General features: G+C 32.8%; 1 protein-coding gene and 1 non-coding gene across 2 annotated transcripts; both read left to right on the plus strand.

Annotated features, from left to right (window-relative positions):
- The first annotated feature begins 20,245 nt into the window (after nt 1-20,245).
- Nucleotides 20,246-116,469, plus strand: Galphai (G protein alpha i subunit). The gene is made up of 9 exons (XM_035351115.2): nt 20,246-20,681; nt 84,413-84,455; nt 85,381-85,522; nt 91,189-91,346; nt 95,029-95,157; nt 98,120-98,249; nt 98,930-99,083; nt 102,631-102,837; nt 103,717-116,469. Exons 1-8 carry the CDS (start codon nt 20,561-20,563, stop codon nt 102,819-102,821), a joined length of 1,068 nt encoding a protein of 355 aa, XP_035207006.1. The 5' UTR covers nt 20,246-20,560; the 3' UTR covers nt 102,822-102,837; nt 103,717-116,469.
- A 22,522-nt stretch (nt 116,470-138,991) lies between these two features.
- On the plus strand, nt 138,992-139,064 carry TRNAN-GUU (transfer RNA asparagine (anticodon GUU)). The gene has a single exon. It is a non-coding gene; the product is annotated as a tRNA-Asn (tRNA).
- Nucleotides 139,065-144,179: the final 5,115 nt, after the last annotated feature.

A 144,179-nucleotide genomic window follows, 5' to 3' on the forward strand; every position in this document is an offset into this window, starting at 1 on the left:
GTTGAATGAATATAGTTAGGCTCTCTGACGATACACTTCAGAGTTAGCCACTTTTCAGAATAGTACCTCAGGGCTTAGAGATGAATATAAGGTGTGTTCTGAGGTCTTGTTATGTTACCGCCTGCAATCAAAACACGTTAGTGTTTTGATTGCAGGCGGTAATGTTGAACACTTATAGACACGCTCGTGTTTGGTGTTTTTCTTTACAACGCATGTCAGAGAGTACGGGGAGATAATTAAATAACGTCATGAATGAAATAAGAATTTTAAAAGAGAAATATAAATATTAATGTTACTTGCCATTTGATTGTGTAACATTTCATTAAACTAGTTTTCCTTCCAGATCTCTGGAAGGAACCAGATTTCAACTAAGAAACTCCTGTTTATAGATGCAGTACAGATGAAAATGACTTGTCCATGGAGTTGATAATGTAAAAACGACTGTTTAATTTCCAGTTTCTAGTGAGAAATGTTTGTAAAAGGTTGGCCTCGCGTTAGATTCTAGAGCTAAAAGTTTTCAACAAGGTCGTTTTAGACCTCAGTTTCAAACTAATTAACTCTGGCGGGAAGTATGTAAGGATCCTAAGTTTTACTAACGTTTATTTTATTTTAAATCTTTACTATCACTTCTTATTTTCTACTTCCGGCCAGAATTAAAAGCTTTAACTTATTTATGCAAATTTGTCTTGCTAACGCCAAGTACTTAAGTTGTGGCTTTTTGCCAAGCAAGAGAGAGGAAGGAGTTATTAGAAGCAGGCCGCTGGCCATAGTAGTTTTACTTGGTTGCTGGTTGCCTTCAAGGCCAGAGGTTTAGTCCTCTTGATAACTTCAAACGTATCGTAGTTTTAGCAGTTCTCTATACTACATACGGATTTTGTTAAATGACGGCCAATCTTAAAGTTAGGCATTAATCCAAAGTTAGTTTTAGTTAGAGTTTAGTTAATAATTTTATATTCTTACTTTCAGACCACAAGTGGTTGGTCTCTGTATTCCGAAGTTCCGGAAATCGCTGTAAAGATAGAAAAATAAAGGGTTTCGTATACCCTTCCTGTGTGTATTGTCTACTTAGCAATTTATTGAACATAGCTTGAGTAAGCTCCCTGTTCCGAGTCAGGACAGTTCATGTTTCCAAAGCAAGTAAAGAGGAATATAAGTCCTGATAACTTCATATCCTGCAAAGATTAGTCGTTTCGTCTACAACGATGCTGAAATACTCACTTTGGTTTACACGGTTGACAGTATCTTTTAATATAACATCATCATAGAATGATGATTATTTCTTTTTGTGTTTTCCAACTGATGTAAGTATTTCTCCCACCGTCTTTCGAATATTTTTCTAGAACATCATCTCGAGCTTCTATACGAAATTTAACCAGCACTCGAAAGTTTTCTCCAATTTTATTTGTTAAGGGATTATAATCCGAATAGCCCCTTAAAGTGAGACATTGTTGGTGATAGTTTAATGAATCGTGGTTTTAAAAATATTCTACAGCGTGGTTCCACTTTTTGAAAGTTTCTGTAATTTTCCAGTGCTCTGATTTTTGTGGGCACTTACTTCCTTCATCGAAAATCGAACACAATATTAGGAAAAAGAACAATCCTTTTTTTGAGAATATGACAGCCAATGCCATTTTGAAAACCAGTGCATTTGAAATTAATTTTTATTTTTTAAAATTTTTTTTATTTTATAAGTGTAATCTGAAAAGTATAATTTTTTGGGAGGTACCATATATTGTTTAAAATATTATTTATCTTAAGATTTGGTAAGGGTCCTTTAATTTTAATGTAATTCGCTATATCAAAATCAGTTACTACAATAGTTGAAACTGGAGTTTGAATATTAATTTCATTACTTTGGCTACAGCTTCTGCATACCTTAAATTTTTGCTTACTTCCATTTTTTCTTCTGCATCATCAACCAATAAGCTGAGGCAAACCATTAGCGATAGACCGAGAATCTTCTTTCACTTCCAGAATATTTTATTTTTTTATCCTCATGTATTTTTTTCACAAAAAACAATAATGTGACTTGTGTTCTTTTACAAATTTGATCACTCATTTTTACAATATAATTTAAAAATCATATTTCTACAACTTAAAAACCAAAATTTAGTTACACTGCATTGAATGAATATGCGCGTTAAATTCTCGTCCAGAATCATGAAATACAAATAATGAAAGCATTTTCGATTTCGTTGTCACGTGGGCTTACCAGTGCATGCACTCTAATTTGATGTTGTCTGTTAACAAAATAGGGAGGAAAGATAACAAATTCCCTCAAGAATATACTACAGAGTACAATAGGAAGCAAATGAATAGTTCAGTTCTGAGAATAAGAGGGTGTTTTATGTTCGCATAGAGGGTTCTGAGAATAAGAGGGTGTTGGGGAAGAAAAAGAGAAAAGAAATTTTATTTTTTCGTTCATTAGAACTGAAATTATTGTTACCTATGTTCGGAATTATTTTTTATTTTTATTTTTTTTTTATTTTACATTATAATCAACAGGAAAAAAATCAAGAGCGACGGGGGGGCGAACTTTCCAAAAGATCAAGTGAAGTGGCGGAAGAAAATAGTGTGTTGCAACTTCTGGCATAAATTGTGCATATAATGAAATTTATTCAATATTTTATGTAATTTCTGTGATTTTTTTTATTCCGATTTTTTTCATGCGCAGTTATTTGTATTTTGTTTTCTTCTTTTTTCTTTCTTTTCTTTTTTTCTTTTCTTTTCTTTCTTTCTTTCTTTCTTTTTTTTTTTTTTTTTTTTTTTTTTTTTTGTAAAAATTAAAATGTTTAGTTACAAACTGGTGTTTTGTTTTATAAAATGAAGTGTGAGCACTTTGTTAATATTTTCATAGCTCACCACTGAATATTTTAATCAAAATTTTATTTAAGTTGACAAATTATGCCCCTGCTTGGAACACGGTGACTCAAACTCAACTGCATCAAGTACAAGTAGTGCAAAACAAGTTTCTGCGCATTATTACTGATTCACACTATCTTATCCGCAATAAACTTTTACACAGAAACTTAAACTTTGAGACGATTCCAGATTACATCAGAAGATCTAATGAAAAATGTTTCAACAAAGCTGTGCAATGTGACTTTGTTAATTACTCCCAAGTCTTTAATTATGAAATTCTCTTCGAAGATAGAAGCGTCAGACCACTTGCAGCTCATACCTTCATGGGAGGAGACGACAACTTTTTCACTTAGCTCCTGAATTGGTAGCTGTTCATACTTCCAATGCATCTGATTTTGATTGAAGTTCTTCTGTAGCTTGAATATTATTCTTGGTGAATTATAAAACTAATGCTGTGAGATTTTTCGGATTGTGATGATATAGTAGTGTTGTAAATAGGTTGCTTAGGTTGTTGTTGAGTTGCTGTAATGTATTGCGTTGAATTATTGTATTAAAATTGTGTTGTATAGTTGTATTGTATTGTGTTGTATTTAGCACTATTGATTGAGTTGTTTAGTTGTATTTGAATTTGTCATTGGAACTATTGCTGTAGTGTATCTTCTCATGTTGTTGTCATTGATTTGCATTGTCTTGGGTCCTCCTTGAAAGCTATGATCGCTCGTCACGTTTTGCGAAATTATCCGATTGGATTGTCTTGCTCCTTTTGGTACTTCTCTTCTTCCCCTTTTATCCGTTTTCTCATCTGAGATTTTCTCCACATCCGGATTTCTTTATAACAAGTGCCTTTAGGCTTTAATTCTGGAACCGGCAACACTGCTCTTCGCAATAGCTCGGTCAATATGAAGTCTAAGTCTAAGTCTTTATAATAAGTATTAGCAAAACGTCAGATTATGTTGCGTAATATGAATATTTTAATAACTTCTTAAAATCTGTCAATTTCAAGTTTCTTAATACTATATTTTAAAGTATATTTTGCGCATGGCATCATATGCATAATCACAAAATGTAACTTCAAATTAGAACATTTCAGTTGTTTGTTTTCTATGTATAAATAAGTTGTTTTTAACATTTAACATTTCATCAGTAATTTATTAGCACATTAAACATTGCATTCGTCCCTAGGAACCAACCTTAAACCATGCAAAACAGGCTTGTCGTTTAACATGTTAGATGTTGGGAAAACATGACGTTAGTGTAAACCATTGTAAAACAATAAATGAATAATGATACTTCATGTAATGGTAACTTCATCCAAAGGTTCTGCAGCAGAGTAAAATGAGAAACCTTCTGTAAAATGGATAAAAAAAAACTTTCAGATTGAGAAATATTATTACCATCTTTCATAATTATCATTCATCAGCAGTTGAGTGGATAAGATTAAGGAGGACTGGTAGTTTGAACGCTACAGAATAAGATTTGTGCTCCTTGCAAAATACAAATTAGAGGCATCCAGTGGTGGTAGCTGTTATTGGAATATTTTATTTATACGGAAAAGCAAAAGCGGGGGGGGGGGGTTTCAACAAAACTTATATAGAATTATATAAGTTTCTTGATTAAAGTAATTATTACATGACATCTGAAGTTATAACCATTTAGAGCAATCATGCAAACGAAATTAAAATTGCAGATTCTAGACTGTGTGATTTTCTAATTTATAATTACAAACACTGAAGACTAGTTAAGCTGATAAATTAGGGCATATTATTCAGAAAAATCTTGACAATAAAAAAAAAAAAAATAAAATAAATAAAAAAAAAGTCCAGTTCCTACATCTCCCCCGTTTTACTGAGCCGATTGACGAAATTCATGTCTCGAAAGCACGACTTAGGATAAGTAATAGATTTATATATAGCACTGTTCTAATATAGGTACTCTGACATAAAATCGAATTTTTTGTGAAAGACATGCCACATTTTTTCCATATTTTGATTCTACGACTTAAATTACGTCAAACTGCCAAGCTCTGAAAAAATCGCACGAGTAGTTTTTAAAAAATTAGCTCTCAAAATGTTAGCTCCTCAATGTTAATTGAATTTGACATATATTTATTAATAACTTTCTTTTATAAAATTCACTTGATTTCTTCTTCCAGAATTCGAAGTTTAGGTTCATTCCAAATAAAATTAACTAATTTTTTATGATTTATTTTTAAAATCTGTATTTTAAAATTATTTTTATAAATTTTCGAAAAAAAATTAAATTATAACCTATAAAAATTTTACGATCATCTTAAAGATGTATTTTTAAACATACCTACAAAAAATTAGAGTTTTTTACTCAAAATTTCCGAAGATATACGTGAATTTATATTTTGGCGCGTTTTAAAATATGGCATATCTGTTGAAAGTGATAACAACATCAAATGTGTTTTACGCACTTTATTAAAATTATTTGAAAGAAGGTACGATGTGACTTTTTTCCGCTTATGCAAAACAATCAAGGAGGTTAGAACACACCTTGTGCACAATTTAAAAAAAGAAAGGAAAATAGGTTGTTATAAATTAAGAAGTTCGCCAAGTGAAATATTTTTGGCGCAAGCAGAAAAATATCCGTCAAGATTTGAATTTCTCCTTAAATTTCTCACCAAATTTTATAAAATTTTATACTTAAGCATAATTTGGTCGTAGAATCGAAATATAGGAAAAAATTGGCATGTCATTCAGAAAAAGTCCAATTTTGTGTCAAAGTACCTATATTAGGACAATGGTATATATAACTCTAATACATATCCTAAGTCACGGTTTGGACACATGAAAAACGCAATTTGAATTTCGTCAGTTGGCCGAATAGAACGAGAGATATAGAACTGCACCTTTTTTTTTTTTCGGAGTGTACATAATAACACATACAGTGTAATATAGAGTATAAAATGTTCCACAAATTTGTCATGAATAAAAATTACTTGATTGTGCTAATGTTTCATTTTTACGAGACTTAAATAATTACATTGTAAGGATTATGTTAATTTTTTCTAACAGTTAAATTTTGAGCTAAAGTTCCTTTCCTATCGCTTCTTAATTTCAACTTACAACATCCGGCCAGAGCGTATTTTTGGAATCACGTTTGAATGCTAATTTAAGGAGTAGTATTTAACCGAAGTTCTACTGTCTTAGTTAGAAACAACCAGTGATTCTGGCTAACACGCGTCCGCCTTTTTAGGCTATTCTCTCTTAAGCTATTATTACTCTCGGCCGTACTTTAGACCCTTGATAGCTCGCCGTTGTTCATCTTTAAGAGGCCAACTCGGTTAGAATCTTGATAGCTTCAGCTACATCTTTTTAGTTAAGATTAGTTAATTTCTTAGTTTTTGAGTTCAAGGCCCGAGTGGCGGCTTTATTGTAAAACTCCAAGACGGAGTTCCGTTAAACTTTAACTTGAAATAATAAAGGATATTTAACCCTTTTCAAGTCTTAATTACTGTCTCACGAACTCAAGCGATTATTCGCTTACTAGTTCTTAAGATTCTTCAAATTCAACTGTAACTTAAAAGTACACAATACGGAATCTTACAGCATCTTTATTTTTATGTAACACAATGAAATTGAATAGAATTATTCAGATAGAGAATGATGCATAAAAGAAGTTTCATGTTAATTTCTCAATTATTTTTTCTTTAGAGAGTTAATGGGTTAACTGAAATTTTAGGAACTACTCCACATCAGCACTTTAATATACAGATTCTTTGAATAATCACTACATTTTTAATATTTCAGTAGAAATTATGTTAGTATACTTTTGCCTATGGAAAAACACACAAAAGAGAGATTTCTATGATCTGGTAGTTAAAAAAAAAAAAAAAAAAAATTCTTAAAATATTTTGTTATTGAGTTTTACGATGTTTACACTACATGAAATAATAACGATCTAGATATCGCCAAACATTATCAAATATACAAAGAACAAAGAAATTTCGCAATACAGTAGTTTTTATCAATTATTAATTTTTCTCTTTGTTTAAAAGAGCATGAGAAAGTCAAAACGTTATTCGATATCGAGAGAGTAAATTGAGTATGATGTAAAATTGTTGTATTTGTTTTAGAAATTTAGATTTATATTAATCACAGTAAATATTATACATTAATACCACAAAATAATAACTAAAACAAAACGAACTACATCTAACCAAGAAGTACGAAGAGTTACCATAACATTAACAAACACGTTCTTGTATACCACTTTTTCTCAAAAATCACCTTTGGTGTACAGAAAATGATGCCAAAATTTCCTAGCGCAACGCCCCTCCCTGATTAGTTGAACTTCTTCAGTTCTCGTAGGAGAGGTCCTGATCCCTCGTACATGTAGGTTGCTCGTCACATGAAGCACTCCAATTATTACGAACGACGACGTGTCGTTTATTGATGATAGTACCTCGCCGGAGATCCTCTCCAGTGAAGGAAAGCTGCGTTGGATTACCGCCCCAAGAAATATTGGATACTACTGACATGGATTTTATGAGGTATTGATTTAAGGAGTTGGAAACAAAAATTATTAATATGAAAACGGCAATTATGCTTTGCCAGCAGTTGAGACCAGTCACCGATCCGGAAAGCAATACGGAATTCCGATACGGAACCACAGGCTGCAGAATTATGAGGTAAGTGTAATCTTCCTTGCTCTTCAGGTATTGCCTCTCAGACTAATTTACCCGTTAAAAGAAAAACAGAAGAAATTAAAGCTAAACGTATAATGTCTCACAAATCCAGTAATATTGACAACAGAGAATTTCAATTAGCCACTAAAACTGCTAAACAACAAAAAAGCTGAAAAAAGTACAACTAATATTGAATCAGCCAATAAATTTAACGTACTTAACGAAATTAATGTGAATGATAAAGAATTACCGGCTAATCTTTGGAATATGGTAACAGGTAGTTTGGCGACATTTTGGTAAGGCGATACAGGTTACTAGCTAGGACTTTAGCAGTGTACATGGATAAAGTCAAGAGTGTGCGCAATGCCATTTTTGTGCAATTCTGGGATATTTTTTAAGTGAAAATAGGTCGACGTGTACATGGATACCATCTATGTGCAATTCTTAAAAACGCATTCTGCACTTTCTCCCGATTTCGCACCTAATCTTCGTCATGATTAAGCCCTTTTGTTCCATAAAAGTTTTAACATAAGTGTAATGCGGCTAGCAGATTGTTGGAAAAAAATGTTGAGGAGGGGAAAAAAAAAGCCTTTATTTCGTGAAAACAAAATGGCGTCCCCCCCAAAAAAACTAGCAGGTTGCTGTAGCAGGGTTGGTCGCCAAATTTTCGCCAAAAAATCGCCAAGTTACCATAATCCGAAGATTAACCGAATTACCTACTATGGTTAACCCCGGCGAACAGACGGTGCAGCACCAACAGACGGCCAGCCAATTACAGGCTATTCCTCCAATTATGATTAACCCAGAGAAAATAACCCATGAAGATTTTCTAAAAGAATTATGCCAGAAAACTGAGGTAAAACGTTTAGGAAAAATAAACGGAGAACTTCTGAAAATACTTCCACAAAATGCAGATGATCATCGAACCCTTAGCTCACTATTTGCTAAACAAAAAAATGGAGCATTATGTAATCAATGTTGATTATGCGAGACCAATCAAAGTGGCTTCTCGAGGATTATCCTCCCCCCCCCCCTCAAAAACACAAAACATTGCAAACGCATTAACTGCAAAAGGATTTAGCGTCAGCAAAGTGACCCACTTAACGAAAAGAAAAAAACAAAGCACCTATGCCACTTTCCTATGTACAGGTTATGAAAAATGAAATTTCAGATTGTTCTTATTTTTCGAAATTATGAGTGAAATCAATAACGTAACAGGATAAACAATCTACCATTACAATTGATAGTTAATAACCCTCTGAACTTTATTTAAATTTCAAAACTTAACTTTTTATATTATTTCAACCCAATATTTATTTAAGCCACTAAATAATCACTTTCATTCCCTGATCCCTTTGCTTACCATAAATTTTAACCTAATTAATTTAGTAAATTTAGTAAAATTCACTATATTATAATTTACTCCCTGCCTCCAACAACTTGCAAGTTGATACACTTATTCTCTAGGATCGCCATTGGCCACCAAATGTTTGAATCAGTTAGCCCCGCCTCTCTGATCACCCTAATACAATTTTTACACCTTCTCGGTCATTTGAGACTTCGCCTTGCATCACAAGTCAGGAGTATTGCAAAAGAACACACACGTAAACGCTGGGCTAATTATCTTGAAGGTCTTAATACTGATGATAACTCAATTTGGAAAGCCGCTTCAAGGAACAAAAAATGCTACACAAATAGCAATGATACTAGTATTTCCAAATAGCAATAAAACCAGAGGATGTGCCGAAAAAGGCATTCATCACTAAATCAGGAATTTATGCTTTCCTTAGAATGCCTTTTCGCTTACGTGGAACCCCGGCGACTTTCTAATGCACCAAGGACATTTTATTAAGACCTTTCCTCGGGAAATCAACGTTTATTTATCTCAACGATATAATTGTTTCAAGTGAAAATTTTGATGAACACATAAAAGATTTAAACGAAGGTTTTACGTTGTTAAGAGACGCAGGTCTAAAAATAAATGCGAGTAAATGTAAATTCGCGGCAGAAGAACTAAAGTACTTAGGGTATAAGATTTCAAAACGTGGAATTGAAACTCAAGACTCGAAAGTAGCTGCGATAAAGAATTATCCACCGCCCGACACTGCGAAAGAGCTCTCTCCTTTCTTAGGTGTGTGCAGATAGAACATGTATAAAGGACTTTGCACAAACAGCCGAACCGCTCTTACAATTGAAAAGGAAAAAAAAGCCAGATTTTCGTGGTCATCTGAGGCAAACCTTGCATTTGAAAGACTAAAAACTGCGCTTATTCAAGCGCCGGTCTTAAAATTCCCGGAGGAGGATGAAAAATCTTGAAATCGGCTACTGCTTCGAATTTGATATATGTACGGTTTTCGCGTAGAATAAGCAGCCTGTGGCTTATTTTTCAGAAACCCTGACTCAAACACAACGTAATTACACTGTAGAGACATTAGGGTTTTTTTTTTTGGAAGCAGGCAAGATGAAAAATTAACGACGCCTTCGCCGGGAATCGAACCGCAGACCTCTGGAATACCGGCCAAGCGTGCAGAACCACGAAGGCACGCTAGGAAAGCGGGAGATATACCTTATATACTCTTCTTTCTAAAGGGCGACTGGGGTTTTCAGGAGACCCAATTGCCAAATCCTGGGCGGGGAGAGACATCATCCACAATCCTTTTAGTTCGGGCGTCACTGTAGAGATATTAGGTATATTTTTATAGCAGGCAAGATGAAAAGTTAGCAACCACCCTCAGCGGGAATCGAACCACGGACCGGACCTCTGAAAATACAGACCCCGCGTGCAGAGACACTACATTACGACACTACATTACTACATCCAACACCGTTTTAGTTCGGGCGCCACTGTAGAGACATTAGGTTAATCGGAAAAGCCGGAAAGATGAAAAGATAGCAACCGCCTTCGCCGGAATCGAACCAACGACCTCTGGAATACCAGCTCAGTGTGCAGACCACTACTCCACGAAGGCACGCTAGGAAGGCGGGAGAAATACCTTACATACTCCCCCTTTTAAAGGCAGCTGGGGTTTTTCGGGACCCAATCACCAAATCCTGAGTGTGCCCTTTTAGTTCGGGCGCCACTGTAGAGACATTATTTGTATTTTTAGAAGTAGGAGAATTGTAAAATTAACAACGCCTTCGCCAGGAATCGAACCGCGGACCTCTGGAATACCGGCCCGGCTTGCAGTACCACTACACCACGAAGGCACGCTAGGAAAGAGGGAGAAATATCTTATAACACTGCAACGGAAAGAGAAACCTTAGCCGTACTTTTAGCGGTGCAGAAGTTCAGAGTTTATTTTGGTAAGGCACCGACAGTCGTGTATTCAGATCACACCGCCGTGGAACGATTATACTCTGGCAAAAACTTAAGATAGGCATTAAAACTGCAAGAATTCAACGTAACAATTAAACACACATCGAGGAAGCAAAACATTGTGGCAGACACATTATCTCGAATAAAATTGGACTAAGAAGGAAAACAAATAAAATGCGCCATATTAGCATCAAAAGTATTAGATTCCAAAGAAACAATTATTTCTGAATTAAAAAATGATCTAGAATGTAGGCATATTTATGCACACTTGTAAAAACCGGGTAATTTTGAACATTCGGATATAGTGGCCTTAAGGAATAGAGCAGCAAAGTATGAAATAGTCGATAAACCATTATTTTATACTAAAACAACAAATGAGAATAGTGAAATAAGGCCAGTCATTCCAGCCGGGTTGCCACTCAGTATTTTACACGAATTTCTTGACACAGCTACTGCTGGTCACCAAGGCATTCGGAAAACAGTACAAAGAGTGCGCGAGGCGTTTTTTTTCCCCACAGCTTCAAAGAGTGGTAACGGATTATGTCAGGTCCTGCCACACATGCCAGTTAGTTAACGATGTAAATTTTAGCCCGGCCGGCTATCTAAATAGTATAAGAGCTACTTTTCCTAATGAGTTAATTGGAATAGATCTACTAGGCCCATTTCTAAAAAGTGAAAGTAATAGAAATAGATATTTACTAGTTATAGTAGATCATTTTTCAAAATGGTTAGAAACAGTCCCCCTTAAAAGAGCGTCAGCAAAAATTCTTTTCTAAATAAAATAAATACATTTTAAAATATGGGGTAATATCAGATAACGGCCCCGCCCAATTCGTTAGCCAAATTTTCGAGGAGTTATGTGCAGGGCTTGGCATCCGCCACCTTAAGATGGTCCCTTACAGACCGCAGTCAAATATTACCGAGCGCGTAAACGGAAACATTGTTAAAAATCATTCGGATGACTGTGTAAATGAATTGGCATATGCCCCCAGAACGGCCAAGCATGATACCACGGGAAGGACTCCTTGTGAACCCTTTCTTGGGAGGAAGATAATTACCCCTTTAAGTTATTTTTTGTCCAGAAAAGGGAGGCAGAATTTAAACAAAATGATATCCAAAAGTTAATTAATGATGCGATCCAAAATTCAGATCTAGCCAGAGAAAAACAATCATTATATTATAGTAAGAAAAGAAGTGATTTTCACTTTAAACCTGGGGACAAAGTATTGAAAAAGAAGCATGCATTGTCTTGCGCACCACTCGAGAATGTATCAAAATTATTTCCCAGATTTGAAGGCTCCTACGTGATCCATATTTTAAAATGTATTTATTTTATTTAGAAAAGAATTTTTGCTGACGCTCTTTTAAGGGGGACTGTTTCTAACCATTTTGAAAAATGACCTACTATAACTAGTAAATATCTATTTATGGATCAGTTTTATACTTAAAAGTAAGTAAAGAAGGCAATATCACTGCTAATGTGGATCAAGTGAAAAAATACTGTGATCATAACGAGATGCCTATTTTTAAAGATCTTTTTTAGAAAACTTCAAACATAGGGGAAAGGCCCTCAACAGCACAAATCGTTCGCCCAGGAACAGAAAGGAAGGAGGACAGAGTCCGGATGGAAAGAAGTTCGACTTTAAGAACCTAAATGTATGAACATGCGAAAAATAGAAACACCCCATAAGAGAAATAAGGGACTGAGAAAAGAAGGGGAAACTAGACCCCGCACAAGATCGACTAACAGGCAAATGGAGAGGAAAAGGCAACTTAGACATCAGGACTCACTGCGCCAGGCACTAAGGAAGAATGGCAAGAATAAGTTAACAACTCAGGTTCCACAGAGGAAATGTCCATTAGACGAGGAGCCGTTAAACAGAAGGAAATATCTAAGAAACCCAGGAAATCTCAGGGAGGTCCAGCCAAAAATTCTCCGGCCAGTCCAAAGAGGTTCTTCGGCCACAGCCGGCAAGCGTCCAGCGCACGCAAAAGTAGACCAAAACCGAAAGCTTGGGACAGAGGTATGAAAAGAAAACAATCGGTAACGGAGAGCAACGGGAACGGCTAGCCCCGGCAGCGGAGACGGATAAATCAAGTTATATCGTGGGAAGACTTCGTCAAGAAGAGGATGACAGAGTACGCCAAACAAAAGATAAGTGAAAATTATTCTATTTAAATTTATTTAAAAATCTAGTACGAAGTTGGCTGAAAATATTTATTTCAGTTTTGCCTCAAAAGAGGAAAATGTTTGTGTAATCTATTAAGAAGTTTACAATTTTGTATTTAGCAAGAAGCTTACAATTTTATATTTAGTAAGAAGTTTACAACTTTGTGTTTAGAAAAAAGCTAAAAAGAGTTGTTTTTGCGTCATGCAAGTAATTTAAAATTTTTGTATTAAGCAAGTAGCTTCAAATGTTTATAAGAAGCAAGAAAGTTTAGCAAATAATCTTCGCAGATTTTAGAACGAAATATTAACTTTCGTCGTAGAGACTGTGGTAGGAAAATGTTTGTATGATATCAAGAAAACGAACTTCGTTACTCAAAGTGTTAGAAATTCGTGCATGTAATTAATCTATGCTTATTTTCCGAGCGGTAAAGTAAGAAATTATGTAAAAAATGTTTGAATTCTTAAATACTTAAAGTATTTTGTATGCTTGAAATTGTGCTTCGAATGAAAGCGTAGTCTATGTTACTTATGAAAAGTACTAAAAGAAAGTTAAGATAAATTGAGAATGGCTGTAAAGTAAAATGTTAGGCTCTCCAGCCAACACTAAGTTAATTTTCAGTAGCGTTAGCACCTCAGGCTGAGATTTGATTGCAGGGTGTCTGTCTAGGTTCAGTTGGTTTAATTCTAACTAGTAAATGGGGAGTAGTCGGTAAGTTTTGTATTCGTTTTACATAAAGCATGCTCGCATTTTACAGTACACAATGCTGGAGAGCAAGGGGGAGACTTAATGCGGACAGAAAAATTGAAATGAGTAAATGAAGGAAAGATTGAACTGTTAAAAGGGAAAAAAATTCATATTGAAAGTGTGGTAAGTGTAAGATATGTGTAAGCACGTAAGGAGACAGAACAAGAATTGCTAAAGAAGGAAGATATTGTAATTATGTGCCACTTTGTCCATCTGTAAAACCTTAAATTTAGGTAAGATGTACATTAAGATTGTAAACGTGAACTCACATGTAGAGTTAGAATTTAGCTATCTTATCCAGGCTTTTAAAGCCTTGTTATGCGATAGTTAAATTCTGGCGAGGGAAAATGTAGGGTTTTTCTTATTTTGCATAACAAAATTATTTTAAGTTTGATACCTGTTCTAGATTTCTCAACTTCCTCTCATATTCTTTTACCAGGATGTAAATTTAAAGTGAAGTGCTGTTTAAATGTGTGAATATCTCAGTTTATTCACAGCGTGTTTCGCTAGCCAAGAGCACGTTTCGTTGTTATTTCGCGGTCACGCTAGTAAGCCTCTTGGCCTTATCAGATTAGTATCACGCCGGTTAGATTCCTGTGAATCCAACTCTTAGGCTTAAACTTAAGTGCGCTTTTGCACTATTTATTTCAGGTTTGACTTGTACTATATTCTATGTTTTAGTTTTCACCGCAAGTGGACGGTGTCTTTGTAACGCACGAAGTCTGTGCCTTTCTGTTAGTTAGCTTGAATTAATAAAAGGTTATTTTCACACTTCTTCTGTGTTTAGCTTTAAACTTCGCTATTAATCTCAAGACGGCTAGGGTTAAGTTGGGCTTTCACTTTTCGGATGTACCTCATCATTTACTATAAACAAATTCGCGGTTGTTTGGATTTCGTCGATTCGAAGTGAAACATGAACTTTTCCCAAGGTCGTTGTAGATGCGTAATTTACGCTCCCGATTCCAAAAACATTTTTTGTTTCCGGTTGCACTGTTAATCGTAATTTCGAAAAGACCGAAAATCTTAATAGACTGACAGCGCTTCCAGTGTCTATCAAACATTCGATCGGTTCACTGTCGTTAATTGTTGCTTTCTTCAAATACGTTGAAACGTCAGATAAGCCATCATGATTCATCGCAATACTATTTTAATCTTTCATTTTGTCATTCATCATTTCTTCGCAACTCTCTGTCTGACGCGGGAGGCATTTGGCGTCACAAATCAAGCTAGAATGCTTACGCTTACATGTCAAGCAGCGCTCTTTTAATTTACATAACGGACCATGTGATTTTTGTGCAGGCATAAAAACATCTGCCGTTCCGTTTCAAACTTTCTAATTTCTGTTCGCGTTCCTTATCACAATTTTCGGAACTGTGCTCAGAATTATTGCAAAAATGCAAATATTCTGATATGTGCTCAGTGCAGTTGCATTAGAAATCGAATCTTGCTGCTTCCCTTTAAACTGCTGAAATCTATTCCCCTTTTCCGAAAATTTATTAACTGACAGTTTATAGTCTACGCTTTTAACTGATTCATTATTTTCCTTTGTTTGTCGAAACAAAAATGTTCGTTCTCGCGTTTCTATTTCTCTTCTAAGAAATTTTAATAATTCCGTTACATTCCAAGAATCGTCTTTTTCATGCTGTCTATAAAAATCTAGCACAATGGAATCTGGAATAAGTTTGGTTATTAGTGGAAACAACCAAGTTTCATATGAATTCAGTTCGACACCAAGAGTTTGTAAACCCCTCGCTTGGATTTCTATCGTATCGTATAACTCCCTTAACTGTTTCAAATACGAAGCTGATTTTACTGCGTTTAAATTTAACAAATGGTTAATATGAGATCTTACAATAATTTCTTTTTTTCCGTACTGCTAAATCATAATTATTTTCCGATACTAATAATCCTTGAATACTAATTAAGGTTGGTCCTTTCAAGAAAGCTTTAAGATAATCATATTTATCTACTTTAGATAAGCGTTCATTACTGTGAATCGTATTATCAAACTGCGACCAAAATTCCTAAAACTTCTCTAAATTACCCTCAAACGATTCTATATGAAATTTCGGCAAATTTATTCTCGGTTTGTCTGGTTTACTATTCGAAATAAGTGAAGAATTATTCTTCAACGAAAAATCTGCCTTATTTCTATCTGAATTCTGGAGATAATTCTTGACTTTCAATTTTGCGTATATCTGTATTCCTGATTATTTTCGACTTCTGTTTCGAGATCAGATACTTCAGGAATTAAATTCTCAATTTCTAGATCTAACTTAAATATCTGATATGCTTTTTCTTGTAGATTCATCTCACATTCTTCTAATGATTTTGTACCTACAATAATGTTCCAATAATTCAGATATTCTGTTAATTACTCGTGTTGTTAACCTTCTTAGAGTTTTACGTTTCGTTTTTGCGTTATCTAAAGCTTTTTTGTAGTCTCATCCGTAATATTAACTAATATTATAATTCTATACTTCTAAATTCTATATTATGTTAGAAATATTCTACAGTTCGCATGCATTCAAATTTTTAAAAACGAAACTTACCCCTTCTTCCACGCTCTTAGACGCGAGTCATTCAATGCGTGCTTGCATCAATCATCTCGCTTCTAAAATGTTAGCTTTATTCTCCGTTATTAATCTCAAGACGGCTAGGGGTAAGTTGGGCTTTCACTTTGCATTCAATCGGGATAACTCTTGCATTTTATAAATTCTTTATTATTACAGTAAATATATACATATATACATATCGTTACGGAACATTCTTAACCTTAATCACATTCTCTTGCTTCCCGATTCTGATTGCCATCGAGCGCCCCCTATCGGCGGCTTTTCTACAATGCCATCTATCGGCTCATAATATCTGTGCTGGTAATTAATTCACGCCTGTGCGAGAATTCGGCAGGTTGATTGTAGGATCTAATTTAGTTTATGTGAAATAACAGAGCCAGAGCTTACAACTGTATCTATTATTATTATTAATCATAACTGTGCTACAAATTATTACAATAGCAATGTAGAATAAACGATATTTGTGTACATCTCGTAATCATCATTAAGCACTTAACCAACATGCTGTTGTGCATGGATTGAGTTCAAAAATCTCATGAAAAGTTAATAGAATTTCTTCTCATCACAAGAAATAAAACAAAATGCTGAAATTTTTCCTCACATGTATTCGTACAATATCACACAGTAGTTGTAATTTAAACTACTAAAACGTTAAACAGAATACAATTCAAAGCGCAGAGAAAGCTAATCCGATCTCAAAATTATAGCAGAAGTAAACAACAACAACTAGTAAACAACTGAACAGAGATGTTTTTCTCCGGTTTTTTAAAGCTTTTTAATCGTGCACGAGAACATTTTGATAATTTATATTTTCTCGAGGTTTGTGGAAAGCAAAGCAGTAGGATTACAATAAAGCTAACACACAATTGCATTTATTCAATTTAAATATAAATTATAAGATATCTATTTATTAGATGCGCGTGCTCCTGTGTTTTTACTTTTTCGACGTAGCTTTCTCTTAAAACTCGTCTGTTAAAATCCGTAACAATATAAAAATAAAACAATCACTGTCTTTTATTATTGGAATAAGTTTCTTTCGATTTTCTTTAGCTTACTGGGCACTGGCAATGCCAATCGTGTCAACTATTCAGTTTGTGACAAGTAAAAGTATTTTTTAAAGTATCATAAGGTAAGGAAAGCTTGTGATATTTTTTTTCCTTGGTGGCAATCAAAATGTTTGTTAAATTTTCTACCATTGCCTAAAGGCTCATTCACGCACTATCCTAAAACTTCCTTATTTTGTTGGTTTACACATCCCTCGCTGAATAGTACGCAATGATATTGCATAATGTTATGCAATTATGCAATATTGCAATTGTCATCTTTAATTTCAGAATAAGCTAGCCAAAAATATTCAAATTAAAGCGAATATTTATATTTTCTATTAATAATTTCATTTGCAAATAAAGAGCTGGGAAACATATATTTCGCTTTTAAAGCCCAAGTATTTTAAAGAAAATCAAGATTTTCTGTTACTATATACAAAGTTTGGTGCACCATATTTTTTTATCTTGGAGAAGAGTTTCAGTTTTAACTAAAGGGATCGCATAGTCATATGACTTCAAATCAAAAGTACTTGTAGAAGTACAACTTTGCGTATGAATTTCACTTTCAACTTGCTGTTGAATCTTAGGATTCATGAGTTAACATTCGTGATCATTTATATGTGATATTTCTTTGCTAGCATTTCATTTTTTTTAATTCAGCTTCGTGATAATTCTAAAAATATTTTTACAGGAAATGTTGTCTCTTCTTATTCAGTTTGAAATTATTTGATTAGCGCAGGTTTCCTAACTGTATTACTCTGCCTTGGTGTTCAATAATAAAATTAAGTACGATTAATATTACTGAATCATGTTACTCTTCACTAGTGCTACAGCTTAATAGTAGTTCAAGTGTAAAGTCTAAAGAAAACGTGATGTGAATTCTGTCATTTTAACAAATTACCACCCGATATTCAGAAATGTAAAATAAGGGACAGGAAATAAGGCTAAGGAAGAGCGAATACTGTTTAACTAAGGTTAGTATAGCGACAGGGTGAGAAAAGTGGAAGCGCTGCTGAAGTAACGGTACCTGAGGCCTTAAAAGCAACGTTTCCCAACCTTTCTTGTGCTATGCCCCGCCTAATCCTCTCTAAAATTCTTATCCTATCCCTAGCAAATACATAATTTTTAATATTCAAAAATTGAAATATTAATGAAAGAAACTTGGATGGTAGTTTTTAGGAAGAAATTTTTAAGCATTTGAATGTCCGTGTCTACAGCGAAAATTATGTATAAAATATTCAAAATGCACCGCACTATGTTTACATCACTAACATTATTCTCTATTTTTGGGAATAAAAAATTAAACTTAAAAAAATTTCGACATCTTGAAGAAAATTTGGAAATTTGAGCGTCCCTTGTCATCTCAAAGTCTGAACGAGTTCATTTTTGCATTGCCCCCCTTTAACAATCTAATTGCCCCCCCTGTGGAGCGTGGGCACTACGTTGGGAAACACTGCCCTAAAGGGACTCAAGATGTCCTTTCTATAATCCATAGTTCTATTTGGGAGAGCTTTCGATTTGTATATTCGATTCAAATCACTACTTCAATTAAGTCTTAATGACTTTTGTTTACACACATCTTTTATATTACAATATATACATAATTCGAGATTAATTTCAAATCAAAAGATGGGGATTATCCACCCTTCGTATGAAATTCTATCGAGAGAAACCGAGCCAGCGACCGCTCTCTTCCAAGTTCGTTTTCGACTTCTCGTTGCCACTGGCAGAAGAGAAACTTTCGCTCATTTCGCGTTAGAGTTGTAACAAAAGAATATTCGTTTTCAATTTTTTGTTTTCAAGGGTAATTTTGGCAAATAAGATGTCATGTGCAGTCTGGGGGACCTGACTCAGTGGGTAGGAGTAGCACTCTAACTGGCTATCTTTGGTCTTCCGAAATACTTTAAATTTGCATTATTATATTCACATCTATCTTCACTTCCTGGAGGTGTGTTTTTAACTAATGTGAATCGGAATTTCTTTACCTACACTCTACTGTTTTACAACGTTCATTAGCCTGATTATTACAGCGGATGTTCATCAGCTGTTTAATAGGACATTTAATAAATAATAAGTATAAGGTTTAACAAAATAGGCATGCATAAACAATTTCCATAGGAAAAAAACTAAAGGATAAGGCAATCCAAAAGGAATTAATAAGAAATAATAAATTCAATAAGAAAATTAGGAAAATAATTCCACCTTTAGTTTTATCAATTTTTTTGTAGAAGAAAATATTGCCATCTTTTGTTTTTGTCAATTTTTTGCAGAAGAAAATATGCATATTTAGGATGCACAAGGCCCTTTGCACACCCTCTGGGTGTGCACACCCCACTGATCATATTAACTGAATTGTTGATCAAAATAAGCGATTACACGTTTTCGCATGCAGACCATAGAGCTAGTAATACTATTAGTATTATTATTACTATATCGGTGATACAAACAGCCGAGATTCAGCAATTCAATAGATTATACTGCATGCAAAAACTCTTAAAAAAAAATAAAAAAATATTTCACCTTAAGTAAAGCATTTTCCTCTAAACTACGTAGTTTTCAAGAAACTTTGTTGGTTTCTCTATGGTGTAAGTTGTTGCAAATCTTTCAAAATATATTAAAGGTTGAATTAGATTTCATAATTAAACTTCGATTATTAAAAAAATTACTAAGGCAAAAAAAAGGAAGATAAAGATTTGATTGATCGTATTTTTTGAAGATTAATTTTCCAAGTGCTTAACTTTTACTGTTATTTAACATAACAGTTTTGATTATATTTTTTGTTAGTAATATCACACCTACCAATACTTCCTTGCATTCATTGCAGTCACTTTTCTAAAGAAGGCCGTAGAGAAAATAGTATTTGTTTTCGTGTAGTTGCAGATGGATCTGGCATCGTCGCTCATCTTTCGAAGGAAGGGTGTGGAAAGAGTTCGGCGCTAACGATCAGTGGACGTTTCAGTTAATTTAACTTTATTTTAATTTTATCAGTTGTTTCCTGATCTTTTGGTTATTTTTGTGCCCTTCACAGCTTTTCAAATAACTCTTCTTCAGCTTTACGCATTTAGCATATATTTTATTGTTGCCGGTGTCTGCGTATTTAACATGGGGGAAGATAGCCAGTATTGATGATTACGCCGCGCTACCATTAATTGACAAAGTTAAGATTTCCTGTGTCATTTTTAGTTTGTTCAAAAATGGGTTGTGCTGTAAGTTCAGCAGCTGACAAAGAAGCTGTCGAAAGATCAAAGAAAATTGACAAAGATCTCAGAGCTGATGGTGAACGACAAGCCCGAGAAGTGAAATTGCTGTTGCTAGGTAAATACATATTGCTTTACCTTTCTGCTGGACCTTCTAAATAATTTTTACGTTTGGTGTTATATATTTTGACTCTTTAAAGAGACATTAGTATTGAAAAGCAGTTATTATTCTGCAGTTTTTTTTATATGCAGAATAAGAAACTGTAAATTCAGATTTAAATGTATCTTTCATTTTGTAAATAAAAGGTCTTACGGAATTAATGTCTTACAGGTAGTAGATTTTGTCTGTAAGAGCAAGAGAAACAAAATATGATATGTAATGCTTATTTATGCGTAGTTGCTAGGTTTAAATGCAACGGCTTTGCTGTCCTCGTATTTATATAAATTATATGAAAGAGATAGGAAAGCACTTTGTTTTTTTATTCCCTGTTTTTAAAGCTTCCTGATAAACAGGCGTAAAATAATGTAAATTAGTTGGTGTTTAGTATTAAATGGTATGAATGTTTTCGTGGGTGGGTAATTATAGACATTTATTGATTCCATTTTGATTTACTGTTATGAAACATGTCAAAAATGATACACTTACGAAGTCACATGCATTGAATTCAAATTCACAGAAACCAAAAGTGAAGATTTAAAAATGCATTTTGTGTGCCATATTATCTTTAATCAAAATATCATTCCAAACAGTAAATTCAGTCTATCTGAATCTACTAGAGTGAAAGATTTGAAATATTTATATGCCCCAAATTACTTCCCATCAAAAAACTTGTTGAAGTGAGAAATTTGAAATATATATTTTTCAAGAATTGTTTAAAATGAATGGTTTCTTGTACAAAATATTTATTAAACAAGAACTTTAAGGATGTCATTTATTATGGGGTAAAAAGTAGAAAATAATAAAGTTTTTGCAAGGAAGTGTTATGGTGTAGTTTGATTGCATTTAGATGGTATTCAGCGTTATGTTTTGTAATTGAGATATGAGACAATTTAATTGAAATTAATCAAATATTTTAGAAATAAAATTTTTTTTAAATAAATAATTAGTGCAAGTTTGAAAATGAAAACAAATATGTGTGAATATATGTTAGAATGACTACAGTCATATTCAGTTTCACGCTATATATATTTCCAATTTTTTTTAATATTTTTTTTTTTATTTTTAGAAAGGCAGATAGTTTCAAGTTTTTGAAATATGTGTGTGTGTTTTTTTGTAAGTTTACTTTAGTCTTCTTTATGTTTGAAGACTAATATATGATTGCGGCCCACCAGCGGCCGAGCGGTAAAGTCGCTGAACACTGGTAGTTTGGTCCGAGGTTCGAATCCCGCGAATGGGCTGGCTGCATGGGTGTTTTCGTGGTTTTCCCCATGTGTAACGTGTATACGAGCCAGTTTCCCTTAGAAAGTCCTCCACGAAGGCATCCCTCCCCTTAGGCAGATAGCCCTAGTGAGCTTTGCCATAATTAAATACACCAATATATGATTGCTAAGAGAAAATGCTTTGTAAAGAATCTTTACTTTAATATAAACAAGATACTTTATGATACTAAAGTATCTTATAACATGTGTTCATGGTTATTTCCCATTCTTTTTAAAGTATTTGTTTTTATAAAAGATGTGTCAATGGTTTATGTTGTATTTTGATTACTCTGTGGTTCTCTAAATGTTAGGTACTGACTTCTAGTTTTTTGTCACTTTTCAAGTATATTTAAGAAAATATGTTTGAATTGAAATATTCTATGCAGTTAAATTGCTTTAAAAGAGTGACTAATTAGGCTGAAATCTTTAGAATAAAAAGTATTATAAGGAGGTTTATTCGTCATCATGAATCTGGAAGAAGTATTAAAGGATTCACCCAAATTTGATTTCTTGTAAAAGTTTAAGGTGTATTTACAGGGGGACCTTGAGATACAAGTACCTCTATATATGAGAAATTTGAGATACAAGGAAAGTATGAGCCTAAAATTCATCTCTAAATATGAGCATTGACTCGAATAACAAGGAAGGAACCAGGCTGTGGCGTTTCCTGATCCAGCTTGACTTGGGTATCTTCTTTTCAGATCACTCAGTGTTCTTTGATCTACGTGTTGGTGCGCATGGAAGTTAATTGTTTTTTCCATTTAACGTGAAAATAAATATTTAATGATGCATCCTAAGAAGATTGTTCCTCAGATAGTGCTGCAAAGAAAAAGAAGAAAGCCATGGATGGCCGTTGAAGAAATTTGCTGTATGAGCTCAGTGCTGGAGCCAATTAAACTCGTGTCTCAAGGTTCCACTGTTTTTTATATTTTATATAAACATTGATTGAAAACTCCAGATTAAAGATTTCGTGAGAATTCTGAATTATTATTAGTACATAAACAAGTTATTGTTTTAGTAGTCATAACCAAAATATGATTATGAATTCACTGACTAACTGGTAACACTCGGGGAAGGGGGATAATTCAGGGAATAATTAAATTTGAATTTCTTTATGCATTATTGTAATGTTTAAGAAATGACAAATGTAAATTCTTAATAAAAGAACAGTAAAGTGTGTGTGCAGTTTAAAAGCTGGCATATAAACAATAATTGCATTTATTTTGGAATGTACCTTTTTATATGCAACTTATTAGTGATGAAATGTATTTTGCATTTAATGCAGTTTTAATATTATATACTTTTCTGATTACACTGAAGTTATGTAACAAATGTATACGTTACGAGAGATATTCTATACAGACAAGTTTTATGTAGGATGACATACAGATCATGTTGGATATTTAAATATATTGAATAAAGGATCTTGGATCTTTCTTGTAGGGTTTTCAAACTTGAAGAATGTTCCCTCTTACATAAAAACTAAAAAATTGAAACTTTTGTTTTATGATCATCTTTGATTTCTACTTTCTGTAATTACCCATAATCTAGTTTCTGCAGTCATCAATTTAGTTACGGCAAAATTATTTCTTTCATAAATGAGAATTATAGTTATTTTATGGAGGAAGATCAAAGTATAAATAATCTATATATAGTACATAATTTTGAATAATTTATTACTGTTTCTAAGACATAACACCAGGAAGGAAAGAAGATTGGACAAGCTGTTCAGTTTGAAGCACTTCAGAAGCTCTGTAATGAAAGTATGCGAGACAAAAGCTCGTGCATATAATATAGATGGAATATTTTTTTAATTTGTGTAATAGTTTTTATATATCACTATTCCTACTTAGGTGAGGAATTGCTGTTTTCTTTTGCATTTATAATTTGTACTCAGATCTATTTTTGCTTTAAATTGAGTTCATTAGATAGCAGGGCTATGATGATTTTGCTGATGAGAAATTGTCACATCTATTAGTACTTTTTAAAATATAGTTAAAAATGTCATATTACTGCTAAAGCTATGAAATCCACTGGAAGAAAATCTTGTAATAATCTCTCGATTCTTCCTACAGTGGTACTAATCGGATGGGATTAAAGAACTTAAAACAAGAAGATGTAATGGTTTTAAGTGTTATTTTTCTTTTCGTTTGATATAAAGATATATGCTTGGTTAAATTTTACATAATCTTTTTTTTTTTTTTTTCAAAATCTTCATTTTTATTATAAATTCAATGGAATTTTTGTATCTGAAAAATTTATGGGGAAAGTGCAGAATCACCTACTGCTTGGCGCATTTTTAGGAGTTGCACAAACTCGGTATTCATGTACACATCAACCTATTTTAACTTAAAAAAATCAGAGAATTGCACAAATTCCGCATTTCGCACTCCTTTGAATTTGTCCATGTACACATCGATGTATTTTCACTTAAAAAGTCAATGGAAATTGCCAAAAATCCAATTCCTCTTACTCTTCTAAAAAACGCCAAACATAATGCACCAAATAAGTGGGTGATTCTGCACTTCACCCATATTTATGTTCATTGTGTAAGGTAAACAAGGCTGAATGTTACAGAATCAAGATTATGGTGCATTATGTCAGATACATAGTATCTTTCTTAGTATTGATACATAGTATACATAAAATCAAATGCATACTGCCACCACATACTCTCTATGATATTTATATGACAGCCAGATTCGCAATCCACAAAATTGATACTATGGTTTACAAATAAATGTTCAAAACCTTCGGTTGATCTTTACAATATGGTAACTGGTAGTTTGGCGACATTTTGGAGGCGATAAAGGTTACTACCTGGGACTTTGGTAATAATGTGAGCAGTACTCAGCTCCGATTACACATTATTTTGTGTGAGGGAAATGAGAGATCATGGGATATGTCATGTGATATTAATGGACGAATTACGGTTCTTTAATCGGAAAAGGGGGGAAATCGTGAAAAAATCTGGAACTTTTGTATTTGGCTTTATTCTGTGTTGTGTGAAACAGTGTTTGTTAATTTTTGGATCCCATGGCCGTATCTAAAGTGAATTCGAAATGGGTATTTAGTGGTATTGAAAAGGGTAGTAATAATTGTTTCTTTAAGGTTGTGCGAGATTGAAATAAAGACGTATTATTAACTTATTTATTTTACCTGGTACCTTGCTGTGAAATATAAGTATGATTTTAAAGATCCTTAAACAGAAAGAAGAAAAGTTTATCGGACACGTAATCAAGATTCTGAAGAAGATTAGGTAAGTTAGTATTTTTAATTATTTGAGGATATTATTTTTATGCATTGTTCTAAATGTAAGGTGGAAGTAAAGGAATTTGGTATTATTGGGAAAATTGTTATTAGCAATGATTTGGTTTAAAGTAATTAGGATTGTAAGGTAATTTTTATTAATTTAATGTATGTGCTCATTTATATTTTAAGTAGTGTTTTTGAATTTAATTATATTTTAATTAAATGATAGTTATTTTGTAAATTTTATGTTTGTAAGAATTTGGTGTACGTTTTAGTTGAAGTAAACGTGCATGGAAATAATTTAAATATCTGACACTAAGTATTTGTAATGGTTGCGGTATGAATTCGTTGGTGACGTGTATAATGTAATAGATGATTTGAAGGTAAAAGTTTTTGGATATTTTATTTATTTTATATGTGGAAATGTTCATATTTGGAAAGGGTAAATACTTTTTCGCGATCAGGTAATTTCATATATGTTCTTTTTACCGGGTTTAAAGATTGAAAAAATTGTCATGTATTTTCGTGAAATTTTTCTAATTTATGAGAAAAACGCAGTGTACATGGATATAGTGAAGAGTGTGCGCAATGCCATTTTTGTGCAATTCTGGGATGTTTTTTTAAGTAAAAATAAGTCGGCGTGTACATGGTTTATGTGTATGTGTTATTTTGAAAAACGCGTAAGGAGTATGGTATTGTGCACTTTTTCCCAATTTTGCAGTGAATATTTGTCATGATTAAGCAATTTTGTTTGATAAAATTTCTAGCGTAAGTGTAATTCGGCTAGTAGATTGTTGGAAGAAGTGTTCAGTAGATAAAAAGAAAAGAAACATATCTTTACTTCGTGAAGACAAAATGGCGGCAGGGAAAAAAAAATAGAGGGTTGCTGTAGGAGAGTTGGTCGCCAAATTTTCGCCAAAAAATCGCGAAGTTACCATAATGTAAAGATCAACCAAACCTTTTTTTCCTAAATCCTTGTAGAATTTAAGATTTTACTTTGCACTCAATCTAAAATATGTGACTGAAATCTCTCATTGCAACATAGGCTATTTTAAAACACGTACGACATGAACCAATAAGCAATTAAACCACTGCAGCAAAAGAGTTAAGTTTCAACATCAAAAGGGTTGCCATGCAAACAACATTGTCCCCAAAACCATCGTGCCAAAAACCAGCAAAGAACACATATCGCCACATTTGATGATCTTAGGGTGTATATAAGAGTAGAGCCAATTGTTGAATATATTATCTCCTTGGAAAATATAGTAAGATTGAAACGAATTTACTCATTACCCTATATAATATAATATATGTGTATATAATGAAGCAAACTTAGTTGTAATGCTGCAGGATTAGTTGATGGCACAGACTGCTGAAATATTGATCAATTGAGAAATAATTAATTTTGTCGATGTTGTAATAATAAAGACCATCTTGGTAGTTTAGGCAGATTAACTAAGGCGCCGATCTTGGTGTCAAGAAAGAATCGCCAATAAACTAGGGGCTCCCAATTGTAAACTTTTACCGTAATAAGCACTGTAAAATAAATATTTTAAAAATCACACTATCCTTTTTTTTATTCTGCATTGTAATAGTAAATAGAAGGGGCTGATAAAATTCTACTGTATTATGGCATATATATAATATACATTAGTATTATGTTGCATATTATGTCGGATATATAATCTGCACCATAATATTAGGGAGTTGTTGATGTAGATCCCCCAGTAATTGATATGGCACTGACAGAGCTAATTTGGACTGGGAAAGTGTTATTAGTGAAATGAAATGGTACTTTCTGATTATCTACATGCCCAATTTCAACATTTGCTGAATTACCATGTCTGTCACATATTTTCAAGTATACATACGACAGCAGCCAATCCATTGCACGTATCATACACCTAGTTGAGTACATTGTGGAATATCAGAGTTGCGGAATATTGTCAAACATTTAATAATATTTGATATGATATTAAGTTGTTTAATAATAAATGTTTGGTGAAATAATACTGTTAAGCTAATCAAACAAGTTTAAAGGCTTGATATCTGAAAAAAAAAAAAAAAAAGAAAAAAAAAAAAAAAAAAAAAAATTGATGATTCCTTAAACTTATTAAAAAAGCATTGTTACGATTTTAAAACTGTTTAATGTTATTAAAAGAATGAAAAATATATTTTGAAAAGTTAAGTTTACTGTGTAAAGTAGTGTTCTTTTAAGGCATTTTGTTTAGTGTTAGAATATTTTAAAAGTTATATCTGTAACTGATTTGAACATTTCTTTAGCTTATTCAGTCTAATTTCAGTAAATATGATCTTGGTAGTAGTTTGTGTCTTTAGTATCAGTTTTTAAAGCCTTCCAAATTGTTAAAAATAAATTTTGTTTATTGAATAATTATTGCAGTATTTTATATAAGAGTTCATTTTCATGGTCTTTTTGAAATAAAATTTTCAAATATTCAAAGTTAATTGATAAAAACTTCTCTTTATTAAATGAGTAATAAAAAAGTTCAGTTGCAAATGTCAGTATTCCCTTTTTCCCCTGCTGTGAAGAGTTTTTGAACACTTAATAACCTATCTTACTGACATGTTAATTAAGACCATCTAATCTAACAATGGAGTTTCAGCTCACTGTTTTATATAGCCATATTATCTAGCATTACTGAACTTTATTAAAGTGAGATCATTGAGGTAGAAGCTTAATAAGAATTTTTTAGGAATGTTTTTTTTTTTTTTAGGGGGGGGGGGGTTGAAAAATAAAACAAATCATTTTATTTTCTTTTTCTTTTTGTGTCTGTATGTGAGTATGTGTGTGTGTTTGTTTTTACTGTTGGTTAAAGTAACTGTAAGAAACATCTTTGTTGTAAATGGTTAGAAAGTAAACTCTTAGCAAAGCACACAACTTTACACATTTAAAATAAAAAAGTAAAGCAAAGTGGTGGTTGTGGCTGTCTTAAGTATGTAATTGATGTTTTTTTTTTCATTTTATGTAACTTTCTGAACCTTTCCCCTTTTTTGATGTGGAATGTTGATCTTTATACTTTTTCAGGATGCACATTTTGTTTTCGGCAATTTTGGTTTTGTAGAATTTGTTTTAAATAATTTGAAAATCACCCACAAAATTGCATTGAATTGATTTTTTTATGATTACTAAATTTCATACAGATTTGATCTTGATTTGTTTTATGGATCATATTATTCTTTGAAGCTGTTTATAAATCAGTGGTCTTTAACTAATTGCATGTGGTCCAAATGTACAATTTAACAGTAGCTGATGGGCTAATTTAAAGGGAAAAAATTCCCCCCCCAAATGAAACAGTTTCTTTGTAACAAAACAAATTTTTTAATTAAATTTAAAATGCTAGCTAAATATTTATCAAAACATACACAGTAATCATAATGACACAAAGAGAAAAAACCCAATTTATGTTTTATTTTCTGTGTCAAGTCTAAAGCTGCAAGAAATTTTAGTTGGTAACACTTTTTAATTTAAAGGTATTGATTTGCTAAATATTAAATTTTTATATTAACATTTATTTCAAATAACTTTAATATGTTGAATTAACCATTAAATAACTTATTTAAACTACGAAGACTTTTCAAATGGGATAGAACTTGAGAATAAGTAATGACAACCTATTTTCACTCCTCATTTAGTAAAGTTCCCTTTAATGCAATGAAAAAAATACATACATTGGGACGTAAAATAATTTAAACTTCTTTATTTCATATTACACCTTTCATCTATAAAACTTCATGGAGTTTCAGTTTCAATAAAGTGTGTAATCATGAAGAAACATTACTAGAAACTACTTTCTTCACAAATTGTAGATGGTTATTGGTCAGCCACACCATTTTTTTAAAGGAATTTCTTACTGTAAAGAAGTCTCTTCACATATTTTCCAAATAGGTGCTTATTCTATTGCAAAAATTCGTAACCGACGGTATTTATTGATCTTATGAAACCTTCATAACCGAGGGTATTTATCTTATGAAAACTTTGTAACCGAGGGTATTTATCTTATGAAAATATAAGAAAAGAGTTAAGATGAAATCTGTATCTTAAAATCTTCGAATAAAATTTATATCATAGTGTAAATTAAATAGCGTCGTTACTCGGGCCTCATATTCATTTTTATGGTAGTGAAAATAATATAAAACTGGACTCACGATTGTTAAAATATTTCTTAGTTCTTATTATATTAATTAATGTCATAATGTGCTTTTAATTAAATTAGGGGTGATATATTCGCGGGCCACGTAAAATTGCGTCGGGGGTCGTGTGGCCTCCATTTTGAGACCACTGATATAGATGACTACTTCTGATTTGTGAGATATAAATAACTAATGATATAGATAACTACTTCGAATTTGTGGTATTAAGTTCCACGAATTAAAAAAAAAAAAAAAAAAAAAAGAGTAATTTACTTCTGAGAAGTAGTGAACACTTGAGTCTTTATTTATATATTTCCCAAATTGAGAAAATGATTACAACGGAATAGCAATCGTATGTTACTGAACGTAACTTAATAATAAGCACGACACACTAGCGAGAAATTAAATATAACAAGTCGTACGAATGAATGCTCATTAATGCGTGATGCAACATAATCGATCTGCAGGCACGTGTAAATTGTCCCGAACGCGTTAAATACAATGGACGTTAAATACGGTGGTAAGCAAAAAGCATGTCTCTGGCTATGTGTTTTCTTTGAATTTGTTTCAATTTTAACATAATAATAAGAAATGATGATTTTGTCTGAAGTTTGGGCTTTGAAAAGAAGCCAAACACTGAGACTGTATTCTTGGTTTACTGGGGCTTTCCTTGAATTTAATTAGGGTATTTAAGCTTATCTTACTGATAAATCTATCTGTGCGGAAATGTGTCATATCTGTTACGTTAAGTTGCATACCAAACATCCGTCGCTTTTAATCTTTCTGAGATTAAAAACGCTAGTGCTTGTCAGAATCATCCCATGTCTTTCATCATCGTAATATACGCGCTCATATTTCACATTAAAGCTGCTTAAAAACTTTTTAAGTTAATGTCAACAAGATCAGCATGTTATTTGTACATTTATCAAGCTACTCCCCCTCTAGAATTTTGCCACCTATGAGTACTCTGTGATTTATTAATGAGACTGTGAAGTTTCTGGTCGTAATTGACAGTACTCCTTTTTTGAGTCTGTTCTTTCCAAACTTTTTTCTTAAAAAAAATATTGCGGTTCACTGAAGGGAGTTCGATGTACGGCATATTTATTTTTTAATTTTTTGGAGGTTAAATTAATATTGTAAAGAAATTTTAATTTTAACCAAAATTTTAGTATTTTAAAACCTAAAAAAATTTCGTTTGTTTCATTAAAATTATAAAGTAACATGAGCAAAATTTGATTGATTTCATAATTTACTACAATGGAAATGTAGTATTCTTAAGAATGAATAAATGCTACTTGTTTTATTGAACATAATTTTGCACTGGGAAACTATACATAAAAGAATTACTGGTAATTCTTGATCAAAAACTCGAAGATTATTTACAATTCTTAAAATATTTTTACCAGTGACGAAAACATTAGTACACGTAAGTAGTTACAAATTATGTTTTTTGTAGTGTCTTCAAGTGATGCTTGGTTGCACATTTGTACGCATTTTGTATTATTTGAGAAGTTGGCGATCCATTAAGGACTATTTCGTCCTTTACTAACGTAAAAAATAGATCTCAAGTTTTCAATAATAAAGCGTGCACCCCTCTCTAAGGCAAACAGTTTCCTAATTTGTTGTGCCAGCTTTGAATAGCCTTGAATCACGAAAGACGTTTGATAACAACAAAGTAACTTTTGAAATCGAGGAGTTTGTCAATGCAAACAAATGTAAGGCTATTTTACTTCACCCGTTAAAATTCTGCTCTAAAAACCGTACTCATCTTTAATGCGCAGCATTATGTTTAAAATAAGTAAATAAAGACATATATGTATATATACTTTTGGTACGGCCGATTGCAACGAAAAAGGAAGGTGTATAACTTACATAAAAAAGAAGGTGTATAACAATAGCCATAGCAGTACCATATACAAAATTTTAACGTTCTGAGGCGACTTGTTTTTGAGTTAAGCGGGATTATACGTACAGACGTACGAAAAATTCCCTTCTGAATCCATTTTTCAATTCGTTTGATGAAAAAGAATCTTTTATTCTGTCGTCTGTATGATGTGTGAAATTTTTTCACGATTGCTCTTAGTTGTGGTCAAACCGAAGTCGGCTGAGGGCCCGCCATTGGGGGGGGGATTTGTTTCTCTCATTTTCCTTTACCTCCACTTGGCACATTACGCGCTAGGCACTCGCTAATCTTCACATTGCCTATTAGGCGCTTATTAAACTGAAATTAAGATCTTTACAGGGAGAACAGTAACGTTTCTGCGCACTTAAGTTAACATAATGTTATTTATTTTTCGATATTTAAAAATTCAAGTTAATCAAACAATCGACAAATTAGTTGATAGCATCAATCATCAGGCAATTAAAAAACTATAATACAAAGAATAAAACGGTTTAACATGTTACAATTTAGGAAATGAATTTGCAAAACATATGCTAAAATTATGCTTACTGATTAGTGCAATCTAAAGATTGGTGACCCTTTGAATTTCATAGCAGTTGGATTTTGCGACAAAGATACCTGTTTGTGGTACATTTAGATTTGCAGTAACATTTTCTGAAACCCTGCCCGATGAACAATTTAAAAGTGCAAGTGGCGGCAGTTGTAAGCATATAGAAACGTTGCTGTTCCAGCAGAGATCTTATTTTTACTTCAACGAGTGCCTAGTAGGTAATGTGCAAATTATTTAGGTAATTAGGGAAATGAAGCAACTTTCTGCTCTTTAACGGATCACCCTACTTAATCTGCAGAATAACTGATTTTCGCGCTTTAGCGATAAGCATAACATTATCAAGAAAATATGTAACGAATCTGTGCAATCTGGTTGTAACGAAAATTTTTAGCAGTACTTTTAGTGCTGGTAGTACGAATCTATGATTTTCTGCCAACGTTTTGCTAGTTTTTCAAAGCCTTTGGCCCAGAAAGTTGGTAGCCACAAGTCCAGAATTAGATCAACCTCATTTCGGACGTCCTGTGCAAAATCGAAGGTAGCACCAGCAAGATGTAGTTGCAGGTGTGAAAAAAAGGTAAACTGACGATGTTGGAGTTTTATGGTTAGGTGAAGCAAAAGATCCCTTTTGAGTTCAGAGTCCAGCCGGTGAATGTAGACACATGTGCTCTTGTATTATCTTGATGGAACATTACCTTTATCCGCCGGGACGTTTCAACGTTTTTCCTTGTCAACGCGGACTACCTTTTTCCAGATCACGGCCATCCCACCAGATACAAAGCAGGTTTTTTTTTGTTGGTCAAATTGCGCTTTGCGACGCTGCCGACGGGCTCACCGGGCGCAGACCCAACCCTCTTTTTCGGCCTGTGTTGTTGAAGTAAATCCACTTTTCATCACAAGGGACGATCTGGTCCAAAATTTTCCCGTGCGTTGATATTCGAGCAAATAGTGCAGACCCGAACATGTCTGTCCTTATCTGTTTGAGTCAGCTCATGCGCCACCAGTGATTGAACTTGTACGTCAATTTTATGGGATGGATAGCGCGACTAATGGACAAGGCACTAAAGTCTAACTCCTTAGCAAGCCCTCGAGTGATTGCATACTGATCTCCTTCCACAATTTCTCGCAAGCGACCCTGATCAAAATCATTAAGCCTGCCAGAGCGCTCACCTTTTTGAATGCCATAGTCCTTGTTTTTGAACTTCCGGTACCAACCTTCACAGTGTATTATGATACAACAGTAATACCTTAAGCTGTGCGCATGATTTGGTGACATTCTGTAGCTGGCATTTTTCCAACAGAACTGGAAGTAAATGATGGTTCTAATCTAGTTGCGTGTTCGATTTCAGACACCTTGTACTTAATGATGATATTTCTTGACAAATTTCATAACACAATGTAAAGCAAGACTCTTTCTTTCAAATGCCAAAAATTGTGTGACAAAGTATCATTAAACACGCCAACGCTAACTGTTTGCGCGGACGATATTTGCTGCGGCGGGAAACTTTCGTTGAAACCCGATATTAATTTCGAATTATATTTTTCGATTTGCCAAACTTCAAAACTGGTGTAGTTGATTCTTTTTTACTATATTAAGATAATTTTCAACTTTTGCCTTCCCCCCCTCAAATTTTTATGTGCTTGATCAATCTGAAGTTCACAGTCTTTAATCATTAAAGCTGCTATTTGAATGAAGCAAAAATATTCATCCAGCATTCATAAATTGCTGAAATATTTATTCATCCGTGACATCATTTTCTAGACTTTTGCTTTGGACAGGTTTGTATCTTCAGTCAGTAGCTCGAGTTGGGCATCAAGCAGAAATTGTCAATCAGAAATTGCGGGAAAAGGTTTTTGGGTCATCCTCTGCTGTGCTGTTGATTGGCTAAGCTATAATTAAGACACAATAACACGCCGAATAAATACTAATTCAGAAGTCAAACAACAAAAACCAGCGTTAATTTACAAAATTTTCACAGGACTAGTTTCGATGGTTTTACCGAACCATCATCTTCAGCTGCAAAACCGCAAATGAACAAGATAGGAAATAATGTTTAGATAAGATAAGAAAGCCTGGACAAGAATAAGCAAGTGGTGCCATCTGTTGGCGAAACCAGAACTAAAACATAATTTCTCTAAAAGCCGAAGGCAAATTTGGATTGGAATTAGGATCGTTAACTAGAACAGAAAGATTTTTATGAATGTGAAATGCCTCTAGAAAATCCAGTTCTCCAATGGAAGATGTTTTTTGAATAATTTTGGCAGCAGAAAAATTGAAAGTGTGATTTTCGGACCAACAATGTTGAGCAACAGAAGACTTCTGTGTTTCCTTTTTTCTAACATATGCCTCATGTTCTTTGACGCGAAATTTTAAGGCTCTCTTAGTTTGGCCAATGTAAATTAAACCGCACTGGCAAGGAATCCTATAAATACCCCAGGAATTCATATCCGGAATGTGGTCCTTGAGTATAGAAGTTGGAATTTTATTGATGGGGGAGTAAACAACCCGAAAGTTAAATTTCTGCAAAATATGTGCAACTTTATAGCTAATGGATGGAAAGAAGGGAATGACAACAGAATTTTTATAATCTCCTAAAATAAGAGTGTGGCTTTTAGTGTGTTGAGATGAGAATTTTTTAACTGCTTGATTAATAATGTTGGGTGAAAAGCCCCTGTCAATAGCTATTGCTTTTAAATAATTTAGTTCTTCATCAAGGGCTAGTTTGGAGGAGCAAACTTGAAGAGCACGGAAAATATAGGAATAAAATGAAGCTAACTTTTGTTTAGTCGGATGACATGATTTAAAGTGTGGTGGAAGGCAAACCGATGAAGGTTTACGGTAAACTGTAGTACTGAAGTTGGATGTGTTACGTGTGACCAGAATGTCGAGAAACGGAAGAGAATTGCAAGTCTCAAGTTCAAAAGTGAACTGAATAGCAGGATCAATAGAATTCATTGTTGAAAGAACTCTATTTAAATCATCTTTATTACCTTCAAACAGGGTAAAAGTATCGTCTACGTAGCGGAACCATGCCGGGAAGTTTAAAGTTTGAAACAATTTTGATTCATAATAATGCATGTAGATATCAGCCAGGATGGGACTGAGGGGGCTTCCCATGGCTAATCCCTCAGTTTGCTTGTAATATTTATTTTGGAAAACAAAATGTGTTTGTTTCAAACAGAGTTGAGTGAGAGAAATTAGCTCATCAATTTCGATGCAAGAGAAATGAAATTCGCGAAGTCTGGTTTCTAGACATCTTAATGCACCCCCTCCACTGGGACATTGGTGAATAATGATTTTACATCAAAAGAAACCATGAGTAAATTACGAGGAGAAATGTTTTTAACCTTTTTTACAAACTCTATTGAATTTTTTATGGTGTAAATGTTATTGTCTAATAGAGTGGAAAATCTAGAAACTAAATATTTAGCTAATGGATACGAGGCAGTACCTAAATTTGATACAATAGGGCGGAAAGGAATACCACTTTTATGAATTTTGGGAAGAGCATATAATCTGGCACAATTCGCAACAGATGGGATAAGCAAATGTTTTAAGTTGCTTGAAATGATTTGCGAAGATTTGATCGCAGTTTTTATTTTGGATAAGTCCGAAGGTGAAGGATCTTTAGGGATCGGATTATATGGTCCTTCGTTTAAGAATTTAGTGACACCATCGATGTAAGTGTTCTTATCCATGACGACTATCTGGCCACCTTTGTCGGCCTTTGAAATGACAATATCCGGGTTAGAATGAATCTCGCGCATTGTAGATCTTTCTCTCGCAGTTAGATTTGGTTTCAAAGGTTTATTATTGAATTTCACATTATGAGCGATAAGATGCCTAATCATTTCTTTCTGTGAATCTGAAACTTTACTGAACTTGAAAGCTTTTTCGATAGGAGCCAAAATCTTTGGAATCGAGGGTTTACAGGTTTGTGAGAAGTTAAAATTATATTTTAGAATTCTCTCTTGTTCTTCTGAAAGACTAACATTAGAAATATTAACTATTGGCTTGATGTTTACAATGGGAAGATTTTTTGAACAACTTGGACTGGAAGACTGTAAAAGAAGTTTTTCGAATTTAACTGCAAGGGTGTTTTTAATGCAGGTCATAAAAACACCCTTGCAGTTAAATTCGAAAAACTTCTTTTACAGTCTTCCAGTTCAAGTAGTTCAAAAAATCTTCCCATTGTAAACATCAAGCCAATAGTTAATATTTCTAATGTTAGTCTTTCAGAAGAACAAGAGAGAATTCTAAAATATAATTTTAACTTCTCACAAACCTGTAAACCCTCGATTCCAAAGATTTTGGCTCCTATCGAAAAAGCTTTCAAGTTCAGTAAAGTTTCAGATTCACAGAAAGAAATGATTAGGCATCTTATCGCTCATAATGTGAAATTCAATAATAAACCTTTGAAACCAAATCTAACTGCGAGAGAAAGAGCTACAATGCGGGAGATTCATTCTAACCCGGATATTGTCATTTCAAAGGCCGACAAAGGTGGCCAGATAGTCGTCATGGATAAGAACACTTACATCGATGGTGTCACTAAATTCTTAAACGAAGGACCATATAATCCGATCCCTAAAGATCCTTCACCTTCGGACTTATCCAAAATAAAAACTGCGATCAAATCTTCGCAAATCATTTCAAGCAACTTAAAACATTCGCTTATCCCATCTGTTGCGAATTGTGCCAGATTATATGCTCTTCCCAAAATTCATAAAAGTGGTATTCCTTTCCGCCCTATTGTATCAAATTTAGGTACTGCCTCGTATCCATTAGCTAAATATTTAGTTTCTAGATTTTCCACTCTATTAGACAATAACATTTACACCATAAAAAATTCAATAGAGTTTGTAAAAAAGGTTAAAAACATTTCTCCTCGTAATTTACTCATGGTTTCTTTTGATGTAAAATCATTATTCACCAATGTCCCAGTGGAGGGGGTGCATTAAGATGTCTAGAAACCAGACTTCGCGAATTTCATTTCTCTTGCATCGAAATTGATGAGCTAATTTCTCTCACTCAACTCTGTTTGAAACAAACACATTTTGTTTTCCAAAATAAATATTACAAGCAAACTGAGGGATTAGCCATGGGAAGCCCCCTCAGTCCCATCCTGGCTGATATCTACATGCATTATTATGAATCAAAATTGTTTCAAACTTTAAACTTCCCGGCATGGTTCCGCTACGTAGACGATACTTTTACCCTGTTTGAAGGTAATAAAGATGATTTAAATAGAGTTCTTTCAACAATGAATTCTATTGATCCTGCTATTCAGTTCACTTTTGAACTTGAGACTTGCAATTCTCTTCCGTTTCTCGACATTCTGGTCACACGTAACACATCCAACTTCAGTACTACAGTTTACCGTAAACCTTCATCGGTTTGCCTTCCACCACACTTTAAATCATGTCATCCGACTAAACAAAAGTTAGCTTCATTTTATTCCTATGTTTTCCGTGCTCTTCAAGTTTGCTCCTCCAAACTAGCCCTTGATGAAGAACTAAATTATTTAAAAGCAATGGCTATTGACAGGGGCTTTTCACCCAACATTATTAATCAAGCAGTTAAAAAATTCTCATCTCAACACACTAAAAGCCACACTCTTATTTTAGGAGATTATAAAAATTCTGTTGTCATTCTCTTCTTTCCATCAATTAGCTATAAATTTGCACATATTTTACAGAAATTTAACTTTAGGGTTGTTTATTCTCCCATCAATAAAATTCCAACTTCTATACTCAAGGACCCCATTCCGGATATGAATTCCTGGGGTATTTATAGGATTCCTTGCCAGTGCGGTTTAATTTACATTGGCCAAACTAAGAGAGCCTTAAAATTTCGCGTCAAAGAACATGAGGCATATGTTAGAAAAAAGGAAACACAGAAGTCTTCTGTTGCTCAACATTGTTGGTCCGAAAATCACACTTTCAATTTTTCTGCTGCCAAAATTATTCAAAAAACATCTTCCATTGGAGAACTGGATTTTCTAGAGGCATTTCACATTCATAAAAGTCTTTCTGTTCTAGTTAACGATCCTAATTCCAATCCAAATTTGCCTTCGGCTTTTAGAGAAATTATGTTTTAGTTCTGGTTTCGCCAACAGATGGCGCCACTTGCTTATTCTTGTCCAGGCTTTCTTATCTTATCTAAACATTATTTCCTATCTTGTTCATTTGCGGTTTTGCAGCTGAAGATGATGGTTCGGTAAAACCATCGAAACTAGTCCTGTGAAAATTTTGTAAATTAACGCTGATTTTTGTTGTTTGACTTCTGAATTGGCTAAGCTATGTTCAGCACTACATCCCGGGTAACGTTGCTGCTTCTAATCATCTGAATGTGTACCGCTCCACTTTCTCAACTAACGTTTGTGCCTGTCATTTGCTTAGACCTTAGGTAGTTTCTCAGTAACAATACAAATTTGCCTTATGCTGTCACAGTTTTGACAGAGAATTCTCTGGCGTTCGAGAGTCACCTAACCCCACTTTTCCTATTATCTGTTTCGAGAGGACTTTCGACACGAAGTTCCGCTCTTCGCTTCTTCGCATTATGAACCCGGGCCTAAGTCTATGGCAGCTGGCTCTCCTACTAACATGGCAACAAAGCATATTAAAGGATAATTAATGGGCCGTGTATTGGTTCTTGGGTTATGGTTATATTTATTGGAGTTTGGCAAAGCGCACAACGGAGTCGAAGGGATATCTCTCTATGGGTAGGGATTCCTTCTTGGAGGATTTTGTTAAGGAAACTGGCTCCTATTCACGTTACACTTGGGGAAACCACGAAAATCAACCGTGCAGCTAACCCATTCACCTGTATCGAACTCCCGATATTCAGCGGCCTGAATCGCTCGGCTACTGCTGGAGCGGGTCCTTGGTTCCAAAGAACAAAATGTTCTGCTGGAAATCTGCCCTTTAGTGTGGTTCAACAAGACTTGCCTTTTTAGGGATTTTTTTTTTTTCTTCTGGTATTCTGGATATTGATCGCAACATAATGACAATTTAACTTTTCATCCTCAAATTGATAGCTTTGAATTACAAGTGAATTTCAACAGTTCAGTTATTTACACTAAGATTTATTTTCAGCTACAGTGAAATATTAAAATGCGTAGCAGAAAGTTTTATTATTCTAACTGACTCGAATATAAAACGATTCCCTTCTTAATGTGGACGTCAAAAAAACTATGCCGTAAAATATTAAAATATAATTTAATGTGTTTTATATAGTACTGCTTATTTATATATATATAATTTTTATTTCTCGTCTATTAAGCTATACTCCTCTCCCTATTGTTCATTGGAGGTGGCTCTCAAAGAGATAAAAAGCTGAATCATGTTCAGGGGTTTTGTTTGCGGTGCGGTATTTCATGGGGTTTCTTTCTACTTAGGGAAGTGACACCTTTGGACTGTGAAAGCAAGAAAGAGCCCAGGCCGAAGGCATAAACTCTGTAGCTCTTGATGTTTACTTAATTATAAAATTACGTTTTTTGATATTATTTGCTGTTGGCAACTGGCTAAACTGGCGAGGAATATGCCCGTAATCTCTTGCGTCCAAAGGAGAGATTTCCAGGCAGTCAAAAGTTGGGAAAGTATTCAGTCCTTCTAAGGTTGTTACTTTCATCATTGTGACATTAGCATGCTTTTCGCTGATTATTGAAAATTGTTTCATTTGTAAGAATTTTTGCTTCCCCTTAAAAGAAAAACAACTCAACTGATGTGCGACTAATTTTTCGGGAAATAATAGGCTGCAGAGTCCAAGTATTCACTAAAATGCGTTTATTTTCTTTGTAAATTACTAGCTGTTATATATAGTTACAAGATTCTGTAAAAAATTAGTACTGTATCATCGACAAAGCGTTGTTTTAAAAATTCCATGACCACATCAATTTTTAGTTAAGAAATGGTTAATTTTATCAGACGGTAACCAAATTTCAAATATCAGCGAAGAGTTCAAGGATCTTTTGAATAACATACTTAATACCTTGATGGTTATCTGTTGAGTGACACTGAACTTTTCGTTCACATTCGTTCGCTACATTGGTCAGTAATGACTATTTCAATATAAGAAGTATTGCTAGATACAACTTCATGGTGCATTCACGTTCTTCTTTAAATTTCTTGGTTGTTATAGATATAAGCTTAATGCTTACAGGATTAAAAACGTAGAAAGTTAGCCATAGTCAGTAACTGAAAGTTCTGATGTATACTTTCTGCGCGAACTGTGAATTATGCTGTTTAATTTTAATGCCTACTTACAATCAAGAGCATGTGGCATTAGCTTTGCAAAATGTTTGTTAATTTCTTTATTTTAGGAAATGAAAGTTATATATTGTGTTTGTTGTGATTAGTCCGTTCGACCAACATATTCTAATGCCCTTTTTCTGTATTAAATACTTTAATTTTCTGTGCTTCATATCTCTTTCTTAGTTAAGCGTCCTGTCTTTGCATTTGTTGTTAGCTTAAATTCTTTATTATGCCTATGCCATTAGGTGAAAGCATCTTTTGTGTCGCGATGATTATTTTTGAACTAGAGTCAGATAAATCCGTCATATGGAAATAGAGTGTCAGCTAAACTATTTGTGGCAGTGACTTGTCTAAAGCGATGTTTAACTATAAAATATGATTAACTATAGGTATAACTCTCGAAACATTATCATGTGACTTTTTTGTCTCTGTAAATAAAAGCGTAGCCTTTAGAAATAAAACCAGGTTATGAGATAAATGTTTCGTTTGAAGATCTGGCATTTTATACTTACTCTTATCTTCTGTTCCTTCTGATAAGAAATGCTGATCCGAATTTTATTTTTTAATAATCCGAAAGCTTTGTTTGCATTTATTTCCAAAACAGTTTTTGTTGCCATTTTTCTCATCGTATTGAAATTTGATAGGTTGGATTCTTTCTTCTAGCTCATTTCTTCTCCGAAGACAAGTTTTTGTTATAAAGAGAACATATATATACAAATAATTTATTTCCTAAACAATATTGAGTAATTGATTATATTATCTCCTAAGTTTAATTAAAGTAGAATTATTTTAAAAGAGTGAATTCATACTGGTAAGTTATATTTTGAAAGATGTTTTGAAGTAACTTGAAAGTAAAGTGTTAATAATGTTTTAACGGGGACTGGAATTAAATCATCATGAAGAACAAAATTTCAATTATAAAAGGAAAAATTAAATTAAAAACATGTAATCATTGTCATTACATGTTTTTAATTTAATTTTTAATAAATTAGTTGACTTTTCAAGGGGAACAAACCAACTCCCGTTCAATGAACAATAATTAATAAATAAATACGTATAAATACGAAGGTGTTTCGTCTTTACTCGAGTGATAAGGTAAAGCCAAACCGGCAATTCTAATCAGGCCAAATATTTCCGCGAATAGAAGGGATTTTGAACCAATGCTGATACTCAAAGAACTTATTCTTCTGAAGCATTTTAGCCAATTCAATTTGGAGTGAAAAGCAATTTCTGTAGAGAAATCCGAAAAAACTCGAGTAACTGTCCCCGACACCCTCGTGTTTATGCATTTGAGTTCTATATTATTTGTAAAAATTAAGCATTGGAAATTGTCATTATGAAATAGAATTCAAAGTAAAGTTGAAATAAACATAGAAGATTACAAAATAAGATAAATGATGCAAACTTTGAAAAAACAGATAAAAAATAATATAAAAATAATATAAAAATGAAAAATGTAATAAGAACAGTGAATGTACATGAAGATATAAAGGCCAGAAAAGATATTAAGTAACTTACATTCTTTCTAGTGGGGAGTCGGCAAAGTGTTCTCTTCGTGTCTGACTTCGAAGAGTAGGGTGTTCGAAAAATTCTTAGCGGCAGTGGGGGCTTTGAATAATATCAGTCGGTAAGACTTGGGTGAAGTAATTTATGGTAGTGGTTGGGACTCGGAATTCTTGAGGGATGTATTATACGGAGTTCTTATTTGAGTGAAACTGTCTGTTAAGATTTTTTTGAAAATACTAGTGAATGGAAATTAATTAATTTCTGGCTAATTGTGTCGCAATGATTAAGAATTTAAAAAAGGAAAAAAAGGAATTTTCACTGTCCAAGAGCTATTAGACAGACTAACGTTATGAAATAGGCCCATTTTTTTAGTAACAGCATAAGTCTAAAGACAATTAACAAAATTACAATGAAATAAGCAATATCCTTTAATACAAATATTAATTATCCTAATAAATAAATTAACTTTCCTTTGCAAAATCTTAAGAACTCAAATGGTATAAAGGAGATTAAAAACTTTTGTTTCCTAAAAAAAATAACTCAAAACTTTTCTTTATCTTAAAGACAGTGAAATGAGCAATGAATAACATAAAAGAATACAAAAAACAAAAAAATTTTGAAAAGCAAAGCATAATTAATGATATTTTATCTTATATTTTCAAGAGGAAAGAATTACAATGAAATAAGCTATATCCCTTAATACAAATATTAATTATCCTAATAAAAAAATTAACCAATTTCCCTTTGAAGAAAAAAAATCATGCAAAACTTTTCAATATCTTACAAATAGTGAAATAAGCAAAAAATAACAGGAAAGAAACTCAAAAAACAAAAAATTCCGCGCACAATTTTACTCTGCAGAATAACTTTATATATATATATATATATATATATATATTTAAATTTAAACAAATTTAAATTCTTAATTTTTTTTTTAATTAAATTCAATTTATTCTTATGAAACAATATATATATATATATATATAATTTCCTAAACAATATTGATTAATTGATTATATTATCTCCTAAGTTTAATTAAAGTAGAATTATTTTAAAAGAGTGAATCCATACTGGTAAGTTATATTTTGGAAAATGTTATGAAGTAATTTGAAAGCAAAATGTTAATAATGTTTTAACGGGGACTGGAGTTAAATCACCATGAAGAATAAAATTTCAATTGTAAAAGGAAAAATTAAAAACATGTAATCATTGTCATTGATCGGAAATTAGTTGACTTTTCAAGGATGTATTATTAATATATATATATATATATATATATATATATATATACATATATATATATATATATATCTAAATAAATGTCAATGAAATATGCCAATCTTTTAAAAACAGTGACATAAGAAATACGATGAAAAATTGTTGCCAAACCCATATTTCTAAAAGAATGAAACTTCAAAATGGTGCGATTTCATCAAAAATCTATCAACAACAATAAGAAAGGAAAATTGTAGCCAAAATCACATTTTTAAAGATGTGAGAAGTGTACTTGGAAACTTCATTTAAAAAATGTTTTAAAAATACAAAATATCATTTTTCCAAAATTCTTTTTGTAAAAGCAGTCACAAGGATGAAAGTTTAACGTGTCCAAAAATCAAAGAAAAATAAACTGTACCTTTTTAAGAATAAACTTTTTTAGAAAAAATCCCGTTGAAAAGGTGTTAAGCTCACTTTGTTAAATAAATTCGTATTTAATCGATTTATTGAAAGGCAAAATTTATTTTTTTAAGTTCGTAAAATAGCTAAGTGCCTACGTTTCATGACGATGTGAAAATGGAGTGTGTAGAGTAAAATCTCGCTTTCCTATAGTCCATTATGTCTCAAAATGACGCGATTTCGTCACAAAACATAAAATAAAAAAATTTCTAATTCGAATTTCGAAAAAATCGCTTCGAGGTGCACTGGCTTTTGTCTAGGTGCACCTATGTACCAAATTTCGTAGCCGTGGGTCTATTAACTTACGCTCAGCGCAAAAGAAAGACACACACACACACACACACAGACAAACTCTTTCTTTTATTATATGTAGAGATAATTTACAAAGCAATTCTTTTGAAAACAAAACACAAACATGCCTAATATTTTCGTGCATTAAGCTGCAGAAAAATTGTCATTAAATATATAAAGTAAGAAATTTGTCTTTGTGAAATATTAGTTCTAAATTTCTTACTTTATGTATTTAATTCTATATAGTATGTATATATATAAATTCACTAAAGAAATATTGATATTATCTCCTAATATAAATTTTCAAAGTATTCCCACTGCCGATAACGGATTTTCGGACACACGCCCCTTCTGAGTAAGACACAGAAGAGAACAAACACTACGCGAGCTCGTTTTGACAGTGAAAATTACTTTTTTCCTTTTCTAATTTTCTTCCTCGTTCCGACACGACAATTAGCCAAAAATTAATTAATTTCCATTCACTAGTTAGTATATTCAAAATTTTAACAGGCGTTTTCACTCACATAAGAACTCCGCAACAAACGTCTCTCAAACATTCCTAGTCCCACCATAAATTACTTCTCACAAGTTTCACCGCGTGAAATAATTCAAAGTATCCCCGCTGCCGATAACCGGATTTTCGGACACACAGCCCTTCTGAGTAAGACAGAGAAGAGAACACTTTACGACATCCCACTAGAAAGAACGTAAGTTAATGCATTTTCTGGCCTTTTATACCTTCATGTACATTTCACATTTTACTTTCTTATTTTACATTTGTATTTGATTTGTTTTTGCAAAGATAGCATTGTTATGTTTCTTAATTTTCTCATGCTTATTTCAATTATTTTGAGTTCTATTTCATAATTCCAATTAAGATTTCTACTATTTATTTTTATACAAATAGTCTTAAATTAACATGCATAAAAGTGAAGGTGTCGGGGAACATTTACTCAAATATTTTGTAAATTTTAATACATAAATTGTTTTTCACTCAAAATTTATAGAGAATCTTGTATTAGCGAAAATGTTTCATTCAGAATGAGTTCTTTGGTACTCTACTTTGGTTATAAATCCCATCACTTCACGGAACTACAATTTTGGCCTAACTTAATTTGCCAGTTTGGCATCATCATTCTTACTTGAGTAAAAGACCAAACACCATCTCATTTATTAATTATTGTTCATTAAAGGGGAGTTGTTTTGTTCCCTTTGAAAAGTCAACTAATTTCTGATCAATAACGATAATTACTTGTTTTTAATTTCTTTTTCAAAGTTGGAAATTTTGTTATTCATGATTTAAATTCAAGTCCCCGTAAAACGTTTTTTTCATAATTTACATTCAGGTTACTTTAAAACACAATTTTCGGAATTAAACTTCCTACATACGGGTTCCCTCGTTTTTGATACTTCTACTAAATTTATATTAGGAGATAATATAATCAATATTTCTTTAGTAAATAAATTATTATTATCTTACTTTGCAGCTATTGCGCAAGTATTGGAAAAACTTGTTTTCGAACTAAGTAAATTTTAGATCATTCAACATATATATATCGTGTATGGAATAGTTATTTGATGGTTCAAAAGTCATTAAATATTAGAACTGGAAGATTTGTTAAGATATACTAGTAATTAAATTGGTGGTTAATGCTTTATTAGTAAAAAAACAACAGATTGGACTTTGTAAGTTGGTGCTTGTTGGTTATCCGGTATCCGCCGGTACATTGCCAAAAGTATCAAGTTTGACCGAGGGTTTGGCAACATTGGACTCTGTTCATAATTCTGTTATACAGCTGATATTTTTCTTTGGCTAATGTTCTTTTTTTTTAAGTATTTTGGATGGGCTAAAGGAGGATTCGAATGGCATTTTTTCCTAGTGTCAACTTCGATGCCCATACTATTGGTATCATCATCTCTCCACACGCAAACTGAATTCTTTTGTTTTGTTTGCGTCTCTTGCAGTTTGCAAAATGTTCATTATCTGTTTAAAACGCTTGTAGTGATCAGCAAAGCGGAGGAATAAGCAGCAACATGGTGCAACTCATCGTCACTTGTCTGTGTTCATATGGAGGCAGAGCTAAGTTGGAGAGGATAACAGTTTGGTTTGATGCTATTTTGAATCAATGCACACCCATCGGGAATTAAAAAAAAAAAAAATAATGTAAATTTTATTGTTGAAAGGCACCAATAAATTGTTCGCAGTGTATCTGCAGTTATCGGGTAACCAGTAAGCGCCTAAGTTTTGACTTAGTCTAAGTTTACTCCCTAAATTGCCTGTGTAAGCATGTGTGTCCCATAAAAGGGGGAGCTGATAGTTGGTGAAAGACGAGGAGGCACCTTGCCTATGCAAAAGTAAAATAGTCCAAAATGCAAAAGTTTTGAATATGTAGTACACAAAGAATGCAGAGTTCATAAATTTCATAGCACATTATAAACTGTAGTACGTCCTGTTAGTTGTACAAAGGTCACTTAAGTCAAGCTGCTGGATTAATATGAAGAAATTTGGCAAGAATATTTACACAAGAACTTGTGCATAATGACACCCAGGAAACTTTACAAAAAAGTTACGCTGAAACTTGGCAGTAATAATAGACGGAAAAATAAGACGCTTGTCTTGGTTCAGAATTGAGAAGGGGAGTGAGTTCTCGCATATAATAAATCTGTAATAGTTTCGTAGGCCAGATTGTCTGCAAAGTTGAGCAGAACTTATGTTTCAGAGATAACAAAAATGTCAGTTGTATTATCCAGTAGGAAACCTTGTAATTAGAGTATTTTTGGTTTGTTCTTGTTTGAGAACGCTGGGCAAGTCATAGAGAAATCTTAATCGTGGAGCATCTGTACATGTTGAAGCTGAATATTTAGAGCCGTTTGCCCAGTTCTTGGGTTAGCTTTATTAGTCTTGATTTAAACTTCTTGACCATGACCAGAACAGCAGAAATAGCATTTAGCGTCTTTGCCTTGTTTATTTGAGCTAAGAATCATATAGTCCCAGGATTTAGCAACTTCCACGTATGACTCTTTCCGGTTGTCCAAGAGATGTGAAATGTTTTACCCAACTTGCTTTTAGGAAAGGAATCGCATGGGCCCACTCCTGGCTAAGTACCATTCCATATTGATTCTCAGACGCATAAAAGTAGTAGATCAGATGTGACTTCTCGTTTTTCTCTGTGACTAAGAGGCGTAGAGGAATTATCTTGCCGTATTTTTTTACGTATTTTATTTGCCGGGTATTCCGCTGAAGAATCATAATATCCGGTTGTTTGTCATCTAGGCCAGTATATTTGTCGGACAACTTTTGCATCCCTGCCTTTAGCTAATGTTAAAGAATATTTAAGAAAATATATAGGAATTAGCATAAAAAATAACTGCAGAATTTTCGATCAAAAAAGCAATTTTTCATTTATTTTGTTCTGTGTTATTAAATTTTCTACAAAGTTCTAAACATAAAATATTTGCATCGAGCATATTGAAAAAATGATAGTTCACCATAATTTAAATTTTTTAGGAATAATTTATCTATAAAAATCTTAAGGGAAAAGCGTGAACTTTCATAAACATCTCTCCCATGTATCGTCTTGACACATTAAAGGGAGCACACTTTTTTTCCCCCACTTTCTTTCGTTCTGTTCTTTTTCTTTTTTTTTTTAAGGCCGAAGGGGGCAATTTGCCAAGAAGGGCTATTAATTTAGTTTTGGCATTTTGCGTTGGTTCACTACAAACGACGTTTCACTTTTCAAATTGTTGCCACCAAATATTGGAGCCCTGCATTATATTTAAATAAATTAAATAATGAAGAATTTGCATGAATACATGTGTACGTTTCTCGCTCTGTAAAAAAACAACGGAAGATAGAAACATCAAATTTTGAATAACGCAGTCCTTCACTCGAACATAAGCATGTGGAAGCCCAAATTTGGAATTTGTTTATTATCTGTTTCATATTTTTTAAACTTTAACGAATTTTCGATCACGAAACTCAATGATTTCAATGCGAGCAGTGGCAAATGCAGTGTGCGGAATAAAATATTTTTATCTCCGATCCTATCTATTATCTATTTCATATTTTTTAAACTTTAACGAATTTTTGATCACGAAACTCAACAATTTCAATGCAAGCAGTGGCAAATGCAGTGTGTGGAATAAAATATTTTTATCTCCAATGCAGGGCTTCTTAAACTTTTTTCAGTCTTGGCCCCTTTTTATCACTGAGATTTTTTCGCGACTTCCAAGACCCCATAATATTTACAAACATTTTCTGGGACCCCATAAGTATTGCGCAAATCCGACACACTTGAGTGAAACTGTCAATTTTTTCACTTGCACTGTAATATACTATTGCAGTTTTAGGTCATTAACTTTAATTTCTAATTTTAAGATATAGAACAGTGTGAAAATTTTAAACAAGAAAGAGACGAATTGACAGCGTCACGTCCAAAGCAAGGAAAATGAGCGTTTATAATAGGGGGACCGGAAAGTAATGTCGTTTCTGCGCATGTCGACAACAACATGCTAAGGGCAGAAGTGGAAGCAAATCCATGTCTGGTCGACCATCCAAGAACATTTAAAGCAGAATGGAAAAATAACCAAAGCAGGAGTTTGAGTCCCCCATAATATGTCCGAAGAGAACAAAGTCAACCGATCCATCACATGCAACGTATTTTTTCAGCGGCACCATACAGAACCGTTTTTTGATCATTTTATTACTGGAGACGAAAAATGGGTCCTATATGATAATCCAAAACGCAAAAGGCAGTTTTAATAGGGGTTACAAAGGGTTTACATTCCAAAAAGGCACTTCTGTGTGTTTAGTGGAGTATTCGCGGAATTATTCATTTTGAATTGCTGAAACCTGGACAAACTGTTAATGCAGATCTTTATTGTGAACAATTGGATCGAGTGAACCAATCTTTAATCGAAAAATATTCGGCGATTGTCAATAGAAAAGGCTTCATTCTGCAACACGACAATGCAAGACCGCACTGTGCAAGACGGACACTGGAAAAAACGAATGAATTGGGATGGGAGATGCTGCATCACCCACCATACTCCTTCGATATTGTACACTCGGATTTCCATTTATTCCGATTCCTACATTTTCTTAGTGCCAAAAAAATTTGAAAATTTGAATGATGTCCAAAATGCCATCTTGAGAAATTTTACTCAAAAACCAATTGATTTATATCGGTCTGGGGATTGAAAATCTGCGCACTAGGTGGCAAAAGGTTGTTGATAACGAGGGTGATTACATTATTGATTAAAAATAAAAACGTGTAAAAAATTTGTTCGTGGGAATTTAATGTAAGAAAGCGACATTACTTTCCAGTCCCCTTATTATTGTAAAAAGAATGCGTCGAAACGTTTTCGTTTTTTTCTTTGTCTGTATTGTCTTTATCTATTTTCAGATACATTGTGTAAAAATATTTGCTAACTGTAAAATTATTTTAATAAGTTAAAGAAATATCAAAACTGCTAAAATTTTTGGCGACCACCTGCTGCAAGTCGCGACCCACAGTTTCAGAAACCCTTCTCCAATGCACGAGACTGTGTATCGGAATTTCTGAATATGTGCTGTTTCTAAATGCTCTAGAAACGTCTATGCATGTGTAAATGAAAATGGCTTAATATAAATTTTGAAAGCCTTCAGTTTTTTTTTTTTTTTTTTTTTTTGTGAAGACTTGAGAAACGTAGACTTAAAAAATCTTTCCTGAGATAAGAGTCGTTTCTTCGGGGGAGGGGGAAGTTGTGTAAAGTTTAAATTTACTTCTTCAAAATTATTTTTTTTTTAAATCGCCAGTTTAAAAATTTTCTTGTAAGCATAATAAATATTTTTTAAAAAATTACCTTAGCTTTAGACAGGACTAACATTTTTTCTAGGTACACTTTCTGCCTCGATTAAGTAGAACTCTGGTTGAGAAAACTTTCTGCAGAATAAAAAACTGTATATGGATCACTTGTGTAGAATGCTTATTTAATCAAAAAGTAGGACTTTGATTTTTTTAAAGGTATAATTTTGCTATTATTAGCCTTGTTTGCTTTAAATATGCAGTATTTCATATTTTATGTTACCATTAAATATGACTGTTCAGTTTTCAGTTATCTCCTTTGTAGGTTTTGAAGCGCGTATTTATCCCTTTGGCGATTGTCAGTTATTTTATGGCAGTATGTAAATGGTATTAAATGTATTATTTATCACAAATTGTTATGCATAATTCTATAATTAGATTTGTAATTTTATGTTGTTTGTAAAAGAATAGTTCGATGTTCTCTAGTGCAACGATACCGAAGCAGAAGTAAGAAAATCTCCATCCGATATTCATGTTTTCTTTTCGAAAAAATAGTAGTTTAGCTCAACATCGAGTGAATAAGTTAGAATTAAGGCTGTAATTATATTTAAGATTTTAGCATTTCTTGAATAGGGATTTCATGGTACTAAAATATGGCGGCAGCACATTCTTTACTTTTAGGCAGTTACTATAATTTGCAAACAGCTACGGTTTTCTTAGGAAATTTTTTCTACTCAATTTTTATTATAAAAATACATTTTTAGCACATTTTCGAAATACAGGTTTAAGATCACGAATATAAGAAAAATGGGAGGCGGGACTCATTAATGATTTTTTGAATATATAAAAATATTAAAAAAATTAGTTATATATTTTGTAAAATTATTAATATTACCTTCGAAATATTTACCCTGAAGAAGTACACCACAAAGATTTGCATACAAAACTGGTTACACTTCGTGGCGTAACGGTTTGCACATGTGTAACATTGTCTTTTTAGGGTTTTTTTTTTTTTTTTTGGTCTTTCCCTATAATTTTTTTCTCGTGTTTCTTCATATCTGTAGACGTCTTTCTAGAGGATCATCATTCAGTGTTCGGTAAGTTGAACTTGATGTTCTCGGTTTCTGAGTGTCGACTTCAGTGGGATGTGAGAGATGTATGTACTGTATTATACTGTTACTTTATGTGAAAACTATTTTGCGTTGCATTTTAGTATCGTTGATAGAATTGTAAACGTGTTAAATGGAGCACAGCTTGTTAAATACAAACTAGTAAAAATTGCCGGATAAATCTAACTTATATTTGTATTATTCCTACGTTCAACTATTGCCTTTTAAAAGAATGGTCATCTTTTAGTTAGAAGATAAGTGAGGGCGGTTTCCTTAGCAATAATTATTGTAAAAGGTACTTTTACATATCCCGACAATTTGTTACTATCAGTTGCATTGTCTGCTTACTTTTCTTGAGATAGTGTTTGCATATGGTATTTAAAGGAGACATTTGAGAAATTTAATTAAGGTAATTATGTTTTGTTTTAATAACAGATTTTAGCAATTTGAATGCAATTAATAGAAATTCAAGTATGTAATTACATTTTTCTGTGTAGTGAATACTTGTGATATTAATAAAATCTTCGAATATATGCCAGTAATCTAATTTTAAGGTTGCTGTGTCGTTTTTCTTTTTAAAGAACTGATTTTGTTACAACAGGGCATATATAACGAATTTGATCGCATAATTCAGTTCTGGAGACTTTCTAAAAATTCACCTTCCAGATAATGTTTATTTGGTAAAACCTGGTATTTCGAAATCCGGATGTCTCACTTTACGTTTTCCGGAATATCATTGCCATGCCTAGAATTGATTAACATGAAATACGGTATAATTTGATTCAGAAAGAAAAAGCTTGCGAGTCATTGTGGCGTTTGCTACAACTAATACTTTCGCTTTTTTGCTTTAATAATGTAAGTCATGATGATATAAGTGATACTTTTTTTTAAAAAATTATTTACTCCTCAATGTGTACAAGTAGTAGTATGAATCTGAAAAAAGTTTTGTCCTTTGAAGATCGATTGCATCGAAATCGAATTTTTGTACATTTTACCGCATCTCAATAGGTAGAACATTCCCTGTTGAGGGGTATTAAGATGGAAATAATTGCCGAAATCTTACTGGCTCATTGGTTGTTGAAAAGTAACCTGCAACCTCTTTTTATGACAGGAAAAGGACAATTTTTCTTTTCTTTTCTTTTTTTTTTTAAATCCTGAGGGAAGGTAGCGCGAAATTGTTAACTGCTTGCTTATCTTGTTTACGTGAAAAATGTTTCCTGCTATTACCAGCTATTAAGTTTAATTGATCGTTCTCACTGTTATTCAGGTCAGTTTTATTTTAAAACTAAAAGATGTATAAATTAAAATTTTGAAAGAAAGTTGAAGAAATCAAAGTACATGAGAGCTCCATAATTCTGAGTCTGATTTAATTTATAAACCAGGTTGGTAAAAGACAGAATGTGAATATCTGTTGTATTATAATGCTTAACTTTAATATCACGAGTTGCTTAACTGTGAAGATGGAAGTCTATGAATGTGTAGCAATACAATTGTTCTTATCCACTTACCATTTCTGCAATTCTCGCTATGCCATAATTTCCCAATTTCGATTCAATGCCTTTTGGCGGATGGGATAAAACAGGAAATCAGTTCTGAACCGTTGAGCATATACTCGTAATTCACTTCTGAGGATTTTCGGGCAATCGTCGTGTCTGCCCATCACTTTCGAAAGAAAATTGTGCCCATCCCGATAACATCGTCTGCCATCTTTATTTACGAGCAACTCGTTCTTCACGGTCCGTAAGGGTTTCATCGCATTTCAAATGTTATGTCATGCACTGTCCGGTTTGTTACGGTTCGTGTGACCAAGAAATCATTTCGTTTCAGATGGTTTCGTATGCCACCGTGTTGGTGAGTGGACGGAAACAACACTTTGTTGAACATGTTTTTCGTTGATGCAAAGCTTCTAGAACTTGTATCGGAACAGTTGTTAAAAATGTTACCGTCACTGTCACTAACTACTGCATTAATATATTTTTTTAAAGATTGTACGTTAACACTTTAAAAAATGCTCTGATCTTTCACAGTGTGTAAAGGATATTTCACACTAAATTCCTTAATGCAGTGTTTTGCTTTTAACTTAGCTTTAAATTTTATTATTAAATAAATTCATCATTTATCAATAAAATTAGATAGGTTAATGATTAAAAATTTGGCCACAGTACGTTACTGCGTTAAAAGGAAGACTGCTATAACTAGTCTTAAATAGATACAAAAAGCAAAATGATGTATATATTTATATGCAAAGTGTACAGAATCATGTAAGGAATTTGTCGTCAGTGTGTGGTAGCAGTTACGAGAACATAATAGTTTAAACATTTGGATTTCCCACTGTTCAATATGTTAGTCAAGGCATAGTTTCACACGCAAGCTATTATTAGCTTACAGAAAAAGAAACCAGAGACACTGCATTTTACAAGCGCCTCCTTTATATATTAGTTTTTATACATTAGCAACAAAATACAGTTTTTTAGAGTTAACGCAATAGTAAGTGCTAAATAATTGAAATCACACAAAAACGTAGTGTTGTAAAAATTGAAGGAATTTAAGGAAAATGAAAGAAACAAGTATGAAAATTTGTTTTATATTAATTCATTGAAGTCCAATGAAAGGCGGTTGGTAATTCAAAGTCATTGTCATCGTGTAATCCAGTATAATTTATCTTTGCTACATAAGAATATATGCAAATTTTTGCTTTCGTCCCCCCCCGATTCACGTTTAAAGAAGTGCAAGGGGATACTTTAAATTCTAATTTCAAGGGATTGTACTAATGGTGGATAAAATCTTCATGTGTGGGATGTAGAACATATGGTTGAGAAGAAATTTTACGAGTTGTGAGAAGTGGCTTGTGGAAGGATGGAAGCAGGTCTTGTCAAGTATCTGAAAATGGCTTAAAAACACTGGTGACATATGAAGACAGCCAGGTTAGGATAGGAAGCATACCACAACCACCACCTATTTGGTTGCGATTACTAAAATAAATAGATAACTGACATCAGCTTAAATTGTTAAGGATTGCGCTTCAATTACAGGAACTCCTCTATCCAGCTATACCGCGAGTGACAAACTGCGTAAAATGAGACTGTATTCAAGAAATCCATGATTTGTGTCTTGCAAACTTAAGCTTCGAAATGCGCCCGGTTGCAGAGATCATTGTTATTTTATACTACGGACTAGAGCCGAGTTCTGTTTATTGATGCGTAGCTCTTCCGGTTTGAAAGGAAAACTCTTGATTTTTCATCACATCTACCGGTAGGTCGCGGTATCTTCATTTTTAATTTTTAGCATTTACCAAGAAAAATGTTTTTGAGGATTAATGAAGATTTGTTGACTTACACTGAAACTTGAATTATGCAAATTCAGTTTTTTCTCCCCACCCTAGTGATTTTCAACTAATTCTTTGCTGTAGACATTTGCAGATCTTTTTATGAAGATTAAATCAATATTTAATCAGCTAATATTTGTATTTAGTGTTGCTTAACATCAATAAATGGTACCTTATTTAAGTTTAATCAATAATATGTACACTCAGTCCACTCCCCTCCAAAAAAAAGACAGTTCTGTATCTCCCGTTCTGTTGGGCCGTTTGAGTAAATTTAACTTGCGTTTTTCATGTCTCGAAAGCGCGACTTAGATATGTACTAAATTTATGTATAGCATTGTTCTAACATAAGTATTTTGACGCAGAATCGGACTTTTTTCCTGCAATGACATACCAATTTCTTTTCTATATTTCGATACTATGCTTCAAATTATGCCAAAGTGCCAACGAATTTTGTACATTAATTTTAATGCAGTTATATATGAAATTGTGTTATTTTTCTGTATAACGTAACATGAAAAATGTAGACAGACGATGTTGTACCGGAAAAGTAGGATTACAGGAGCAAATTGGCTATCTCGCTATGCAATGCAAAGCTAGGCAACACAACGCAATGCAAAGCGTATTCATACTCTTCCCCCTATATTTCGACTCTGTGCTTCAAATTATGTCAGAATGCCGAGCTTTATAAAAATCGCCCGAGTAGTTTTTAAAAAATTAGGTCGCAAAATTTTAGTTACCCAATGTTAATTGGGTTATATTCTTGTTATATTACTCAATGTTAATTGAGTTATATTGACTGTCATACAATGTTAATTGGTATATATATTTGTTAGTATCTTTTTTTATTAAACTAATTTGATTCCTTCTTTTAGGATTCAAAAGTTAAATTCAGACCAAATAAAATTTGTACATTTCATGTGATTTATTTTATAAAAAATTATATTTTTCAATAATTTTTATAAAAAAAATTGTATTATAACCTATGAAATTTTTTACCCTACTTAATTCGTATATGCATTTCTAGGCATAGGTGGGAAAAAAATGTAGAGTTTTGAATTCAAAATTTCCCAAGATAATTGTGAATTTACGTATTGGTGCGTTTTGAAATTTGGCATATTTGTTACAAGCGATAATAACGCCAGATGTGGTTGCGCACTTTATTATAACCTTCAGTGGTTTGGTTTATTTAACTATGACAAAATACGCGAGGGCTAAGTGCGTAAAGGGGAAATGCCTTCATAGAGGCCTTTTAAGGGAAACTGGCTCTTATATACGTTACACATAGGGAAAGCCACTAAAACGCCCATGCAGCCATCCTGTTTGCTTGGAATCGAACCCAGGTCGAAACTACCAGTTTTTAGTGATTTTAGCGCTCTGCCGCTAGTGGGCTAATCTTCAATGAAACTGCAAGTTATTTTGAACCTTAAATTTTCAAGCAAACTTTTAGTGAGGTTTTTTTCACGGGGAATTTCTTTATTTTCACTTTTTTTTATTAATAATGCCCGATAAATACACTGGCCATCAAAATTAAAGGATGATAAAAAATATGCTTATTAAGTTAATGTTGCTGCAGTGCCAAATGCTGTAATTATTTATGTTAATTAAATACAATTTAACACAAAATTGCACATCTGCGCGTCGTTAGCGTCGAAAATACGCAAATTCGGTTATTGACGGTGTGGTGCGTAGTGGGCGCGTGTTAGATTCCAGTATGTAGTGTTGTTTAGATTGAGTTTGGGTTTTCAGAGTGATCGGTATTCAGTAGTTATGGCGAAGTAGGATCGAGGGAGGTCAAACCAAGATTTGAATATCCCTCAAAGTGTCATATCAAGAGTTTGGAACGTCTTTTTAAGCAGTAGATCAGTTGATAGACAGCCTGTTCAAGGACGACCAAGAGCTTTGGGTTGGTTGGTTATTTAAATACAGCTAAGCACACGAAAGATATGTTTCTAAGAGGAAAAATGCCTTCATGGAGGACGTTTCTAAGGAAAAATGGGTCGTATTCGCATTGCATATTAGGAACTTCATGAAAACTATGCAGCCAGCTTTTTCGCCTGGTTGGTTTCCGAGACAAACGTGAACTTAAATTGTTGCAACTAGAAACTTAATAGTAGGTCAAAGTGACTATCGAAACATACTGTACGAAACTGATAATGATTCAAGTCGAATTCTTAGTATTTGTTTTTTGAGAAGTGTGTTACTTGAAATTTGACTGTATTTGAATTAATTATTCGCTTTTTTATATAAAAGCGAAAATCTTATGCACGATATACCTATGCTGTAGTTTCAGACTAAATATTTAACAATATAAATTAAGTTTTAGAGTTTGACGGCTTTGATCATATTTAGTATTTTAGTAAAATAATATGAAATGTAAATTTTATATACCATATTTTTATACAAAGAAGTTTTTCCTCTTACAATGTTTGAAGTAGCTAGTTTTTGCTAATATTATTACAGATAATTAGAAAATTATGCTCTTTAATATGTCATTTACTGGTCTTCAAAATTATCAAAATCTTATGATTTAATATATTTGGTCAAACGCTGGACTCTCGTGATCAAAAACGTTAGATAGATATTTTATTCTCTATCATTTGGGAAACGCATTTTAACTCAACTATTGTCCGCCAAGTATTACTTAATTTATCGGTGAAAATGTTTAAATGAAAAACTGTCTCCCTGAAATCTATAACTAAGTCACTTTAAATTAAAGTTTTAAAAAATTTGATAAGAACACACAATTTAAGGAAATAAACTGTCGAAAAGCTGAACATTCTTGTGTCAACATTGAGAAAAAAGAAAAGTTTCTGAAGAAGAGAAATTAGAACTACGCCAGTTTGTCGAAAACCACTTCAAAGAAAATGAATGTTCAAGGAGAAATATCTAGAGATTCGAATCATATTTTGCTAAGGTTTCTCAGTCAGAGCAGTTTTTCAAATATTCCAGCTAACGGGCCTATGCTAACAAAAAAGACAGAAGAGCGACTATTTCTTCACTGAAAGGCTATAAAAATTTAAATTACGCCATTGAACATTATGTTATATCATAAACGGAGAATTTGAAGATGCTTCAACCAAATTTATTGAAGATTCATGAATTTGTCCAAAAGTGTATGGATATGAGTTAAAAATGTTTTCACTGTTGGATGGAACTAGTCTTTTTTTTCATCTCATGCCTTCAAAATGCCTAGTTTCTAAAGGTATTCAGTATCATGGATAAAAGCAATTGACTGTTTTACTCTGACCAGTTACTGATGAAAGAGAAGGCGACACATTTATTCGTAAGAATGTCGCTGTAAACAAACGAAACGCGGTTTCGAAAGTGAGTATATGTAAAGAATAAAAAAGAAAGGATGCTTACGGACATTTCTGCAGAATGCCTTAAGAAAATCATTAAGACATTACAGTTTTTTGAGGCAATAAAAATTAAGAAGAAAAATTTAAGGCATTAAGAAAATTAAATATTTATTTATTCTTTCGGAAGAAATACTATCCAAATGAATATAATATAATAAAATAAATATATATATATCAGTCAACATACTTAAAGTGCACATAATGCACAATGAATAAATAGAAATCTTTAAAATAATTATTTGGAGAACTGTAATTCAGCCACGTAAAGAATTAAAATGAAATTCTTTAAAAAAATTAAAAAATCAGCACTATGATTAAAAAATATAATATGAAGTAAAAATACGTGCAAGGGGAGGGGGTAAAAAAAACTTTTTTTTTTTTTTTTCCTGTTCGCGCAGAATGAAAGAGAAAAGGAAATTGGTTGCTGTAAACTGAGAAGTTACATTTCTTTTCACAGAGTAAAAAAATGGGAAAGTATGTAAATTTCCGAATTACTGATTAAATTTCTGATCAAATTTTAAAATTTGATCCGTAGAATAGAAATATATATATATGTATGTATATTAAAAAAAATTCGCGTGCCATTTCAGAAAAAGTCCGATTTTGTGTGAAAATACGTATGTTAAAAGAACGCTTTATAAAATTTAGTACATACAGCGTACATACCGTGCTTTCGACACTTGAAAAACCCAAGCTGAATTTCGTCAATCGGCCGTGTAGAACAGGAGATACACATCTGTCCCCTCCTTTTTTGAATGAGTGTACACTAATTGTTAACTTTTATCGTATTTTAAATGTATTTGGATAAAAAGCTTTTCGATAAATAAAAGATTTTCTCAATATAAAGAAATGAAAGAAAATCACAAAATGAAATTAGCGAAAGCTAATAAAATATCTTTAAATATTGTATTTTTGAGTCATATCGTATTATAAATAATTCAGTAACGCGAATCATATGTTGTAAAATGAATTTAAGTTAATTTGGAATTCTGTTGAAATCTCTTTGCCACGCAGTTGAGAAACCTCCCGGAGTCTCCCCGATTTCGCGCGATAGTCTCTCGATTTTTCGTATTTCAAGGCTAGCAGTTATGCTGATGAATTTTGTTTTTATTAGGAGAGTGATTTCAGACGTGTATAATCACAAACACGCACGGTAAGCTTGAAAGCATCCGTGAAAGTTATTGGTACAAAGGATAAGCGAGCATCAGTTTGAATGACCGCACCGACCTACGCATTTTTACCAGTGTAGCGATGATTTGAAATAAACAGAGATGAAGTTCTTGATCCTTGTATGAAGTTGTTTGAGAGGTCCTCTTGTAGTAACTTGCTCCTGATGGATGGTAATACTTGTCCCCATTACGTATCTAATATATATACATATCTTTGATATGTGCATCCGAAAAGTTGTAATATGAACTTTTACCTACTATACTATTTCGTATGTTCTTTTTTAAATCTATTTAGCAGGAAAAAGCAATTCTTCATATTTGAAGATGTGCCAGGCATTACAAAATAAAGATCTTGAGCAAATTCTCTGTTAATTGTCTAGCTGTTAAGTTTGCTCTAGAGAAAATTATATATCAAATGTTACATGTAGATATTTGGAAGCACTTCTGATTTATTTTAATGATCTAGATATCAAAGAAATGGAAAAAAAAAAAAAGTAATTACTTAATGTCGATTTAATGACATTCTAAAGCTTCATTTAATGAATGTGTAGGTAAAGAATTTCAGTAGTGAATGTGTATTGATCGGACTAGATGAAGAAAGTTTCCAAACGAGAGCATGTATTAAAGCGAGTATTAAAGCGGAAGGCTATTTTTATTTCTTAGTAGTTTACATTGGGCTGCTAGTATATGCGCGTTTCTATGAGTTTTCCCATGTGCATTGTGAGGCGAGCTGTATTTCTTATAAAAAGTCCTCAACGAAAACATCCCCTTTCTTAGGCATAGTCTTCATGTACTTTGCCGTAATCGAAAAAAAGGGACAATTAATTCTGTTAATAGTTTTATTCCTTTAGAGAAATTAATAGTAATAAATGAAGTGAAATTTTCAGTTTAGCGGGTCAATAATGTCGCAGTGTTTTATTGAAAAAAAAAAACAAGAAAACTTGATACTTATTGTTTTACTCTCAAAAATGTTATATATATATGTATGTATGTATGTGCGTGTAAAAAACGTAAAAAAAAAATTGATTTAATTCTAAGAATATGGCATTTTGAAATGAAATTTTCATTACGGAAAGGCGGCTACTTTGTGTGCGGCCTTAACATTTTCTAAGAGTCATATATTTCATGACTTAAGAATTTTCTTTTTTTTTTTTCTTTCTTTTTTTTTTTTTTATTGCTTTGTCTTCTTTATTGGGAATGTTTTATCCGACGAGGAACTGGAGGTGAGAGAAGAAAAGAGACAACCTATTCCTTTGAACCGGTTTTTTAGATATTTGAATAGTGTGACGATTATTATTAATAAGGCAAATCCTTTCTAATAAGTGCTGATGCCATCGCGATATTTGATTTGACTTCTTTTTTCGCCTACATTCATTAAAGTAGAACATCTATCATCAGCTCAAAAAATGTTACTTATTTTATTCCCCCCAATTAGATGAATGTACTTGTGAAATGTGAAAGTCTTTCCACTATTAATCGATTCTCCGGAATTTAATTCTAACATTTTAGTAGTTATTGCGATACTTGAATAGTTGAACCATTAAAGTTGCATAATTTTAGTATAAGGAGAATATGATTTTGTTATGTAATATGTTTTTAGACTTCATTTTACGAATTTTTTTTTTAATATGTGAAATTTCTTGTTTATAGAATTGTTCCTAGTAAGTAAAATGTTTCAGAGTTTTAAAATTACTGTTACAATCTTTAGGGGTACCAAGTGAGTCGTACAGAATAGCTTTAAAATATTATATATGTATTAGTAAATGGCAAATTTCATTTTTTATCTGTTGTTAATCGCAGGAAGGAATTCAGATTTAAGTTGATGCGCTTTCATAGAGTAATTTTTCTCGTTAGAAAGGGGGTTGCAGTGACCTTTGGAAATTTACCCTTTTCGAAATTAATATGGTAATATGAATGTGCAAAATATCAAATTTTGTTATTTAATGTATATTCCTTGTATTCATCAAAAAGTATTTTCCCTCAGGCAGTTTGCCGTTAAACTAGAAAAGCACTATCAAACGGGGATGGACAGTTTTTATTTTAAAGTTATGCATGTACTATGACTGAATTTGCAGGGAGTTTAAAGATACGTAATGCAACGTGATGCTATTCTGTTCGTTAATAACATTTCCAGTGAGAACTGTCGATGCTGATGGTACTCCAAACCATAAATCCACGTTGACGAGACGCTGTGTAACGTTTATTGGTGGGAGAAGTATCAACTTGTTACAGAATCGAGGTCAGCTTAGGTAGTTCTATGCTGCATCACTACAACCATTCATGGCGATCTTTCATTATTATTATTATTATATATATATATATATATATATATATATATTTTGCAGATAACGGATTCACTGCAAACTTGCCTATCTGAGTCTATCGGCGAGAAATACATTCTATAACATAGAACGCGACGCACCAAAGAGTTATACGAATGGAACGAAATTGCGTTTGTCAAAAAGCTGCACAGCCTAAGAGAGCGTGCCGCGTAAGCTTGGTGTAAAAGGCGAAGCACCAAGGAATTACCTGTTGGACCAAATTGCATACCTCCATAGAATCTGCAAATGATTAACTTTTGACGACCAGTGACTAACTAGCTGTAGCTTTAAGGCATTGAAACGGAGCATCCGGATGGTGTACATAACAGAGGACCTTCTAGTGCTAAGGCATAACTTCTATGAGTTTGTGGCTTCATGGACCCACAATGACTGTACCAATACCTCGCAGATGGGTTCGCTAACAGTATGAACAGATCTCACCATTTCAAAGAGAGCTTGCAGTCGGACTAAAGGAAGCAGGGTGGTCAAATCGCAGGATCGCTAGACATTTGGGTCGGATACCATTCGACGATGACGAGTAAATGAGACACCAATGATTGCTCCCTACCAGGTACGTTTTCAGTGGTGCCGGGCGCATTCGACCTGGGATTTCATGGACTGGAGTAGAATAGTTTTCCGCTTCGAACTGAGCCTCGATGACCAACGGAGACGTGTGTGGAGACGTCCAAGACTGCATGAGATACTCACCTGACTGTCATGCAACACCGACAACAAAGAGTTATGGTATGGGGTGCCATTTCATTTGATAGGTATGTTTGATAGGTCTCTTTGGTTGTAATCCGTGACAAATTTATGGTCGGTGAGATTCTACTCCTTCCTTTTACGGACCCCTGGGCTTACATTTCAACAGGATAGCACGCTTTTCTACTGCTTGTCTTCGTGCTTCTCCAACGCTTTCGTAGTCAGCACGTTCAACAGATCTTTCCCCATTAGAGCATATTTGGGCTGTGATGAACAGCCGTCTTCAACTGTCCATGGAACACTCGATCTAACTCTACAAATTCCCCCCCCCCATTTATTACGTGCCCCGTTGTTCACTACACAGGAAGAGAGGGATGCTCCGTAGAGGAAGTTTTGAGGAACACTGGCTCGTATCCACGTTACATATAAAGAAAATCCCGAAAACGCCCACGCAGCCAGCTCATTCGCCTGGACTTGTACCCATGGACCGAACAACCAGTGTTCAGCGACTTTTACGGCTTGGTCGCGGGTTGGCCTAACTCGCCAGTTGGAATGCGAATGGCAGTCATTAAGGCCAGAAATAAGTCAACGCGATTATTGATTTTTTTCTCTCTTGTAGCTGTATTTCTTGAATAAAACAACCAAGTCATATGATACTGTTAGCGTTCCGTTTTCAATACATATGGGCGAAAATGCACATCTATTTTTGTCCCATTTGGGTAACTCCTACTTGGTGCGTCGGTTTCTATGTTATAGAGTGTTATATAAGCAACGATATTGGAATTTTCACAGAATGTTGTTAGTTGTGGAGTGCATACGTTTGTATTGTATTTAGTGCATAACGTTTGAGGTGTCGATGTGTGTGTTGTGACGTTCGTTTTAGTATTTTAATTTCAATACCCTATGAGTTATTTTCTTCTGTTGACTTCAAATCTGACTGATGTTTATTATATCATAGTGAGTATTATATCATATAGTGTTTATTATATCATTTCTGCTGTGGTACTTCAAAAAAATTGGAGCATTTTGTTTACTCGGAATTAAATTTTTGATAAACTCTTCTTGACAGAAAACAGAAGAGGTCTGTATGCTTCAGGAAGTATAAAAAATTGCATTTTAATTTACTAGTTTCTTAGATTAACTTCCTTTAAAAAAATTGTTATGCTTTCAACATTATTAACTGCAAATTTGCGTTATTATTTCTCCATTTGCACCTTAAGAAAACCTTCTCCTTATAGTGCGGCAAGTTTTCTGTGAGTTAATGTGTCTTAGAAATCGGGGTAATTATATATAAGTCAATCATCGTAGTATCAAGTTTTAGTGTATGAGAATATCGTAGCGGAAAGTAACCCTCCTTTTCTTAGTTTATTTCTATCAGAGTAATTATATATGGTTTTAGTGTATGAGAACATCGTAGCGGAAAGTAACCCCCTTTTTTTAGTTTATTTGTATTTAAATGGATTATGAAGAAATTTTAAAATCGAATCGCTGATATAGAATCAAGCGTACATTTTCAGAAATTAATGATATTAATTAACATATGTTTTCGAAGCTGCTTTTAATAATTGATATACAAATGTGAATTCCAATTTTGGATACGTAGTTGACCTGTCCTTTATCTGAGCATGAAGTCTATATTTATATTGTAAAAAACACGAATGGCCTAGACCGCTAATGAATTGGAGTTGTCTTTTTTTAGTTCGGTGACTCCCTGTAAAAATATTATCGGAATTCTCTGTCATTTGTTCGGAGTTCCTTTCTAAGAAATCTGTGTTAATGCACCGCTAAAAAGACAAGCGACAAAAGGCTCTAAGTGCTGCTGGTAAGAGGGAGAAGAAACTCGATCGCCTCTTGAACCCTGAGACATGAACTCTGCCAGAAGCCATGGAAAATGTGGTATTTTTTAGGGCCCGGCCAGTGATCCAATGAAACCAAACTTCTTGACTGTTCCTTTCCTTAAGTGATGTAAATTGGATTCTGAAATGTGTGCAGTATTGTAATAATGCACACATTTCAGAATGCAATTTACAATTGCTCTTCGAATTTATTTTGTCTTGTATCTTTGTTTACTTTGTATCTTAGTACCATACTATAGCAAAATGTGACCTTCCTTACTTTACTAGTGTAAAAATGCTATAAGTGCTTTGCTTGGCACTGTAATTTCAATAATTTGATAAAAGTTATCATCAAATAATTAATGCTAAGCAGTATTATTTTCAAATTTGCGTAGCAATTTTTGCTTGCGAAATCTAGTTTAAATCATAGCTGTCGTCCTGCAGTCGAACTGTATTAGCTTTGATCTGAATGATTTGTATGTTAGCTTCGCAGGGAATATTATGAATTTATTATAATTGAGTGAGAACTGTAATACTGTTCTCCAATAACGCTGTTGGATATATTGCAATTTCGGATATCAAAGGAATGTTGTCTGGAACCACATGTTAATAACGCTGTCAAGAAATATCTAGCGAGAAAGCAGTGATTCTTTGAACATCCGGTTTCTCCTTATGAGCTAGCTGCACAGTCTGAAAATATGGGCTTTTATGGCTTGAAAGCTCAAAAGATGGATTCCATTAAAATTGTGTAATTTTCTATGATAAAAAATATAATTTTAGAATAGAGTATCGTGATCTATTTCAGAAATTTATTTAAAAGTAATCTTATTATATTACATGTGAAGATGAGATACGTGAGGATATTGCATATGAAGTAAGTAATTGCTATAATGTGCTGAATATACACACTGCAACTTGCATACAATATTATAATAATTAAACGCACAAGTTGGATTGTGTATTGTGCGTTGCATTCTGCCCGTTTTTATTTTATATCTTTCGCTTACATTATTTGTTGACATTTAAATACATAAAAGTAGTTTCTGAGATTCACTAATTAATACGCATGGGCATTATTTTTCCTTTGCATGCGTAAATATGAGTTCTTTTTCATTGTGAAACTATTCTTTTTCTTTTTATAACTCCGGTTTATTTCTGCTGCACTTTCGCTTTTAAAATATAACGGAGAACAAAACATAATAGTTCTCATTAGCCTTTTTGCCGAAGCTGATGTGTTCATAATTGAATGGTTAAAAACTACGACGAGAGAAATTTTGTAATATAATACTGTTGAAATGTCACGCAGGTTACAATTCTTTAATGTACTACAAGTTTCTAGTCACATACAGTTTTGATTTCCTCCCTCCAAATAACCATTAACATTACACAGAATAATTTATTAAGTGAACTAGTAAATCGTGCATTAGAAAAGATAACTATACGAAAATTCAAAACATCTGATGTGTACACCACATGACTTGTACGGAATGGAAACATGATTTGTACGCACAACAATCATTATTAAAAATTGAAAAATATAGAAACATATAAAACATAAAATACATTTAAAACAATTTAAAAAAACAATTTTCACAATTAAAATTAGAATTTCTACGCAAAAACAAGTAATTCGGCCAGCGGGCAAGAAGACAGATTTTTCGGTGCACAAAGCTGAAAGTTTGCTTTTGGTCTCACACGGCAAAAAGACATGAAAGGCGTAGAAACTGACTTAATTTGTTGTGGACGCTATTTTGATTCAATATATGAGATAATTAAGTAACTTAAATGATAATTCCAGAATGGATTAAGCATTATTTAATTCGCAATAATAAAAGAAGACGTTAGCTTTGTTGTTGCGAAGCTTGTATATATATATACTTTTGGTGCGGCCGATTGCCACCAAAAAGAGAGGTGCACAACTAAGTGCTATACCAGTCCTATATACAAAATTTGAACGTTCTAAGGTACTCGTTTTTGAGTGATGCAAGATACATACGATAGACGCCACGAAACAATCTTAATCCATTTTAAAGCAGTTTTATAATTCGTTTTAAGGAAAAGAATCCTTCATTTTGTTCTTAAGTAAAGATGTCATGCACAAACGTCTTTAATTACATTCGACAGCGTTCAAAATGGATATTTTCGTCGGAATATGGTACCTGGAATTTTTCGTGATTACAATACTTCCTTTACTTCGTACAAGGAAGTGAAAAAGGGAAAGAAAAAATTTAAAATTAGTGGATCTATGCAAATCGGGAAGAATTTTTAACTTTTAAATCTTCAATGTTTAATCTCCGTCCATATAGGTAGGTCCTGATTTACGATAGTTCGACTTGAAGATTTTTCTTTTATGATTACGTGAAAAGCGATACGCATCCAATTGAAACTGCGCTTAGAATATTGAATGTGGATCCTTTCCGGCCTAGGCGATACGCGATACGATATGATACGTGCAATGCATTCGGTTAAAGATGCCGACAATTAGACACAGGATGCTCTTGCTTACAAATTATACAAACAGAATTTGATATCTTCCTGAAGAACGCTATGGCTGCTTGAACCCTTAGTGGATGGTTTAGTGGTATTTTTTCAGTTATTCTTGAGGCTTGCGAAAAGAGATAGCTTGTTGCGGCAGCTGCATCATCACTTTCATTTATCAGTTTTTAAGTTCAATACTTTCATTCTGTAGGTCCGCTCTTTTTTTTTTTTTTTTGTTTGTTTTGTGATATGTTGGACAGTGTATGTTAACACTGAGTAACTACACTTATCATCTTTTTCACTTTCAATGCAATAACAAATACATTAGAGATGCTCATTAGTTAAGAGTAAAATGAAGACTTAGGAAAACTGATGCAAGTTTCCAAGCATTCCACTATTTATTAATTAAGACACAATAACACGCCGAATAAATACTAATTCAGAAGTCAAACAATAAAAAACAGTGTTGTATGTACAAAATTTTCACAGGACTCTGAGGATGGTGGTTCGGTAAAACCATCGAAACTAGTCTTGTGAAAATTTTGTAAATACAACGCTGATTTTTGTTGTTTGAGTTCTGAATTAGTTCCACCATTTATGTTAAGTGTTATTGGATGAATATCTTGTGAATATGTATGCAAATTTTCGATGAGAGATTTTTAACCTATGAGTTCGTAGCCGAACTTATTGCTGTGTGCGTACGGGTTCATAATGGGTTGAATGCACGCAGAACCGATGATAGCTTGATAAAATTTAATTTATCAAAAGAAGAACTTTACAGTTCTGGAACTTTCCATACAAAATACTTGTACAGCTCTTCTCATTATCACTGAGCACAGTCAGTAGTTACACTTCAGACTACTAAGAACGTTAATCACAACTCAGTGCAAAGCCCATCAAAAAGGCGAAGTTTTCCGAATTCATCTCCGATCTAAAAACAGAAACTGATGCTTTCTCCGATTTTTCCCTGCCCCCCTCATATCTCTAGTACCGTCCACCTTTCGAAATAACTGGAAAGCATATGAGGGCCGGATACGGTTACCGTTTACATATATTACAGTCATTCACTTACAGTACCAATTGCAGTTATATAGGGACCTGACCAAAATGTCGCCAGCTTGACGATATCTTGCAAGTTTAGCTAGATAGCCATTTACCTCAACGTTAAATAGACTCACCTGTAATCTTATTTTTCCGGAAAAGGTTCGTCTTTTTCGAGCATTTCATGTTAGACTTTCCCCTCCCCAACATATATAGTTTCATATATAATGATCACTGAAATAGTTTACATATATACAAAATCTGTAGCAGTATCTAACTGGACCAAACGTCCATTTTATTATTGACTCTCATTGTTTAGTAAACTCTGAATTTTGTTTCCTTTTCATAAGTGCTTTAAAATAAACTGAAATGTTACTTAGTAATAAACCATAAATAAGTTTATGTCAGTGCTCGAGAAGAAAGGGTAGAATAACTTGTTTAGCTGTACTTGCATGTCTTAGATGCTGCGTCTGTTCTGCAGAATTCAGCTTCATCGGTGGCCGAGAGATTAAAGACCGGTGACTACTGGTAGTTCGTCCGAGACTTGAAGCCAGGTGAACGCGCTGGCTGCATGTTTGGTTTTCGTGGTTTCTTCCCATGTGTATCGCCAATGTGAGCCAATGTTTTCCGGTAGAATGTCCTCCTCGAAGCCACTCCTCTTCTTAAGCAAATAGCACTATTGTGCTTTGCTGTATTCAGATAACAATTTTGTGGAGAGTTAATTTTTCCTTCCTGCATTTATTGGTTGTGGGATATTCCCCCTTTTGAAAATGGAGAGCAGGACGTTTTTGAGCGGAGATTAAAGAACGTGTAAAGAGTAAAATTATAATAAGCACGTGTAAATAGGTGTACTATTATTATTCTGTGTTTCGAAGAAATTAGTAATTTTTAGAACATTACTTCTACTTGCACAGTTTGATGTAATATGTTGCATCGATATTAGGCTAATAACCTTGAATTCTTATTTCAAGTTCCCCCCTTGGTTTTTCCATTTTTTATATGAATTTTACTGTACAATGGGAAAGTCTTTGTAATCTATCACGTTTATGTACAGAATTTTATAGGTGCTTGTGTACTTATGTGCGAGTGATTGTAAAAATTTTCTGGAAACCATTTTAGAGAAATCGTTAGTAAATAATGCTTAAAAAATATAGAGGAACTCCATATGAAAGGAATGTAGGCTGTAGCGTTTTGAGAAATGTGTGTTCTTTGATCTGTATTTGAGTATTGTTGCGTTTTTTCTAATTCTGACACCAAATGTTATGTTATTTTCTTCTTTCACGTTCGTACGGGATTCGTAGATTTGGAGTGAATAACGACGACACTGGATGAAGTATCGAAACACACTCTATTTATCAATATTAATCAGGACAGTTCCAAAACACTTTTACAGTCGTCGAAGATCTACTGTAAACACGCTGGAACAATCAGCGACACACAGCCTTCACACTGTCAGGCAATAACGGTGGAGATAGCTTCCTGCAAAGCACCCGACTCTGCTTTTCGGAGTACAGCTCCCGACTCTGCTTGGTCTTTCTCGGAACTCCACGTACTCTCGAGACTCTCCACGCTACTACTCGCGATGCACTCGACGATACATGATCACAGCTCCCGATTCTTCGGTTCAGTCGTTCCCGGAGCTCAACACGCTCTCTCGACGATGCACTAACCGCGCTACACTAACAGACTCCTTCGATGCGCTCGACGACCCACTCTGCACTCGCTGCCCGGCTGTCAACTCAATTGACTCTGCAGGGATTGACTCGCTAGACGAGACACACTCGATACTAACTCACACTCCAAACGAGGCACTCTGACTCGACCTCTCAATGAAGCACACACTCGATACTGCGGACCAGCAGGGTTTATATAGCATTCGGCTTGTATTCGAGAACATTCTGGGCTAAACCGGTAAGAATTGTTCCAGAAGATTCTCCAACCATCCATGGTATATCGCCAATTTTGTCGCCAAACGGGCGATTTCTCGCCAAATATGGCAACCCGGCCTACGCTTGCCATTTTATGGCAACCCTAAAACTGCTTTGCGGGGAAGCCGTCTCACCGCGCCTGTACATTTCGTAACAGTATTTTATTTATGATAGAACATCCTCTCCATATTCGTGTATTTTAGAACTGTGGTTTATGTTGAAATACACAGTTACTGCCTGTGTAATATTTTTCTTTTAATTAAAAAAAAAATCTTTTTGTTAATTTTTATTTGCTGTGTGTCCTTGTCATTTAAATGAAAGCTAAGTTAAAAATATTTGTATCATGTGAGCAAACTGCAGGTCAAATAAAAGAAAAAAAAGTACTAAGTGAAAGTTTAGAACATCGCGTTCTTCCTCATTGATATCCGCTTTGTAACATGAAGTGAAACCTAATCGATTGAGTTTCATTAATTGCAGTCAAAAGCGGAGATGGATTGCACCACGTAGGATCATTTTTTTATTATTTTTTGAATTAACAATGGCCTTTGGCGGTTCGCTTCTGAGTTTGCTTGCATTGACACTTCTATATTTTTGACTAATATCGGAGAGGGGAAGGAGAGGAATATTTCAGTTTACGATCGATTCCATATTAATATTAACATTAGGCAGTGGTTTTTTTTAACCTGCTTGAATGTTGGAATATAAGTTATAAATATTGAATATAAAATTCTTTTCAACCAACTACGGGGATACGCGAGCGACTGTCGACTAAATGAAGATATTTTTTATCTTTTATTGGGCTGTCAATAGAAATTAATTTAGAAAGCTGACAGACTTCATTAATAATTGAAAATCTTTAATATTCTAAAATGCATGAAATATCGTATTATTATAATTTTTGTGTATTACTTCTTCGGTAATGGAAATGATGCAGTTAAAAATTTCTGACAAGAGCTCTTTTGATGTGTATTTAAATATTGTGTTAATGGATTACACCAGTGTTCGATCTAAGTAAAATTTCACGGCTGAGTAATCCTGTAAATAGATCTGATCTCCAAATTGCATAGACTAGTAGTTTGCCCCCCTTTTTAACTGAGATTAAAAATTTTTCTCCTTAGTTATTGTTACTTATGGTTCAGAAATGCACTGTGGCTTAAAATAAATGTCATCTTAACCTATTCCTTCATTAACAATTTCCCATAACAAGTGCTACCATTTTGCGACACATGCCAGAAAGTTTGACTTGGTAGGAAGAGTTCATAGTCATGCAGGCTTTCTCTGAAGTATAGGACTTGCACAATAAATACATTTCTAAAGTTCCGATCTTCCCACTTCAAGCCTAGATTGGTTGACTGAAGAATAAAACCGACTCATCACAGCGAAATACATCATGCTATTTTCGATTTTCTTAAGTGCAGTGGGTTTAGCATCCAAGCTGACTGAAGAAACCCGTTAAATATGATAACCAAACGATTTTTAATTTTTTTTTCTTCAAAAATTTGTAATTGTGTAATATTTTCTATTATTAGTAGCGTATTTATTTCACCACAAATGGTTACTGAAAAATATGAGAAAATTTAAAATTTGCCCAAAAATTTGGGCATGATTGTGGGTGTACCTGAAGTTACTTTTTCCAGATTTGCTGCAACTTAGATCTCAATCTTCGAAAGCTGTTGAAGATGTGAATGCTACTATGACATTATCGAGTCAGTCCATAAATTCGTGCGCATTTTTTAGTAAATTTTTAAATAATATAAAAAACACAATTTAACATTTTAATCAGTTATATCTTTTCCTCCATTATCTACAATGTCTCGCCATCTTACAGGAGGCTTTTTTTTTTTTGCCATTGTTGTAGAAAGACTGGCTTTGATGCAAAAAAAAAAACTTGAAAGTTCATTGTGTACATCCTGTTTAGAATTTAATTTTTTTCCCAGTAAAAAAAAAATTGTAAGGCACGAAATAAGTGGAAATCACTTGGCAATATCTGGGGAGTAAGCAGGATGTGGCAAAAGCTCCCGATTAAATTCACTATTTTTTTGCAGCGTTTTTCGAGCCATATGCGGTCTAGCGTTATCATGATTGAAACAAAACTTTCTTGATATTCAGCAATCGTGGGCTTTTTTTGATCAATTCTGAGTTTAGACGGCAAAGTTGTTCACTATAAACTTCTGCATTAATCGTTTGATTTGGTTCTAACAGTTCAAAATGTCCTGAACAGGGTTCATCATCAATGCTGCTTTTTCCAACTTTAAATTTTTTAAACCATTCCTGGGCAGTCCTTACACTAATAGTGTGTTCACCATGTACACTATTAATTTTTATCGCTGCAGACCTGGCAGATTCACCACACGAAAATAAAAAATGTAGCACATCACGTTTGTATTCATTATCTGTATTCATCTTCTATGGGTACTAAAACGCGTTCGATATTTACGAAAGTTGTTGATGAACTCAATAATATGTTAGTCAAACGATAACAAGTTTCAACAGGTTCAAAATTGTATTGTTTTAGTAAATGCGCCATAATGAATTCCATGCATACTCTTAATGAGTACGAACTTATGGACTGACCCGATACATTTGTGCTTAAACCATAAAGCGAGCATTTCTTCCGAATAATCTGCCTTAGCATCCATGCGCAACAACATGAGTGAAAGCCTGAAACGCCTTCTCCCCCCAAATAGTCTTATTCCCTCTTTCAACTTTGAAGAGCTTGCTTTTTAGCTTATATTTTTTAAAACTTGTTGTTAACGATCTTGAGTTACGCATTTTCTTAGGAAAATATCTGTCTGTAATCAAATTATATATAGTCTAAAGGCAACAGAAGACTCGCAAAATAAAGATTTAATTGAATGGCATTTTATGGGCAAATTTGGCCGAGACGTCAAGACTGCTGAGTTGGACGTAGATTTGATCTCTGGCAAATAATCTTCCGAATGATTTGTTTTCCCCCCCGTCTCTAATGTGAATTCGAGCCAGTTTTCCTCTGAGAGTTTTCTGTGAAGACATTTATTTCATTATGCTGAATAGCCCTTGCCTGCTTTACCATATTCATGTAACGTAACCTAGCATTTTGTTTCTAAATCCAGAAATGAAACTCTGTTTTTTTCCAATTTTTTACGACTTTTTTTGGTGTTTGTTGTCGATGCGAATGAAATCAGTAATAAGAAATTATTGTATGAAACCAATTTTGTGGCCGTTGATGGATATGCGTACTTAAAAAATTTTTGAAGCTATTTACGTTGCTTTCCTTTTTGCGGCCTTGTTTCCCTAAATTTCGGGAGGCATATTAAATTTTCACCGACCTTAGTATATCTTAAGAGTCTTGATGGTAACAATTTCTCTATCCATTCTTAGCTTCTTGAAAGGCGCACCCACTCAGATTGTGCTGTTAAAATGCTTACGACAACAATTTAAGTCGTCTGGGTTGCAGTTCATATTTAGATGAAAAAATCGATTGATATTTTCGGGTAGCTGGCTAGTTTCGTGGTATTAGAAATTAATTCCGAGTCAGTTTATGATTCAGGGTTATCTTTTGTATGAGAGCAGCGTGCAGAACAGGCAGGTCCTGAATTTATATCCCGGTGAGGTCACTCACTACGCTGAGTGTACTTCTGTTGTCTAAGAAAAGCCTAAGTAATAAATTTTAATGCATCATCCCTAAAAACACTACTTAATAAGAGATTTTTTTTTTCCCAGTTTGCTTTCAACCATAAGTCAATGTTAATTTATTTCGTTACTTCAAAGGAACTTACAAACGTTAAGCACACCTGATATCAGGGATTACGAAAACACCGACATTTAATTCTTTAAAAAATACTGTCAGTTCTGCATCTGACTGACAGGTACTCAATGTATTATTCACTTTTTAAGTAATGTTTTCATAAGACCCAGTTTTGTATGAACAGTTAGTAGATGTAATATTTTCTTTGGGTATTTTTAACGAGGGTTTTGCTCACGATATTCTTCAAACATAAATTGCGTTCAGATCAGAGAGCTCTTTCCTACCAGATGTTTTTTCTCTTAATTTTTCATCCTTTGTTCTTTTATCTCAGTTCCAAAGAAAACTTGAGCCGTCTAAACTTGACGCGAATGCCGGAAAGACAGCTTCACAGAGGCGATTTGATACTGTGGAGAGATTTCTGAAATATTCTTGCATCCCCCCCCCCAATTGAGCGCTAAAAATGCACTAAAAGCAGCCAAAATAATAATCATAAACTTTTGTAGTAAATGTGCCAATGTATGAGCTTGGTTTTTCTTTGGTAAACTAGTGATTTGTTATTTTTTTGGTTCGAATTACTACAAAACTATTCAAATTACATTTATTTTTTGACAGTCAGAATTGGGGAGAAAAAAAAAAAAAAAAAAAAAAAAAAAATTAGGTGGCATATATTAGATGGTTATATTTATATCGCATTCATTGTAATTGTGAAATTATTTATGTAAATAATATACTTTGCACACAACATGTAAAATAATTTTTTTTGGACATCGTCGGTGAAGCTAAGTTTTGAATTCTAATATTAATTCTTGTTTTAAATTTCGCATAATATGCTTTTTTTTCTCCGGATGTAGAGTGTAATACAGTCAAAAGTCGTTAATTAGGACACCCATAATCCGGAATGATCTATAATCCGGACCTCAAAGCTACAAAATTTCTGCGCATGCTTCGCGTTGACGCATGCGCGTAAGATCTTTACGGCTGCGAATATGCGTGTGGGCATGTGCAAAATACGTTTACGCATGCGCGTTTAATGTGTAACGGACGGTATAAGCTCAGCTAAAATGATCTAATTCAGTTAATGTTGCATATTGCGTTGTTCCTTAATCTTCGAATGGATCCGGCTTGTTATTTTTTGCAGACTGTTAGAGCAATTTTATAAAAGTAAGCTTGAACTTTCGATTATGTCAAATAGAATTTCCGATATATATTTACTAATATGTAAAGGATCTATAAAGCGAAAGTATGTTTCGAAGTCCATTAAACAAAAAGTGGAATTGCTGCAAAAAATGGATAAAGGTATGTCCTTTGTTTATCTAATTCCAGAAATCTGTTTATCAATTTCACGCTGCTCTGCGGTGGGGGGGGGACGTCGCGGCGCGCAATGAATCGGAAGTTTATCTGTCAGCACTATCCTTATCTTCAGGGCAGATGTTTTTATTTTATTTGGCTTATAATTTACTAAATGTAGTATTTCATCTCGATGTACTCCGTCTTTGATATGATTTAAATCAAATGTCTCTTCATTATAATTCGCTTCCGATAGTGAAGAAAGTGACACAGAGGTTATTGAAAACGAAAAAATTTCGATTGACAAATTAGTCGGTATTCTCGGCACAGCAATTATAGGACTTGAACAGCGGAACTTTGTAACTGAACAAGAAATTATGTCTGTTTATAAAATTAAAGAGAAAGTATTATCACATAAAAAGAAGCAACTTAAACAACTTACATTGAAAGAAATGTTTAATAAAGTAAACAATAAATATTAAGGCTTTTTTTTGTAAATTTTGATACCCTTTAGATCATAATTGTTCTTTATTTCATAAATTACGGTTTCATATTTTTAATTTTATAATTTCTGCATGCCATGTTACCAGATTTAAACTGATGATCTATAATCCGGAATCGCCGAAGTCCCGACGAGTCCGGATTAACGACTTTTGACTGTAACACAAAACAGCATTGAAAATTGATATATATATATATATATATATATACATATATATATATATATTTAAAAAAAAAAAAAACGAGTTCATGGGTTTGGTATGATTTTGGTGTTTCAAAAGCGTTTTATCAGCTGCCGTGAATGTCCTTAAAATGGCGAGAAAAGTTACATTTGTTTTTGTATATTATTATCGTTTGAGATGAATTAGACTATTGCAATATCAGGATTTATAAAGAATCGAGTAACAGTGAAAATTCTTTGCATCGAGATTACATATGAGTAGCTCTAATCTCGAAACAAAAGATTAAAGGCGTTGGAAAACTGTAGATTTATAAAACTGTATTAATTGTTTTTTAGTAATGTATTTTGAACATACTTTTGTAAAATAATGAACCGTCATGTGTGGTATGCTGAAATTTATTAGTTAAAAAAAATCCAAATAGCATATATATTCACACAGATAATATATAAGACATAATATATAAAGAATCGAGTAACAGTGAAAATTCTTTGCATCGAGGTTACATATGAGTAGCTCTAATCTCGAAACAAAAAATTAAAGGCGTTCGAAAACTGTAGATTTATAAAACTGTATTCATTATTTTTTAGTAATGCATTTTGAACATACTTTTGTAAAATAATGAAGTAATGAACCGTCATGTGTGGTATGCTGAAATTTATTAGTTAAAAAAAAAATCCAAATAGCATATATATTCACACACATAATATATATGTTGACTATATTGTATAATAAAAGTAGTGGCTTTTAATATATCATTTTAGCTGACATAATTTTTCAAACGTTTTACTATCCATTGAAAACTGACAATTGTTATTCTGTTAAATAGTCAAGTTTTCGTAGTGTCGCATAATTTATTTTATCAGTGTGCGTAGACAGAATTCTTGGAAGCGTTTAAAAACGTAGATAAAATGTTTTAAAAAAGTCATCAGCTATGAGTAAAGATGTTCTATTGAAGACCTGAAAACCACCACTACATTTTATACTTCCCGTTGTTGCTGAGTACGGATGTGGTCTCTGAGCTTCCGTGGAATCCATTCTGTCTGCAGTAGCAAATGAACGATAAAGGAGTTAATGACTGACTCTCTTGGCCAAGTTAATTTTTTTCGTCTGTTCTGTTATTAATTTTTTCTTCTGTTGAATGGCTCTAATTAGCTAGAGAAATCAGCGTCTTAAAAGACGTTTCTTTTTTTAAAACAACATTTATTCTTATCGTTGACTGGAATAATATTGCTCCAGAGATTTAAGCACTGAGTCACCAATATCCGATTTCAGCCGCAGGTTTGGAAAGCTCGTTCTCTCGTCAACTTCGTTAAACGATGCGAGACGCAAATGGCGTTTCTCCATGTGAAGGTCGTTTGTCTTGTTATTTGTATTTGTGACCAAGTGTAATAAAGAAGTTTATTTGTTCAAAGAGGATACTAAAATTTAATTAGAGAAGAAAGCTGGTGAATAACCGGACCAGAATAACTCAGAATGGGAAGGAGATTTCTGAATAGTTGGAGAAATTTTTAGGATCATTTTTCATCTTTTTTGCCCTTAAAATTTACTGTAGCTTTAACATTTATTGAGTAATTGAATATATATATGCAATAAAAGTTCCGAATTAGCTACGTCATGAGTGTTATGCAAGCAATCTAGAAATGGCGCAGTTCAGAAGTGTTATTATTTTTTTATATTAAAGAGGAAGTAACAAAATTTTTTAAAAAATTAAGAAGCTACTACTATAAATAATAAAGTTGATTTACGTATTTTTTGTTACATACACATACACACACACACATACGCACATATATAGTTATATAGACAAATAGTAATAAATTTGAAACCAATTCCACAGAGACCCAAAATAAGTCAAATTCAATATTAGTAAATTTCAAAATTCCTTATAAATATTAAAATTAACCAAAAGTTGGAAGAATAAAAGAAACGTGAAATACTAAAATTAAAAAAAAAAAAAAAAAATTAAAATAAAATAAAAAACAAGCAGAGGAATATAATCAGATCTGTTATAACGTTATCAAGAGGAGGTATATCAGACTCAGTTTAACCCCTCCCCTCCTTTGAAAACCACTGCGTTTCTGTAATCCAGTATTAGCTGATACATTCTACATTATTTAATTTTAACAGCTCACCCGAAAATTTTGAATTCCTCCCCTATGTAGTGTTAAAAGAAAAATACTAAGATATATCTACTTGTAAAAATTCAAAGGTCAAATAAAGCAAAAGAAATTAGACACTTTTTACTGAATTTAGATTTGAAATTAATACAAAATATACAGAGAATATTAATTTAAAACTTACTCAGTGGACGCAGAGACAGTTCGTTAGAGAAATGTAGTAATCAATTTTTTTATATAAAAGAGAAATAACTTGGGATAATTTTATTTTTAAATAAAAATTTGTGATAATGTATATATGATGCATACATGTATAAAAGAAACTACTAACTTTAATTTAGTAATAGTCTTTTTAATTCCTCATTTTAATTTGGTTACATTCCCTTCATGTTTGAAAAACTACTAACATGTGAATCTGAAAACTGATGCGCATTATGTCATCTTATTAATCCTGCAGTGCGGTCAGCTCTTGTTCAATCTCTATTCAAAATTCAAACTAAGAAATCAACTTTCTAAATATATCTTGCTGAAATGCGCACTCGCCTTTCATGCTTTTTTCCCGCTCTGCAGCGCTGCTCATTTCTCCGTTTCATCCATTGTCTCGAGATGTGATCAGTTACATAAAACTGCTGTGTGCTTATCCTATTCATAAGAGTGATATGAAAGGATGAATGTGTCTTAATTAGTTATCAAGTAATAATACTCTGTCAAGACGCAAGAAAAACGCGCTGAATACAAGATTGTCGATTTGCCTGTTTAGTAATACTGTGTGTTGAATCCTCTCTACGTCTGCAAGTTTTTCTTTTCCCTTATCTATATACACTGCTAGCCACCCAAATTGCAACACCAAGAAAGAAAAGAGATATCACAACAAAATTTATTCAGTAGATAACATGTTGATCAAGTATCAAATGATTAAATTTATAGACTTCTGTAAAGTGTGGTTCCTTCCAGAATCAGTAGCCAGAGTAGCCGCCATTGTTGGAGATCTCCGCTGCCACACGCCTCGGCATTGATTCAGAGAGACTTTGGATGTGTTCTTGGAGTACAGCAGACCAAGCAACTTCCATACGTTGCCAAAGTTGATCTGATGTGGCAACTTGGAATGTAATCTGGGTCAATCGTTCAGCAATCATGGACCACATGTATTCTATCGGCGAAAGATCCGTAGAGTGAGGAAGCAGTTCAATCTGGCTGTTTACGAAGAACCCTTGGACAATGCGTGCCACGTGTGGTCGCGCATTATCGTGTTGAAATATGGCTGTGGGCAAGCGCTGAAGTAAGAAAGGACAACTGGCTCCAACACCTCGGAGATATAGCGCTGGCTGTTTAAAGCACCGGCAGTGCGTGTTAAAGGAGTGCGAGAGTGATATCCAGTACCACCCCATACCATAATACCCGGTGCAGGACCAGTGTGGCTGTTCCTCTCTCCACGTTGTCTCCAGACTCGAATCCGACCATCGTGGTGTTGCAGACAGAAGCGTGACTCGTCAGTTAAGACAATTCCTTCTGCCGTCCACATCCTTCTTTCATCGCACCATTGGCGGCGGAGACGTTTGCGGATCTGCGTGAAGGGTAGACGAAGCAATGGACGTCTTGCGGACAGACCACTCTGCTGTAAATAGCGTCGAATGGTACGCGCAGACACTGGATGATGCGTTACAGACTGAATGTGCTGTGCTATGGTTCGTGATGTGACTGAGCGATCCGTCACTGCCATGCGCACAATGTTCCTGTCATCACGTGAAGTGGTGCACTGAGGTGGATGCGATCGAACACGTCGGTCCGTCGTACCCTCCTGCATCCAACAGTCACATATTCGCATTACAGTTGTTTGGTTTCGACTACCGATTTCCCTGAAAGATAATCCACACTCTCGATAGGCCACTATCCTTCATCTGTCGAACTCGGATACTTGATCAAACGATGATCGCTGTTTACTACGAGGCATAATTAATCGTTTTTTGAAAAAAAAAAAAATTGCCGAACTTGAAATTGTCGAAAACTCCAAGCCTTAAATAGCGCTTTGTATTACCCTCAGCAATCCATTGATTCCATATTCGCACAGTGGTTGGGTGTCGACCGGTGCGACGGGCGGTATCACGGGATGATAATCCACACTCTCAATAAGCAGCGATCCTACCTCTATCGACTTCCGACACTTGCTGGTAAGCATTTCTTTTTATTGTTCGAGGCATAACATGATATTCTGAGCAAACTCCGACGTCACAAAGTGCTTTCCAAATGAGAAAACGACTACATAACTTTTCTTTTATGCAGGGCTTTCAGATGTCATTTCTCCCTCCTGCGTCATCTAAATGCGCTAAAATTCTAATCATTTGCATGTCCCAACTTCTTCCTTTCATGTGATTTTGACTTTCGTCAGATCATTCCTTCCTGGTGTTGCAATTTTAATGGCCCGCATTTTATAATCGAATACAGTCGTGTGCAAAATTCAGAAAATATGCAAATACTGTCTTTTGACGGAAAGTATTGGACCAAAGGTGCTAGTTATGTCGCCGACGAATTACAGATATTAAATGTCGAATACAGAGCGTAAGCGTGCGTGGCTGCGGAGCTGTGATTGTGAAGTTGATATGAAGTGCAGGAGAAGAGGAGTTTTCGGTGATTTGTGTGCTCCTACTGCTTCACGACTTTATCCGTGTTTCTCGTAAGCGTTAGGTAAATTTTATAAGGTATCAGGTAAAATACCTTGTGTTCTACCCCTTTTAAAGGGCGACTGGTGATTAGGGGTCCCAATCGCCAAATCCTGGTGGCGGTGGAAGATAGTGGATAAAATAGGCGGTGGAAGAATCATCATCCACCGCCTATTTTAGTTCGGACGCCACTGTAGAGACATTAGTTTTTTCGAAGAAGGAGTTGTGAAGAATCAGCAATGCCCTCGCCGGAACTCGAACTGCGAACCTCTCGAATACGCGCCAGCGTGCTGACCATTACACCACGAAGGCATGCTAAGAAGACAGGAGAAATCCCTTGTAAACTTATGACGTGAAAAGCAGTATTTAGAAGAGGAAGTTAATTATAACTTTCTTCTTTTTTTCCTTCAAAATTATTATTGTACTGAAAATCCTTGCCGAGGTAGATTTACGGAACGCGATTTTGCATTTATGCGTTACCTTAATAGTTTCCGTTGAATTTCTCCAACGCTAGAATTTTATTCATACGCGGTGCTCTGCAGACTGTCGGCCTTGCAACACTGATGCCAAATTTAGACGTTTTATTCCTCGAACCTTATTTCCTTAATCCAACCACTGGATCAAGGAGTCATAAAAATATTCAAAGCCTATTATGTCAGGCATGTTTACATCTCTGCATTTAAAGCATTTGACAACGTAAGCCACTGCATATAAATGATTAAATTCGCGTGGGAATAGGTGTAGTCGTCAGCATTGAATGCTTGCAGGCATCAGCTCTAACCAGAAGTTTAAAGATTTTCTGATCAGTTGGAAGTGTAGTCATAGAAATTGTACAAATTGCAAACGCAGTTGGCGGCGAAGGATTTCCAGATATGGAAGATAGAGAAGTCAACGAATTAATTGAGAATGACGATTGAGAAGTGACGGATGTTATATTGGATGATAGTATAACCGTAACACCAGCCGACTGTGAAAGCAACGGTAATGAAGAATATAAAGGCGCCTTGAAAGAAGTTAAACAAATTGTTAAAAATGGCGCTGGAACTGTCTGATTTTGCAGTAGTGATTGACCCAAATGAAGATAGATGAGGACGCTTTATGAGAGGCACTGAGTTGCGTGAACCATTATCTCAAGCAAACGTCGCCAGCTTTCTAAAAAAATAATTTTATCAAATGCCTACTTAAAAAGCAGAAATAAAAATCCTTTCAGTTAATATTTGTTTCATTTTCCCTTTTTAATTACACGATTATTTTGGTTGTTTAAGTTATACATACTTTTTTAATTTGAACTATACCTAACTCATTTTTTTCCATAGAAAGTTAACTTAACGTAAATTTACCGTGTGCGAAGTGTTCTAATGATATAAACTCCGCGTTCGTACTGTACAGTGTTTATATATTTTGCTTTGATTACAATTAAATTATATACTCGTGTCGGTAAAAACAACTCCCAAATCTCACATGCTGAAATATAAACTTTTGTAACTATCATTGACATTATCGTATGAATTTTTTTATTTTTGTATTTTCCGTGGATAATTTTATTTTACACTGATGGTTTGAGATCGTTATTTTTCTGCTGTACTGCAATAAACTCTTTTTTAAAGATCTGGATAATCCGCCCTCGATTAATCGGGAGTGAACTGTAGCTGTTATGTGAATCTGTTTTAAATTGTGAGTTTGTGTGAGTAGTTTACTCGCTAAAAAGGATGGTAGAGTGACTAACCAATTAATAAATTGCCGGATATTGAAATTTGTGCTGCATTACAGGAGCATTGTTAGGATCAGTTCTTAAATATTTAATGTGTAATATTTTTAAAAGTAATAACGTTTGGGTTTAAATCACGAGGACAGTACGTAGAAGTACGTAGCTTTTGATTTTAGGTTCTGTGAACTCTTTGTTTGTCGAGTAACAAATTTTCAAATTATGTAAAATTTTATAAATGTAAAAATTTAATACATTTTCTCATAAGAAATTGTATGTTAATGTGCTTGACATCGGCAATATTGACATTACCCATGATATATTAAGTAACATTTCATGTGCACGCTCATATATATTTTGATTTTAGAATTGTGGTTAGGGAGACAATTTGAATATGTTGACCCGTTCGGAATGAACACCTTCGAAGCACAAATCGTCGAGCTCGTTTAGTTTAGAAAAAGGTATTTTCTCATTTCCTTCCGGCAGACCTTCTTGGTGCAACGGTAACACAGTCGGCGCATATTCGAGAGGTCCAGGTTCGAATCCGGCTGAGGACATAGCTCATTCGCGCCCGAACTAAAAGGTGGCGAACAATAATTCGGCACCACCAGGATTTGGCGACAGAGTGCCCTTATCCCCTGCGCTCTTTAAAAGGGGGTATATAAGGTATTTTCTCCCTGCTTCGTGCCGTACTGGTAGCACACTCAGTGCGTATTCGAGAGGTCTAGGTTCGTGTCATGGCGAGGGTATTGCTCATATTTCACGTCTCTGCTTCAAAATGCGTAATGACCCTACAGTGGCGCCCGAACTAAAAGGTGGTGGACAATAATTCGTCACCTAGAATTTGGTGACTTTGTACCCTAAACCCCCAGTCACTGTTTAAAAGGGAGACTGTATTTTCTCACTTCTTCCAGCATGCCTTCCTGGTGTAACAGTAGCACACTTGGCGCGCATTCAAGAATTCCAGATTTGAGTCTCGGCGAGGGCATTGCTTATTTTTCATACGTTCAAAATATCCTAATGACTTTACAGTAGTTTTTTTTTAAATCGGGCATGAGGTTGTTGGGACTGTCATAATCATCGAAAAAAGAAGTTTCAGTGTCTTTTCGTATTGCGACAGACAGAACAATGCTGATATTTAAATTTGTAAGTATTTTGTAAATTTAAATTTAACCATAAAACAAACTTAGTTTGGCTTAGAATTTTATTAAAACTATCGATTTCGAGGATGATCAAATGCAAGTTCTCTAGAAGGGGGGTGTATTTACTTTTTGTAATGGGCGCAGATGCTCTAAATACTCTTCACATGTGATTTTTAAGGTTTTTAATAACTAATAATGCGTTGCTTGTACCAGTAGGCTTTCGGTCTGAAGAAGACTTGCATTAGAAGTCCATGAAGCATATAAAAAATCAGCAAGCTTTCCTCTATTTTAGGAATTTGAAAAAGCTATTAATATTAATTCTTTTTCTCAGGAAGTCTTCCTTTGTGAAAGTTGCAGAGCGATATAAATCAATATGCGGAACACGTAAAAAAACTCTTTGTGTTAAATATATTATTCTCATTTGTCAATAAGCTTTTTTCAAGAATTCGCCTTTCTTTCAAAGATTTGGTTTTTAAATATTTTTTATTTTTCATATAAACAAAACTTTCACGTGCGTGTTATTCATAAATGGAACCTTTGTGCACATTAATTGTATCAGTGAACCTGATCGCGGTGACGTAAATACCGTGAAGCATCACAGAATGGAAGCGCATGAAGTTTTTTTCTTTATAGTTCTGTTAACCCAGAATTTTTTTTTTTTTTTTTTTTTCTTTTCTTTTTTCCCCCGTTTCCTTGGTTATGCTTCTTTTTGCCTTGGCTTTCTAAATGCGATCGCAAACAATAATAGCCGTTTGTTCTCTTGGATCCATTAAAAGTTATCTTTCAGTTAAAGTGCCATCACCCATAGCCTCTTGTCTGCTGAAAAATATTATCAGTAGCGAATGGAACCCCCGGGAGGGGAACCTTGAAAGTACCCCCCCCCTCTCATTCAGGCATGCCAGTTATTCATAATCTCAGTGCTTCGGCTGAGAAGTCTACCACTTTTCGACTGAAATTTGTGATCCGCGCTCACTTAATTATTAACTAATTTCTTTTCCCCTTTTTTAACCCCCCCGGGGAAGGGAAAAAAAACATATTAAGCGGTGCTACAGAGTGCAACAATTGGAATGATCGTATGTATGATGTTGAAAAAGTTCAACACTCTCTCTCTCTCTCTCTCTCTTTTTTTTTTTTTTTTCTGTTTGTTTGTTTGAGAGAGCCTGAGAAAGTAAATATAGCTGCTCTTATTCAAGTTAGTTATTCAAGTTAGTTATTCAAGTTAGTCATTCAAGTTAGTTATTCAAGTTAGTCAAGTTTTTTATTTGATCATCATATCTTTTTATGCTATTTGTTATCGCGCACAAAATTCGACCTTGACTCTTTAAAGAGTCCCCCTTCTTCCCAGAAATGCAGGTGAATGATATTAGCAAGTGTGTTGTGGTTCTTTTTGTTTTATCGACTAGGTTAAGTTTCATTGTGTCAATTTCTTCAATAAACTTAACAACTTTAATAAAAATACATATTTTTGTTATGAAACAATTACTTTTTACTACTGAACAGCTGCCAACTCGCCCAGTTTTTGGTCATATCTCCTGGTAGGTCATAGAATTTCCCCGGTTTATAATTTTTAACCTGTATTAAGGAATTTGCTTTTCAGCAATAAATTCAGTCTATTAAGCTTTGAAACTTAAATTGTGTAAATTTCATTCCTCACATCTAGTGATTTTTAGGATGATAAATTTTATTCGATCTGAATTGTTTTAATTTACTGACATGTCTGTAGAACTTTGTATGAAAATTCAACCAGTTTCAATCAATTACTATTTGTATTTAATTTTGTTTATGGGAATAAATGATACATTATTAAGTTTATCCTTGGTAATATATACATTAATTATTAATTTTATTTTCATTATGATTAAAAAATACTTTAATAAATTCAGGCTTTCCTTGCTCAAGGTTTGCTTAATATAAAAGTGTGAGAAAATTGTGAAATGAAATTAGCCAAAGATCATAGAATTTAGAATATGTAGTTAAATGTTATTATATTTTATATCAAAAATATATTACAAATAATTGAATAATCTGATTAATGCATTATAAAACGATTTAAGTCAATCAAGAATTCTTTTGAAATTTTATCAACGTGTAATGCAAAAAACTTTCAGAAACTCCTGGTTTGATCACAAGAACCTCCCAATTTTTCATATTTCAAAGCCAGCAGTTATGTCATGGAAATGTTTTGTTTTATTTCAGAAGTATGAACTTTCCGATTATTATACAAATAAAAGAATTTTTATCAGCGAATAAGAAAGCTTAAGATGTTGCTATTTCATGTCTGCATATCTTTACTTCTTATTTAAAGCTATTTATATTGCAGTTATGATTATAATTAAACCGTGTTGATTCTTAACGCTAAAGATTTTGAACAAAATATACTGTAAGTGAAAAAAAAAAAAATTATTATATAGTTGTGAGAATGTCATCTATTTTTTGTCATTTTTTCAGAAGCTAAGGCATTTACATTTTATTTTGCAGGTGCAGGTGAATCTGGTAAGAGTACTATTGCCAAGCAAATGAAGTAAGTTTAGTATTTCAAAAAAACACAAAATATTACACATTTATATTTCATTAGGCAGTTCTATAAACACTAAGTTAATACATATATTTTCACGAGAAGAAAGAGAGAGGAAACTGTGTAACAATAATTTTAACTTGGTTCTTTATTAAAGGAAGACTGTTTATTATTTACTGAGTTTTTCCTGTAATATTTAATTACTATCATTTTGTAAATTTAATTGTACTCATTGCAATTTTCATAGTTATCATTTTTATAAAAAAATCTTTATATGGATTAATTAAGTACTGTTGACTTTTTTCCTTAAAAGTAAAATATGACTTACCCCTTTTTCTCCCAGAATATCTTCTAAGAATACACTTCATTGTAGGTCATTTAAAGCATATTATAAATTGAATATCAAAAATTATTTATAGATTCCAGATTACATTTAGAACAGTTTTCTACTGTTGGAAAAAGGAGCTGTAGTTCTTCATTGTATAAAACAGTAGTTTTGCAAGCTTATACATTTTTCTAAGCTGGAAGATCTTTCTGATTATTAAAAATATTTTTATTTTTAATTATATATGTTACTTCACATTTTCTGCCCTCTTTTCTTTTGTAAGTATAAATTTTTAAAATAAATTCTTCATAAAAATCTATATATTAAGAGAAAATTTTGTATGAATCATTTTTTATTATTAGGACATTTTGAACTTTCTGTGCATATTATTATTAAATATGTAGTACTAAATTTAAAGTAAATAACTAGAAAATCTGTTGTAATTTTGTATGTTAAAACATAAAGAAGAGAACAGGGGTTCCTAATATAATTATTCATTCTTAGTAGGCAGATAAAGTACAGTGTACAGTAGTGTTACTCTGTTCTACTCTTATTTTGATCTGATCTCTTTCTTTTTTTGTAATGGTCTTTGTTTCTCTATTGCAGAATTATTCATGAAGCAGGATATTCTAAAGAAGAGTGTGCACAGTATCGCCCAGTAGTCTATAGTAATGCCATACAAAGCCTGATGGCTATTATTAAGGCCATGGACCAATTAAAAATAGATTTTGCTGATCATGCAAGAATTGTAAGTGTTGCATTATGAATGATAAAAATACTAATTTTTCAGCTTATAAAAACACAGTACAAGAGTATAATTTTTTTCTTTGCATATTTTGTTTTACACTCTGCATGTTAGTGTTTGGATCAGATATGAATTTGTTTTGATTTTAATTACTGCGTAAAAGAATTTTTTTTGTGTGTGCAATATACAGAATTCAAAGGTTTTCAGTTTTTTTTTTTTTATGCGTGTCAAACTTACTTTAAAGTTCAGATTAGGAACATGAATTAACGGCCAAAAATATAAATTTTTCAAAATAAAAAATAATCTGTTTCCTTTTACATTCTTTTTCATCTTTTCTTTTCTAAAACAGAAAGAAGTTACAGAGCTGTATTGAGTTCTGTTAATTCAATAGAATTAACATTTTGTTTTCAATGCTGCCATACAGTACTGTGCTCATAGAACTGGTAAATATAGGTCCTACAGGTGTTGCGATACAAATCTTTTGCAGAAGATATGAGAATAATATCCTCTCAAGATTGTTTACTGATATGTGCGTAATAACAAGTATTCACTTGTTTGTTAACAATTTTGAAAATTGAATAATCAATTTAATCTACTCTTCTTTTTATTTACTTCAGATAACCAGAAGCTTATAACATACATTTCTTCAGTGAAAATGCTATTGACTTTTCATTTCTCCCCTATTTATTTATTTTTAAAATCCTTATTTAAGTTTTCAAGTATTTCTGTCATAGAACACCATTTATTGTTTTTGTATTAGTTGCTCAAGGTACCTTCTCTAATGCAAGCAAAAGATGCTTTCATTGCATCTAATTCAAGAGAAATATAAAACATTTTCATTTTGTTTGTATTAAAGCATCATGGTCTTATTGCTTTTGACATTTGCTATTGCAGTCTGTCCAAAGAATGAAAGTAAAAATTGGTAGCACATTTAAAAAAAAAAAAAAAAAAAAAAAAAAAAAAGTATTAACCTTTTCAGATGAGTGGTTTATCATTAACTTTCTGTTACTTCTTAAATGAAAGAATCCTCCCCCCCCCAAAAAAAAAGGGAAAAAAAAAAGCTGTTTTAAAGATAGGCATTTTAGGTGCTTAGGGAAAACAGATTTTGAGGTTGATCAGTATGAAAAGTTCAGTGAGAAATGGTGGCAACTTAGGCCAGAAGCATCCTAACGCTCTTATTCTACAAAGGTAAGGTAAAAAGTTCTCAGCTTGATAATGAAAGACTGCAACTTTCAGTTAAAAAATGATTTTATTTTTAACATAATCTCCCTTGACTTCACACTTAGTCCAGCGTTTCTTCAACATCAGTATTCCTTCTCGGAAGTGAGAGTCTGGAAGTTTGTGAAAATATTCATCTACGACCCTCTCAATAATTTCATTGGATGCAAAATGCTTTCCAGAAAAAAATTTCTTCAAATTTGGGAACAAATGGAAGTCTGAAGGTGCCAAATCAAGGGAGTAGGGGGGACAGCTGAGCAAATCGTACCCCAGATTCTTGCAGTTTTCCCATTGCCTACAAACAGTGTGAAAAGTTCAGTGAGAAATGGTGGCAACTTAGGCCAGAAGCATCCTAACGCTCTTATTCTACAAAGGTAAGGTAAAAAGTTCTCAGCTTGATAATGAAAGACTGCAACTTTCAGTTAAAAAATGATTTTATTTTTAACATAATCTTCCTTGACTTCACCACACTTAGTCCAGCGTTTCTCCAACATCAGTATTCCTTCCCGGAAGTGAGAGTCTGGAAGTTTGTGAAAATATTCATCTACGACCCTCTCAACAACTTCATTGGATGCAAAATGCTTCCCAGAAAAAAATTTCTTCAAATTTGGGAACAAATGGAAGTCTGAAGGTGCCAAATCAAGGGCGTAGGGGGGACAGCTGAGCAAATCGTACCCCAGATTCTTGCAGTTTTCCCATCGCCAACATACCTTTGTGCACAGATGCGTTCTCCTGGTGAAAGATAATTTTTTTCTTCTTCAAATCTAAGCCTCTTCTCATGAATTTTGGCATCCAGCTAGTCAAGAAGGTTGGAGTAATATTCACCTGTAATTCTCTTTCCTGTTGGAGTAATATTCACTGTAAGGTAATCAATTAACAGGATCCCTTTTGCATCCCAAAACTTACTGGCCATGACCTTTCCAACAGATGCAATAGACTTCTCTTTCTTTGCCGCTAAACCACTGGCTTCCATCAACTGCTTGGACTGTTGTTTCGTTTCTGGCATGTAGTGATGGATCCGTGTCTTGTCTATGGTGGCAAATTGTCACACAAAATCAGCAGGATCCCTGTTGAATCGGTCCAAAGATTGCTGCAAAAATCATTTGCGCATTTGTTTTTGATCGGCATTCAGTAATTGCGGCACACATCTTGCACAGAGCTTTCACATCCCTAATTCTTTATGCAAGATGTTTCACACTCTTTCTTCTGATATTCCCACAGCTTCAGCTATCTCTCACACCTTCATTTGCCTATCATCCAACACAATATCATGCACTTTTTTTGATGTTTTCCAGTGTGGTTGTGGTTTTTGTCCGTCCTTTGCGTTGGTGATTTTTTAGGGATGTGTGACCACGTTTAAATTCAGCTGCCCACTTTTTAACGATTGAACATGGTATTTATTTTTGGAAGGAGCAGAGTATCTGTAAACTTTTGTCAACTTCAGATAAATTTCCTTAGGACTTAATCCATTCAAAACAAAGATCCATTTTAATGAATAACACACAGGACATCTACTGTGAAAATTCATGTAAATAAACTACTTGAGAGAACAAGTTGAAACTTGTCATATGAACTAATGACACCTTCAACCAGGCAGGAATGCTGATGAATTTCTCACAAATATAATTTAACAAATAATAAGGACATACATGTCCTTGATTATCATATTTCCTGTAAATGCAGTTAAAAAAAATTGTCATATTTAGCAAGATATTTCAAGCATACTGAAATAGTCTTTGCTTGAGTTCTGATTTTCTTAATGACCTCTAAAAGTTAACCTTAATCGACGTAATACTTTTATTGATATGATTTTTTTTCAATGCTTCTTTACAATAATTTGCTTCACTTCCTGTCTTGCATTAAATCCGAATCATATATGTTTAAAGTTGAAAATCTTGCATACAAAAATATACATAGATGTCATATGCTCCTCTGAGATTTAATTGTCTGATAAAATTATTGTTACAGATTTCCAGTTTTAGAAACCGCTAATTTGGATTTTGAGGTAGAAAATATTTTGCAAGGAAAGTAATGTACTATTTGGTTATTTCTGAAAGTATGAGCAACTTAATTTTTTGATTCCGTTCTTTTTAATGCAGTAAAAGATGACTGTATGAAAGCCCTCTATTATACATATAATCCTGATTTTTATGTACTGATCACAAATATAGTAATAATATACATTCATAGATGTAGTAATAATATCTATAATATTTATAGGTATAGTAATAACATCATACATATGTATACTATGTTAACTAAGTTTTGCTTAGATTATCAGTACTTAACACTTAATTCCATTAAAATAAAAACCGACATACAAATCATACAAATGTTTAAATGTTTCTTTTCTCTGGAAAAAAAAAAAAAAATTACATTCACTCTTGTAATTTAGTAAAATCAAGCTCTTAGTGTCAGAATGTATTTAAAAAAGAAATACATAAACCAGTGACTAACAAATAGTATTCCACTAACTCCAGAGGTTTGAGAAATACATTTAAAAATTCAGATATTTACAGTTACTTTCAGAATTGTTGACAGAACAATATTACCGATGCATTGTTTTACACTGTGTATACCATGCATACTAAAGCATCATTATATTTTTTAACTGACACATATTCCAACTGCTCTTGTCTTTTTAAAAGTGCTAGGAAATGATCAGTGAATGTGATTGATTGAGGTCTTACCAGGTGGAACAAAATACAGATGGTGGCTTATATTGATCTTATTAAAATGTATATTAATATTTTTTATACACTTCAACAGTACATGTAATAGAGGATCTTATATCGTGATTATAATTTAATAAGATTAAAATTATTATTTAGTTCCTGATAGAGGAAATGCACATGCACATTGCATGAATTTTTATATGTTGGAACTGCCGGTGTCATTTTTTGAGAAATTTTAATACTTAATTTCCAAGAACAGAAAAAGCTAAGATTATGCAGAAAAAGCTAATTATACAGAATTGAAAATGTCACTATCTTATTAAATTTATTACATTTAAAATAAAATAAATTGATGAATATATTATTTAATTGAGCTTATTCTAATTATCAATTTTTATTGTTTGTTATTCTGTATTTAGAAAAATGTGGTATTTCCAGATGACAGTGTGCTTCTGTGGCCTGTTTGGAGCTCGGGGCTTATGGTGGCTGTTAAATCCTTAACACAGGACTTTAACAATGAAACTTTTGTAACTGTATAAGAAATTATGTCTGTTTATCATATTAAAAGGAGAGTATTAAGACTAGCAAAAGAAAAAAAGGGGGGGGCAAATTTAATAGCTTACATTAAAAGGTATATTTAGTAAAGCAAATGAAAAGAGACATTTTAAAATTCTTTTAAGGTCATAAAGCTTCAGTATTTCATAATTTCTAAATGTCATCTTAGTAGATTTAAACTTATGGTCTAATATGCCAAAAAAATCTTTAATCCAGAATCACCAATTCCCAATAAGTCCAGATCTCGGACTTTGTATCTCGGACCTTCAATTCTAATAAAAAATTACATTTAATTTGTATTATTATATATGCTTATATGAAGAGTTTTTCATCAAAAGTCTGTTAAAAAAACTGCTTTTTTGACCTCTCAGAATTTAGCAGGTATCTATTCTGGGGGAATAATTAACTATAAAACTGAAATAAGAATGGTGTTGTATTGATAATATGAAAGTAAAAATATTATGAATTTATAATTTGATAAATAAAAAAGTTAGATGTAAGGCAATATTTCTCGTCATCCAAAATAGAAGCTGTAGAAAGATTACCATTTTTGGGAGTGGAATGGTCCAAATTTATGAGTAAGGTTTGATATAAATTGAGAAAATATAAATGCACATTATTATGCAATTCATACATATATCTGTAAAAATGAGCAATAAATAAACACATAAAATATATTTTAAATAAAAGATATTTTATTCCTGTTAGCCTTAATAAAGGTTTCATGTATTTTTTCTGTTTTATTTGTTTCTGAAATTTGTTCAAATAATTTTTCCCAGTGTTCCAGAATGATTATATTGTTACATGAAATTTTCATTATTTTTATTGGTTCATATATGTAGTTTTAGTTGCCTACATCTGTCTATAATTAAAATTATGCTATATAATCATGTTAATGTAAAAATATAAAGTTTATTAGTTAAAATGAATTTTTTCTCCCTTTGTTTGCTCTTCTGTGAAGGGAGGAATTGCAGGTAATTTTATTTCTGAATACTCATCTAAATGTAGTAAATGTAATTGAAGCTGAATGCTTTATTAATAAATATTCGTAGGCAATTTTTTAAAAATAAAGAAAAGTTTCTTTTTAAATTCTTGTGTATAAAAATTTAAGTGCTGTAATATTTTTTGAAGTTAATTTGAGTTGTTAATGATTACATTGCTTCTTGACATTAATTTGGGAAGTTAATATAAAATCATAACAGTTCATTTTTAACAATTTAGGAGGATTCTAGGCAGTTTTTTACTATAGCCGGTGCTTCCCAGGATGGTGAATTAACTCCAGAACTGGCAGCAATAATGAAAAGGCTATGGCAAGATCGAGGTTTACAGCTGTGCTTTTCTCGCTCAAGAGAATATCTTCTGAATGATTCTGCTGCATAGTATGTACTCTTTAATCAAATGAGATCATTTTGAATTCTTTTCTAGCCAACTTGTAGCTTCTGGCTTTACTGTACTCTCTGAATCTGTAGGTTAAAATGCCCAGGTATTCAACATTATCTTTACAAGCACAAAAACACTGATTTCTCAAACTGTTAAATAAAATTGAATTAATTTGTTTGAGAGTACATCATAATATATGAATAGAAACTGAAGAATTGAATACAAATGCTTAACTCAAACTGAATTCTGAAAAATATTCAAACAGGGTTGCTACGGTACCTGGAAAACAAGGAAAAGTCAGGGATTCGAAAATTTACCAAAAGCGTCAGGGAATTTAAATATTTTAGTAAAAATCTGGAAAAGTCAGGGAATTTCGCATGCTGATCTCCAAAAAAGCGACTCTCGCATGAACCTAGGAAGCAATCACTTTCTTGGCAAATTATGTATGGCATGAGTGTCATTCAAGAATCAAAAAAAGAAATCTAGTTTTGTGCTAATTTTTCATTAGTATTTATTTCTGTTATTGTTTTGTTCCAATATTCTAAATGTCTTTTTTTTTTTTTTTTTTGCCTTCAATTCTAATAAAAAATTACATTTAATTTGTATTATTATATATGCTTATATGAAAAGTTTTTCATCAAAAGTCTGTTAAAAAAACTGCTTTTTTGACCTCTCAGAATTTAGCAGATATCGTAATATTACTGAAATGATTGTTTGTCAATTATATATTATTTAATAGGATAGATATAACTGGTCCCCTACTGCCATTTTGTAAACAGTAACTTCATTCCAGAATTTAATACTTTTTAAAACAATAAAGCTGTCATTCATGACATAATTTTATCACAAGTAATGGTGGAAAAAATTCAATGTTTAAAAATTCATATATTCCTTTGAAAAATCAAGAAGTTTTATTTCTGATTTTGTTTATTACTTAGATGGAATGTATTTTAAATATATATTTTCTTTTGTAAATGTATGTTTTTATGCATGTGAAATAAATTTTAAAGTTACTTTTAACTAATTATATTGGTGCTGAAATTTTATTATGAATACATTTTAGTATCAGTGACTGCAAATATTTCTAATGCGCCAACAATCACTTCTGGTAGTATATACTCTTTTCATGTAACTAAAAAGGGAATTTATTTGGAAAGTGATTTTGTGATACAGCTGATGATTTTAGTGATTTTGTGATACAGCTGATGATTGCTGAAGGCAATCGTGGTTTAGTATGCAAATAGCAAGTTCTCTTACTTTAGCAAAACCTTAATTCGAAAGTTATTGAGGAAAACAGTACTTATTATAGTTATAATACTAATCCTTTGGGGATTATATTTATATGTATATATATAAAATTACAAAACAATTTTTTTTAAACATATAATTATGCTTAGTATTTTCGTGTATTAAGCTGCTGAAAATTTACCAGTAGAAACATTACTAGTAAGAAATTTAGAACCAAATTTTCACAAAGACCAAAAATGGAAATTCATAAGTAATAAATTTCATATAATCTTATGAATGAAAAAAATAATTTAATAAGTGTTTTAAAACCAAAACACTTCAAACAAGTAATACCCCAATTCAAAACATCAGCGAAATTTATAGAAAGAACATAATAAAAGAGGAATTCAGTCAACTTCAATGCCACTTCATCAGGAAGGGGAACATTGAAATCACTCTTCTACAAAAATCCTAGCTTTTCTATATGCAGAATTAGCCGATGAGCCATTTCAATGTATTTTAATTATAATAGTTCACCCGAAAATTCTGCCCCTTCCCCAAAGTAAATTCTAATAAAATATTTTCACCTTTAAATAAAAGAGAACTCTATTCAAAGAATTGAAAGCATAAGTGAAATAATAAAATACTTTAGTAAAAGATTAAACTCAAAATTTTACCTTTAAACAAAGAAACCATTATCCAAAGAATTGAAAACGTAAGTCAAATTATAAAACTTTAATGAAAAGACTTAATCTAAATGGAATTGAAATAAAAACTCATTAGAAATAATTAAAAACTTCAAGCACTTTCAATTAGAACACAATCGAAACTATGAAAATGATCGTTACAGTAGTGACGTTTACGTTGCCAATTTGGCTTCATTGGTTGAACTAAAATACAGTGGCAAGAAAGTAATCTCTTAAAAGGCTAAAAATTGGAACAAAAGATAAAATTTTTTAACCAAAAGAAAAAGTTTTTAAAACTTATATTAAAATTTCAATTTAAAATATATATTTTGAAAAAGAAAAATAATACTTTACTAACTAAAATGAAATTTTCTGACCTTTTTTAAAACAAATAGGGAACAAAGGATGTGATTCAATCTAAAACTTTAATTAAATTTTAGAATAAGTTATACTTTAAAATTAGTAGACTCAATAAGGGTGCTCAAAAAGTGGTCAAAAAGGTTTTATAAATTGTTTTGTAGAAATGAGTAGAAAAGTCCTACAAGTTGAATTCTAACAATAGTTCCTTTTAAAGCTTTCTCCTGCATTTTTCTGTAATTTTTAAAATAAAAATAAAAATTTAAAAATCTAAAATTCAACTAATAGGATTTTTCTGCTCATTTTTACAAAACAATATTTTGCTTTTTGTCCTTTTGAATAAATTTTAATAATCAACTTTTTTGCACATTTTTTTGCTTTTGATATATATGTATGTATAATAAGTTAGACTATATAAATCATATACTATGTAGCAATAGCATCTTAATTTTTCAGTTTAAATTGGATATTTTCCCTCTCTCTTCTAAAAATAGCAATTGCTTGTAATAACTTTTTCTGGACCGAGTCACTTCTAGGTTAATTCATATCATATATGACTTTTACACAACGCTGGTGGAACCAAAGCTCAAGCAGCCAGTAATAATTTTAGAACTTTATTAGTCATCTAATCAAATGGTGTTAAAACTGAAATTTGCATACTATGAATGAAGATATCGTCCTGAATACATAGCACTTGCTTTCTGCTACTCGGCCTAACTAGACACTCGTGCTGTGTTCTTACGAAAACAGTATCAAAAATTTAAATGTGAATGTAAATATTCTGAAATCGGTATGATTAGCGTGACGGTTTATTTGTGGCTGCAAAATGTTTAATTAAATAAATGAAATATTTAGACTATCGTGTTTGCAAACTTCTTCATGTATGTCACGTCATCTACCTTCTACTTTGCTATGTAATATCACATATTCAAGAACAAATCTACAGTCTGCATTATTACACACGCGCATATATATAGTATATAGTTTATATATAGCATTTAATGGTCATTTTGTAAATGCATGCTTCAGGAAAAAGGTTTATTCTATTTACATAAAAATGAAATGATTTTTATAAATTATTAAAGCATAGTGCCATGTATTTTAAGCATTAGTTTGCATGCAAAAGGCTTATACGAATTTTTATAGATTATTTTTTATAGAGTATTATGTATTTATGTTAGGTAAATCGTTTAGCTCTCATGTAATTATTAACTGCTGTATTCTGAAGTGACACTAAGATCATTTTGATTTTGTTGTTATTACTATTGGATAAATCACATTTGTTATAATTTTTAAAACTATCCATGAAAGAAAATAGAATGATTAAAGGAATCTTCATTTTTTCTTTGTATTGCATTTTATTAGTTATTTTTTTATGAATTATTTAATTTTTTTTTTCCTTCTGTGTTAGTTATCTGAATGCATTGGATAGAATAAGTCAACCAAACTACATTCCTTCACAGCAAGATGTATTAAGGACTAGAGTCAAAACTACTGGCATAGTAGAAACACATTTTACATTTAAAGGATTACATTTTAAGTAAGAGTTTAGTATATTTTTACTTTTTTATTACATTGTTTCAAACATTAGATTAAAATTTTTTATTATTCTTTATTTCTGACATGTTGAGATCATCATTCTTATATCAGTTCAAAATAAGTCAGTTTATTACTCTTTTTTTCTGAAATGGAAAATTTGCAGTATTTCATTTGTCATTTATGACAGATAAACAAAAGTCATTAAGCAGTTTATGTGGGAGCAAAAATACAATTTATTTAGAGATAAATAGTATACTGTAGGTTAGCTTTTGGCTGAGTCTTTGTAAGGCGTGCTTATAAATTTTACAAAGCAGCAAAAGAAATGCTTTATTTAGTCTGACAATTCTGTAATGTGCTTGCCAAGTAGTGCTATCTTAGTAGTGCATTGATTCCTGTCCAAGTTGTGACTATAGTTCTTGTGCCCACAGCCATCTGCAAGCTATTTACATATGCATGCATGTAGAATATTCATGATGATGTTCCAATATTTAATCATATATGTTAATTTTTTTGCACTGGGAGATTTCTAAATTTTGCACCTGTGTGTGTAGTATATATATTTATAAACTGGAGAGACTACCATCTAAAAAAAAGTGTATATGCTACAAAGTCCAAGATCTGAACTTATTGAGACTTCGGCAATTCCGGATTCGGGATTTTTTTGGATATTAGATCATCGGTATAAATCTAGCAAGATGGCATGTAGAAATGATAAAATTAAAAATATTAAATCTGGATTTATGAAATAATGAAGCATTTGTGATCTAAAAGGTATCTAAATTTACCTCCTCCCTTAAAAAAAGCTTAATGTTTATTTGTTTTATTAAACATTTTCCCCAATGTGAGTTGTTTAAGTTGCTTCATTTTTTGTGGTGATACTTTCTCTTTAATTCTGTAGACAGTCATAATTTCATGTTTAGTTACAAAGTTCCATTATTCAAGTCCTGTAATTGCTATGTTGAGAATTCTGACTAACTTCTCAATCAAAATTTTTTCAAGCACTATTTTCTTTATTTTGAACCATACTGCAGATTTCGCAAACCATTGATTGGTGATTGGGGCATTGTCATCGCAGTGAAAAACTTCTGTGATATTATCTTCATTTATTACCACTTTTGCATGTTTCTTTTCCAAAATCCATTAACTGGAAAATTTCACATTTGGTTTTCAATATCTGAAAACCTTCAAATTGGTGCCTATAATCTTCACCATCCTCACCATGAAGTATGGTAACTGACCATAAATTATGCCAAGCATTTTTTAAAGTATCTGGAGACACATCCTTTCATGATCTTGTGATGCACCACACAGCAAATTTTATATTAAAATATTTCAAAAATTCTTAAATAATCTTGCTATTATTCAAGAAATTTAACAAGGATTTAAAAAATGCTACTGCATATTTGCATTTCAGCGTGCACGCTATTCCGATGTCCATAGGCTGAATGATGGATGTAAAATTTGGGGGAAAGAATAGTACATTTACATTATCTTTCTCTAAAACTTTTAAGTGAAGCATGAGCCGAACATTTGTCTACAACCAGGACAATTTTTGCAGCATCAAGTTAAACCAACTGAATTCAAATATTGCTGATACTCATGTATGAAATGATTCAAACCAATCATTCATTAACATTTTTGTATTCCATGCTGTTTTATATATATAATATTCCATGCTGTTTTATATATATAACAGGGAAAATCTTTACTCCTTTAAACATTTTAAGTTTTTTATTTATTTATTTATTTATTTTTTATTATGAAAAGTTTACACTTGTGCCTTCCTGCAACATTTGTGCATGCTATATTTGTTAATCTTGCTTTATAATCTTTGACACCAGTTGGAGCCTTTTCTTTAGAGGTTGCCGAGGTATTTCACAGTACACATTGCCAGGAAAAAAAAAAAAAAAAAAAGTTTCATCAGCATTGTAAATTTGTTCTGGAGATAAGTTTTCACTAAATGAGTTCAAAGAATTCATCTGCAAATTGTTCAGCAGCTTTAGTATCAGCTGAAGCTTTTCCACCTGAAATTTTTAATACCCTGTTGATTTTAAAATTTAGTTAACCAATCTGTTGAATATGTGCACTGAGTATTTAAGTTCATTTCTTCCTAAGATATTTTGGCTTAAGACATTAGCATTAGACCCATCAATGGCATGCCCTCGCCACAATGCTATTCGACTCATTCAATTTGTCATGAGCTTCAATTTTAGCATAACAACTAATTTTTCTGTTATTCATTACGAGTGGGGTGTCAGAATCGACAAAAAATTCGAAAAGTTCCTTTTTCTGCTTTCTTATGCCATATGCATTTGACTTCCCAAATGTTATTTACCTAATGTACCCCTAATGTTATTTACTTGTGCACTTAGTTTTTTTGTAGTACTAGTTAACTACTAAGCAGGATTGGCAATTAAGACATTTTATTTCCAGCTATGTTTCCTAACTGCAGTAAGCATATGTCTTTCTTATATACCAGGGTTGACCAAACTTCATGTCAGTAAGAGCTGCACATTTGAATTCAAGAATGTTCAAGAGCCGCATCTGGATTTTCTAAAAGCCACAAGTTCATATTTTAATCGTTATAGAAGCAGCGGAGGAGGTTTTAAATAGAAAGAAATCCTTGATAACTTTGCAAAAAGGGTCTAAACTAATTAATTACTTCTTTTTGGACATTGAATAGTTTTAGTTTACCATATTTCATACATATATTTTATATGCACGAGCTGCACAAATTGCCTGCGAGAGCTATATTAGGCTTGTGAGCCACACTTTGGCCATCCCTGTTATATACAGTTCTATAGTTGTCAGTGAGCAGCAGCCTTTCTTATTTAGTGTAGACTGTTTTGTGCAATTTCATTTTACATTAAAATACAAATTTGATTTCTGTACTTATTTATTTATTTATTTTTATAATTATAAGTTTTGTTTAAACAGTTGATCTTATTATTTTTTTCCTTTAGAATGTTTGATGTTGGTGGGCAGAGGTCAGAGAGGAAAAAATGGATCCATTGTTTTGAAGGTGTAACTGCCATTATTTTCTGTGTAGCTCTAAGTGGATATGATTTAGTTTTAGCAGAAGATGAAGAAATGGCAAGTTGAAAATTTTAGTTTCTTGCATATTATGAAAAATATTAAATGGTAATTTTATGAAAAGTCTTGCATATAAGCTAAATGTAGATTTCCACTATGAAAACAGAAAATTTTGTTTAACTCGGGAAATTTTATTATACTTTTATCATTGTTGTTGTAAGAATTTGTTGATAAAATGAATACTTTGTTAATTATGTTTTCTTTTGTTTTTGTACTTTATGACTGTAAAATAATAAAATTAACTTATACAGTAAGTATAGATTTTTTTTTAAACTCTTAGAAAACTGTTTATAAGCAAATATCATTAAGTTACAATTTGAGAGGAATTCTAAAAGCTTGTTCCAGTTGTGACATCAAAGACAGTATATGATACCTATAAATATTAGTTTAGAACTTTTCAATTAGTTTTATGGTTAATAATTAACTCGTCTGTTAAGTATAAAATATATATTTACATTTTTACAAGTAGTAGAAAACATAATCTACGAATAAAACAGGTTTGATGCATAATTTCAAAAGCAATACTTATAAAGCAGGAGTTTAAGAATAAATCATTGTATACTGATGACCAGTTAAAATCAATCATGCCTTTCATATTGTTGTTAGTTTGAAAGTGATTTTAACTGAAAAAATGATTTTTACTGTATAATTTATATTAACTCAATACTTTATCTTAACAGAATCGAATGACAGAAAGTATGAAGCTGTTTGATTCTATATGTAATAATAAATGGTTTGTTGAGACTTCAATAATACTTTTCTTGAACAAAAAGGATCTGTTTGAAGAGAAAATTACCAAATCTCCTCTTACTATATGTTTTCCTGAATATACAGGTAAATAGTTCATATTTTATTATTATTATTTTGTATTTGATAATCAATGTGATACATCTAAAATATTTAAGTTTGCTGAGGATCCACTCTAAGATAACCACCTGCAGTTCTGGAAAATTTAAATCTTGTATGAAGGTAGTCATCTTAGAGAAGCCAACAATAAGCGGTGCCAGTTATGTTTGCATAGCAGATTTGCTTTAAAAAAATTTGCTAAAGAAAAACATTAAAGTGTGATATATTGACTTATTAATACTATTAAGAAATTCCAAATTAATATCAAATATAAATGACTAATGTTTACGAAAGTTAAACAAATGAATACATAAATAGCAAATTACTTTTATCATATTTTCTAAAATATTATAAGTAATTAAAGTTTTAAAATGCAGGAGAGAGGTTTTCTGCATGTAACAATGATGTGAAATAAAACTTTACATTGTAAATTTTGTTTAGTAATTTCAAAGCAATCACCTTTCATTCCTTGAAATTTGCCAGTCCTCTTCAAGATGGACTACTAGCTATGTATTTTAGTAGCTTATTAGTAGCATTTGTAAATTTAAAACTGTACATTTTGAATTTCAAATATTTTATCTTAAAACTAATCGCATAAAGTATTTTTTATCATCTTTTTCTTTATTAACCTTTGCAAAAGAAGGGAATTGATGTAAATTAGCTAATATATCTGAAAATTTTATAAATTAAAAAGATGCATATAAACATTTTGTTATTTGTTGTTGCAACATTTTATTGTTTGGGGGCCCACCGGCGGCCGAGCGGTAAAATCGCTGAACACTGGTAGTTCGGTCCGAGGTTCAAATCCCACGAACGGGCTGGCTGTATGGGCGTTTTCGTGGTTTTCCCCATGTGTAACGTGTATACGAGCCAGTTTCCCTTAGGAAGTCCTCCACGAAGGCATCCCTTCCCTTAGGCAGATAGCCCTAGTGTGCTTTGCCGTATTCTCAATACACATACACACATTTTATTGTTTGTTGCTGTTACGAAACATACATGTTTTGTAACTTTTAATGTATAATTTTACTTATATCATTTTAGAATCAGTATCATAAATTATTACTGCTGTAAAATGGTCTTAGCTATTTTTTAATGGATATTCTTTAGAAATAAAAAAAAGTCACTCACCCATGTGATCTATTGAACTATTTAATTTAACTGCTCACCATTTAGGTGTTATCTGTACATGTTAAAGTGAGGTATCATCTTTGCTTAATGTTTATTGTGGATATGCCATTTCACATAAAATTAGCATAAAACTCTGGACTGAGTGAGTATGTTATGAAATGAGGCATAAAAAAAAGAATCAGTATAAAGCTAACTATTAGTAAAATTAAAAAAAAAAAAAAAAAAAAAAAAAAAAAACACTATCTTTAAAATGTGTGAGACTGTTATAAGTATAAAATATATATAAAAATTTTTATAATTGAATGCTAATTACTTGAAAATATTTATGCACTTTATTTTATTCTTGAATTTGTTTTATATTTTGAGTTAAATATTAGATTATGTTTAATAATGATGCATCTTACATACAGATTTATTTTATTCTTATAAATTACGAAAGTGAAGTTCAAATGTAGATAGATTTTTTAGTTTATTCAGTTCCTATTTGCTTGATAGCTCCTTAATTTTTATTTCATTGATGGTCTTGAGAAGTTCTTAAAAGTGCACAATTTCCAAAAAGAGACGAGAGAAAAATTTCTCTTATTCTGAAGGGCAGCTGCAAATAAGACTAAAAAATATAGAGCAATTAAACAAATGTTAGTGAAAACATTTATTTATTTATTTAAAGTAGTGAGTAGACACATTGAATTACGAGGCGTATTCGGAAACTAAGTACCGTTTTGGGGGGGGGAAGTAAAACAATTTTTTTCGAATCCAATTTTATTTTTACATGAAAATACATGTCTTAAACTATTTTTCATCATAGTTTCCGCTAATGATCAAACACTTGTCATAGCGGGTGACCAGTTTTTGTATACCATCGTCAAAGAAACTTCCCGCCAGTTTTAATAGCCACGACTCCACAGCAGTTTTCGTGTCATCGTCAGATCCAAAGTGCTTGCCACAAAGCTCGCACTTCATGTGCAGGAACAAGAGATAGTCGGACGGCGCCAAGTCCGGACTGTACAGCGGGTGATCGAACTTCTCCCAAGGAAACTGTCGAATTAACGATTGAGTGACACCAGCTGTATGGGGCCGAGAATTGTCATAGAGCAACACAATTCCTTTACTGAGCATTCCTCTTCGTTTGTTTTGAATGGCATGCCTTAGTTTTGTTAAAGTCTCAGAATATCGTGCCGCATTAATGGCTTCACCTCTGGGAAGAAATTCAGTAAGCAAAATGCCTTTCCTATCCCAGAAGACAGTGCACATGATTTTTTGTGATGACATTGTCACTTTGAACTTTTGTTTTTTCGGAGAATGAGTGTGTCTCCACTCCATCAATTGTTGTTTCGATTCTGGTGTGAAATGACACACCCAAGTTTCATCACCTGTCACAATTTGGTTTAAAAAGTTTTCTCCCTCATCACTGTACCGCATGAGAAATGTAAGGGCACTACCAAGTCGCTTTGTTTTGTGAACAAACAGTGAGCACTTTTGGAACTCATCGGGAACACAGTTTGCGATAATTCAAGCGGTCGGACACAGTTTCGAACAAAACAGTACGTGAAATTTGTCGAAATGCCTCTGAAAGAGTTGTCATTGTGAAGCGTCTGTTCTCATGAATTGCTTCATCAACTTTCCTTACCAAATCGTCGGTGACAACAGAATGCCGACCACTCCGAGCCTCGGCATGGACATTTGTACGACCCGCATTAAACATTCTTACCCACTTTCTCACCATTCCATCACTTGTCGCATATTCACCGTAAACTTCCGTCACTTGACGATAAATTTCAGCCGGTTTAACATTCCTCGCATTCAAAAATTTAATCACGGCACGAATCTCACAGTCAGCGGGAGAACTAATTGTCTTAAACATTTTGAATGTGCACAGCAAACTGAAAACACAACATAGAGCAACCAAAATGGCGACAATTGAAAGTCAGTGAACAAGAAAGACTAGTGCGCATGCGCGGGACGCCTGCCACAGTGCTGCGATGGCGCTAGAATGAAACGGTACTTAGTTTCCGAATACGCTAAGTACATATATTTGGGAAAAGAAATCATCTAAATCAGGTACTTTGAAGAGCATAATTTTAGTTTTTTTAATCCATGTTAAATTGCCATTTTTATGTATGTTAAGTTCCTCTTTAAGTATAAGTTGAAAAGGTTTTATATGTGTAATTTTATTTATCATTTGAAGGATCTTTTCATCCTAAAAATAAACAGGAAATTAAATTAGCTTTACTACTGCTTTAACATAAGTGCAACACACATCAGAATACCCATTACATCAGAGTACATTAAAAAAAATTAGAATTTTTCCATGTAGAAATTCAAAATTGCAAAGTTAATAAGTTTCTCTCTCTTTTTTTTTTTAAATATCTATTTTTGCAATCTGAAATTTTGTCATAAATTTTTATAGGAAGTAACACATATGAAGAAGCTGCTGCATATATTAAAATGAAATTTGAAAGCCAAAACAAGCGGAAAGGTACCAAAGAAATATATACACATTTTACGTGTGCTACGGATACCAACAACATTCAATTTGTCTTTGATGCTGTCACTGATGTGATTATTAAAAACAATCTAAAGGATTGTGGTTTGTTCTAGTTATGTACATTTTTATGTAAGTATTTTTTATGCTCAAAACATCTATTATATATGTGCAATAATTCATAATCATTTCAAGGGAACACAGTAAATTGATTTTGTAATCTTGTAATATGTGTACGCAATGAACTGGAAGTTGATCTGTCAGCACTATCCTTATCTTCAGGGCAGATATTTTTATTTTATTCGGCTTATAATTCCTTACTAAATGTAGTATTTCATCTCGATGTACTCCATCTTTGATATGATTTAAATCAAATTCCTCATCATTATAAATATCACGAATACAAATTAAATAGTTTTCTGGTTGCAATTTTCTAATTTCAGCTATGCGTAATGTATGCTTTACGCATGCGCGCATTGAAAGAAATGTTTAATAAAGTAAACAAATAAATATTAAGCATTTTCTTTTGTAAATTTTGATACCTTTTAGATCATAATTGCTCATTATTTTATAAATTACGGTTTCATATTTTTAATTTTATAATTTCTGCATGCCATCTTACCAGATTTAAACTGATGATCTATAATCTGGAAAAATCGATAAGCCGGAATCACCGAAGTCCCGACAAGTCCGGATTAAAGACTTTTGACTGTATATCATATTATTTTCACATTTAGGGGAATGCACCCTTTCCAAAAAATCTAAAATGCATTATGTTACATAGTTTTAACTCCTTTTTCTATTGCCATAGCTTTTTTAGGAAAATTATCAAGGTGCCTGAAAACTCTGAGTATTCTTTAAAGTGCTTAAGATCGTTCCACCTTTTTCAATTGTTTTCATTCTGAATCATATAATTTTTTTTTAATAATGTGTTTATAAATCTTAAATTTTTGTACCCTCACTCCAGTCATCAATTTCTGTATTTATACTCCTGTATATTACTTTTTATAGATATTTTGCTCCTGTGAATTGGAAACAGAATGCCATTGCATGAATTTAGGTTGAAGACTGTACACAAGACATTTTTCTTGCCAGATATTTTTAATGGATAAAATTGCACATATTTCCTTACACTATATTTGATAGCTGTACATTCCTTTTTGGTGTTTTAGTATTATATTCTACACATATTTTTCAAGTCTGTGCCAATCATTTTCTTGGATAAAAGTTTTGGAACTGATGTCTTCCAGAAAAATTTGTGCCTTCTATTATCAATTTATTGTCTTATGCCAGAAGGATGTTTTGCCAAATGAAATTGATCTTCTTGATGCATATTGCTATCATTTTGGTGCAAGTGTACTTTTAACAGTCTGTTGTTAAAAAAAAAAAAATTTTGGGGGGGGGATTGCTTTAGTCAGTTTAAGAAGCTGAAATTGTGTCGAATTTTTATAAATATTGCTTGTGCTTGCATAAAATATTTTTTTATTTATTTTTTGACTTTTACATTTTTCTAATCATTTTAATATCTTGTATTAACTTTTTCTAATAGTTCTGAATGTTTCTATACATTTATGCAATTTTTTAAATATTCAAGTTGTCTGTGATGAACATTATTATGATTCTTTGAAAATTTTACTGGGTTTAATGATATGTAAAACATGTTTGTAGGATTTGAAGTGAACTTATTTGTAAATTGATAAATGTGAAATTTCTATTTGTTTATACAAGTGTACCTGATGCTTTTAAAAGGAGTAAAATTTTTGATTTGAAGAAATATCATTTGGAAAATATTTTGAGAAAATGCAGATGTATATTCTGAACAATTCTTATGGACACTTTATCATTATTTTTCCCATCTCTCCTATTTGATAATTTATTTTAAAGACAGTGGAAAGTTGGTATTTTCTTAATTGTCTGGTTTAATGATAATCTGAGCATAATCCTGTACAAAATTGCTATCGTATGTTTCACTAGTTCACATATGAATTATTTAGCATTCCAGTACTTACATATTGCTTCATGTCATTTTTTGATTTAACCTGAACTGAAATGGAATCATAGACTGTGTATAAAATAATAAATAGCATGCTAGTTACAATTGGCAACATGAGTCATTGCTTTGGGTGTTAAGTAATGTTTAATTATTATTATTATTTAATATTTCTTTTTTGATTTATACAGTCAGCCAGAGATTTTATTTTAACTGTGATATGCAAATGTGCATTAATGTTTGGATGTAAAAATTTCTGTATTTTTAAACATGCTAGCAGAATTACAGATTGCTGTTAAATTGTTTTTGATTAACAAAATATTGTTATTTTTGAAAAAATTCTAGATTATTATTGTTTGTACGTGTATTTTCCAATGTAAGTTTGTGTTTGGGCAGGGAATATAAATTATGCCATGAATAACTTGTGTGAAGTGTAGCAAGAAACATTATTATTAATACTTCTTGAAAGTATTTATTAGTTAGCATAAATGTTAGCAGAATTCTTGTTAATATTTATTTCTATGTATGGCAAGCTCTAAACATTTTAGGACTGACAGTGGATTAGATTTATTGAACATGTTCAAAAATTGTAAAAAAAGTAGATACATCTGCTGTAAAGACTCATGAAGAAAATTTAAAATAATGAATTATGAAGAAATGTTTTGTTAAAAGTAGCTCTGTTTATAATTAATAATAATAGTCCTTACAATAGCCATAATTTTCCATTCTGAGAGAACTGAAATCACAACTTCGTATAAGTATTTAATCAATTTTTTGTTAATTTTTCAAGTTAATGAGTTTGGAGCTGAAGGGAATAAAAGCGTAAACTAAATTTAGTATGCTTTCAGCTATATTTGTTTTCCATTTAAGAGTATAACACAAGTTTTATTGCAATCAGCTACTATAAAGTTTTATTTTTTCCATCAAATCTGTTTGCAAGTGCAGTAAATGTAAATTTAATATTTTAAATATTATAAAATGTTAAAACAAAATTGAGCAGTTTTAAAGGGGTCCATAGAATTGTGTTGTGTGGCTGTTATATCGTACATCTGCATAATGAATAATAGTTCCTTATTTTGAGATTCCATTTTCATTTCTTGCCATTTAATTCTTGTGGACATCAAATACAAACTATATATATTTCTTTTGCATTTTGTGCTGTGAATAGGAAGCATTTGTGATTACTTTCCATTTAATGTATTTCTACCTGTAAATCTTAAAAAATTTACAGTATTTCTTTGTATCATGTATCAATCATCATTTAACTTTTTTGTGTATCTGTGTATTATTTTGTATTATACATGTAATATACTGACTTTTTGTGGTAAATATGTACAACTAAATGAAAATTGAAATCAAGTTTTTTTTTTTTTTTTTTTTTTTTTTTTTTTTTAATAATGTATTTGAGTAATGTTTAATGAATGGTATGTCAGTGGAATGTTTTTAAAAGTATTTTTAAATTTACTTTGTGCTTCTATTTATTATTATCTTGTGAAGTCTTGTTCCAAATATATAATGCTTAAAAAAAGAAGTCCATCTTTTTTTTTTTTAAATTACTTTTTCAATCACTTAGTGCTTACCCCCCTCAGATTAATCTGAGAAAAATTGATTAATGAATCATGCAAAACAGTTTATTCTTACAGTCATAAAAATATTTTAATGTCTTAGATCTTATCAGATGAAGTAGTTTACTGCATTACCTTGCATGGGATTTTAATCGTATGCTTATTTGCAAACTTGATTGCTCTTAAATTTTGTCAGTAAAACATGTTTATTTTAATAAGGATTGCATGAAAAGTAAGTAATTCTGGAAAATTAATGCTTAAAAAGCTAACAAGCTATAATTTAAAAAACATGCAGTAAAAATGTTCTCACTATAAAAATCTATTTGAGCAATTTATTTGAGCAAGAAAGTAACATGTCTGCAGGAATCTCCCGTACAGTCCGTGATATGTTATCCTTCAACGTAGCAGGTCCTGGACTACTTCTTGATAGACCTTGGACTTAAGGTAACCCCATAGCCAGAAGTCGCATGGGGTAAGATCAGGCGACCGAGGTGGCCATGCAGTTGGAAAGTAGCGGCTAATGAATCTTTCTGTTGTAGCATCTGTTGCACCCGTACAGCAACGTGTGGAGGGGCTCCATCTTGCATGAAAATGATTTTCCCCCAGGCATTATATTTGCTGAAGTGCCGGAATAACAAAGCTGTTCAACATGTGGTGATATTTCTCTCCGGTAACAGAACAAGTTTCCGGTCCTGTCGGGGTAATGTTCTCATAGAAGAATGGTACATATCTCATAGAAGAATGGTATTATCTCATAGAACGATAAATTCCGCTGTGAACCCACACCAAACAGTTACCTTTGGTGAATGTAAGGGAATTGCTGTGACTGCATGTGGTGATTTGTCATCCCAAGTTCGGCACTTTTGGGTATTCACAGTTCCATTCAGGTAAAAGTGGGCCTCGTCTCCCCATAAGATCATCCATCATGGCCAAGTATCATCCACCTCCATTCTGGCAAGAAAGGTGAGAGCAAAAGTCAATCGCTTATCATGGTCAGTGTACAGTAACTCCTGTACACGGCTGATCTTGTACTGTTGGAAGTTGATAATCTTTCGTAAGATTTTCTATGCCATACTGTAAGGCATATCCATAATAAAAGATAATTTTATTCCATATTTATTTGCATTTGTTAACACTCTATTTTCTATTACACAGCGCCAAATATTCCCTTAGCGGTGAATTTTGGAACTAATTTTTTTTCGCAGAATCCTTCGTCCCCCGTCTTGTTTAATCTTCCTACAAAAAGTGGCGTCATTCTCGCAAATAGATTGTGCTACATAACACTGTGAGCACTGTCAGTTTAATTATGGCCACCTGGTATATATAAATTTCATTGAAATAAAAACAGCTGTATTGTAGTGTGCAGGCTCATCTGTAAAATAGTACTATATATAGTTCTTATTTTATTTTCATTGTCATGGTTGTTTGTAAAATTAAGATATACATTAAAAAATATACAACATATTTATCATTGTGCAGAAGTGCGCAAGTCTGAATAAAATATGAAGAATTTTTATTATATGAATATGATGATTAGCTATTTGGTTTTAAAGCATCATTTTATTCTACAGTTTGAATCCATTGCGTGAAGTTTATGATCTTAGCAAATAAATCACTTGTTAAGTAAAAATTTGAATTAATTCATATTTTGAAGTTCACAAATATGTAGCTTTAATAAGAATATAGTTCTTGTTAGAATATTAATTTTAAATCTTTGCTGACAACAGAACATTTTTCATTTGACTCAGATTATTTGAATAGAATGTATTAGAAAAATATAGTAAAAACACTGAAAATAGTAGATGTTGTATAAATAAGCATAAAATTAATTCAAAGCTAGAATATGTTTCAGCTAAGGAACCATACTGTGTGTCTAAGCAACAAACAAATGCACCATAATTGAGATCTAAAAATCCTAGAAATGGGCTAAGCATCATTTTTTGGGAATCATAATTGGATCATTTTTGTGAATCATAATTGGATCATTTTTTATGAATCATAATTGGGTTATGCTTAAAAAATATAGTAATTAAAACTTCCTCTTCCAGATTTAAAACATTTGGTCTTGGATGTTTTAAATTAAGTTTCTTAAGGGGGGGAATTAATACAATTAAATTTCTTACATAATTTTTCACACGATTCATTTGAAAGTTAAAATTAACTGAATTAGCCAATTTAATAATATGTAGCCAATTTAATAATGTAAAATATAAATAAATAAATATATACAGTATGAGGTCCGAAATCCAGATGTGCGGATCAGTATCTGGACTGATCTAAAATCCAGGCCTCTGGATTACCAGCAACCTTTTTTTTATACTTTACACTTGCACATTTGATATTTTAGCGTAATAAAACATGGAGAGGCCTGATTATTTGTTTCACTTCAGACTTTAGCACTGAGACCAGCCTGGCAAATGAGTATAATTTTTTGCTTTCATCACTGCATGGTCACACTGCAGCTTGAGAAATTTGATATCAATACACTGCAGTCTGAGAAATGACTCATACAGTGATGTGTAAACAATTTATTTATTTGAAATATTATTAACTGAACACCAAAGAGCATGGTAATCTTTTATGTTGACATTATTCTGGGGATGGACAAGGAAGAATTTCTTTCCTTGTGCAAAAAATAGATTTTGTAAATGATACTCTTTGGCCAAAAGATTGCATTTAGTGCTGTTTGAATTCAGAGCAACTGATTTATTATTCATTTAAGCCCAGGACTGGTGCCAGAGTTGGTGCAGAAAAATTTAGGGAAGGAACATTTTGAGAAACACTGAGCAACAAAATTAAGAGATGGCAACATTTTTAGATTTTAAGGATTCACACGGCAGCAGAATTTTAGACTTACAGAGATGGCACCGGGCCTCAAAATGTCTGCCACTGCCTGAATAAGCTTCAAGTATTTGTGGAAATTTATATATTGGGACTCGGGTAAGTCTTAGACATACGTGAGAAATAGTCGTAAGTATAATAAATAACTAATATAATTCAGGCTTAATTTCGCCTATGTGCAATAGAAGGAAGATAAAATTTAACAGAACAACATGTTTTTATTCACCAAATCTCATAATACATTGCCAAAAGCGTATAATGGATGCTAGCTAATTAATTATAGCTATGAATTTGAGAGTTTTCAAAATATCACAGACAAAGAGCAAAGTTTTCCAAATAGGAAATCTGTAGGTAAGTGGTAATAAATGGTGATGTAACAGAAGTTCTTCATTGATTGGGGCAATTGTGATGACAGAGCCTCAATCAAGCAATCAAATAATGGACGACAAAATCTGTAGTATGGTTCAAATCCAGAAAATATCACTACTGATAGGTAAGAAAGTGACAGAGGTTGTTGAGAACGAAAAAAGTTTGATTGACAATTTAATGGGAATTCTGGTACTGCAATTGCGGGACTTGAATAGTGGAATTTTTGAACAAGAAATTACATCTATATATAGAATTGAAGAGAAAGTATCAGCACAAAGAATGAAGCAAATTAAACAACTTGCATTGAAAGAAATGTTTAATAAAGCAAACAAATAAATATTTAGCCTTTTTTTTTTTTTTTTTTGATTGATGAATGGAAATCTCAGACTTTGTTCTGTACTTATAATGAAAAATAGTACATGCATAGTATATTGAAATTACTATTGACACCCCTGCAAATTACATAATAATAACTTATATCTTACTTTCTGTTTAATATAAATCACGATGAGAAAATCAATTTATCTTTGTATATACCATCTTTATGCAAAATTTGAAATGCGTGTACTTGGGCAATATTTTCATAGTATTCGATGACTTAGTCTTGAGAAATATAAAACCACTTAATTATGTTATCTGAAAATAGAAATTTGAATGCATATTTGGGAAATGTGTTTTCTACTTTTAAGTTATGTTATTACATCGAGAAATCTGAGTGCTGTATGGAAAGAGATGCTATTATGAAGGATTGCATGTGAGAAATAGATTTGTGTTACATGAAACATAAGAAAAGTCTTACTCAACTAATTATTATTCCACTAAGAGGTAAAATCTGTGAATATTGCAAAATTGTCATTGAAATAGGCTCTACCCCTGATCTGGAACATAGCCTTTCTACTGCTAGTCCATTTTTACTTTAAAAAAGGGTTCATTTTCACCCAGAGCATAATTAAAGTTTTTACTTTTGAAGTTTGTTCAGAGAAATAATTTGTTTAATTCACTGTGCAAATATCATGCATAGAAAATAGTTTTAAACTCTGTTTATTAAGTTTCTGTACATAACTATTAAAAGTTAAAATGTGATTTTTGTGTGTATGTTTACAAATGAAAATCAGTAAATATTGCAAAACTTTCATTGAAGTAGGCAAAGTTACATCTAAGTGTGAATAAAATTAATCTTTGTGTGTGTGTATATATATATCTGAAAGAATGTTAGTTTATTACCTAGACTTTTGTATTTCTTTTTAGTAGAAGGCAGCAACAACAACAACAAAAGCCTTATGAAATATTTCTCTAAATGTTGATTATGGATAAAGAGTACCAAAAATTGAATTTAATATCACATGAAAATATTGGAGTTGAAATCTTGAACCCATTATTATTGCAGATCTAGGAAAATAACTGCAAATTTTTGGAAATAAATTCACTCTGTAAATTTTCTTTCATCACAAAAGCAAAGAGCAAGTATAACTGTTTATTTCAGCATAATAAAATTACTGGCAATTTTTGAAATTGTATAGTATTTTAACTGCTGTAGTATAAGATACAGTTTAAACAAAATTTGGATTTCTTTATTTTCTGAACTTCATATTTACAGTTTCCCATGTGCTAAAAAAATATTAGCATATTACATACATTAAGTTTGTTGCCTCTGTTTTTAGAGAATTTCTCTTTTGGCGTATAATCTATAATGGAATATTTGAGAGTAAATGTGCTTTCATCTGTAATATGTGTAGGAGAATTTTTTGTGAAGCTCTTCAGAAAATAAATTCCTTATTGTTTTTGTAATTATGGGTTTTGATATCTTGTCAGAAGTTTTGAAACACATGCATAGGAAGTCTGAAACTTTGCAGGTAAATAGTATTTTATGACAATGAATACTATGGGTAATTCCCTAAGGATTGAGTTCCTATTTAATGTTTTATTACTCTTCGGAAAAACGATGAAAATGCTGCACACCCAGCCTCTTCTCTGGGATTTGAAACCAGGGCATTATGCCCAAGTGTTGAGTGGTAGTAGTTAGCATAGGATCCTCACAAGTGTTGGAGTATAATGGAAGAAGGAAATTTTCTGAAAAATCTGTGTTTCTGAAAATCAAATGCATGCTAGAATGGTGATTTAAAATCATAAAATACTAAAACTATGAGATCTAGCAGTTTGAAAGTGGCTTATTATCCTTACTATGTATTGAGAGTTTAGCTTTATAATAACCATTATTTTCCATAAATTTTGAACTGTATTGTATTTTGCTCAAATTACTTGAATAAATTTAGATTTATTTTTAATTCACCCGTATGATTTTAAGGATCATTATCTTGTCCCCATTCTCATTATTGAAGATTGAAAAAATGCACCTGATATAAAAAGTATAAATGATAAAGTATTGTTGAAATTTTTTATTTTCAATGATTAATACACTAGTTAATAAAAAAATTAATTTCCAATAGTTTTCATATTATAATTGCATCTTTTATTTATTTGAGAAATATGGATATCTTAATATATTTATAATTTTCAATAAAAGTATTGAGTTTAATTTTTTCTTAAATAATATTGTTCTGTGAAAAGCATAAGTATTGGAAAGTGGTCAATAAGTATAACTTTATTTTTGAGTGTATTGAACATGACCATATTAGCTTATACTATTACATTTAGTAAATACTTCTGATAAGAATTTAATATTATTTTATTAAAAACAGAGTATTGAAATTTTATTCTTTATTTTCTATCAGAAAATACTATTTAGTAATAAGGAAGTATATCATCAATAAAAGTGCATTGTGAAATTATTCTGCAACAACTTATATAGTTTATGAAATGTAACACATTACATTAATTTATGTTAATATTATGAACTAATTTAAGTTTATCAATTAATTTATTCTAAATGTCTTTGAATGTGAAATACTTTTTCATTTAAAAGGTTTTTCATAAGATATTTAATAATGCATTTTCTAAATGATTCTCACAATGAAAAAATTTTTGGTTGAGTGGAACTGTTTTGTGATAAGTCATTATTATGAAGAAATTATTTTCTATACATTTTCAATTTCTATAGAATTATTTTCCCTGTATTTGTACTTTTATTTTAACTGCTATACATGATTTCTATGTAAGAAGTTTACTTTTGTAATTTTACTAGAGTCATTACTTTTGCAGTTCATGAACTTTTTTTCTGAGTTTGATGGTACCTATAATCTGTTGCTTTTAACAGAATGTGTACATAATTCTTTGATATTAAAATTATATGCTTTCCCTGTTGCTTTTGTTTAACAGAAATATTGATTTCATTATAATCATAAACCATTTCATGTCATAAATTTGGTTTCATGATTTTCAAAACTCCTGTATTTTCATAAGATTCTTCTTTATTTTTTAAGTGTAAATTTCCATTGTGTTTGTATTAAAATAGCCTTTATACTTTCATAATTGGTTGAAGACATGATTTGTGGGTGTTATATACAGAAAATGTTTGTTGTATTTTTAACTTCGTCTGTATACAAATGTGTAAATGTAAAAAAAAATTGCAATAAAATATTTTATGAAAAATTGCTTTGCTGATGATAATTGAATTTTGAAAGAATCTTCAAAAGTATAAAAACCTATTATTTTATTAAAAATAAATAAAATAAAATAGTGTAACGAATAAACAGTACAGTGTAACAAAACTTTGTCATGTTGTGTACATAAAAAATTCTCCTTAGTGTGAATACAAAATGTGTTTGTTGTACTTCATACTATGCAACAATCTGTGGAGATTAATTCAAAATTTGAAGCTGTTCAAGCATAAAGTTTTGGAGGGGGGAGAAGTCCTAACTTTAGGTTTCTGATATTTCATTTTAAAAAGCAGTTTTATTTTATTGTTAAAAGCTGACAAAAATTAAGTCATATTTGGAATTTAAACTCATTGTTTATGGTTTGGTTTTAATTTATTTGATTATGGTTAAGCTATCTGCTTGAGGGGAGGGATGCCTTCATGGAGGACTTACTAAGAGAAACTGGCTCATATACATATTACACATGGAGAAAACCACAAAAATGCCCATGTGGCCTGTTACTGGTTTTGAACCTCAGACTGAATGACCAGTGTTCAGCGACTTTACCACTCAGCTTCTGGTGGGCCTTTCTCATTATTTATGTCAATTATAATTATTTTTAATACTCAAACAAAAAGCTTTACTCTTTATTGAAAAGAAATTATTTCTGTATTTTGTAGCATATTTACCCGCTAGTTTTTAGCGCAAATGTCTTGAAGTTTTAAAAGCATTTGCATAATTTTTACCTTCCTCAGTGAATTTAGAGAATGCACTTCCCAAAATTTTAAAATAGATTCATCCATATAATGATTGTTTTCATTTTATTAACGAGGACTCACTGTTGGAAACTGCAAACAATTCAGTGCATGGAGTGGCCAGGTTGATCACCAGACTTGATTGCTATCAAGCATGTTTGGGATACATTAAAAAAAGTGCTCTCAATCTCCTATTCATACCCTTGCCATGCTTGAAACTGCTTTGCAAGAGCTCTCACTTCCTATGAAACTGATAGACTTCATAATCATAGCACCACACATAATTGTATGTGTTGTATTTCTTCTAGAGAATATCACACTTCATACTTTTTCTATACCAAAGTGACACATCCGATTTGTTCATGCTATACATATGCTAATTTGTGCAAAACCATAATTGTATGGCAATTTCTTTTCATGTTATTTTATATCCTCGTGTTTTGTATACTGTGGGTCGGTTTTATTAAATTCTGTATGTAACTTTTTGAGCAGTCATCATTTCCGTGGTTTTACCTTAATTAATGATAATCAGTGTAGTTATTGTAATTGCATCTTTCGGAAATTAAATTATTCCCGTAATTCTTTACGTGAGGAAATACAGTACTCACTGTTAAGTCATAAAATTAATTTTTCGAATTCCTAAATATGTAAAATCCTTTTTATATTATATGAAGAGACTATTTAATGAGCTTACATTTTTTATGGTAGTGTTAAATTTGATGCAGTTTATTCTCAATTGATTTTAATAAACGTGCTTGATTATACAGTACAAAGTCAAATCCGGACTCGTCGGTACTTCAGCGATTCCGGATTTGGGATTGTTCCAGATATTAGATAATGAATTTAAATCTGTTAAGATGGCAAGCAGAAATTGTACAATTTAAAAATATGAAATCGTAATTTATGAAATAAAGAAAATTATGATCTAAAGGGTATCAAAATTTACAAAAAAAAAAAAAAAAAAAGCTTAATATTTATTTGTTTATTAAACATTTCTTTCAATATAAGTTGTTTAAGTTGCTTCCACAAAAAAATTCAAAAAGTTCTTTTTTCTTATGTCATATACAGTCGACTTTCTAATGCCATACTCCTCGCAGAATTTTGAGACAGATATACCTTTATCCATTTTCTGCAGCAATTCCACTTTTTGTTTAATGGACATCGAAACATAGTTTCGCTTTGTCGCAGCCCCAAAATTGGAAAGATAATTTTAGCCAAGCTTAATAGCGTCCGTTATACATTATTGGCTGTTTATCGCAAGATTAGCTTCGAAAGTCAAGTTGTTTCGCTTATTGTCTTACTGCTACTGCGCATTGAAATTAAGCCAGAATTGTATTAGTTATTTACTATACCAACGTTTATTTCTTGTACATGCTTAAAACTAACCTGAGTCCCGAATAAATAAACTCCCACATTTGTCTAGGGCCGGCGCCTGGTGCAGTCTCTACGAATCCTAAATTCTGCTACAAGCGCCTTTTGGATCTCATTTGCTTTCCCTAAATCATAAAAATTTCTCATCCCTTTATTTTGCCGCTTGGTGTTTCCCCAAATTCGAAAAATGTCGTCTTCCCTAAATTCTGCCGTTTCGCTGCCGCCGCTTCTAGGTTTATGGTGAATAACATATCAATTATTCTTAATTACAATAGAACTAAATGTAATCTTTTGGCCTATGAGTTTCATTAACAAAATCTATTTTTAGCATATGAAAAGAAATATTTGTTGAATTTTTCTTCGTCAACATTTCTTACAGCATTTAAAAATCTATAATCATCGCCAAAAGTAATGTTAACATAAAAGGTTGCCGTACTCTTGTTATTCAATTACTAATATATAAAAAAAAGTTTAGACATCACTGAATGAGTTATTACTGAAGCTGTCATGTATTGATAAACATGCGGTGATGAAAGTAAAATATAATAAATAAATGACTCGTCAGAGATATAAAAATAGGTGAATGTTTGGTTTGAGATGTATGCCAAGCAGATACTCAAATACAGAGCCAAATTATTAATCTCACAAATTTATGCTTATATGATTGTTTTCCATAAGGAGGTATTTTATTTAGTGCCTAAGTGAAATTAAGAACCGGAATTTTTAAGTGAGAATCTCCACACGTTTTATTATGGAAGGAAAAATCAGATGCGTATGCGTAAAGCATACAAAAAAAAAAAAAAAAAAAAAAAAAAGTTTGTGTCTTTGAGGTTCAGATTATAGATCATTCCGGATAATGGACGTCTGGATTTCGGACTTTGTACTTTAGTAATATTTATAAATCGCATGTATTTAGACATCTGATTTTTGTATTTATAATCTGGGCTATTTGTCACCAAATGCCTGCATTTATCATGACTATTTGTCATTAAATGATATTTATAAAATCATATATACTTAGTCATCTAATTTTCATGCACTTATTTATAATCTGGACTAATTGGAATGAAATGCCTGCATTTATAATCCTGATTGTTTGTGATTAAATGATAAATAGTCAATCTGACTTATATTTCGTTGCAATAAAGTGAGTTGAATATTATTTTTATTTTCCTTCTACATTTTATCTGGTGTTTTCGGAACATTGGGAAAGGTCTACCGCTGTTAATATGTACGAATAGTGAAACTACCGAAAAGAACACATGGAAATACTATACAGGTTTAATTAACTCTTTATGTGATTTCTTGTGAAAATAAAGTTATTTTTGTCAGTTTTACATTTAAAGGATATTGCTCATGTTTATTATTTATGGAAATTTTCCATTACTGAGAAAATTCACAGATAGAACTTTTTAACATGCATATCAAATAAGGAAAATGAAGGTGCACTTTTTTTTTAACAACAAAGACGATGTACTTCTTATATGATATTACATTTATTTCAAGGGTGTGTCTGAAATTGAATTTGCTTTAAGAGCTCACCCAAATCAGATTCAAAAACTTCATTCTGAATAAAAAAGATATGCAATCTTCAAATAGATAGATAGTTACCATTTCTGTGCAAAACAGACAACTGGGAGGGAGGGAAATGGTGATTCTTTTTAAGTTTTATACATCTAGAGTTGTAGTTTTTTCCTTATTTTGCATAACAAATTTATTTAAAGTTTGATACCTGTTCTAGACTTCTCAACTTCCTCTCACATTCTCTCGCCAGGATGTAAATTTAAAGTTAAGTGAAATGCTTATTTAAACATGTGAATGTCTTAGTTTATTCAGAGCGTGTTTTGCTAGCTAAGCGCACGTTTCGTTGTTATTTCTCTGTTACGATAGTAAGCCTTTTGGGCTTATCAGATATAGCCTCACGCCGGTTAGGTATTTTGTGAGTCCACCTCTTAGACATAACTTAAGTGCTATCTTGCACTATTTATTTCAGTTTTGATTTGTATTCTACGTTTTAGTTTCTACCGCAAATTGATGGTGTTTTTGTAACGCACGAAGACCATGCCCTTCTGTTAACTATTTTGAATTAATAAAGGGTTATTTTTACCCTTCGTCTGAGTCAGTAGTTTTATTCACGCCTGTGCGAGAATTCGCTGGGTCATTATAGGGTCTGTTCTAGTTTATATGGAACAAGAGAGACAGACTCTAGAGTGAGAATGAAAGAAATATTTTGGTTTCAAACTGTACATGATCAAAAGCTTATTTCATCTATATCTCTGTAAAATGTTATGAAGATTTACAAGTTGACCTCTCAGTTATTTTCGAAACTGTTGTAATTTTTAGCTTTAGGTTCAGTTGTTATGATGCATCTTGTAATTAACGAGAAGATGACACAGTTTTGTTATCAGGGTACCATTGATTATGAGTGCTGAAGTCCATCAGTGGAAGAGCGGTATAACTTTTAACACTGATTTCACTCATACAGAATATGAAATTGAGCCAGTTTCCCTTAAAAGATTCTGCATGAAGGCATATCTTTTGTCAAGTAGATAGCCCTAAAGAGTTTTTCCATAAAAAAATCCACTCCAGTCTAGGGATGTTCAGCATTTCACATTCGGAAGTAATGTAAAGTGCAAAACATTCTTTATTTAGAGGATTTCGAATTATAGATACTCAATTTGCTTAAAGAATACAAAACTATCTCTGCTGTTAAAATAAGGGAAAATTTCTTGTGTGGAAATTCGTAAATACTTCATAATTAAAAAAAAAATTACACTGTTGCCCATCAAAATGCAGCACCATAAAAGAAGCATTAATAGATTTGAAATCTGCATCATGCTTGGACCTTGATAAAACTTTTCCAGTGAATAGCATTGCAACGTAAGTGTAAATCACGTGTCCCAGTAACACCACCTAGAGGCGCTATGTAAAAAGAGAACAGTACCACTATTGTGTGTTTTTTCGCTGTCATTTGCGCGAGACGCTTAAATATACTTCTGCGAGAGGGGGCACAGGTGAGAGCAGGTCCGGGCGGCTTTCATAGACTAGTCGGGTACGTCTGGATCCCGCAACTATCTAAAGCTACACTCCGAAATAGAAGACATTACATGGCCATACAAGGGCAAAGTCGAGAGAAGGGCACAGTCATTCGAGCAAACTTCTAAATGCGACAAAGGAAGAATTGGGACTTTTAGAGACTGAAAGATTATTCTGTGCTCTTGTCGGACAAAATACCACAGTCATTACAAGTATGGAATCGGGTTGCAGAAGAGATGGATTGACTGATTGTCATAGGTTATTCGAATATGGCAAATATGAGAGCTTAGGGTACAGGTATAGGTAGAAGTTAGGCCAGAAGCTCTGTAGGGATCCCACTAGCTGAAGATTGAGGTACTGCTAAACCTAGTTAGCTGTTAAGCTTCCTTGCCAATTCTGAAGAAGTAAACCCTGGTGGACTATCGGAGAGTTTTCCACCCCTCTCCTTCCTTACCGCAACCTCTTGAGAAGACTTTCGCTTCGCCATACATTAGGAGTGCCCTCTTGCCGCACAGACACAAAATGCTTATAAACATTCTTACCTTCTCCGGGATTCGAACTCGATCCCATTGGTTACGAAAGTTAGCGACACTCTACCACCTAGGCGGCTTTCTTGCCTAGGGAGAGTTATACCATCGTAGAGGACTTTTAAAGAAAACTGGGTTGTATTCGCATTACGCATGGGGAAAACCAACTATGCAGTTAGCCCGTTCGAACCTAGGTTGAACTACTCGGCCATTGTTGGGGTGGATAGCCTGATGGAAACGATTGCTTTAGTATTCTCACACTATCCAGACCTCATCAGCAGCCAAGCGGTTAAGTCACCGAACACTGGTAGTTCGATCTGCGGTTGCTTCTAGATGAATGGGCTGGCTGCATGGGCGTTTTCATGTTTTTCCCCGTATGTAACATGAATACGAGCCAGTTCCCCTTAGAAAGTTCTTCACGAAGGCTCTCTCCTCTTAGACAGAGAGCTTCGAGTGTTCTGCCATAATTAAATAAACTAAACCTAACGCTGACAAATGTTAGGTCAGGCATGGTTTTGCATGGCAGTGATAAATCGTACACACAGTAACATAAAGAACCCCTATTGCAAGATTTTAGCTTGTTGCACAACTTACATCTTCACATACTATCTAACTATGTCTATTGAGGTTCGGAATCTTTGCAAAGTGTCCATTGCTGCAATTACATCTGCATAGCAAGTATGTACGATGGCTGCATTGAGCGCTGAACGCTAAACGTGGCCTAATGAATAGCCTGCCATTATTTCTTCAAAAGAATCTTTATTCTGGCTACAGCATGATGATGATCGTAAGTCTGATGGCTTGCAGTAATAGGCATTGTCATACGATGTTATTTGACGCTGTGTTTTTGGGGCGTTTCTGTATTTTATTTCCGCATCTGTCTCGCATTACCGGCGCACTTTACAGTCATTGCTACGTCTTTGAAATTTTAGAGCTTGTTGTTTTCCCTCACTTTTAAGATTTGTCTCTGGCCAGATATTAGTAGGACAACCTATGACTGCACATGGCATGCAGTGCTAAGAAATTCTTTAATTGCTCATAAATTCTCTTGACATGTCGGCTGTTGGACACATCTGACCGTCGGTTGTCAAAGCACACACCACTCGCGGCTACAAAGTGAACTTTGGCAATGTATGGAAAGAGCATGGGCTGATGTAGTAGAAGCACACATTTTAAGCCTTCAATGCCGAGGCAAGGAAGCTACACAAAATACTGATTTCTTAGTGTTTGCGAATCGAACTGGGCTATAATTTTAACTAATTTACCCATGTACCTTATTATTCATTATCCAGCAAGTTTTACTTTAATATTTCTTGTTTTTCATGACATTAGAGTTTTCGGGGCGCAAGCAATGTATTTTTAGTCTGCTAACAGGAATAGATATTAGAGGTTTTACATATGAAAAACATACGTATTTCGAGTTTAAATTCTACGAGCAACTCTCTATCTTATACGAAATAAGTTTTTCTAAAAACGGGAAATCTAGAAATGTTACGTAAATTAGAATTCTAAAGAAATGTGAGTATATTTTGTATTTTACACCTAAAGTTTACAGATGCTGTCTTCTGAGAAACATTTTGAATTTATTGGTAAGGACGTAATAAAAGATTTTGAGATCTGTTTTGAAAAGTCGAATTTTTTCTCCTCTATAAAGACTGAATAATCAACAGAAACTGTGTTTGTGATAACACAATGAAGTGTTAATCTTTACGTTACACTCCTATGACTTTTTGTTTGTTGAATTTTTCTTTTTTTAAGAAAGACCTAAACAGCATATATCATTCTGATATTTTAAATATTGCTGGGAATTAGTTTTTCATTAGAAAATACTAAATCAATATATAAATATTAATTAGAATGCTGAAGAAATTCTTTTGTGAATACAATAATTAAAAACTTAAATTCGAGAAACTGGTTTTGTTCGAAATACAATGAGAATGAACAAGTGGACTTGATATACTTCTTTTATCTACAACTTTGAAAAGTTGACTGGTATTTTTTTTTTTTTTAAGTTGCTATTTTACACTTAAAAGGAACGGTGTCAATTAGATCTAACTCAGAAATACCTACAGATAATCGGGGGAGAGATTAAATATGAAGTTTTTAAACATCAAAGGTCAACTTCTTCATAAAATGCATCATTATGAAATTCTGGAAAGTGCACAAGCCGTGCGTCATATATAGTTACATATGCAGGATGTTTCAGCGAATCGGGTACAAACTTTCAGGAGAGCTAGAGTAGACTTAGACGATGGAAAATCAAATAGCAACACATGGTCTGAAACGCGTTTCTTGAGCGGTAGTGACAACACAAAAGAGGAAGGACATGAACTGGCTAGAAAACATGTTTGTTATGTTACAGTAGAAACTAAGAAATAAGAACAAAAGCAGACAACGATTATCAAAGAAAGTGTTCGAAATTACGACCCCGGACCGTGATGCAGGCGTCACATCTCTGGCGCATGGAAGATCTGATTTGTTCTGGAAAATACTGAGCTTGTCCAGATTTCCCACACTCTAAATTCGAAAGAGTCGTATCCGACTCCAAAGGAATGACATCCCACCTCCCTCTAATGCCAAAACCTCGAAGGAGCGACTTTTCGCTCTAGTAAAAAGCGATCCCTTCTCACACAAAAAAAGGAGTGACCCTTTCTTCGTTCGCTCTTCTCGATAGCGAGATATCGCCCGATATTCGGGTGAAACCACACACATTACAAGAAGTTATAATTACGCTTGCCAGATTTCTGAAATGTTCAACCGGGACGCCGGGCAAATGACTGACTGATCTTTGTCCAAAGAACGTCTACAACACATATTCTTTGTCTTTATCGCAAGCGGCTAGCGCCGAGGTGGGCCAGTCCAATGTTATTATATACGAGGGAGTGTATAGTGTGTAGCAAAGTCTCTCCCAGCGGTAAAGCTACACCTCTTAGTGCCCAATATTGGCCCCGCCGTGAGAATCTCTCGCATCGCGCATGGTCACAATTGGCGAGATAAGACGATATGATGACAATATTGTTTATTAGCATACGATCACTCTGTTATAGTTTTTCACTTTTCATACAGTGCAGAAATAAATGACAAAGTAATTATCCTAAATAATACTTCACAGTTAATTATTTTTAGAGTTTTTTTTTGGTCATCTATAAAAACAAATTTAATTTTTACTGGGACGTGAAGTAAACCGGCCGGGACACCGGGATTTTGTCTGAAAACCGGAACTGTCCCTGTCAAACCGGGACATCTGGCAAGCGTAGTTATGATACTCTGCGCACTCCTTGATGGTGCGATTTTTATATACTTATTTTATATTTATTTTATTTGCAAACTGAAAATTGGTATTTGCTGTATGTAAAGTTTATGGCTGAGGTAAAATGTTAGATTTCTGGTTAATATTATCTCTCGAAAAAATTTTTTACAGTACTTTTTAACATGCTATTGTGATTTTAAATATCTGCCATATACATCTGTTTTAGATTTTCTACCTATATACTTACCAAAACATTTATTGGTGAACATTTATTTATTTATGAATCAAAGTAGACCATCACTGAAATAAAAAGCACAGTTTTAGGACAATCATATCTTCATTGTTTGGGCATAAGATTTTTCTTTCCAAGTCTAACGAAATATATATTTCAAAAAATTACATCCTACATTAAAATACTGGAGATTCGTTTGTCTCCATCTATTGTAACTTCTCCATCGGTGTCATGTTACAATATTTAACATTCTGAAATACTTAACACTATCCCTATCTCACAGTACTTCTGATATGAAATTACTTTGAATACACAGAATATATTTTATTTTACCGAAACATGGTTTTGGCGTTTATCTATGTGTAATAAGTAATAAAAATAAGGAAATCAATGCATACATAAAAACTGGAATAGCAAGAAATTCGGAATGAAAACTTGGTTTTTGAAGGTACTTTGAATAAATATTTCAGAAAATTTCAAAATTTGATTTGAGAAATCAAAAATGCTTAGTTTATAAGGTATTTCTCCCACCTTCTTGGCATGCCTTCGTGGTGTGGTGATCTGCACGCTGAGCGCGTATTCTAGCGGTCCGCAGTCTGGTTCTCGGCGAAGGCGGTTGCATATTTTTCATCTTGCCTGCTTCCAAAAAAGAAAAAAAAAAAAAAAAAAAAAAACCTAATGTCTCTATCAGTTTCATAAAAAAATTAAAAATCATATATAGTGATATACATTCTGAATTTTGTATACATATTTTAATTTTAAAAAAATTTATGCTTATTCATAGCTTTCATTCACAAGATTAGTGCATGTAATCATTCAAACTAAATTTCCCGTTAAATAATCACAATAATCTGAAAATTAATTTATTAAAAATATTACTTGAAAAATTTTATAATCATGAAAATTTGAATCTGTTAAAACAGCTGATTATATATCTCAGTAGACCTGTATTATAATCTGCTATATTTAACTTCCTAAAATGCTACTTATAAATGAATATTTTAATACAATTTGTGAATTGATGTTACTGGTAATTTGTCTACTTAAGCATAATATGCATAAAAAATCTAATAACAAATTTTAATATACATTGACATAAGAAAAAATGTGAATTATTCAGCTTACATGAAAATTATTCAGCTTTATTTACAATGTATGAGATTCAGAAAATAAGTAACCATAAAATACGCTCATGCTATTGTTTTTAACTTCATATATTGCACAAAATGTTGAGAAAGCAATGTTTCTATTTCTTATTAGAAAATTATGAAGAGCTTAAAATTAATTAACCTATTTACCCTAAATTATGAATAAAGCTTAAAATCTTCAATTAGCTTATAACGCTTTTTACTTTTGAGAAGTTATATGCATACAAATTCCTATACATTAATTATTACAGGTGAATGAACGTTTACATATATTTTTAGACTATAACTTATTTTTATATATGCTAATTCTAATTCCGAGTCTCATATGCAAAGAATAAAGTAAATTTTAAAGTGAAATAATATGGATTAGCTCACATGTTTAAGATAAAAATTCATTTTTCATAATTCTGCTGAAAATTCTTATGTATTTTATTTATTGATTAAATCTAAGTAGAAATCATTAACATAGCTGCAGAATTATGATAGTTTTCATGAACAAAGTAATTTAAATATAAATGAAAACAAGCAATACATGAAAAACTTTTTATTAGGAAATATATGCACATGCATATATATAAACGGGCAATATGGCACTAAAAATATGATATTAAAAATCTAAAAATTAAAAAAAATCTATTAAAAAGTACTTTATCTATTAAGTAGTTACTTTTATTAAATAATCTATTAAAAAGTATAAGTTGAAAACGAACTCACTGAATTCTCTGGTGAAGTTCAACTTGAACCAAGACAGTAAACCTGCGTTGTTTAAGGCGAAACGGAGCAAAAACTGCTGTCACTCTTCAAATCCCACTCTGAAGGATTTAGAGTGAGCAGTGCCATAATGCGTGCAGCAAGTTCCTCAGCACTCTTAACGGCATTTCGTACACCAGTATCTTGATATACCCCCCCCCCCCCTCAGAAAGTAGTCAATGCGAGTGAGGTCTGGCAATCTTGCTGGCCATGCGCCGAATCACACCTGCCGATCTCATGCATGTTAAGGATACATTTCGAACGCAATTTCGAACACCTTCTTTGATGACGGTCATCTGTTTTTGTTCGTATTTCCTGGTTTCTGCTGCACTAAGCACAGTAAACACACATTCTCACCCTGTTTGTGTCCTTCTTTCCTTGTGTTTTGTGTCGTTATTACCGCGCGAGGAGGCCCACTAGCGGCCGAGCGGTAAAGTCGCTGAACTCTGGTAGTTCGGTTTGAGGTTCGAATCTCGCGCACGGGCTGTCTGCACGGGTGCTTTTGTGGTTTTTCCCTGTGTAACGTTTACACGAGTTAGTTTCTCTTAGAAAGTCCTCCACGAAGGCATCCCTCCCTTTAGGCAGGTAGCTTTTGAGGCTTTGCCATAATTAAATAACCTAACCTAACCTAATCGCGCCAGGAAAGCATTTCAATCATGCATTGCTATGTGCTTTTCCATCGTCTAGGTGTACTCTGTCTCCCCTGAAAGTTTGTAACCGATGTAACACCGTGTATGTTTTCAACTATTAATTTTTATCAATTTTTCAGCTAACTTCTTTAACGCTGGGTTTTTTAAATGAGCAAAATCGTACAATTTTGAGCATTGCTAATGTGTTGATACTGTATTCTGTAACATGGGGGTAATAATTTCATTCCTTTATCAAAATCGTTTTCTTAATGTTGTACGAAATTTTCAATCTACATTTTGAATTTTTATTTCAAAAAGCTATCATATTATTTACGCTTTCATTAGGTAAGTAAATTCTTATTAGTAAACAAAAGAGCAAATCGTGCTGCGACTGATTTGCATTGGTACGCAAACGCAGTTTTTAAAAATGTTGAGTTTGATGTTTTTATTTAGTTCGGTGATTACAGGAACAGTAAACATTTTAATTAATCGTAATAAATTGCCTAATACTTGCGCAAAAGCTGCAAAGTTATAAAATAATAATTTATTTACCAATGTATTATTCAGTATATTATCTCCTTTGATAAAAGTAGTTAGAATTCTATTGAAATGAAGTACCTTATAAGCATATTAAAAAATGAATCTTGAAAATTTTTAAAATGGAAAAATGAATCATGAATAAATTGAAAATTGGAACTTTTAAAAATGTATACTTGAAAATGTAATCATTAAACCCAGTAATTCTCATCATTGGGCGGAAATTAGTTGACTTTTCAAGGGAAACAAACCAGTTTCCGATCAATTAAAAATAAATAATAAATGCGAAGATGTTTCGTCTTTTACTCAAGTAAGAATTATAATGCCAAAAAAGGCATTTTAGCAAGATGAGTTCAAGCTAAGTAAGCAGTGTTTATGTGAGATAAAATTAAGTAAAAGAACTGTATGGAATTCGCTTAGGAAGTGGTCGCACCGTCAAGTGCAAAATAAACTTCAAAACTGAGAGATGTTATTGCAAGAGTAGAATGAGTAGAGGTATTTTCTTACTTGAGTAAAATGTCCCCGACACTTTCGCCTGTAATCATGTTAACTCAATGTAAATTTTGTAAACATAATTAACAGAATGCAATTTTTGTAAAAACAATTAAACAACTAAGAAAATGTGAAAAAAATATATCCACATAAGACAAAAAGATATAATTAAAAATAACTACCTTTATCAAAGGAGATAATACACTAAATAATCCATTAGTAAATAAATTATGTGTATATATATCAAAATTTTTTATTTAAAAACATAATTATTCAAAGTATTTTCGCGCAATATGTTGCTGAAAATTGATCAGTATTGACAAAAAGTAAAAAAATTAGAAACTATTTTACACCAGATACTCCCCAAAGTGAAATTCACTACTAATACATTTAAAAAATCCTATAAATATACAAAATAAGAATTGAAGAAATGTGAAATTAAAACCTAAAAATATAATTATAAAATCTTAAAATATAAACCAAAAACAGAAAAATAAATAAAGAGGAACTCAGTTAAATCTGATGTAACGTTATTAAGAGGAAGATACATCAGACTCAATTACAATCTCTTTTCCACTGAAAACCCTTACGTTTCTGTATTCAAAATTAGCTGTTGAACTATTCTGAAATTTTTTAATTAATAACAGTTCATTCGAAAATTCTGGAGTCCTCCTCGACGCAAGGTAACTTCAATGTCAAATCAAGTAAAAGAATAAAATTAGACTTTTTCACTAAATTTAAAATTGAAATTAAAAATAAACTGAGAACATAAATAAAAATTTACTTAGAGGAAGAAGTAGCTATTCGTTACTGAAAAATAGCAAACACAGACAATTGAAGAAAATTCTAAATTTGAATAAATTAAATAGTTGAGCAAATTTTACAGTGTGTAAGATAAAAAAACTGAAATTCAAATATAGAAATAGGATCTACAAGAAATTAAGCCAGAATATGGTAATCAAAGTACAAATTTCGAAACAATGAACAGAACCGTTAGATTCAAAATAGACGCCAAAGGTTGCTAGTTTGGCTTCATTGGCGAAGGCGAGTTAGAAATTTCCTAAAAGGCGAATTTATCCTCCTCTTGATAACGTTACATCAGATTTAATTGGGTTTCGCTTCTTTATTTACTTTTCTTGTTTTGATTTATAGTTTCAAGTTTTTATAATTTTTTGGTTTTAATTTCACATTTCTCTAATTCTTATTTTGTGTATTTATTGGATATTAATGTTTTATATATATAACACATTTGCAGTTTGTGCAGCATTAACTTGCAAGACTTACTAAATTAGTTCCTATTAACAACCCCCCCCCCCCCCAAAAAAAAAAATTCACAATTAAAAAAATGACTGAAAACTAAAATGGTGATAAAAGTAATTAATAAATTAAACACAAATGAATGAAACTCATGCACGAATAAACGTATGCAAATTAAGGTTATGTATATATCTGTTTGTTTATTATTTTGTAATTCATTCCGAGAATCGGTCACCTGGGGAATCAAAAAACAATATTTCGAAATTGTCAAATAGGGTTGCATCGCGAAATATCTTTATATATTTTCATTTATTCAACTGAAGCACTTTAGAGGCTAATATATATATGTAAGAAAAAGAATATATAAAAGATTGAATTAGCAGCGTAAATTAATTTCCCTTCTTTATTCTACAAATAGTAACCCCTCTCTGCACTGCGTCATTTCGAGAAAATTATATGTCATATGATTCTTACGTAATTCTGATGATGTAAACGGAACTAAAACTCTTAACAGCCAATAATAATTTTACAGCAATATTAACTATCCAATCAGAATGCTTTGAAAACCAAAACTAACTCAGTTTGACTTAAGATTTCATCCTGAACCTTGCTTTTCCCCCTTTGGCCTAGTTACTCTGCTGTCTGTCTGCTCTGCTTTCTTGCTACAAAATTGTTAAAAATGTAAGCCTTTTGGAACTGGCACATTTAATGTGCTAACTTGTGTGTAGTCGCAACATGTTGCTGAAAACAAAACTGAAGATTTAATCTGCATCCGCCTCCAATTTCCTAGTCATTATGGATCAGTACTTTTACGACATCAAAATTGGCTTTTCAGTTATCGAATTTCTGCTCGTTATCGAAATTCTGCTCGTCATTACTTCAAAATTTGTTCTGAATTTATTACGTATTCTGCTCCTGAATTTATTACGTATATATATATTTTTCTTATGAAGTAAGTTTAGATGAATAGATTCATTTATAGTTTTTTAAAGAATACTTAGAGTTCAAAGTTGGCAGGCCTTTAAAAAATATAACCGCTGGACATATCTACGCCGTTTTTCTATGAGCAATTAATAATGACTGTTTGCAGATTTCATTGTATATAGCAGAGTTGGCCAAACTTCATGTCAGTAAGAGCCGCAAGTTTGAATTCAGGAATGTTCGAGAGCCGCATCTAGATTTTCTAAAAGCCACAAATTCATATTTACATCATTATAGAAGTAGTGGAGGAGGTTTTAAATAGAAAGAAATCCCTGATAAATTAGTAAAAAGAGTCTAAAGTAATTAATTACTTCTTTTTGGACACTGAATAGTTTTAGTTTACCATATTTCATACATATATTTTATATGCACGAGCCACACAAATTGCCTGCGAGAGCTGTATCAGGCTCGCGAGCCGCACTATGGCCACCCCTGGTATATAGGATTGTATTAAAATTTATTCATTGTCAATAGCTAGTACGAGGAAAAATTTTTCTTTAATCAATAATCGCTAATCATTTGAATGCCTTAATGGAAATCCTTCTGAAGGCAACTGGCTCATAATTCATGTTATAGATCAGTTAAGTCTCTGAAGCTGCCCATGCAGCCAGTACGATCGACGGGAGTCGAACTCGGGTCGAAATACCAAAATTAAGTGAATTATACTCTTGGCTGTTGGTGGATCTTTTAGCAAAATGTTCCAGATATGTGCAGAATTGTAGATCAAAAGCATGTTTCTCAACTTATTATTATCAGATTTTTACTTTTGCCTTCAAGCATTTTGCCATTGCTATTTTAAATTCAATACATAAATAAAACAACCTATATTTTATTGCAACAGTTATGTGATAACTTTAAAATACGTGTATACTTTTTACGCAATGAATAAAAATAATTGCTGTTAAAATGTATACAAAGATATTAATTTTTAGATTTTTCAATAATGAGTAGTAAATTAAGTGATGATATAAAAGAAAGCGATATGAAAGTATTCAAGATCATTAAAACCTTTAAAGTTAATTAATTTATCAATTATTATTTTTTTCACTATAGTAAAGGCATTTTTGAGTTAAAAAATGCGTATAAAATATTCTGTCCGAGAGTTTTACAAACAGCCTTAAAAAAAAAAAAAAAAAAAAAGGAACATATCAAGTTTGAATATTTGTTAATTAGTGGTAGTTTTTAATGGTTGAGTTAAGTGCTGATAATTTTTCTTGTTGCCATTTGAAATAAACAATCGTTCTAATGTTCTGAATTCCATGTATTGAATAGCGAAGATTAATCAATAAGATCTCTTCTTTTGATTTAGCTATCATTTCATTATAAATATATATTGATAGCATTTCAAAACAAGATAATTGTAAAGCTAAGAGTTCATTATTTTGAAAGAGCGTATCATTCTATTTATTTTTTTACGAAATAATGGATTTTTCATTTATTTAGCTTGATTTCAAACATGAGTTCACTCCCAGCTTTATTCCCATTGTTCTGGGATGAATGGTATTTTTTTTTTTTTTTTTTTTGCAAAAAATTAAGGATCTTAATTGTCATAATTTGTTTTCGTCATTTATATAAAACTCATTAGTGCAATGTTATAGACATGACTATTGTTTTTAATATTTATATTCAAACTTAATCATATCTTCATTTAGGTCTAAATGCAGGAGTTGAAGAATATAACTGTCTTTTCAAAATTTTAAACAAGTAAAGCGAATTTTCACGAATCAAACATTTCATTTTTTAAATTTAAAGCGAACAAATCATTCTCGATAAACATTAGATCGCTGATTAAAGTTAAAAATAATTAGAGAAATTGCTTTTAATTAAGGGTGAAAACTGTTTTCACTTAAAAATAAAGTATTATCATCTTGCAGAGATACTAGTTTTTTTCGCTTTCTTTTTTCTTTTCTTTTCTTTTTTTTTTTTTTTAAGAGACGTAAAAAATGTGCAATGACCTTCCCGGAACTCGAACCTAGACATCTCGAATCCAGGCCTAGTGTGCTACGGTTACACCACGAAGGCATGTTGGAAGGGGGGGAGAAAATACCTTATAAGCTAATCAAAACGCATTCATACTGTTACGCCCACGTTTTAAGTATTTGATTTAACCTACATATCCATAATCCATATTATAATGTATGATATATCATGAGAAAAATCTCAGCGACAAATTAACGTCTGGCAGCTCAGTTATTTTCAGAGACAATATTAGAAAGATACAAACCTGAGTCCGTTCCTAAATTATATTCAGATTTAGCAAATTTTATAAAAGAATTTGTTGTTGCTAATGCTCACTTGTCCGATTTATAGTGAGCCCAAGCACACAAAAATCCTCGTGGCAAGTAGTGCAAGTTTACACCTGTCGTTGGCAACAGCCTTGAGCTCCTTACAAGTGACAATGCGATTTATCTCAGTTTCGCCTCCAATTTGGATGGAAAGCACCCAGGAGGACGGACCCGAGGGTCTCCCACCCTTCTTTCCCTACCAACCACCTCTCGAGAGGACGTTCAGCCTCGCCGAATCTTTAGAGTGCCCCTATGCCGCACGGTCACTATACATTTACAGACATCCATGCCTTCTCCAAGATTCAAGCCCAGACCCTTCGGCACGGCAGTCAGCGACGCTAACCATTAATTGGTTTCATATTTTAAATAGTTACATTCCGGATGTGTCTGGATTTCGTTTTAAAATTGCTTACGGAAAACGTATATCAACTCAGGTTGCAGCGATAGATAACTTTTGCGAAACTGTGAAAAACATGAGATGCACTAGTAAAAACTTATTGCAAGGTTTTCAAAATGGTGTTTTAATTACTAGCATCTTATACGATCTTACCTGTTAAAAATCTTATGTGAAAGCAAAATATAACCTTATGATACATTTTAATTTGTAGAGTCGTTATGTTATATTGAAGCAGGAGACATGAAAAATGTGCAATACCTTGGACCTTGGACCTTGAACTCGACCTTGGACCTCTCGAATACGCGTCGAATATGCTTCCAATTACACCTCGAAAGCATGTGGAAAGGAGGGAGAAAATACTTTATGTATTCCTCCTTTCAAAAGGCGACTGGATGTGAGGTGACCGAATCGCCAAATCCTGGTGGTGACAAATTATGATTACCACTTTTTAGTTCGTGCGTCACTCGTAGAGTCATTAGGTTATTTTGAAGCAGGAGACGTGAAAAATGTGCATGGCCCTCCCCGGCACTCGAACCCTGGACCTTATGAATACGCATTGAGGAGGCTTCCTACCAATCTCATATGAAGGAGAAATGCCCGCAGGCAATGGCAAGCTCACGCTACCCCCCGGACAAAGCTCTGCGCAATCAATTAATCAACAACTCAGGATCCTGACACGATAACACGCAGATAAAGATTGGGTTATCTATTCTCTTTCTCAGGAGAAGATAATCTGTTTGGAAGGCCACTTCCGAACTGAAGACATACTACACTAACATTCTGCGCTTAGCTGACCTCAATGGAACTGCTCACACAGAGGGAGAAAGCTGAGTCGCTCGCTGATCACTATGCTATTCAGTTCTGCACTAACAAATATTCCACCCCCCCCACAGAAACTATGGTTGCACATATACTTTCAAACTTCACAACACGGCCTCACACTGACAGCATTCCTCTAATTAAACTCTCGGACGTCTGGGACTACATTGACAAACTAAAGACTAAAAAGAGCCGTGGGTTGGACTTAGTCTCAAACAAAATGCTGAAGAACATGATTCAACAAAATGTTGAAGAACTACTCATATGACGCCCAATCTTGCCAAAATCCTAAACTCAGTGTTATATCTTGTCTGCTATCCATCTATCTGGAAGACGGCTGTCATCTTTACGATTCTAAAACCTGATAAGCCACCAGCTAACCCTGTCTTCTACAGACGTATAAGTTTATTGCCTCCGCTCAGCACAGTAGCTGAGCACGATATCTTAGACAGACATCTCCACTCCATGTTGACTGCAATAACACCCTGATCAACGAACAAACCGGCTTGAGGAAGAAAACTTCTACTGTGCACCAGCTGTACTGGGTCACTGAGATGATCTCCAAAGTCTTTCAGGACAAGTCGATCACTGAAGCTTTATTTCTAGAGGTGGCCAAGGTCTTCTACCGTGTTTGGCTTTCGGGTCTGATACACAAACTAATTACCCCAGGTTTCCCAGGCTACATCACTAACATCATTTACTCTTACCTTAAGAGTGGATACTTCGTCGTTCGTGTAAATAAAACACTATCCAACCCAGACCAATACAGACTGCCCTCTTTCAGGGGTCACTTCTTGGCCCTCTCTCTACTCTTCAATCTTGGTACTCGACTCTATAAGAACGACATCCCACAAACACCACACACCACTCTTGCTATGTATGGAGATGACACTGCAATTCGTTCAGAGAATGCATCTCACGGCTTAGTTCTACCAAGCATAACAAAATCATATCCATACACTAGAGTCCTGGCTCACTGCCTGGAAAATAAAGATTAATGTGGAGAAATCCGATGCCACCCTCTTCACACACCACACACACACACACACACACACACACACACACACAAAAAAAAAAAAAAAAAAAAAAAAAAAAAAAACAGGCAGAATTTTTTCTGACAGAATTAAGTAGTGGAATTACTTTTATTTTTGTAAATACAGCCAGTTTCCATTTGAACTAAAATAAATAAATGAAATTAAGTTTTAATTCCCTAGATTCTGAAATGAAAGACATAAAGGTCTTTTTATATTTAATGTGCTAAAAGTAAATAAAAACTAATTTTTATATTAAAGAAATCGTACAATCTATTTCTCTTCATTTTAAAGTATACTGAGAGAATGTTTCTTTAATTCCCGTCCAATAACAAAATAATAAAAAAATGAATAATAAAATGAGTTTTAATGCCTTTTTGGCCCTTTACAGTTTGAAATTATTTCTGATTTTAACAAAGAAAATCGAATGAATAATGATTGAACCCACAGGTCAGGGGTTCGATCCCCGGACTGGGCAAAGCTGACTCAGCCTTTTATTCCTTGAGTGGGACCACAAAATGAGTACTAAGTTCACTTGGTGGGACTAAACACCGATGATCCTGCGACAAGCTGACCACTTACTTGCCCAGGGCAAATGCTGATGCATCCCGGGGCCCAATGTCAAGAAAGCAGATTTCGGGGCACCGCAAGTCGTGGCCCACTAGGGCTGTTGCGCTTTGAATTTTACGATTTTACGAATTTGTTTTACGATTTGAATATCTGAAAGTAATCTCATAATTGCCTCTCCTAAATATTTTTATTACTTTCCAAATCCTTATTTATGAAGTATTTGTGCCCCATTACTGGCAAGTGCCTGACTCGCTCAAAATGGTATGGCTCTGTGTTGTACATTCATCTAAATTAAATTAATACGTTTTTAAAAGGATGCATTATAAAATATAATATCATCATGTTATTTAAATCAAAGTAAAAAACTGGAATCGTATAAAAGACGAAATTAATTTCGGATAACATGCAAATAATAAATAATCCACGTAACTAGAACTTCGGATATCTTATTTCGGGTATCTGGAACTCCTCTCTGTTTTCATATTTATGTTAAACAAGAAAACTAACAAGAATGCGGGTGTCTCTTAATACCACAAAATATATTTTCCAAAAACTCACCTTTGTAAAATCACATTAAAATCATTCTAAATACCCAAGTTAAAAAATGGTTCTGATTTCATTCTATATTTAAAGAAATTTGTGGATAACAAAGAATCTTCCTTGACTTTCTTTCCCTTCTAAGAAGTACTTGCATCTCTAATAATTTTCTTGATGCTAATCGTTTCATTCTTAATTATCAATAGATAATAATTTAATATTCTTAATAATCATTTTATTCTTAAAAATAATTTTTTAATTTCGCTTTAAATATTATATATTAATTATTACTGCTATCATTCACGTCAGTATATTCACGTCAGTATACAATAAATGTTTACTCCCTGTGTATATTGATTAAAATATAGAACTTCCGAAGTTTGCCATATAAACATCTAAGTTTCATTCAGTTTACCGATTACTGATTTTTATACCCCTAACTGTTTGTTTCAGTATCACGGATTAATTAAAAGTTCTTTTTTTTTCATCTGCTTATTAAATGTAATAATTTAATTATTTTTCTGGAAGAAAAGCAATTAAGAAAGCGAGAAATGGAAGAAAACCAAAAGGGGGTTAAATTAAGAAATATAGTTAACTTTTTAATATGCTATAATAAGAACTCAAATTCTTAATATAATTTAGAAATTTTGGAAAAATATGAAATGTCTGTAAGTATTAAATTCTAAAGAACGAATACAAAATTATGTTGTTTCTGATAGGTAATTCTCAAAAGTATTTGCCATGTAATATGTTTGGAAAATGACCGTACGATCACTTTTGGATCACACATAATACGTTCTGAATTTGCAGCTATACTGTGTTTTATACAGATATGTAATAAATTATAAATGGATTACAGTTATATAACCTTAATAAGATACAACCTTAGTACGATGAGAAAATTTCATATGTTTATATTGAATATTTTTAATAATTTAACGATTTTGAATATTACGGAAATATTTTTGTTAATTGAAGAGTATAACGTATAAGGTATTTCTCCCGCCTTCTTAACATGCCTTCATGGTGTAGTGGTTAGCACGCTGGACGCGTATTCCAGAGGTCCGTGGTTCGATTCCTGGCTAAGGCGTTGCTCATTTTTCATCTTTCCTGCTTCAAAAATACATAATATCTCTAAAACTTCTTACTGAGTTAATAAAACATTATTGTAGATATCTGTTTTACTGAAGCAGTGCTCTAAAATAGGAGTACTGGGACATTACACTAGTCATTTAAAAAGTGGTACAGTGTTGTGTGACTGCCATTAACATCTTTAGTGACATTACATTCATGCGATTTTCTTCTGTTACATTTACGTCATTTTATGACGCTATATCAAATTGCAGTGTGACATTACATGAATGTCGCAGTGTGGTTTCACAGCAACTTTACAAGAACGTCGCAGCTTGACTACGCATCAACGTCGCAGTGTGACTTCACAACAATATCCCAATGTGACTCCACATTAACGTCAAAACGCGACGTCAGATAAATATAGCAGTGTGGTGTAACATAAAAGTCACAGTGTAACGTCACAAAAAGCCGTGCCTACAACGTCACTGTGACTCTGAGATCTCCAAAATGTGACTGTTTGCAATGTGACAGCAACGTCGCCGTGCTGTTGGGGTCCCATTTCAAGGGCTATTAGGAAAATGTAGTGGAGTCCAGGCAGCTAAATCACAATGCTTGAAAAATTATCGCCCACTACATTTTACCTCGGGCGTCACTATGAAGATTGCAGCTGTGCTTTGCAAAGAATCGAGCCCGAGATCTTCCAATTGTCAATGCTAAAGAGTTTATATTTCAGTTCACAGAAGGGCTAACTAAATTAAAAGCTTTCTTCCAAACATGATGCTGCAACCTTGTAAATTAACCATTCCAGATGCGGTGTAAACAACGGTTTCTGTATCAGCTATAGGTAACAAGGCGAGCGCAGGTACTCAAGGTCGTGGAATTAACACAGTTTGAAACTCTGGGCGACTAACTGCTCTACAAAATTATTTTAAAGAGACTGCATTTTTCTTAATTATGAACTAAATTTGTGCACTTCTGCTACTGTGTTGGAAAGGACTGTATTTCAGCTGGATAGAATAAATAAAGCATAGTAGAAATGGGAAAAAAAAACTGGTTATTTAAATTTACAAACATGTATATCTGCTATACATTGAGAATTGATAATTGTTTCCGAATCGGACGGAAATTTTTACACTATTCTCTCGTAGGTACTTCACATTACAATCTTCGGAAATTTATACCTCAAGTTTCGAGGTTGTATCTAAGCATTCTTTTCTATAAATAGTTTTATTAACGTTGAGGTAGAAATTAAACAATTCGCAACAGAATTCTGTCAATAGCGACGATGGATTCTCTATTTTTAGAGTAAAATCCTTACTTCTTCATTGTTCGTCTCTAAACGTGATTGAAGGGCATTAAATATTTCACAAGTAACACCTGGCGGCTTTTATTTTGTGTCCCTTAGAATATGATACAATAACTTTGTTGAATTCTCAGAAAAGAGAAGAAGCTTATGTATAATGAATTCTCAAAGGATTTAAGGAAAGGCTAGTGTATTTTATATATCTAATGAAATTCATTGATGCATCATTATTCCCCGTACAGGTGGTTACCATTTTATGAGCTTATATTTTTATTGATTTACGAGTTTATATTTTTACGAGAGATTTTTTCTGAGAAAAATAAAAACTACATTTCTTACTCCATTGTTCCTGAAGGACTATTGTTTTTGTTTTTCAATTTTGCGTCAGAACCCTATAAACGGCGTATCACTTTTCAAATCGTTGCCAACAAATACTATCGCCCTGTATTATACTTGAAGAAATTAAATAATGAAGAATCTGCATAAATGGATGTATGTTCCTCGCATTGTGACAAAACAACGGTACCTAGAGCCATCAAATTTTGAATGACGTAATCCTACAGCGAATATGGGCATCTGAAAGCCTAAATTTGAAGTTTGAAATTTGTTTTATTATCGATTTCATATTTTGTAAAACTTAAACGAAATTTTGATTAACAAACTCAAGAATTTAAAAGCGAGCAATGGCAACACTGTACAAGAAAAAAAAAAAAAAAAAAAAAAAAAAAAAAAACTTTTTATCTCCAGCGCGCGGGACTGTGTATCAGAAATTCTAAATATATGCTCATTTTAAAATTAATTTGCGATATTGCTGTTGAACTGAATTTTATGGTTTAAGTGAGGAAGAACGCGATATTTAATAAATAAATGTAACACGCAAAATGTTAAAAAAACTCCCCTTTGGACGTAAGTTAAAATCTGAAACATTTCAGTTTTTTTTTTTTTTTTTTTTTTTGATTCTTAAAAGAAAATCAAAGGGTAAGTTTGGCAGCCCATCAGCAGCCGAGCAGTTAAAGCTGCTGAAATTGGTAGTTCGGTCCAAGGTTCGAGTCCCAGCGAATAAACTAGTTGCTTGGGCTTTTTCGCGGTTTCTCTCATGTGTAACGTAGATACGAGCCAATTTCCCTTAAAAAGTCCTCTACGGACATCCCTCGCTTTCTGTAAAGTGCCAAATAGCGGAGCACATACAAAAGAAAAAAAATTACATTGGTAAGATCTGGCAACCCTTATGACTATACTCATATCAACTTTACGTGGTTGAAGGCTGCCTTTCGGCTTCCAGGCTCAGTGCAACAACTAGCTCTTACTGCTGGCGTTTCTTTGCAAGCCGTCTTGTTTTGTTTAAAATTTTAATTTCCTTTTCACTCTTTTTTATGTAAAAAAGCCACTATACCGAGAGAAATATTTGTCTGAAGATAAGAATGCGCAGTGTATGCGACGAGCGAAAGACGATAGCATTATTCTCCAAATGGAGAGTATTTTAACTAAGTGGATTAGCGATCAAATACAAAGAATAAATATGCCCGAGAGAAATGCCATAATTTGTGCAAAAGAATGGTCCATTTTTGAAATGCTCAAGAGCGAAAAATAGGACTGCAAAGAAACTCTTATCGCAAGCAGTGGCTGGTTTGATTGCTATACAAAAAGAGGGCAGGATGGCATAATGGTTTGATTGCTATACAAAAAGAGGGCAGGATGGCATAATGGTAAGTTGCAAAGTGACGCAACCAATGGTGATACTGAAGCAGCAAAATCTTTTCCTAAAAAATTAGAAGAATTAATTGAAAAAGAAAATTATATGCCTGCAAAAATCTTCCACGTAGACGACACTTGATTATTACGGAAGTAAAATGCCATCTCGGAGCTACGTTGTTAAAGAAGAATCATCAACATGAGCCTTTAAAGCTGCTCAATTTCGACTTACTCTAATGTTGATAGCAGCTCAGCTTGTGATTGCAAGATGAAACCAGTATTAGTTTATAGGTCAGAAAAATCAAAGAGCACTAAAAATGTTGAAAAACGTAACTTTCCTGTCCTGTGGCAATCCAACGAAACGGATTGGATTACTGCCACGCGTTTTGGAGACTGATGTTTTTTATTTGCTTCGAAAAATAAAGCAATGTTGTGAGAAAAACAATTTTTTTAAAACCTTTTTAATTCTGGACAATGCAACTGGGCGCCACCTTTTCCATAAAATTATTATACAAATGTTATGATTTTTTTTTCACTCGTCCTCCTCGCATCTCCAGACAATGGACTAAGGCATTATTGCAGTGTTCAAAGTCTATTATTTGTGTGAAGCATTTAACTCTCTTATCAAAGTCATGGGCACTGAAAGCGGTCGCACACTTAAATAATTCAGAAAAAATTAATGTCTTAGATGCAATTAAAAGAATTAAGTATGTTTGGAGATTTTTTTTTGCCCCTAATGGCCGAGCGCTTTATTTAATGGCCATTAGCCTTGCACTAATACAAGAGCCAGAAGTGGTGGCCATTTTATCATGGGAACACCTAACACGTGGGCCACCGTTGCCTCCTATGTAGAGTTTTTTTTTTGAGGTTTTATTAGATTACGGCAAAACACTCAAGGGCTATCTGCCTTAAGGGAGGGATGCCTTCGTGGAGGAATTTCTAAGGGAAACTGGCTCGTATACACGCCTCCTATGAAGAGATGGGCAGTTAAAGCCATGCCTTCTCCGCTATTCGTGCCCGGGCCCATCGCTACGGTAGTCAAGATCACTAACCACTACACCAGCTGGACGGCAGTATTCTTGGAGTAGAATTCGAAAAAAACTATGAACGGCGTTTGACGAAAGCTTTATTCTAACTTAAGTGCAGATTTTGAAGGACAACAAGAAATATTTCAGCTAAAACTGAAAATATTGCGAAGTTTGTAAAAAATTAAATATGGAAGCTTCTCTATTAATGAGATAACTGATCTTAAAGCACACAATAGTGAACGTTCACTTCAACTTATAATGTGTTTCTCCCACCCTTTTAGCGTGCCTTCGTGGTGTAGTGGTCAGCACACTGAGCCGTTATTTCAGAGGTCCGTGGTTCGATTCCCGGCGAAGGTGGTGCTAAGTTTTCATTTTGCCTGCTATAAAAATATACCTAATATCTTTACAGTGGCGCCTGAACTAAAAGGATTGTGGATGATGACTCTCCACACCCAGGATTTGGTGATTGGATCCCCTAAAAGCCCCAGTCGTCCTTTAAAAAGGGGAGTATATAAGGTATATCTCCCGTTTCCTAGTGTGCCTTCGTGGTGTAGTGGTTCTGCACGCAGGGCTGGTATTTCAGAGGTCCGTGGTTCGATTCCCGGCGAAGGCGATTGCTAATTTTCCATCTTTCCTGCTTCCAAAAATATCTGTTTCTACATACTTCATAATTTTCGTTTTCTTTCAACTTTTACACGTCTCGGGGTTTCTAATATATTAATTAATAAATAAATCGTTTACGTAAAATTTCATTACCATAACACATCTAACACATTCATCGTTTCGCAAGTACTTCGAATAGAGCATTTTATTTGAGTACTATTCGAGAGCTAACCATGGCCAGATAGTAATCTTGGAATAATAATCATTGTTGATTAATTAGAATCAGGAATTTTAACGTACACGTTAAACGTATTTGCATAATATTACAGTACTAGTTATGCTATGCAATGGCATATTCAACAGACGGTCTAAAATGCCTTGTTCCAAAATTAGAAGTTTTACTACAAATCAATGTGACTTCGAGAGAAATTTCAGCGGTAGAATTTTATAGCGAACTAACCTTGGATAATGCATTTGACATTCACTACACGTCTCCGAGACCACCTGGATAACGTTTTTGCTCCAGCTGCTCAAGGTGAGGAGGAAGACCGTTCGGCATGGAAAAATGATATATTTTTCTCCTGAATGAAACTCTCATTGCAGACTTGTCTTCATTGAGGATGCAATAGATATAAATTTTGTAAATGCTATGATTTCCATAAATATTAATATTTATGGAACTGATGAAGAAGAGAATTTATCTTTATATAAATTTTGTAAATGCTATGATAATATTTATGGAACTGATGAAGAAGAGAATTTATCTTGATTAAACAAAGCTTAAATTCAAGCGAAGCTCAATAAAGCATGGAATCCAGTAATCTTCAATTTTTGAGCGAAATGTATTCAATTCTAGCCGGAAAGTGCAAAAGCCCTTAGAAAATTGAGTTCCGTTTTTTGTAGTACAATTGAAGCGCAATGCAAACGAAAATTATCATTAATGCAACATTTCTTTTATTAATGAATAAAACTGACATGTTAATCACTGAATGTATGTTCTCCTGAAACAGCAAAATGTGTGCGAGAACTTGAGCATCTAAGGGTGAGAAGTCCCTAATTTTGAAAGTCTCTTCAGAGAGAGGGATATTTATGGATTCTACCCATTCGGTCAAGCAGGTTATATGTTTACGAGAAGACAAACTAAGAAAGTAATTTAATCGGGTTGTGCAGAATGCTATTGAAAACCATTCTTTTGTTTACGGTGTACCAATGTCTTATTTTTGTTAATTTAGTTTTCAATCATGTGTGCTTCTTTTGTTACATCGCAATTTTAACATGAATTAGTTTAATTTATTATTCTTGTAATTGTCTTTAATTTATATTAATTTATAAGTATTCTTATCTTTTAAATTTTATTTTAATTACTAATTATTTATTTCTCTTTGCGGTTCCTATTTCGGCACTTTCAATATTAGAAATTAAACTCCGTGACTAACCTGTTCTCTTCTGTAAAGTTTAAAGTATAATTTAGAACTAAAATCTGTGGGAATGCAATTGTTGCCTGGTTCATAATGAAAATCGAGTCTAAATGATAAGTAATTTCAGGAAATTTTCACATAAAATTATGGTAGATACTAATGATTTTATGTCGAAAATATCTGAGCTTAGTATTAAATTCCCAGATGGCAATTATTCACTAAAACCAAAATTATTCACAATAGTTAAACTAGCATCCTAATCTTTCAAATCTGTTGCATTCTCTGTGAGATGATTTTAGAATTATTTTCACACATAGAAATAGCTTTCAAAAATTGTTGAATTTTTTTTTCAACAGCTCTTCATATCAATTTTCACTGGTTTCTGTCAAAGCTTATACATTTTACTTGTCGTATAGTTCAATTGCCTATCAAACTCTTTAATTATGTATTTAGTGTTTTGAGCATTTTAAAAAAACTGCATCATATTTCTGCAATTTTTTTTTCAAACGGTTTTCAACATTTGAAATTAAAGTTCTTGTTATTCGACATTAACAAGACTCTTCAAATAACGCGAAATGTCAGATAATATGGAGCTATAGAAGATATCGTGTTAAAATACGATATAATCTGATGAACAAATGGCAACATTTTATTTTAAACGTAAAGTAATAAAAGAGACTTACTTACTGCACTTGGAAATCAATATGCAATTTTACTTATTTAAGTCTAAAGCTGCAAAATTATTTCGTTGGAAAATATACTTAGGGTAGTTAAGAAGACTAAAACTTGCACAACAACATCAACAATAATAAAAAGTTCCAGGAGGCTCAGACATATAAGTCCCGCACTTTCACTCCTTTAAATGTGTCTCAAATTTCACTAAATTAGGGAGATTTAAAATTTATTTTTTAATATAGAGTAGGAAGAGTAAGACCCTGTTGATTTGTTTTTATCTCTTTCTTGTAAAAGCAGCTAACTAGATGGCTCTAATACATAAAATATTGGTCGCTATAGTCCACAGGAAAAGGCTATAAGCAAGTCGTGATAAGTGTAGCATTACATCATGGGTGGCTGTATATATAGGCTCAGGAAAATGAAACAGCTGATGACATGGCAAAGCAAGCATGCAGAGGAAATTTCGCCTTCATTTTCCTGCTTCATCTAAAAGGAAAAATTATATAGAAACTAGTAATACGACCGTGGCAACTGCGTCGGCATAATGCTAGAAGTGGAAGGCGGATATATAATTTTTTTGAACGTTTACTCTTGTCGACCACATGTACTATAATAACCATAGTAACTCGACACAAGTCTTTCATAGAGTACTTATATACATTCGTACTTGCTGAATCAAGTCTCTGCTTTTATGTGCCATTAGAAAAATCCACCCATTATACATAAATTCAGATGTGAAAGCACAAAACATTTACATTTATGTCGTCCAGTGGACTCTTACTGATTAGCTAGACTAAAAGTATCTTTGAAAATAAAATCTTGCAGTACAGACTAAGACACTTATTTCTCTATGCACTAGAGAAAACCGTATGATTTACTGAAATATTTTATCTACACTGCATCCTTAATGGATGTTTTATCAGCAAAATTTGTCTTCAACAGTTTATAACGATGCATACAACTACCTTCAGCATTTGTCCTATTATAAAAGCATATAGTTTTAGTAGTGTCTCCATAATACTTCACAACGGCAAAATACAACAGTGTATATTAATAGTGCGCGAGTACTTCATATAAGGGTGTATATATTCTTTGTCATATGAAAGACCTTATAATTAGTACCTGAACTCAATTTTGAATTGCACAAACTTCTATAGCCATTTTGGGAGCACTAATAATTATTTCATTATAACATACAAGTATATAGTAGTTAAGAACATAATGAGGTATAATTATTATTGCAGCTCTTATGTGAGAGGTGTAGAGTAGTAATGTAGTGTATTTCATACAAATCATTAATCTAGTCTCGTGAAATTACAATGAACTGCACGTAGTAATATTGAAAATATACGATTTTATTAGAAATTCAGCATTACGGACAATAAGAAGGGGTATTATTGGAAGCTACTGTAACAGAGTAGTGTTATTAGATCATTTGCAATTTCGTATATATTTTTTCCTTTGTCAGTTTATAAGCTACTTCTCCCGCCTTTTTAGCATGCCTTCGTGGTGTACAGCATACGCGGCTCGTATTCGAAAGGTCCGTGGTTCAAGTTCCGGTGAGGCCACTGCTCATTTTTAATGTCTCCTGCTTCGAAATAATCTAATGTCTCTACAGTGGCGCTGGAAATAAAAGGATGGTGGCTGAGGATTCTCCACTACCAGGTTTTAGTGACTGGGTCACCTAATTCCCAGTCACTCTTTAAAAGGGGAAGTATATAAGATATTTCTACTGCCTTCTTAGCATGGCTTCATGGTGTAAGCATACTCGGCGCGTATTCGAGGTTCCGTGGTTCGAGTCCCGACGAGGGCATTGCTCATTTTTCATGTCTCCTGCTTCGAAATAACCTGATATCTCTACAAGTTATAACACTTGTAACTGATTTTAGTGATTTTATCTGAGCAACTCCGGCAGGAAATGTTGTTGGCATCATGTGAAATAAGTCTGAAGTAAAGGCAGAATGACAGGGAAATTCTCGGAGATGAACTTCTTTCCTGACTAGAGGGCAATCAAGATTAAGAAACCAAAATATAAAAGGAGATTTTGTCTTTGATTTTTCTGATGAATGTCTGGAAACATTATAAATTTCTGTAGGAGAAAACTGAAAGAGGAAAACGAAAAAACAAACTAAAATATTAACTAGAATGCATTTTGTGCAAGAAACATAAATGAGGAATAAGAAAAACACGAATAAAATATATAAATATTTAATTAAGTATTTGCATGCTAACCCTGAAAAAAGTTATGTTGTTAAAAGCTTAAGATTTATTCCAAGATTTCATATTTAAAACGTTCACTAAAACTGATTTGGATGAATTTGATAGTTTCAATGAAAAGTATTAATTGGAATGCGGCTTATATATATAATATGCACAAGGAACCTAAAATGCAGATCAGATACCAAACCCAAATCCAGAATAAAAAGTATAAGAGGAAAAATATGAAATGCTATTTATTGGTATTTATATGCTAGGTACGAGTATTTATAGGTATTTACGTTATCTTTCAAAAGTGTGTCACACCGGACCTAATAGATAGATACCTGCACCAATATTTAATATTTATACTTTAATATATAATATTTAAAATGCCCTGCAAATTTAATTTGGATACCTTTAGGAGTTCCAATGAAAAGGTTTATAATTATGTAGGAAGTCTCGAGTCTTGAGAATCACCAGGTCCTCGCGAATAATATTGTTTTGGATGATAAGAACCATCTGCCAATTTTCAAAGTGTGTATTTAGCTAGTTTTTTTAGTTAAAAGATGCATCTTAC

This window comes from Stegodyphus dumicola, chromosome 8, assembly GCF_044657685.1.
Source record: "Stegodyphus dumicola isolate Sdum_Otavi_A_Nest chromosome 8, ASM4465768v1".
NCBI classification, from domain to species: domain Eukaryota; kingdom Metazoa; phylum Arthropoda; class Arachnida; order Araneae; family Eresidae; genus Stegodyphus; species Stegodyphus dumicola.

Coding starts and splice junctions, on each gene's coding strand:
- Galphai (XM_035351115.2), top strand. CDS start 20,561: ATGGGTTGTGCTGTAAGTTCAGCAGCTGACAAAGAAGCTGTCGAAAGA. Junction 95,158..98,119: donor TTTAAAGGATTACATTTTAA/GTAAGAGTTTAG, acceptor TTTTTCCTTTAG/AATGTTTGATGTTGGTGGGC. Junction 98,250..98,929: donor TAGCAGAAGATGAAGAAATG/GCAAGTTGAAAA, acceptor TTATCTTAACAG/AATCGAATGACAGAAAGTAT.